At 48.9% G+C, this 139,102-nt stretch overlaps 1 protein-coding gene across 3 annotated transcripts; it reads right to left on the bottom strand.

The window, feature by feature from the left end:
* Positions 1–17,456: 17,456 nt before the first annotated feature.
* LOC148435817 (speedy protein 1-A-like) lies at positions 17,457–70,413 on the bottom strand. Of its 3 annotated transcripts, XM_088465420.1 has the most exons (10): positions 70,228–70,413; positions 51,719–51,858; positions 31,556–31,657; positions 27,462–27,545; positions 26,506–26,633; positions 25,639–25,697; positions 24,230–24,312; positions 22,758–22,926; positions 20,209–20,431; positions 17,457–17,807 (listed from the first exon to the last, which is right to left on the bottom strand). In XM_088465420.1, the coding sequence occupies exons 5-9, from the start codon at positions 26,561–26,563 to the stop codon at positions 20,222–20,224; spliced, it is 579 nt and encodes a 192-aa protein (XP_088321546.1). In that variant the 5' UTR covers positions 26,564–26,633; positions 27,462–27,545; positions 31,556–31,657; positions 51,719–51,858; positions 70,228–70,413; the 3' UTR covers positions 17,457–17,807; positions 20,209–20,221. The 3 variants fall into 3 exon arrangements, with proteins under 3 accessions (XP_088321546.1, XP_088321547.1, XP_088321548.1); XM_088465421.1 differs by lacking the exon at positions 51,719–51,858; XM_088465422.1 differs by lacking the exons at positions 31,556–31,657; positions 51,719–51,858.
* Positions 70,414–139,102: the final 68,689 nt, after the last annotated feature.

The raw sequence follows: 139,102 nt of genomic DNA, 5'->3' as shown, positions 1-139,102 counted from the left end.
GACAGATCCTAATGTAATTGATGGCAAGGAAATGATTAAGAATTTCAACAAATTACAAGAGTAGAGGCAGCCAAGAGCTGTGCCTCTGAAATACTGAGAAGTTGTTGGTGGTGATTGATTTGGCTACTATACTAGCTAGGGTGGTGGCTTAACTGAGCTTTGGCTCACGTAGCATCAGGGAAGCATTTCTTCCATCCAATGGCTTCCATTATTTTGCATACCCGTGAACATTAACAAGTACTCCTGGGGGATACTAGTACCCCAGGATGAGAACCACTGTCCTAGAGGACAGAGAGAGATGCTGAACAGGCTGTGCTATAGTATGTCTCCTTACTAATAGATATACAACAGCAAATCCTATGTTGCATGGTGCCCTATAGCACTAGTAGAGGTACCTCAATGCTATTTAGACCCTATGCTATATAGGGGTTGGGTATGAAATCCCGGCTGTTGGGATGCCGCCGTTCAGAATACCGACAGCGGCATCCCGACAGCCAGAATCCTGACACCCATAGAGAACAGCGGTGAGTATTTTTCTAACGCCTACCCTAACCCTCCATCCCCGGTGCCTAAACCTAACCTCCCCCTCCCCGTTCCCTAACCCTAACTCTCCCTCCCTGGTGCCTAAGCCTAACCTCCTCCCTAGAGCCTAAACCTAACCTCCCCCTCCCTGCACCCTAATCCTAACTCTCCCTCCCCGGTGCCTAACCCTAACCCTTCCCTTATGCCTAACCCCGCTACCTAACCCTAACCTCCCCCTAACACCCCGATACTTACCTTCGGGATGCCGGAGGTCGGGATGCTGGTGTCAGGATCCTGACCTTTTGGGATTTCGACACCGGTATTCAGACCGTCGACATCCTGCATGCCGGGATGCCGACTACATCCCTTATATAGCACTATGGGAAGGGAGACACTTTTTTTTGATTATTCCTATTAAACCTTTCATTCAGGTTAGGTAGTGGAAGCAGCAGGAAGTGTAACATACAGTATATTGACTGCCACAACCATATCTTTCTTTTGTATGTAATTAGAGGTTTGCCACATGATTGGCAAACTGGTACTTGGATGGTTTGTATTGCAGCAAACTGCAGATTGCATTGTATAGAAACAATGAACCAAAAGTAATAAGGTGAGAGTTTAAAAAATTTGAGAGTTTCGCAGTAAGTTCTCAAACTTTTTAAACTTGACCAATGTAATAAAGTCAGAGAACCTGCAAACTCACATGTTTTTCTGACTCAAAAAACCCTCACAATTTAAACTCTCATCCAGATGTTTTCCCATATTGAAAATACAACTTGACCAATGTGATAGTGTGAGTTTACTTCTAAACTGTCACATTTTCTAAACTCTCACCCTATTACAGTTGGCCCCGTATATGAAATTGCATGTAATCTGCAATTTGGTGAGTATGCACCTACTGTAAGCAAATCCTGGAGTTGTCCTGATATCTGTGAGTACTCCACAGTAGCATTGCTGATCATGTGCACAGAAGTGCAAAAACAGACTCAGTACAGGGGTGAACAAAATGTTAGCAGCTAAGGGCTGAACAGGCCCCTTTAATTGTATATTATGTTACTATACCAGAGGTTCCCAAACTCGGTTCTCAAGGCACCCTAACAGCGTAACTATAGAGGCAAGGGGTGCACTTGCTACGGGGCCCGGCGGCTTAGGGGGCCTGCCGCCCAGCAAGCAACCCCCTGCACCCTACAAAGTTTTTGGGTTTTTTACTTTTTTGATGCCGGGCCACCAGAACCTGCATGCAGCCAGGGCAGATCTTGAGGATCCAAATTTAGAGCCGAATTTAGACTTCATGGGGCCCTAGGCAAGATAATGTTTTAGGGCCCCCTCCATCAAACAATCCTGTGTGTGTGTGTGTGGGCATATACTGTATATGTATGTATGTATGTATATATATATATATATATATATATATATATATATATATATATACTGTATACAGGGGAATAGGTGAGATGGGAGGAAAGGGTGATGAACAGAGGTGGAATGGAGAAAAGGGGGACAAACATATGTAGAGAGAGCTGTGTTATTTTGTTATTTAACACTATAAGAATTTTTTTTTCGTTAAACTTATCCAGATTGCCTTCTCTGTCTTAGCTGGGTCATAAACTTCTCTATCGTCAGATGACAGATGAACCATACTAAATAATCTTAAACTCTAAACTTAACTAAAATAAAGACATGAGACCAAAAGTGCCGTTCAAAATTAATGGTCAGCTTTATTTTATTACAACAGAAGAATGGTGGCATAAGAAAGAACGGCAGCATATTGCGAAACAGTTGACTTAGGCAAATGATGTCATAAATTGCGAGGGCCAACTATCCCAATGTCAAAGGCAAATGTGAAATTAGCTTGCAAGGGCAAACTATCCTTTTCTAGCAAGAGGGGAGGTATCCGACACCCATACCAATGCACTATTAAGGCCCCCTCGGGTGAGAGGCACCGCTGACCCCATTAGGGTGAAATCAGCCTAACCAATGCATTGAACGGGAGTGCACCCCCTATACTGCAGCAAGCTGGCCGCCAAGTTGCCGTTCTTCCCCTGCACATCAATAAAGCTGACACAGACAAGACACAAAAAGGGAAGGGAGGGTGGGAGATCAAATCAAGGAGGCAGGAATAATATACATCACTGACCTAAATCTCTCTAGACCCCTCCCTAAAGATGTTGCACACCAAGCAAACTGCTACCTGTGCTGTCCGTCAACCTACAAACACAACCCCCTAACTATTAACTCATTCCGTCCCTGACTTGAGGTTTATGAGCCTTCAGTTTTAAGGCAAAACTTCAGTTATCTTTTTGCTGCCCCTGATTTCAGAGGCAGAAGACCAGTGTCCAGCATTTATCACCCCATGGATCTCACTTGGGAAGTGGAATGAGTGTAAGTCTGGAGACTGGCTGCAATGCCCACTGCGGGGTGGGGGGGTGGGGGGCAGGCTAGGTCAGCACATGCTGCGTGGTGGGAGGGCAGGCTACACTGTGGGGGTTAGGGGTTAGCTGTAATGGAGGAGGAGGAGGAGGAGGCTGGCGGCACTTATGTGACTGTGGGGGCTGGTTACAGCAGCGCAGGCTGGGGGGGGCTTAGCGGAGGAGGCTGGCTCTGCTCATTGTGACTGCAGCAGCTCATAATGCATGCATCACACACAGGTGTGGAGATGATTGGAGGTGAGGAGTGGACGGAGCAGGAAGTGGAGCTGTGCTGCAGTGGTGACTGGTTTCCCGGGGTTCCAACTGAAAGACTGCAGCTCCACTTCTTCCTCCCCCCGCATAGTAGAAGCAGGGTCCCAACCATGCTGCTGCTGCTGCTATCCTGCCTGTGTGTGTGTCCTGTCCCGGCCGGTGCCAGCAGCAGAAGTTCAACACAGCGCAGCAGGTTATCTCCAGGGCCGGATTTCAGGGGGCCTGACCATGGGACCGGCGGGGCCTAGGCAGACGCCTAGGTTGCCTAATGGTAAATCCGGGTCTGGCCAATGGTAGATGCTAGAATAGATCAAAGTGGGCAAAAGGACCTTTGATGATGTCACAACCATGTGACCGGCTGGCTGGGAAGGAGTCAGTGTGTCAGTCCCGCTGCAGCATGATGAGAAGCATGGAGCTGTGACACTGGCTGTACATAGTAGCTGCATTGCACGGTGACAGATCAGGTACAGATCCCTCGGGGCCAGGTGACTGAGGTTATTAGTTGCTGTTGGAGGCGCCGGGTGTCAGTGACCGGAGAGAGTGAGTGGCACATGGTGTGTCAGTGAGTCTATACTATATGCAGAGGTCACTCTCTGCCTGCAGCTTCCGGGTCCTTCAACCCTTATTACTCTGCTTTGTTGCCCAGGTGTCTCAATTCTCTACTTTGCACGCTGTCTACCTGCCCTATGGCTGCAGCTCCCTCCCTTGGGTGTCGGTAGATGCTAGATCCAAGTGGGCAAAAGCCAGTCGCAAGCCAATAGAAACTCGCGAAAATATGTTTAGTCACGAGAACCGCCATTCTCCGACTAAAGTGCCGGCCACACGGCTTATAGTGCCATGCTAAGCCAGAAAACAACTGCGCAGCTGGCACTTTTGTCGGATTCTCCTCGCACCCTCAAAGGGGGTGCGAGAAGAAATCCTTTAGTCAGACCAAACAGCACAGTTAATTGAATATCTCCAGGAGCTCCCCTCCAGGGCTATTCAGCATCGCGCTGAATTGAATCAAGGCCATGGTTATCATCAAAACCCGGACTGCTAGGGTGCCTTGAGTTTGGGAACCTCTGTACTACTGTACACATTGCATTATTTTATTTATAAAATTTGTTTAAAACTTTGCTCAAAATCTAAAATGTAGGATAACCTATATAAAAAAAATATGAATGCTTTCATATGTACATAGATGAAATTCAGAGTTACACATCAATGTAGACAATAAATGACTTCTCTGGTAGCTATCTGCCTTCTGTCCTTACAGGCCCCTATGTAATGTGACTGCACAGAGATCGGCCCAAATTGACTATTTCTACTTTATAAATCAGATTATACAAAACTCAATTTGCTTGGTCAAATTGGAAATGGATTCTATAAGACAGCATATGGCTGACAGGCCGAACTGACCTGTGTGTAGCCAGCACAACTGTATTATATAACTCCTCTCACAATATGGGAACTCTTAAATACATAGTTATGAATATTTCTTCTAGCTATTTCCAGGGGCACAATTATTAGTTATTACTGTCCTGGGAAATCCAGGACACAGTAGAAAAAAGGGTTACTTACAGCATAAAATACAATGTTTGTTTAGCAGAATAATAGTAATCCATAAAATGAACAAAAATCACCGAGCAGCAAGCACAATGGAAGAGTTTAATGTATATGGCAGATAAAGCCTGCTATGACAATCAATACTTACTGTTGGGCTATGCGGCCTTATTGACTTAATAGCATTTGTCGCTGGCATAGCATGCCCCCAAGTAATACATAATATTGATTATAACACCATTGTCTCCATATTCAGCACCTACCAGTGTGGGTTCTTAAATTCTGGCCACAAAAAGGACATAAATAGAATTGTTCAGAACACAGTTATAGTTGTGCTGAACAATTCATTACATGAGAAGTAAATGGTGTACTAGCTAAGATGGGCACGGAAGGTGTGAATGGGTGGAATAAAATGAGACGCAGTGTTTCTGGTTATTGTTATGCACCGAGGATTAGTTTATTTCTCCTGTGTAATTAATGAGACATGTTTCAAAAGGAAATCATCACCTTATTACAAGTCATGCTAATTAAATGGAGCATTGTGAGGAATCTGCCATGACATGTCTCTCATTTGGAAGCGTACTGTAGATTTGCTGCGTGCACTTAGCCTTCCATTACCGTCATGCCTTATTTGGCTAACAGCCATTTATATAGCAATGGTCCCACACACACAGCCCATACAGGCTTGTACGGTAATATACTCTTTGCTTCCTGTCATGTGTCTTTATTTACCACAGAAGTATTAAACATGGCACCATTTATTTTTTTATCCCAAAAATGTGTTTGCTCTGTGAAAAATTTTCACACATTTCAGCACAAAATGTTTTTCTTATAGAAGCCTATAAGTGGGTGCAACAAGTCAAATTCAATTGCTAAAACTTGTGAAGTCATCATGAATGCATTGGTGATAAATTACCTACAATCAGTTTTCACCTAAGATGGTGGTGAAAAGATTTACACATCATCAACTTTAATGAGGTAAAATCCCACAAGTTATACAAAGCACTTGCTATAATGTATTTTTTTTTTTATTTAATTTGCTTAGTAATAATAATAATAATAATAATAATAGTAAGCCAGATAAATAATTATTCGTTTACATTTTTATCATTATATGTTTACTAGCTGAAATACCCGGCATTGTCCGCGTTTAAATCTTCAAGCTATTACTGTAAGTTTTATTTTGTGATGTCGTCCAAATCCATTAAGTGGAAGGCCCAGAACAGGCTCCCTGGGTCAAAGCTCTGCCCGTGAGGTCCGACCGGGACCTCAACCACTTCATTAGGCATCCCAGACCATTTGCCACCCCTCTATGAAGTTTTCATCCAAATCCATTCAGTGGAAGACCCAGAACAGGCTCCCCGAGTCAAAGTGCTGCCCAGCGTCCCCAGGTCAAAGTTCTGCCCAGCATACACCAATAGGAGATCCAACCAGGACCTCAACCCCTAGTATGTCTTCTGGATCCAATGTTACTACTCTGTGAAGTTTTCATCTAAATCCATCCAGTGGAAGGCTCAGAACAGGCTCCCCAGGTCAAAGTTCTGCCCAATGTACACCAACGGGAGATCAGACCAGGATCCAACTGAACTACCTTGCATAGGTTTAATCTCAATTGGTGCAGGGGGGTCCGAATGCATAACCGTGAAACAGTCCAATGAATTTCATATGTAAGATATGTCTTTTTCTGCCCCTTTCACAGATCATCTGGACTGCAGCTAGGAAGACGCGTCATCTATCCGGGGCCAGGGTGGCTGCCACATTCCATCAACATTAAGTGCAGTGGCGTAACCAGGGGGGTGCTGAAGAAATCTTGAAAGCCGAGTCTGAGAAGGGCACCAGTCAGCGAAGGGCCACCTAGTTTCTGATTAATATGTTTTTTTAGCTGGGTGCTGGTGTCTAAGAATGGAGGAGCTGTGGAGGGGCGTGAGGATATGCAGGTGGGGGAGCAGGACGTGGTGGACCCAACACCCAGATGATGCATATTACTCCTCCTCCCCCACCTTGTAAGGGCCTTATAGCCTATTGCTGTTATGTACTGTATGGCAGTCACTGCGATGCTGTGTGTATTTTATACAGTATATAATGTACTTAGACGTTGATATTTACATTTTAAAACACTGGGGCCTTGGGTGCCTATCTGCTTCCTGTGATGCATGGGCATGCCCACTTTTTCTCATGCTCTCTCCTGCACATGGGAAATTCAAGAGGTATGGGCGCTGTGCCCATACATATAAAAAATATTATTTAAACATCACCCTATTTTCACCACAATACAACTGTTTTTTTTTTTACTTTGCTTCAAATTGTATCCGCTCTCACAAAGTGCTGCAACTAAAATGAGAAACTTAACAACATTGTTTTTCAAACACACAGCTGTATTCCCACCACATTCAGTTACTAGTTGAAAAGCATGAATGTTTATATGAGATTTTTATGGAAACGCTAACTGGCATCACCCATATACTAGGGAATAAAAGATGTGTCTGAAAACTGGTTCATTTACATGTTATAGGAATTAGCATACTGTAGCTCAAAAAGCTCTCAATGAACTTTACCTAAATGATAAGGGGCCTATTTCAGAGTCGTACGCTATTGCCACCAAAGCTGCAATCCTCTACGCAGCTGCTGTGCGAAAATACTGGGATATGTATTGAGCCGCCCTCGGTGTCTTTGCAAGTGCAAGCATCTGCGTACAGAGAAGCAGGGTCAGCTGCAGATCATTCAATGTTAGCAGTCCTGAGCAGAGCCGGATTTAGACTTCATGGGGCCCTAGGCAAGATAACGTTTTAGGGCCCTCTCCATCAAACAAACCTGTGTGTGCATATACTGTATACATAATACACATATATATATATATATATATATATATATTAGGGATGTGCAGGCTCGGATAGGTTCGAGTTTGCACGTGGAGTTCGGATTTTTCCCTCCAAAAAAACGGAACTCAGAAAGAGGCAAAACGTCATCTTACATGGACGAACATCATCATTCCTGGACTTTTGTCCAGGAATGATGATGTTCGTCCATGTAAGATGACGTTTTGCCTCGTTCTGAGTTCCGTTTTTTTGGAGGGAAGAATCCGAACTCCACGTGCAAACTCGAACCTATCCGAGCCTGCACATCCCTAATATATATATTATATATACAGGGGAATAGGTGAGATGGGAGGAAAGGGTGATGAACAGAGGTGGCCAGGAGGGAATGGGTATGATATACTGCCGGCCGCATGGCCGGCGGTTCGATTCCCGTCAGCGGCAGCCCGACAGGAGCAGAGTGCGATGCAGCGGAAGCTCGACAGCCCTGGAAATCCCGATCGTGGATAGGTAAGTATCCACTAACCTAACCCCCCTAACGCTAACCCTCCTTAGGGGTGCCTAACCCTAACTCCCCCCCCAAGTGCCTAACCCTAATCCCCCCTCTAAGTGCCTAACCCTAACCACCCCCTTCCCCGCTGCCTAAACCTAAGTCCCCCGGGGGGTGCCTAACCCTAAGTCCCCCCCGGGGGTGCCTAAACCCTAACCCTCCCTCCCCCTAGCCTAACCCTCCCGGGGGGGTGCCTAACCCCAAGTCCCCCCCGGGAGCCCTAAACCTAACCCTCCCCCCCGTGGCTGTCCGCTCGTGGTGCCCGGCATCACTACGATCGTGATGCCGGGCGCCGGTCTCCCGGCGTCGGGGAAATGCCGGGCGTCTACATCTAGACGCCCGCCATTTCACCCTTGCCGGGATAAGACAGTCGGGAAGCCGGCTGCCAGTATATAGGCAGTCGGCTTCCCGATTGCTTCCCGCCAGGAGGAAGGGGGGGAAATGAGTGAGACGGGAAGAAAGGGGGATAAACAGAGGAATGCAGGAGGAAAGGGGGACATACATATGTAGAGAGAGCTGTGTTATTTTATTATTTAACCCTATAAGAATTTTTTTTTAGTTAAACTTACCCAGACTGCAGAAGACCAGTGTCCAACATTATCAACCCATGGATCTCACTAGGGAGGTGGAATGAGTGTAAGTGCGGGGGGGTGGTGGCAGCATACACTGTGACTGCAGGCACTGACTACAGCAGCACAGGGTTGCGGGGGGGGGGGGGCAGGCTAGATCAACACATGCCGCTGGGAGGGAGGGCAGGCTGCACTGTGGGGGTTAGGGTTTAGCTGTAATGGAGGAGGAGGCTGGCTGCTGCATTCACTGTGACTGCGGTGAAAGGGGGTCTGGCTACAATGAGGGAGGGTAACGGTAATGGAGGAGGAGCCTGGCGGCATTTATGTGACTGCAGGGGCTGGTTACAGCAGCGCAGGCTCGGGGGGGGCTTAGCAGAGGAGGTTGGCTTCGCTCACTGTGACTGCAGCAGCTCATAATGCATGCATCACACACAGGTGTGGAGATGATTGGAGGTGAGGAGTGTACAGAGCAGGAAGTGGAGCTGTGCTGCAGTGGTGACTGGTTCTCTGGGCTCCCAACGGAAAAGACTGCAACTCTTCTTCTTCCACCCCCCACATAGTAGAAGCAGGGTCCCGACCACGCTGCTGCTGCTGCTATCCTGCCTGTGTGTGTGTCCTCTCCTGGCCGGTGCCAGCAGAAGTTCAACACAGCGCAGCAGGTTATCTACAGAGCCAGATTTCAGGGGACCCGACAGGCCCTAGGTGGGCACCTAGGTTGCCTAATGGTAAATCCAGGCCTGAAGCCAAGTCAACACCTTGAACTCCTGGTCATGTTCCCCAAACCATTCCGGAACAAGTTTTGCAGTATGGAAAGGCGCATCAGATACGGTTGCCATGAAGGGGTGTACTTGGTTTGCAATAATGTTTAGGTAGGTGATATGTGTCAAAGTAAGATCCACATGAATGGCAGGACCCAAGATTTCCCAGCAGAACATTTTCCAAAGCATCACACTGCCTCCATCAGCTTAACTTCTTCCCATAGTACATCCTGCTGCCATCTCTTTACCAGGCAAATGACGCACACGCACCCATCCGTCCTCATGATGTAATAGAAAATGGCATTCTTCAGACCAGGCCTCCTTCTTCCATTGCTCCATGGTCCAGTTCTAACACTTACGTGCCCATTGTAGGCACTTTTGGCAGTGGACTGGGGTCAGCATGGGAACTCTGACAGGTCTGTGGCTACGCTGTCCCATGCACAGCAAGGTGTGATGCAATGTGTGTGTCTGGCACCTTACTATCATAGCCAGTATTAATGTTTATACCAATTTGTGCTCAGTAACTCTTCTGTGGGATAGGAGCATATGGGCTAGCTTTCTCTCCCCATGCACATCAGTGAGTATTGTGCACACATGTCCTTGTTGCCTGTTCACCGGTTGTCCTACCTTGAACAACTTTTGGTACAGTAGGTACTACAAGATATAAGTGGAGTATTAGACATGGCGCTACCCAGTACACAATTCTATAATACAGTACAAAGAAGAATTATAAAAAATAATACATTCTAAAAGCACTTTCCTTTTAAAATGGTGACATTTTCACTCCAGTAGCTTCCATAGACATGTAAAAGAAATGTTTATGTCACGAAGTGGCAAAGAAGGGTCCATAATAGAATATGAAAACTTCCAACAATTAGCCAATGAATTACCGTAGAAGGCTTAATAATATACAGAAGTAGACCTTTACCCATACACACCAAAAGTTACCGCTGAAGGCTAATATAAAAGCTGTTATAGAGAAACAGAATTAGGTCTAAAATTAATTTTATTCCATATGCATAAAACAAAAATCAATAAACAGCCAACCTTATAAGATAGAACAAGGGCAGTTGTAATTAAGGAGAACACCTGTATATTCCTGCCTCAAAAGTTCACTCAGTTTCCCGGTGTGGGTGATCAGAACCGTAGCTAGACTTTTTGGTGCCCTGTGCCAGAAAGAGCATTGGCACCCCCCTCAATTTTCAAAGGGACATAATGCACCCAAAAATAGGGAATGGCCTCATGGGGAAGGGCCAGGGAAGAGATAGGGGAGGCCAGGAGATGCTGGGGATGAAATTAGAGGAAGCTACAAGTGAGAATGATAATAAACAGAAATTTGACAGGCCCAAACAGCGCCCCCTGACCTGTGGTGCCCCCTGTGCAGTTGCATCGGCCGCACTACCCTAGCTATGGCCCTGTGGGTGATACTCCTTTCCTCCACTCAGCCAATGCATTTCGAGACACTACCGGTATCTTCTTGAAGGCATGGATTTCTAATCGTACTGATGCTGTATTTATAGGGCTTGATGACCTATTCTGGATCAGAGATACCCAAAAAATGGAAGCTACAGATGAGAATAATTATTGTAATGATGTAACAAGGGTTTATACCACTTTAGTCCATAGAGATAGTATAAATGGTGGTTGCCGCGACTTCTGGTCCTGACCGAAAATGACGCTCTGAAATGGACCTCCTGTTGTACCGGCGTTTGGTATGATGGGAGCCAGGATTTCCACCTCCAGATGGAAATGCAGGGCCATATTAGTTTACTGGTTGCCAGAATAATTTGTTAGTCTTTTTAACTCAATTATAGGGGTATATTTACTAAAGTGCAGGCTTTTAGAAGTGGAGATGTTGCCCATAGCAACCAATCAGATTCTGCTTAACATTTATCTAGCACCTTCTAGAAGATAATAGCTAGAATCTGATTGGTAGCTATGGACAACATCTCCACTTCTAAAAACCCACACTATAGTAAAGTACCCCTTAGTGTCTAAACAAAGTTTTATTTTGTTTCTTCTCTCCGTTAATTCTCCCACGGAATTTCACTTTCAAATTGAACCGGAACTTGCATAAAGAACCAACTATCTATTGTCCCATGAGGAGATTAATAAATCCAGTAAGGGAAAAAATATTAACCTTTGCTTTTAGCAAAATAAAATGATAGAGGGCCTGATTCAAACAAATGCTACTGCGATCGCAACTGCGTTTTTGTACGCAACTCAGTTGCGAAATTATGCAAATGTAAGCAAAGATCACCTCACATTGGCGGCCATTACCCTTGCGGCAGGTCTGACCTGCCGTAGCCATGGGAGCTCTTCTGACACGCAGAGCTGTATATGCAATCGCAGTGGCTAATTTATGCACGCCCAAGTAACGGTGTTTAAACAGACAAGCACCCCTGCCTTTTTGTGACCAATCCCCGCTACCACCCCCAAACGCTGGCATTCTGTCGCTCATTTGGCAATGGAATCCTCTGTGCGTGATCGCAAGGCAATCGCAGCGTACGCGCGGTGCATGCGCAATGGCAAACAATCACTCGATTTGTGAGAAAATTGCCTGAATCAGACCTAGAGGGAATCGGTATATATTACCAACGGACCTAAGCCCGGCAGATGAAATCCCGACACTGGAAGGCCGGCAGATGAAGATCCTGACTAAGGTAAGTACCCTAACCTTCTCCCACTCCCCCCTAACCCTCCCTTAGCGGTGCCTATCCCTAACCTCCCCCCTTAGTGCCTAACCCTAATCTCTCCCCAGGGGTGCCTAAACCTAACCCCCCCTCCCCACACCCTAAACCTAACTCTCTCGGGGGAAGTGCCTAACCCTAACCTCCCCCCGGTGGTGCCTGACCTTAACCCCCCTGTGACCATCACCATGGGCTACAGTGATTCATCAAAGCTACGTGTCATGACTGTATGTATTTTGTGTGCCCAGGGCAAAGTGTGTGTATTATAATTCCCCTAAAGTATATACTATATTTCAGAAATGGCTGCTTGCTATGAATGGGTACAGTATGTCAAAACTGGATTGCATAAGATAATCAGAACAAGTGGCCAGGTGACACCTAGCCTTTGAAGACAAAGCTTCATGGACGTAACATCAGCGCTCACCCTAGGTGGCCATGGCCGAAGAGCAGTGCACAGACACACTGGCTGCTAAGAGGGTCATTTGTAGTACCTTACATTATCAGTTTTCCTACAATAAAATATCTTCAAACCCCAGAGTGTCATATGAGTTTTAGGTCTTGTAGCTGTGCTAATTTACATCTACACAGACCCTGGGAGAACAAAGGACAGTCCTTTTGAGCCTGGGAATGGTGGGGGCTGCTAAGGGAGAGAGGGCTGTGGAACTATAAGAGTCAGCTACTCCTGCCTGTCTGGGTTCACTCTGCAAGGGAGTAGCTGAGAGCTAGCAGTGACACCCATCTGCGGCTATCGTGGTCTCCCTACACACAGATCCCCTAAGATCTCCAAGTAAGATACCTTAGGATTCTGACTTTCTATCATTTACTTTTATCTGTAATCAATCTGTGCATTTATAACTGTATGTCTTGTTTATTTACGTTTTCCTTGTAACTTAACCCTGGAGATATTTTCTCAGTAAATCCTAAAACTTTATCAGTGTTATCTCTGTGCTCTAATGAATTCACGTACCTGGAGAGGCCCATGCTACATTTGTGTAATAATTGTGAGTTTAAGTGAGATTTAAGTGTCTGGCAAACGTAAGAGCGCTATTTTAATACTCTTCGTGGTGGCAGCTTAAGTAAATCCCACATCACAACCACTCAGCTGCGTCAGGTTGGCATATCTGAGCGTAGGCTGAGGCACGGTGTCGTGACACCCCCCTTCCCCTAGCCTACCCTAACCCTCCCTCCCCGCGGCTATGAGCTCCTGACACCTGGCTTACCTACATTTGGTATGCCGGGTGTCGGGATTTCGGCGTGTGGCTAATGATAGGCGACGTATTCAGACGCCTATCTTTAGTCCTATGCCGGGCTTTCACTGTCGGGAAGCCGGCGGTCAGCATTTCGACCGCCGGCTTCCTGACTACATCCCGCCCCGGAGTCCATTGTTCTTTTGTTTAGGTGTTTACTAAAGGCTCATACACACTAGACCAGGGGTTCCCAACCACGGTCCTCAAGGCACACTAACAGTCCATGTTTTAAGGATAGCCATACTTGAGCACAGGTGACTCAATTAGTACCTCAGTTATTTTGATTTAACCACCTGTGCTAAAACATGGATATCACTAAAACCAGGAATGTTAGTGTGCCTTGCGGACCGAAGTTGGGAATCACTGCACTAGACGATATGCTCCATGAGCTATATCGTCAGTGTTTACCCTTGAACTGCCGGTCAATCGACATAGTGCATACACACTAAATGATATCGCTACCAATATCGTTCAATGACGTCATCCTGCCACATCACCGAACATGCAGTTCCTGACAATATTGTCAAATTGACCTGCATGTTTGGATGACAGCAGACATAGTTGGTTGTTTGGGCCATACACACTAGACCAGGGGTCTTCAAACTTGGCCCTCCAGATGCTGTGGAACTACACATCCCAGCATGCACTGCACATAGTTTTAGCATGCTGTTATATCAAAAAGGTGGCAGTGCATGCTGGGATGTGTAGTTCCACAGCAGCTGGAGGGCCAAGTTTGAAGACCCCTGCACTAGACGATATGAACGACATATCATTGGTCATTCGGATCATACACACTAGACGATATGAATGATATATCGTTGAACGATATTGTTATCGTTCATATCGTTCACTTTTATTGTCTAGTGTATACACGGCATTAGAAGAATGAAGACATGTAATTAGAGTCCTGACTGGATAGATATAAAACATAGTTAAAAACATTTGACACGTTAGCAATATTGTCTGGACTATCCTGGAGAAACGTTATTTAAAAAGTGATTAACAAATTGTATATATAAGCATTTCAAATCAAAGAGAAAATAAGTGACACAGGGCCTTATACAGGCTTGTACTGGGCTGCCGGAGAATCGGGTAATTCCCTGGTGGGCCCCTCTGTTTTGGCCACACCCATTTCTGTGAGGGAGTTGGGTTTAGCGAGCCGCAAACGGGGGAGAAGAGTTACACTGCCATCAGGCCCAGACAGATTAACAATGGGGGCTGGTGGAGCTTCACTCCTGCAGACCCCTGCCATTCTGCCCGGGGCCAACTGCCCATGGCCAATAAAACTCTGCCCACCTGTGGGATACCAAAGCTCCGCCCGCCCACGGGATGTCGAAGCTCTGCCCACCTGCGGGAAGCTCAAGCTCCGATCATTTACCCTCCACAGTCCTCCATCAGCAAATGAGCTGGGACACTGGAGTGGGCACATATGAAAAACGTGGTGTTGAAGAATGAGAAATACCAAGCAGAGGAATACATGGATATAGGGCAGCTGCATGCATATGTCAATGTAATATCTGGTGCTGCTCTGCCTGCTTTGTGTGAGCGTGATCTTTACTTGGGAATGTGTGTATGTTTTAAAAAATATGTCTATATATATATTTGTCTATGTATATACTGTATTTGTCTATATATATGTTTATGTATATATTTGTCTATACTGTATGTATATATCTGTATGTATATATATATATATATTTGTCTATGTATATGTCGGGATCCCGGCACCAGAATCCCGACCGCCGGTAAGTATCGGGAGTAAGGGGGAGGGTTAGGGTGCAGGTCAGGCATTAGGGGGAGGGTTAGGCACTAGAGGGGAGGGTTAGCTTTAGGGTTCCAGCTGGGGGAGGCCAGGTTTAGGCACCAGGGAGGGAGTGTTAGGTTTAGGGTGCGGAAAGGGGGAGGCTAGGTTTAAGTACTAGGGAGGAGGTCAGGTTTAGGCACCAGGAAGGGAGTGTTAGGTTTAGGGTGCGGGGAGGGGGAGGTTAGGTTTAGGCACTAGGGGGGAGGTTAGGGTTAGGCACCGTGGAGGGAGGTAGGGGTAAGGGTTAGACTTACCTGTTTTTCCTTATGGGTGTTGGGATTCTGACCAGCGTCATCCCGACCGACGGGATCTGATACCCGACCCCATACATATATATATACACACACCGATACATACACACACACATACAGGATCAGACTAGCATAATTGGTGGGTGCTGTGGGCCGTGTAGCCTATTGCAATAAAGCACAGTCTCTGACTGTCCGCGGCTTGCCATGCCTTTCAAATGTTTGGGGGGCAAGCCGTCCCTTGCCTCCCCGTTCCGTCGCCCATGCTGCCAACACTGACCACCCGCCCATTGCTCACAAAGTATGAACATAGAGCACAGAACCAGGGGCAGCCGGCACTGTCTCTGAAGAGCTGGAAGTTCCTGACTTGTGTGAGTGCAAAATGCTAGCATATATATATATATATATATATATATATATAAAAACAGGTTGAGTCTCCCATATCCAAAATAAGTTTGTGTACATACTTGAAATTCATTTATGTTTCATATATACCTTATACACACAGCCTGAAGGTTATTGTATACTGTATTTTAATGATTTTGTGCTTTAAAAAAAGCTTGAGTACATTGAACCATCAGAAAGCAAAGGTTTCACATTATCAGTCATACAAAAAATATTCCGTATTTACGGAATATTTGGATATGGGAGACTCAACCTGTATATATATATAAATATATATCTAAATATATATATATATATATATGTATACTGTATATATATATATATATATATATATATACGCACATGTTGGTGTATTAACTGCTATCACCGTCCACTCACATTGCTTTTTTTCGTTTGTGTGTGCGATTTTTCTTATATTTATAGTAGAATATGTTTTTTTTCTCTATTTCCTACTATGTCTCTGTCTTCCTCTATCTTACTAGCCCTCCCATCCCACCCTTTTTTTACCTTCTCTCACTTCCCTTTTTAAGCTGGGTACACACTGGGCGATATTTATCGGCCGTTCAATCGAACTGCTGATATATCGCGAGCAAGTCGGCAGGTTTGTACCCCCGATATGTCTGTGTTGTTCACAGAAATATCGCATCTGCTCTGCAGCATGGCAGATGGCCGATACATCTACTGCTATCGCTGTAAGAACCGCCAGTGACTAACAGCTTAACTGGGCGGGCAAATTTAAATGAACGTCCGTGTTCCACTGTGGCACATGTGCAGAAGACCAAAGATTGATCATCTTGTTAAAGTACTTGATGCCTCCCTGAAGGAGTATCATGGAGACTGCGCAGGTATGTTTGTTATTGCAGTAAGAAGTTGACTGTAGATGTCTCCTATCAGTCATCTTCCAATGGAAATAACAGGCCCCAATGATGCTCCCTATGTTGTGAGTGACAATCATATAATTTGTTTTTTATTGCCTGGCCCTCACACTGAGCAGCAGAATGGGCGCATATGAGCAACTTTACAGTCTAAGCAGACAGAGGTAACTATAAGGACTTTTGTCATATCAGGCTGTACACCCTGTAGGATTCATATGCTTTCATAGCCGGATTTCATAACTAGTAGCATCACAGAATTGAACATCTTTCATTTTTTTTTAGCTCATTTGACATAACAAACTATAAAATCAGAAATACACAAATAAATGACTTCAACAAAATGAATTATGAACTCTATAATTTGAATTTATTATCAACTAAAATGTATATTTTTATGTTAATTTTTTATTTGAATTATTTATAACTTTATTTATTTATAAATTTTAATTATAAGTTGAAATTTATATAAAACTAGATTGCAATAAAATAATGCTAAATAAAATATATAAAAAAGTGAAATGTAAACTTATAAACTTATCATTTTTAATTTTAATTATCTATAATTTTATTTATCAATTTTAATTATCAATTGAAAACGATAAAAATTTAGATTCTAATAGAATAATGCTAAATAATAAAATATCTAAAAAAGTGAAAGATTAACTTTTTATGCTACATTTATGTTAATTTTTAGTTTTAATTATTTATTTGTTTTTATTATTAATTTCAAATTATATGGAAACTAGGTTCTAATAAACTTATGTTTAATAATATAATATATAGAAATACTAACTATACTATACTATCTAACTAATGTAGATAAGCAGTTACTCCCTATCACTCACGGAGAGCATACAGCAGCACTCAGGACAGGAAAAACCCCCTGTGGAGGAAACCTGTGAGGAACCATGGCTGCTGTACTGCCCTTCCTCTGGGCATATTAAAGGGAGTAACAGATATATCAATGTTGTGGTGTATCTATTGTGTCGTGGATCTTAGTTTATGTGGTCTTCTTTTCCATCAGTGGTCATCTGGTCTCATCTTCTTCACTTCTTCCTGGTCAGAAGCTCCTCACTGGTCATCAGGTCTTGTTCTTCGTGGTTCTAAAATAGATATACCAGAGGTTAGCTTGTCACTTTCATTTACAGGTGTTTGATCATTCATTCTAATCTTATACACGGAAAAGGGAATTACCAAACTGCAAATGTGTAAAACTGCAGTGCAAATACTCTCGTGTCATGTCACGCACCAACTTTGTGCAAGTGTGTTTAGCTTTACGAGGAATGAAGTTGCTCGTAAACATTTGCCATGGGAGGAGTTGGGTGGATTAAGGGCCTGATTCAGAGGCGCACGCTATTTGCGTGCGCTCACTCTGAATCAGGGTGTCCCTATATTTTTTTTGGCCGGCCTCCAGGCCGCTCGCACAGTTGTGGGAGACCACCAACAGCGTGTGCGGGCGGCCTGGCGATGGTCGCGATTATCGTGACCATCGGGCTTGCGAGGAGACCCTGTGGTAGGGTCTCAGGTCTCGCAAGCCCGAGTGGACTTCCTGCTCTAATAGAGCAGGAAGTCCACTACTAGTGATGTCAGTAGGGCCGCCCACAAACGGTAGGCGTTTCTTCGGGAACGCCTCCGTTTGTGCAGCCACCCCCCCTCCCCGCCTACAAAACGGGGCAAGCTGTCAATCAACATCGACAGCCGCTCTCACTCACTCCAGGGCTCGCGCACGCGCGGTACACACACTGCGCGTGTGCAATGGCCCACCATCAACCCGCTTGCGAGCGTTGTGCGCTCGCGAGCGGGTCTGAATCAGGCCCTATGTACACAAGTACATACAATGTGGACTGGGATTATATAAATATAATATAGGGGTGAAGAGAGTGAATCCATAGGGGCATCACCAGCTTTTGTAGCAGGTGTGCAGCCTCTTGCTCCCCTTACATTATCAGAGATTAACTGATTAAATGAGTAATTTGCCAAACATGTAACATGCTAATGTAATTTACCAAACATTGTCCACCTTTCAAATTATTGGATTCACACCAGATTACCGTAATAGGGTCGGGGCCTAATGACATAGGAGCCCCACCCCGCCCTCCGAAGTGGTCAGCTGTGTCTCCTGTACGAGTTTCTCCAGGAGAGGAGATATAAAAAGTCAGCAAGTATGAATAAGATCCAAAAGATATGTGTATGCCAACTTTATAACCCTGCTATAGATAAATGTAAATAATAGAATCTGTTTTACAAATACTAATAATATAATAGATTCATATACAGTCAGGTGCATAAATATTGGGACATTGGGCCTGATTCAGAGCCGCTCGTAAGCGGCCGCTCATTCGTTCCTACCGATGTTCGCACAACTGCGCATGCGTACGGATTTTAATACGCATGCGCGAACCAGTCAGTGCGGCCCAAAATCGTGTGCTCGCTAAATAGCGAATGCCTGCTATTTTGAGTGACAGAATGAGGCGTTTGTGGGTGGTAACAGGGGAAGGTACTTGAAAACGGGGAGTGGAGATCCGAATGCAGGCGTGCTTAAAGGTCAAAACGGGCGTTTTAAGGGTGTGCATAATTAACAAAGCAGCGTCATTGACCACATCACTTGGTTGTTTTATAGTCAGAACTGCTTGCATGATTGTGGTAGGAAAAACCAACCACAAGAATAGCGAGCAGTTCAGACGCCTTTCGATGTACTCGATTAATCTAATAAATAGCGGACATGACGTATGATGCGAGCGGCCAGGGGGCGTTTTTTTCAAAATTACGTTCGCATGTTTTGTTCGCTCGTTCAGACATAGAGGCGTGAACAGACCGCAAAGAGCGAACGGTTCATTTAAATAGCCAGCCCCTTTTTCTGAACGAGCGAGCGCAAATAGCGTCCGGCTCTGAATCAGGCCCTTTGACAGAATTTTCATATTTTGGCCTCTATTCCCCACTACAATGGCTTTGAAATGAAACAAACAAAATGTGCTTTAACTACAGACTTTCAGATTTAATTTGAGGGTAATTACATCCAAATCAGGTGAACGGTGTAGGAATTACAACGGTTTCTAACGGTGGTGAATAGAGGCCAAAATATGAAAATTCTGTCAATGTCCCAATATGTATGCACCTGACTGTATACTGATAAATATTAGTAAAAGTATCTCTCACAAAAAGTATTAGGGCCTTGTGTATTATAGCATAGATCATGTTCTTTTCTTTTACAATATATGTAGAACCAGGCACTTTCAGTGTGCTGGTTAATGTAAAACCAGTCAAGCACAATGTTTTTATAATTAACACCAGAAACTTCATTCAATGACCTGTCCAGGCAGATGATTAATATGTATTTTTTAATGTGTAAAAGGTGATCATAGCTGTATTACATATAATCTATACCAAGACTGGATCTTTCATACACTTTCTAGTACTCAGTTTTAATTATTATTGAGTAGTTTTGAAATGTCCTATGTGAAAAAAATATAAGATGGTAATTTGGATCACAGAGCCCCCACTCACCGGGCTCATCCTCTTACTGTCCATGGTGGATGTTGTTCCTGACCGCTTCCCACTGGCTTGGATGGCTCAGAGTGGTATTGCATAGGGAGCAAGATAGAGGGCTGCTCCCTGGTCCTCGTACTTTGTATTCTCCCCTGCTCCTCCGATACCAAGGTATGGCCCAACTATGATGTTCTGCTCGAGCTCTCATCCAGACCCAGTGAGCAGAGTCTTCTGCCATGATCTATAATGATAAAAGCATCCATGAAGCTACTCTTTCCATCTTAGGCTCTTAACCAACAGCTATAATTCTAGTTTTATTGTGAATTTAGTTTTGATAATTGGTGTGAAAACATAGCATTGCCAGCAGTACTCAAAGTGGGAATTTAGAGGTGGGGGTATGGAGAATGTATCTCTCCCCTTCCCCTTGGGCCCCTGCTTCCATATAACCCCATTGTACGTCTCACCCCCCCCACTTCTCCCTGCCTGCTCCCATCTCTCACACCCTTTTCACTGATTCCCTCTCTTTCACCCCCTACAATGCTAACTGCCTGCCTCCCTCTGTCTGCCCCTCTCTCTATTCCCTCTCTCACATCCTCCCCTCTCTCTACTTACCTCTTGCCTGTGCTGCTGGAATGGAGCTGCCAGGAGCAACGGGTCCTACCTTGCTGCTGCAGTTGTGCGAACCAATGAGAAGCTGCCACTTGGCAGCTTCTCATTGGCTGGCGGCCACGGGCCCTGTGATTGGCTGGTGGCCGCGAGCCCTGTGATTGACTGGCGGCTGCAAGCCCTGTGATTGGCTGGCGGCCGCGAGCCCTGTGATTGGCTGGCAGCCAGTTTTGCTGACTGTAGCCGGGACCGGATGCTTTGTCCCGGCTACATTCCAGCTTCTCCGCTGCCGCCGATTGAGATGTGTCTCCTGCGGGACACATCTCTACACATTTCCGCCGCTGTTCCAGCGCTGGGATGCCATACTGCGTCCCAGCGCTGGTGCATTCTCTTCTGCGGCTAAAATGAATTGGGCCCGGGAAGTGGCGGTATTTCATACCGCCGTATACCGCCCCACTTCGACCACTGATTGGCAGATAAGAACAGCACAGCCCATTTAGTTGCCCATTTATTTCTCTTCAAATCAAGTTTAACACAACTCTGTTGTCTTTATATGGGGACAGTATAACCTACATTAACTGTGCATGAACATATCTCACCTATCAGACCCAGTGTACATATCACGTGGGGGAAGGAGTGGGACATGTCAGGATATATTTAAAACCTATTTTCAGATTTTATGCAGCTGAAAAGTTCTTTCAAATACAATATCAGGGTTGCTACGGGATGTCGGTGCTCAGGTTCCCGGCGGTTAGAATCCTGACGCCAGCATCCCGACAGGGTTAGGATACTGACACCTGTCGGTAAGTACCCTAACCCTACCCCTAAACCTAACCCTCCCTCCCTGCAGCCTAAACCTAATCCTCCCCACCTACAGCCTAAACCTAACCTTCCCCCCACAGCCTAATCCTCCCCCAGCACCCTAACCTTCCCCCCCAGTGCCTAACCCTAATCTTAACCCTCCCCCTAACTCCAATACAGGATGCTGGCGCCGGGATTCTTACTACCAGCATTCTGAGCGCCTGCATCCTGACGGCCGAGATCTCAATTACATCCCCAATATTTGTATGTAATTAGTTACTTATAAAGTGGGCAAATTATAGTAAAAATATTTTATTTATTACTACCCTTTGCACACACAAGCCAAAAGCTGTGTTTTTGCATGTGAATGCATATCGACCCGGGTCCGGCGTAAGGTCCGGCTCAGGTTGACAGTCACAGGTCCATGATCGCTATCAGGGTTTTTCCCAGGAATTGCAACCCAGGTTGATGACCAAGCTGAAGTCTGAGATTTCAAACCTGGGTCTTGATGACCCGGGTCATGCTTAAAAGAAATTGATTGGCCAGGGATAGTAGTGTTCGGAGAGGACATCATCTCCAAGCACCCACTGAATGCCAGAAGACCCGTGTCACTGGAAGACCTGGGTCCGGTGTGAAGGGTGACGACCTGGGAATAACCCAGGTCATCACCCATGTGTGAAATGGGTAGCCCCAGCTTCAACCCATGCATAGCATCCCAAGTCTGAGCAGATCGAAGCCTGGATTTTAGATCTGAAAGGGGTATAAATAACAATTATAGAGGGTATATTTACTAAAGATCGATTGTCATTTTTTATTTGCTTTTTAAGTATTAGTAAATGTGTGACTTAGCCCCAGAAACCCAGCATCAATGTTAATTAATTTTCATCAATTTTTAATCGATTAAAATCAACCTTTAGTAAATATACCCCTAGGCCTTTAATATAATTTCAACAAAGTTTCTTAGTTTGTGTGATTTAAGGGGTAGAAATGACCTTTGGATTCCTATCTAAAACACACGCCATAAAAAGTGAGTTGCAGGATTGAGCATGCAGTAAGTCTCCACCCTGTATCTACATACCCATTCCCTCCATATACAGTACTATATCCAATGCTGAATAGTTTAACTTCTATATTAACTACTATCCATCATTATTACAAACCAGATCACAGGTGGCCCGATCCACCACTGCTCTGTAGCCCATCCGCTTCAGTAAGATGTTCCTTCTCTGATGCAGGCGCTCCTTCTTCTTTGTCCACGTCCAGCCGAGGGCCCAAGGGTAGATTTCCGTCCTGAATTCTTCGTCCTCTTCTACCTGGTTTGCTAAAAACCTGGAGCGAAACATGGACATTTACCAAGAGATAAATATTGTACATATAAAATAATAAGAGACAGTAACTAGAACATATATTAGAAGAGACACAAAGTGATAGTAACAGAAATGGGGCTAAGCCAATTTGTCTGTATGAGAAAGGATGGAGAAGTCATGTAGATGGCATGATATGGGCACTGCCAGTTATAGGGATGCCTTGGTTAAGTTCCTCATATTCATTTTATTAATTTTTTTATACCTTTATGTGGAATCTGACTTTTTTTGAACTCTCTTCTCCCTAGTGATTTGTATTAGACTGGTTTTACAAAGGTTTACCTGACTATGATTTAGTCTAGTGTTCCTGCCAGAATTTCTAATGATAATGATCTGTATCAGTTCTGGGATATGTAATAGGGAGCCTGCTAGGTCTATGGGTGGTTCGGTTTTTGAGTAAACCGAACACACCCGAACTTTGGGGTTCCGAGTTGAACCAAGTCCCAGTTCGGAATCACTTTGGGGTTCTGATAAGAACTGAGTCTTGACTTGGGTATTCTCGCAATTCAAAACTCGATTTTATAAACCGGATCTCGGGTCTTTTGCATTGCATTGAGTCCCACGGTCGTAATTTCAGGTGCTGTGAGGTAGTCAAAATTGACTGGAAATGAATGTTCTTGATGTTAATAATACTATAGGAGCAAAAACAGGTCAAAATTACATGATTTAGCTGTTTTTTATCAATTTTTAAAGAAAACCAAAACCAAACAAAAACATTTGAGGGTGGTTTTGGTAAAATCAAAACCTTTGAGGGTGGGTTTTGCAAAACTAAAGCACAGGGGTCTGCACACATCTCTATGGGAATTGCAGCGATTACAGGTGATGATCATACATAGCCCAGTTGTAAGGGTTTGCAATTAGTGGGCCAGATGTTATAATAAATGTTATTACTTATGCTGGGCATACACTATACAATTATCTGTCAGATATCTGACAAATCTGGCTGGTTGGAATGAAAATCTGGTAATGTATGGGAGCAAATGACAATCAACCATTTGCTCACAAACACTGGAAAACAGACAAAAATGGTCGTTCAGACAAATTGGTTAAAACGCATGAATTTAACCATTTGAATAATCGTTTTTTGTTTGTTTTCCAGTGTTTAAGACCATGTGATCGACTGTCATTTGCTCCCATACATTACCAGGTTTTCATCCAACCAGCCAGAATGGACAGATATCTGACAGATAATTGTATAGTGTATGTCCAGCATTAGTAATCAGTTGAGATTAACTTTCTCCAATTCATTTAACTGATGAGATACTTACAGGGCAGCGAAGAAGTTCTTCCTATACTCCTCCGTCTTCAGGCCTGCCCGTTTGAAGTAAACCAGTACCATGGCCAAGAGGTACTGGGGGGATAGAGAAGTGTGTTACAGGCTGTGATAGCAAAACATATCAACCAGCAACTTACATTTATTTTCAGTATATTCATTGCCCCATTACACACATATCAGAGGTTGATGTTCATTGTTACATACTAACCCAGGCATGTCAAACTCAAATGCCAATTGGGTCGAATATTCAAGGTCTAAGAGTGTGTGGGCCGCAAGAAAAAAAGAGTCTTATATGCAATTTTGAAATGTTTATTATTAATAAAAACGAATGCAGTGCCCCCTGTAGTAGTGCCCCTTAAGCAATTCCCCCCTGCATTAGAGCCCCTTATGCAATGTCCCCTGAAGTTGTGCCCATTATGCAATGCCCCCTGTATTAGAGCCCCTTATGCAATGGCACTGTAATTGTGCCCATTATGCAATGCCCACTGTATTAGAGCCCCTTATGCAGTGTCCCCAGTAGTGCCCATTATGCAGTGCCCCCAGTGTTACCCCTAGACGTGCCCCTTATGTTGTGCTCCCAGTAAGGCCCCTAGTAGTGCCCCTTATGCAGTGCCCCAGTAATGCACCTTATGTTGTGCCCCCAGTAATGCCCCTAGTAGTTCCCCTTATGCAGTGCCCAAAGTAGTGACCATTATGCAGTGCCCCCAGTAGTGCCCCTTATGCAGTGATCCCCATAATGCCTCTAATAGTGCCCCTTATGCAGTGCCCATTATGCAGTGCCCCTAGTAGGGCCCCCAGTAGTGCCCATTATGCAATGCCCCTTATGTAGTGCCCCTTATGTTGTGCCCCCAGTAATGCCCCTAGTAGTGCCCCTTATGCTGTGCCTCCTCTCAGTGTAGAACAGGCCCCACTGCAGTACTTACCTCTCTCTTACTTACCTCTCTTCGCGCTGTCTGCTGGGCACCGCTCCCGCGTAGAAGCTGCCGCTGACTGGATCTAACTAGATCCAGCAGGCGCAGGCTGCTCTCATCGTGGGTGACATCATGACATCACCCATACACCCGCAAACTGCATCACTGGGAACACTGGCCACTGAAGTGATCAGAGGCTTCTTTAGTCTCTCATAGCTTCAGAGACCAGCGTTCCCAGTTTTAAATACAATAAACACTGCCCGATCAGTGCTGAGCTCCAATCGCAGCAGGGGTTTGGGCTGCATGATATTTGTATTTGCACACAGATAAAAATTTTATTTGGGCCCGTGGGCCACATGTTTGACATACCTGTACTAACCCATACTGAGACAGTTACACCCACTATAAGACCATATATATTAATATAGATAGAGGTAAATCCCATCATCAGCTGTTATGTTCATCTCATCCATTGTAAATGTGAAAATACCTTGTCTGACATCCTCAGGCCAGTGTCCCGGAGCAAGAACTCTTGGATGTAGTCGTCCTCTAAAATAGATAATGATAACTTAGCTGGGATATTCAATATTTACATGTATATTAGGTCAGAGCCATCTATAGCACCTTATGAATCTATATTTTGCAGCGTAGTATATGGAACTGTCCCTCCAAATCTTATTGCCATAGAACCTCAGTGTAGTACAAACTATATTCTTCCTGTACCAGGGCCTGAGCAGCAATGTTACCTTCCATCTACCATCACCAGATACAGGTAAATATAACATAAATAGTAATGTCTATTTTCCAAGCTGCTGTATATGGTATATAATAATAATCCCAATCTACAATAATATAGATAAAGTATAGTCAAACTGCACATTTGTATCAAACATTATTAGTGTAATTTATTCCCCCCATAATAAGCACATGTGCAGTGTATTAGTTTTGTGCAAATGTTACGATACCACCTTGTACATACAAAGGATCATGTGCATTTTATGTCCTTATGGGGTAATTGGCAAAACTAGAAACATCAACACAAAACCATAAGAACTATTTACTTCATACCAATCTTTTAACTAATTACAAGTGTTATGCTTAATAAAACCTGTAAATAAAGGGACATTGAGTCTTCTTTCCATGGGTCAGAATTTTATATTTGGAATGACAACTAAACCCAAATATTGATATGAGCTTTACATACATCACTTTCACTGCAGCTCTGATAAACGGAACGTATCACCTCTCATTACAGACACCGGCATCTATACTACAGTATCCTGATGGGATGTGTTATATAGTCACACAGCTGAGATTGAGCATCACCCTCTTAATGTACAGGTACTGTATGTCTTACTGAAGATGTTATAAAAAGCTGCCCGCTCCTCAGGCAGAAAGAAGGGAGCCTCCACCATGCCGACAACCCGGCCTCTTCTCCAGATCCGGCCTCTACTCTTCTTCTCTTCTGGAGATCCAGACGGTGAGCTGGGAGGCGAAAGAGAGATCACAGTTTAGTAGATGTTACAGGATGAAATATACTAATACAGATCTGTTATGTGCTATTGTTTTCTGTACAATGTGTGACTACTATATAATATCTATGCAGATATTACATAATATCTGCCCAACGTTTATATCACCCACCCTAATCTGGATGACACAATCCCCATTTATGTCCCTATTTTCTGTCTTTTTGTCACATCAGGCAGCTGTCAGAGCGGAATGGGTATGTAATACCGGCAGTCGGGATGCCTCCAGTCAAAATGCCAACAGTAACATCCCAATACTAACCCTCCCCCTTCTCCCCCTAACCCTCCCTTCTTGTAGCCTAACCCTAACCCTCCCCACCCCGCACCCTAACCCTTCCCGTTAGTGCCTAAAACCTAAGTCTCCCCCCTTTGTGCCTAAACCTCACCCCCCCCTCTTAGTGTCTAACCCTAACCCCCCCCCAGTGGTGCCTAACCCTAACCTCCCTCCCCAAAACCTGACCCCGCTATGCAACCTGAAACTAACACTCCCTCGCGCAGCTAACAGCTAAGACACCCCAGCTTACCTCGTTTGGGATGGCGTCTGTCTAGATTCCGGCATCGGGATTAAGATATGCGTCAGTATTTCGACGTCTATCTTAAGTCCCGTGTCTGGCTTGTGACGTCGGGATTTAGACCAGCTGCATCCCATCCGCCGGTCTGCTAACTACATCCCGTCAGAGCACTGCACGTTGTTACCATTATCTGTAATATTACCTTGTACCACTATCTATACATTGTTTATGTACTTTTATTTTGTTCCTGTAAGATGAAACCTTCCACTTACCGATCTTCTCCATACTGTCCGCCAGCCCCTCTCTTCCTCTTTCCTTGCTGTTCCTGGGAAGAGGTGGAAGGTCCTGGAGATGACCTAGATGGGAAGGATTCATGTAACAGAATTATACCTCCATTTCTGTAAATTGTATCTCAGTTATTACCCTATAGCTGTCTTACTGCATCTCTGTTACAGTCACTTCTTTACCCCACCTAGGCTAATCTTTATTACTGTCACCTAACACTGTCTGTAAGACGTTGGTATAAGGATGTGAGAAGCTGATTTACATTACATTACATTAATTTTACCTGTATTTTTAACATTTTCATAGTATTCAGAACAGTATTTTATATTTTAGTAATGACAATTATTACAATTCATCAGAGCCGTAACTAGAATTTTTGGTGCTCTGTGCCAGAAAGAACATTGGCGCCCCTCCCCCTAGTTTTCAAATAGGGACGTAAGATGCACACCCGAAAAAGGGTCATGGCCTCTTGGGGAAGGGCCAGGGAAGAGATAGGGGATGCCAGAAGATGCTGAGGATAACAGTAAAGATACAAGTGAAAATCATAATAAACAGAGAATTGAAAGGCCCGAACAGCGCCCCCTGCCCTACGGTGCCCTGTGCCATGGTACAGGTTGCACCACCCTAGCTAGCGCCCTGCAATTCACCTATTGGCAGAAAATGTGAAAGCAGTATAATAACCCAGGGGCTGAGGTCAGGGTCATCAGGGTGTTTTATCTCATTAAAAAAAAAAAAAAACAACAACAACCTGTCCGTGCATTTGCAGACAAATAATATAACATTATAAAAATACATTCTGCATCTCTTCCTATCATATCCTGTCTCTCCCTATATAGTAACTGGGTCTCACTATACAACGCTCCCTGCTCACCTGCTGGCCATGGATCCTGCTTACACTACTAAATAAAAAGAAATATTTAAAATACTAAACTTAATTTCAATTACAATAAATGTAAGACAATTTGTTATAGTTAAAATAAAATATATTATAAAGTACAAATGATATATGTGCTACACTAATGCACTACTCAAGAAGATGTAAATAGTAAATCAATTAATGTGAAGTGATTTAATACTTAAATGTTATAAGCTAAATATGTTATATAAATTGTGTACAGTAAATCAGTTATGTTTGAGAAACTACTTGAAACTATGGTTTAGACTACTGTATATATACAGTATATATATAGGTGTTTAGGTATAGAGAAAAATAGTATAATCTGGCTATTTTCTATATAATATATGTATAAAATGCGCATAAAACAGAAAGGATATCAGCTGCAATTCCAAGTGGTGAAATCTCTGCTGCGTCCACAACTGTTAAATCCAGTTTGAAAAAAATAACTGTCATCTGCGTGTGTCACCCTCCATGCTCTGCTGCGATGATGTCACCGCTTACAGATGTAGTCACCTGCACACAGCTCACAACTGTATCACAGCACCTTCTCTGTACAAATAGGGGCTCATTTCCTCATTCATCCTGGGTTTGGGCTGAGTGTGATCTTAAATGAGAACTTTATAGAGATCAGTCTCTGGGTATAGCAGGAGTTAGGCTCAGCAGCAGAGTAACCTATTTACAGTAGGTTCAGGTAGAGACTGGTCTCATACACAGCGCATAGTAAAATTACCTGATTCCCATTATTATAAAATACATATTTAATTTTAGGATTCTCAACCTTTACCTTTAGTTAAGCAAAAAATTCACTTTTATTATATTTGGCATAGTAGTTGATACCAATAACTAATATACATATTTTTATAGCGTAACTTTTATTGATAAAATGTCAAAATATATTACACAGTACAATATAGGCAAATACATTGAAAACAGATTTAAATGTACTTTTTAATGAAAATGTAAAAAATAATTTACAATTCAACTCGTACAGGAGGAGACTGTTATAGAAAGCAAGAAAATAAGAAACCAGTTTGGCTGATGGTGGGTGGGGAAGGAGTAATTAGTAATACTAGGATAAATAGGAGCATGGAGGCTAGGGAAAAGTTTTTTATTAAGAGATGATTTTCATGGAATGTTAAAAATGTCAGGGGTTGTGCAGATGGGGTTTGTAGCTCCATATATATTGAATCGATGGCCACTAGTTATAGGCAAAGATATACATGCCTACCCTCCCGTTTTTTGCGGGAGGCCCACACCCCCGGAAGGGTAGGCACTTCTCCCGCATTCTGCCCACTTCCTAGTGAAGTGGGCAGAATGGGGAGAATTTCCACGGTGATCGTGGGTCCCCGTGTAGGGGGCGGGGCTTAATGACTAAATTCTCCATTAATCACGTCATTTATCCCCACCTCCTATTAAAATTTAAGCCAATCGCGACAATTTGCCATGAAGGGGGTGGGGTTTAATTATGTGACCCGTCAGGCCCCACCCCCGTAACAGCCCACCTTCTTGTCCTCCCCAGGCTTATCTCGGGGAGAAGCAAAAGGTAGGCAAGTATGAGCAAAGGTAATATAGCATAAGAGCCCTCTACTGGGAACTAGTTATGGATATTGGTAGTATGGTATAAATACCCTGTGCTGGGTGCTAGTCATAGATGCCGGTGGTATAATATAAGCACCATCCTCTATGCACTAGCTATGGCACTGCTGGTATACCATAAAACCTTGTGCTGTGCACTTTTAATGGCCAGTGTTAATATAGTAAAATCCACCATCTGCAGGGCACTAGTTATGGGCACTGGTGGTATAGCATAAGCTCTGTCTTCTGGGCAGGCACTGTTGGTATAGTAGATGTACTGCCTGCTGGTGATTGGAAATGGTGATGCTCTGCTGCTGTACTATAAATTCATAGACATTATAGGTGATTTAGGGTCACCTTCTGCTGGTATAGGAAATGTTGGTATAAGTAACCTTTTAGTTGATGATCCATATCATACCTACTCCTTGTAATTTATCTTCTATTTTCAATTCCCCTTCTTGATCAATACACACTCCCTCCCATACCAATAACACAGGTCTGCGATGACAAAGCTTTTTTAACTAATTTATGTGATACTTATAGATTTTTGGCTTCTGAACACGAAAATGACTCCCGATTTTGCATATCACATCATGTTTTTCTGCAAAACGTGTATTTATGAATAAGTAATTTTTTTCATATTCTTTAAAGTAATAAATCTATTCTGCCTGCATTTATTATAAAACATTGTCTTAAATGAATTCAGTCGGTAGTATAGAACATTGCAATTCAGTTCTCGTCATAAAACTTCCTACCGCCCAGTGCCAGATTAAGGTCCACATGGTCCTGGAGCTGTAATTTACAAAGGACCTAAACCCCATACTGTCTAAAGGAACATTGCACACACACAACAACTACAACTACAAGGTGAGCTGGCGAAGGTGGAACCAAATACAACAGATGCAACACAGTTTTGCCCTGTGCTGGCTCATTTAAACCCCTGCCTACCACCACATACACACACACAGTACACACTACATATACAGTACACACCACTCATACAGTACAAGTGATTTAAAAATATTTAGGCAATGTCAAGCATCCAAACTACAAAGAAATTGTCAGGGAAATGCTTAATAGTTACAGAAATCTTGGCTGCAATATGAGTTTAAAGGTAAATTTTTTGAATTCCCATATTGAGCATTTCCCAAATAATATCGGAGACTACAGTGAAGAACAGGGTGAATGGTTCCACCAAGATGTTAAAGATGTTGAAAGAAGATACCAGGGTCATTGGGACGTCAGCATGATGGTTGACTTCTGCTGGATGATACACAGAGACGACATAGAAAAACGAAGTTTGAAGGCAAAATAAAATCAAGATACTAACGATTTTTTCAATAATTATGGTTTTGTTTCTATTATTGTTTGATTTTATTGTTATTTACTTATGTAATTAAGGCAAAAACACAGTGATATTATCTACAGTTCTTCATATTTCACAATAAATATGTAAAAAACAATTAAACTTCTTGTTTTCCCTTAAAAATGTATGTAACCCCCTTATAGGTAAATGTGATGTGGTAATTTTTTTTATTATACTATTTCTTGAGGTGCACAGGAGTATAATTAAGAATATAAAAGTATTAATAAAAAAGCTTTCAATACCTTAAATTTCGCAGACCTGTGTAATACACTCATATGGGCTGTTATGGGCACTGCTGGTATAATATCAGTGTAACCCCTTCTTGTCTGTTGTTATGGGCACTGCTGGTATAAGTAGAGAATATTTTACACATACAAGTATGGATTATATTGCACATACAAGTACATAGAGAGTATATTACACATACAAGTACAAGTAAGGAGTATATAGCACATACAAGTACAAGTAGGGAGAATATTTCATATACAAATGCAGGTAGGAAGTATATTACTCATACAAGTACAAGTGGGGAGTATATTACACATACAAGTACAAAGTAGGGAGTATTATACACATACAAGTACTAGTAGAGAGTATATTACACATACGAGTACAAGTAGGGAGTATATTACACACACAAGTACTAGTCTGGAGTATATTACACGTGGAGGTTCTTATCTAGTAAGATACAGACATCATGGATAAATGATACAGACATCATGGCTCTCATTTACAGGTGAGAGCTATGAGGAATGTCTACTGAGAATGTTTGGTATATCAATAAAGAGGTTCATAACAGAGCGTTGTTATAAAGCCGCTGAGCACATGACCTTGTTATTGTACAGTAATATTACACTTGCTACTTCCTACATTTATTGACCATTCTTTTTGTGGCACTAACATATAACTTGGAGTATCCTTACTCCTGAGTGCATGTATACAATTATTTACACCTGTCCTAATAATAACAATTATGTACTGACCCTTACTGCTAATGGTGCTCTTGTTCTTATCTATTTCTGGACGCATGGCTACCATTGGAAACCCTTCATCTGTATGAATAGTAGAGATGTACAGATTCAGATTGGTTCAAATTTTCCCGCCAAGTACAGATTTTTCCCACCAAATTTAGGGTCTCAGAAAGAGGCAAAACATTATCTTTCATGGACAAACATCATCTTTCATGGAATTTTGTCCATGAAAGATGATGTTTTGCCTCTTTCTGAGACCCTAAATTTTGCGGGAAAAATGTAAACTTGGCGGGAAAATTGGAGCCTGCACATTTCTAATGAATAGGGACATATACACCCCCTCCACACACATACACAATCGTTACAGCTATTCACATAGTCACTGAGGAGCTTATGCTGAGTTGGATGGAATTTGCCTCTAAATTACATGCACAACATGACCATAACCATGAGATGTAGCTACTCAGCCAGGCTAGCCTATGTGCCTCCTTTACTCCTGCACACATCACCTGTATATACACCTGGGGTATGGTCACATATATACAGTATATATAGTTGGGGTATGGTCACATGTCTAGGGTATGGCAGAAGGTGTGACTGCATGGTAATTGGATATAAGAAAGGCAGTGCCATAGTCTTCCTACTGGAAACGTTTGTTCTGGGTACACCGCCTTTGTGATGTCAGTATATATATATTATTGGTTGCCTTGTATGTGGAGCCTACAGAAATTAGATTTTGCCTTTTCCTAAGTCCCTATAACACAAAGGGCTCCTTATTGCATTATTGATATGACAAGTGCTCATTGTGTCTCTTCAGTTCATGGAATTATATATGGCCAAGACACAAGGCCATGTTGTATCTTTCTTCTTTTGTTTGGGTGTTCTCTTTTTCCAATGTGCTCGGACCACTGGATGTACTCCCTCATTGCTTTCTTATGGTTACCATGCATTTATGTTTTGTATTGTATCTTTTTGAACCTTTCAATAAAAATGTATTTCAAGAGAGCGCATAGAAATATACTTTATTTGAGCAGACCAAGTACTATTATTACTGTAATAATGTGAAAAGATCAAAACAGAAACATTTCTATACTATTATCACATATGAGAGATATTTAGATGCATTCAGTCAATCAGATGCAGCCATTCGGCATCATCATCAATTTGTATTTTGCACCAGGCGTTAACTGCCTGCAGGGGCACATGTATCTGGTTAGTGGTTAGCATGGTAAGCATTTTGAGTACATTAGTGTACTGCCCACCCGTGTGCTGACCCCTATAGTCATTAGACTCAGCATGGCTAATGAGACATGATTTTTGGAGCGTATGTGTTTCGCAAAAGCTCCAATTTGCAGCTAAAAAGGTGCTGATGTTCTCAACTATACATGATTCAGTATTGTTTTGTCATCATTAACCATTTGTTGTTTGACTGTCACAGAGTAGTTCAGAGACATAGATCAGTGATCACAAGCAACGACATTCTGGAGCACATGCTCAATAACAAATATGCAAGGAGGGCACTATTAGGCTGATCTCTGTGAGGGCAAAAAGGGCGACTGATCATCAGTCATCCCAGAGACATACACGACTGTGCTTTATATGAGGATGATGGGGGAGGAGTAATGCCACTGAGTTGGGGATAATTTCACTGGGGAAAACTATTGGTACTGGGATGTTGGGTGAATAAGTTGGGGGGGAGTTATTGCCCAATAATGTGCATAGGCCCTGGGATGATGGTGGGGTACAATATTTCAGTGATGACACATGGCACTGGGGGGAAGGGGGTAGTGCCACAATGGGTACCTATACACACAGGTGGATGGGTTAATGCCAGATTACAGCTTATTACATGCTAAGTACACCCTCTTTATTGACTGGCCACACTTGCTCTAAAATTAAGCATTTGCTTCTCTCGGAATCCTGTGTCTGCACCTGTTATTATTATTATTATTAGCATTTATTTCTATGGCGCCACAAGTGTTCCGCAGCGCCTTACAAAGTACAAAAACAAATTGTATACAAGTGACTTACAGAACAATACAATGCAGGACATGGATAATATATATTGCTACATTAGTGACCATATCACCCAGATAAGCAACAGAGCATAAGCAACCAAGTGTTAAGTGCCCTAGTGGTGAGTAAGAAGTAAATGACACTATAGTAAGGAGAAGCACAAGAGGGTAGATGGCCCTGCTCGTGAGAGCTTACATTCTAAAAAGGTGGGGGAAGACAAACTGGGTTGACACAGATGGGGTAGATGGGAACGAATGAGCATGTAGCAAGGAGTTAGAATGATAGCTGGAAGGCTTTGATGAAGTAGTGGGTCTTGAGAGCCCGTTTGAAGGATTGCAAACAGGCGGAGAGTCTGATGTGGAGTGGGAGAGAGTTCCAGAGGTGGGGAGCAGTGCGGGCAAAATCTTGGAGGCAGGAGTGGGAGGAAGTAATCAGCTGGCATGAAAGGCGGCGTGCATTAGTTGAGCGAAGAGGGCGGAGAGGAGCGTGAAGGGAGATGAAATCAGAGATGTATATGGGAGAAGATTGGGTGAGGGCTTTGTGAGCGAGCGTGAGAACCTTAAATTGGACTCTGAAAGGGAAGGGGAGCCAGTGTAGGGCTTGTAGGAGAGGGGAGGCAGATGCAGAATGTTTGGAGAGGAAGATAAGCCGTGCAGCAGCATTGAGGACAGACTGGAGAGGAGAGAGATGGGATTTGGGGAGGCCAGATAGGAGGAGGTTACAATAGTCCAATCTGGAGATGACCAGTGAGTGTATGAGGGTTTTAGTAGCATCCTGGGTGAGATAGGGTCTGATCTTAGAAATATTTTTGAGATGGAAACAACAGGACTGTGAAAGGTTCTGGATATGTGGTTTGAAGGAGAGGGATGAGTCCAGGATAACTCCAAGACAGCGCACCTTGGGACTAGATGAGATAGTTATTCCATCAATTGATAAAGAAATAGTGGGAAGTGAGGTGATGTGGGAGGGTGGGAAGATGATTAGCTCTGTCTTAGACATATTAAGTTTAAGAAATCGCTGGGACATCCAGGAAGAGACAGCAGAGAGACAGTTGGAGATACGAGTCAGAAGAGAGGGGGAGAGATCAGGGGAGGAAAGGTAGATTTGAGTATCATCAGCATAGAGATGATAATGGAGGTCAAAAGAGCTGATGAGTTCACCTAGAGAGGAAGTATAGAGGGAGAATAGGAGAGGACCAAGAACAGGGGAACACCTACTGTAAGAGGCTGTGGAGGGGAAGAGGAGTCGTGAGAGGAAACTGAAAAAGATCGGTCAGAGAGGTAGGATGACAGCCAGGAGAGGGCAGTTTCACGTAGACCAAGGGAGTGAAGGATATTCAGCAGGAGAGGGTGGTCCACAGTGTCAAAAGCAGCACAGAGATCAAGGAGAATGAGAAGAGAGTAGTGGCCTTGGGATTTGGCAGCAAGGAGGTCATTGCTGACTTTTGTGAGGGCAGTTTCAGTGGAGTGGAGAGAACGGAAGCCAGACTGAAAAGGGTCAAGGAGGGAGTGGGAGGAAAAAAAAGTGGTAAGGCGGTTGTAGACAATACGCTCAAGGAGTTTGGAGGCAAAGGGGAGGAGAGAGATGGGACGGTAGTTAGAAAGAAGGTTAGGATCAAGGGTAGGTTTTTTAAGAATGGGGGAGACAAGGGCATGTTTGAATGCAGAAGGAACAGTGCCTGATGAGAGGGAGAGGTTAATGAGGTGGGCAAGATGGGAGCAGGCTGAGAGAGAGAGGAAGCGGAGGAGGCGGGAGGGGATGGGATCAAGGGGGGAGGTGGAAGGGGGGGGAGGACCGGATGAGGGCCATGACTTCCTCTCCAGATACAGGGGAGAAGGATGTTAGAGTTGGTAAAGTTGATGGGGAGGGGTGACTAGGGAAAGGAGGAGGTGGAGAGCTGGGGGACTGATTGGATATGATGTCCTGACGTATGGAATCAATTTTAGATGTAAAGTAGGTAGCAAAGAGACGCTGGGGATTAGAGGACTGAGAGGAGATGAGGTTCTTAAAGTATGACTGTTTAGAGAGGGAGAGCGCAGCACTATAGGATGAGAGCATAAATTTGAAATGGAGAAAATCTGCCTTAGAGCATGATCTTCTCCACTGTCGCTCGGCTGTTCGAGAACACTTTTGCAGGTATCTGGTGCATTTGGAATGCCAGGGTTGAGGAGTAGATCTGCGAGTGTGAATAGTGATCGCTGGGGCAACAGAGTCCAGAGCAGAAGTAAGGGAGGCATTGTATAGGGAGGTGGCTTGTTCAGGGCAGGAGAGAGAGAGTATTGGGGAGAGAAGTGAGTCAAGCAGGGAAGAAAAGGAACCTGTGTCGATAGTGTCAATGTTACGCTTAGTAATGGAGGCTTTTGGAGGTAGAGGAGGGGAAGGAGAGAGGGACAGGTTAAAAGAGAGAAGGTGATGGTCAGAAAGAGGGAATGGGGAATTGAGGTGGTCAGAAATATCACAACGGTGTGTGAAGACCAGATCAAGCACATGGCCACTCACATGGGAGGGTGAGGAGGTCCATTGGGAGAGACCAAGTGACGATGTGAGGGAGAGGAGTTTGGAGGCAGAGGATTCTGTGGGGATATCAATTGGAATATTGAAGTCACCTAGGATAATGGAGGGAAGGTCTGAGGAGAGAAAGTGAGGGAGCCAGGAAGCAAAGTTGTCAAGGAACTTGGAGGGAGGGCCAGGGGGACGGTAAATGACAGCTACTTGGAGGTGTACTGGGTGGAAGAGGCATATAGCATGGACTTCAAATGAAGAGAATGTGAGGGATGGTTCAGAGGGAATGGGTTGGTATGAGTAACCAGGGGATAGAAGGACCCCAACACCACCACCATGGCAAACCCCAGGTCGTGGGGTGTGGGAAAAGGTGAAGCCCCCAGAGGAGAGAGCTGCAGGAGAAGCGGTGTCAGAGGGTGAAATCCAGGTTTCAGTAATAGCTAGGAGATTCAGGGAGTTGGAGATGAAAAGGTCATGGGTTGGGACCAGTTTATTACAGACTGACCTGGCATTCCAGAGGGCACAGGATAGAGGGACAGAGTTTGTTGGAGAGATTTGAATTAGATTATCAGGGTTGCTATAGCGTGGGGGTGAGATTAATTTGGGGGACCGAGCTGAATAGAGTGTAGCGATGGTGCGGACTCCAGTGCTAGAAGGGGAGACAGTAGAAGGTGGGCAGGAAGGGAAATTAATGATGTGTGGATGGATGTGGGGTAAAGTGACATGGAGAGGGGAGTGGGAGGAGGGATTAGCAGTGAGGTTGTAGGACCCCTGTGGAGTATAAGAGAATGAAAGTGGAGTAATGGGAGAAGATGGGGAGGAAGGTAAACAGAGGAGAGGAGATAAGGGGAAGAGGAAATGGAAGAGACAAGGGGGAAAGGATAAAGATGGAAGCAAGGGGCAGAACAAAAGATTAGGTAGACACTGAGTGAAGGTGGGATTTGAAGAAAACATGGTAATAGTAAGGATGATGTAAATAGGGGAAGAAAAGTTAAAAGTAGGAATGAAGACAGAATGTAGGAGAGAGCAGATTTCCAGAAACGCAAGTAATAGTGCAGTGTGGGAAAAGAGTCTGTACTGCAAAAGTTTATTATTGAGTATAAAAAAGTGGAGATTTGGTGGGAGCAGAAATTAAATAGTAAAATATACAGTGGTAGGAGCTAGATATAAGACTTAGAAAAAGAGCTAAGGTAAAAGTACATTATTATAGAGGAAAACTGACATAACACAGATAAGTATGCATTAGGATTATATGTAAAGCACAGAGCCAGCAGCAATAGTAGCAAGGGAGGCACCAGGTTTATGCAGCCACCAGACAGGGAGTTCAATAATGAAAGTCCTGGTTATGTCTCCACAGGAGCTAGTAGTATGGAGACTGTGAACTCACAATTGTTCATTCCACTTTGTCCAATTAATTAGGTTGTTGTTTGTAGTTTGGTGGGTTTCCTTCTGTTTCACTGCTGTTTAACGTTGATATAACGCCAATTAATCGATTTAAAAAGAAGTTGACACTTTTAAAATAGGGCACTTCTAAAGATAGGGCACCCAGCCAAGGCTTAGTCCAGCCTTCTAATGAACCTTACATAGGAGACCTAGCATGTGAAACCACTAATTTCTAACTACCCCCAAAACACTCCCACTATTATTGCAAGTAATAAATTACCTTAAACAAACAAACAGAACATACCATTAAGCTAGCATCTGGGTCTATATACCTTGCATTGAACTAAGAAAACACAAACATAAAACTATATTCTAAACCAACAACTACAGATACTATGCAGTGATATACTACTTAATTTAACATTACATCTAAGCATCAGCATATTCCATTGCACTTTACAAGACCTCTGAAGGTGTCCTGTGGTATCTGGCACCAAGACTTTAGCAGCAGATCCTTCAAGTCCTGTAAGTTGCGAGTTGGGGATTCTCTGACTCAGACTTGTTTTTCCAGCACATCCCACAGGTGCTTGATTGGATTGAGATCTGGGGAATTTGGAGGCCAAGCAGAGCCAGATTTAGATTTCATGGGGCCCTAGGCAAGATAACGTTTTAGGGCCCCCTCCATCAAGGGTGAGTGAGTGTGTGTGAGCATATACTGTATATACAGTCAGGTGCATAAATATTGGGACATTGACAGAATTTTCATATTTGGCCTCTATTCAACACCACAATGGCTTTGAAATGAAACAAACAACATGTGCATTAACTGCAGACTTTCAGATATAATTTGAGGGTAATTACATCCAAATCAGGTGAACAGTGTAGGAATTACAATGGTTTCTATATGTGCGTCCCACTTTTTAAGGGGCCAAAAGTAATGGGACAAACTTAACAATCCTAAATCTAACTTTCACTTTTTAATACTTTGTTGCAAATCCTTTGCAGACAATTACAGCCTGAAGTCTGGAACGCATAGATATCACCAGACGCTGGGTTTCATCCCTGGTGATGCTCTGCCAGGCCTCTACTGCAAATGTCTTCAGTTCCTGCTTGTTCTTGGGGCATTTTCCCTTCAGTTTTGTCTTTATCAAGTGAAATGCATGCTCAATTGGATTCAGGTCAGGGGATTGACTTGGCCATTGCATAACATTCCACTTTTTAGCCTTAAAAAACTCTTTGGTTGCTTTTGCAGTATGCTTCGGGTCATTTTACATCTGCACTGTGAAGCGCCGTCCAATGAGTTGTGAAGCATTTGACTGAATATGAGCATATAATATTGCCCGAAACACTTCAGAATTCATTCTGCTGCTTTTGTCAGCAGTCACATCATGAATAAATGCAAGGGAACCAGTTCCATTGGCAGTCATACATGCCCACGCCATGAAACTACCACCACAATGCTTCACTGATGAGATGGTATGTTTTGGATCATGAGCAGTTCCTTTCCTTCTCCATACTCTTTTCTTCCCATCACTCTGGTACAAGTTGATCTTTGTCTCATCTGTCCATAGGATGTTGTTTCAGCACTGTAATGGCTTTTTTAGATGTTGTTTGGCAAACTCTAATCTGGTCTTCCTGTTTTTGTGGCTCACCAATGGTTTACATCTTGTGGTGAACCCTCTATATTCACTCTTGTGAAGTCTTCTCTTGATTGTTGACTTTGACACATATACACCTACCTCCTGGAGAGTGTTCTTGATTTGGCCAACTGTTGTGAAGGGGTTTTTCTTCACCAGGGAAATAATGCTTTTGTCATCCACCACAGTTGATTTCCGTGGTCTTCCGGGTCTTTTGGTGTAGCTGAGCTCTCCGGTGCGTTCTTTCTTTTTAAGAATGTTCCAAACAGTTGATTTGACCACACCTAATGTTTTTGCTATCTCCCTGATGGGTTTGTTTTGATTTTTCAGCCTAATGATGGCTTGCTTCACTGATAGTGACAGCTATTTGGATCTCATATTGAGAGTCGACAGCAACTGATTCCAAATGCAAATGTCACACCTAGAATCAACTCCAGACCCTTTACCTGCTTAATTGATAATGAAATTACGAGTGAATAGCCCACACCTGTCCATGAAATAGCTTTTGAGTTGACAGTCCCATTACTTTTGGCCCCTTAAAAAGTGGGAGGCACATATAGAAACCGTTGTAATTCCTACACCGTTCACCTGATTTGGATGTAATTACCCTCAAATTAAATTGGAAAGTCTGCAGTTAAAGCACATCTTGTTCGTTTCATTTCAAAGCCATTGTGGTGAATAGAGGCCAAAATATGAAAATTCTGTCAATGTCACAATATTTATGGTCCTGACTGTATATATATATATATATATATATATATATATACACAGTATATATCAAAACACAATACCTTTATCTTGCGCTGAAAAATAAGCAGCACCTCAAATCGGAACCCCTGTTAGTAGGCCCCCCCAAAGAAACATACAATCAAAAAGGTCTGAGGGCACTAGAAAGGTGCATATATATAAATGTAGACCCAGTTTCTTAACTGTATGATTAGTCAATTAGTTCCTTCATGTGGTGAACACGTCTTTAATTCTGGTTCCAGGGTGGAGTCTTCTTGTGTTAGTTCCAGAAATACTCCATCAATGGATTAAATGAAACTTCCTGGAATTAGACCCTCTCACCAAAAAAAATCACCCAAAAAATGGCCGAAAGGCCTCTTGTTAGTAAAATACCAATTTGTTTATTTTTGATAAAAAGTTTTTTAAACATTTGAATTTGCTTATATCTAATAAATTGGTGACCAATACCCAACGCCTATGTGGGGCAGATGTAACTTCACACTATCACCCCAAAGGGTGTGAGCTCTATGGAAAACCTCACTGGTGGCAGATGAATTTTGGCACCAAGACAGACCCTACGCGTTTCTTCCCCAGCATGGGAGTTCTTCAGGGGTCCAATCAAAATTGGACAAATTGCTCCACAGATTCATACAGAGAACAATGTCCCAAAAATGTGGACAAGAATACAGTGTGTCAGAATGAGACAATTGCTCCACAAATTCATGAAAAGACTAAAGCTCCAAATGTAGCTTCAAATCCACATTAATTGTGTACCCAGGAGAAATCTTCCATCAGTAATATATATAATGGGGGGCAGGCTAGACTGCGGGAGTTAGGGGTTAGCTATAATGGAGGAGGAGGAGGCTGGCTGCTGCACTCACTGTGACTGCAGTGAAAGGGGGTCTGGCTACACTGCGGGGGGTAACTGCAATGGAGGAGGAGACTGGCAGCACTAATGTGACTGTGGGGGCTGGTTACAGCAGTGCAGGCTCGGGGGGGCTTAGCGGAGAAGGCTGGCTTCGCTCACCGTGACTGCAGCAACTCATAATGCATGCATCACACACAGGTGTGGAGATGATTGGAGGTGAGGAGTGGACGGAGCAGGAAGTGGAGCTGTGCTGCAGCGGTGACTGGTTCCCTGGGCTCCCAACTGAAAGACTGCAACTCTACTTCTTCCTCCCCCCGCATAGTAGAAGGGTAGAGGGTCCGGACCATGCTGCTGCTGCTATACTGCCTGTGTGTGTGTCCTCTCCCGGTCGGTGCCAGCAGCAGCAGTTCAACACAGCGCGGCAGGTTATCTCCAGGGCCGGAGTTCAGGGGGCCTGACCACGAGCCCCTTGGGACCCGACGGGCCCTAGGCGGGCGACTAAGTTGCCTAATGGTAAATCTGGGCCCGGTCCTGAGTAACTCAATGGTTGTGCAGAATGGCCAAGGGAAATGAGATGCCGGAGCCATGTTTACTGCGTACAGGATCGCAGATGCATTATGTATCACGCCCCCAAAACGGTTGCGATACACCTGCATTTGTAGTCAACACTGCCCGTTACCTCCCCCAAACGCTCCCTGACTGCCAATCACACTGCAAATAAATACTCGCTGCAAGTGACTATGGTAATGTACAATGACACATGTGCTGTGCGACTCAGACACATGCCAATAATCACTCAAGTGTAAAAAATCCAGCATAGGGTACAACTCTGAATCAGGCCCAATGTCCTGTTACTGTCTAATTGCATACAATTCTGCACCACTCATAAATGTTTTGTTCAGTAGCATGCACAGAGCAAAAAGACACCATTAATTCTCTGCAAACAGGTGTATATTCAATTCTGTATCAGCCCCTCTGACAGTGTGTTGTCAGAGGGACTCATACAGCTAAGGATAATTATTATTTCCAGCTAATAATAACTTTTATTTTCAAATCAACATGAATTGAAGAATATAATTTTGCTATATTTGATTGGTCGTCGCTCTTAAGTCTCTCATGAGAAATGACAGAGATGTTCATTTATTACAATACTCCAGTTTGAAAGGATCATCTAAACACAGATGTAATTGTTTATATCATTTGTAAGTTACTATGAAAAAATATATATAACAAATTGCATAATGAATTTAATTAGCTTGAATTACATTTTTGCTAAGACAGTTGCAGCAAACATGACCCACATTACTGAGAAGAGACATTAGTTGCATATGTACTGCAATCATTATAAGATGTGTTTATACTACTTATATCATTTATGATAATTGTTTCTATTTGAGATCGGCAGCAGCCCTGAGTTTAAAGGGGCATATATTAGCCAACTCTGAGTATTTCAGGATTATACTGTGATAAATAATTTTTGCAGAAATCCATAAAATAAATGAGCAGTCTGTAAAAGATAGCCAGCTGACTCAATACTCTTATAAACCCTTGGGCAATAAATGCAAAATAAACTAACTCAAAACAATGTATCTGAATAAACATCCGGTGAAAAAAAGACCAGAATGGAGATGTAGTGCTTAGCCTGCCAAATCAGCAGGCACAGACCATCATCTCACAATTGTGAGGAGTGTAACAAAAGGTGCAAAAGGGCAAAGAAGAAACTAACTATGAAAAAAGAAAGAAAAGAAATACAGTGGAATACAGAAGGACAAGACAATAACACCAGCAGGGGATGAAGGGCCTTATTTATCAATGAGTTTTATCATACGCAACAAATTTTAAAACTTGTTGCGTATGATAAATGGTGCTCACGCCAATCAGCTCCCAACTGTCATTTTTCAAACAGATGACAGTCAGGAGCTGATTGGCTGGCGCACCATTATCATACGCAATGAGTGTTCACAGATAACTGATGGGGGGTAGATTGTCCCTGAGTAGTTATTTCAACAGTGTTGGTCCTTTAAAAGATTCTATGAAACCCACCAACCTAAAGTTTTTGCGCCAAGACCAATTTTCCAGATCATCAATTTTTGAAGAGTTGAAGCTAAATTCAGCAATGTGATGTGCATGTTCCCAAGGTGATGCTTTTATTCTGTGACTTGGCAAGTCACTTACGAGAGTTGTTCTATAAGTTCCTTAATGGCATCGACCAAATTCACTGCCTGCAAGTGCATTGGCTAGTCCACAGTCTCTCTGGTGGTTAGCACCAATGCATTGTAGAAAAAAGGACCAGCAGTTGGGTCCATATGAGAAGCTTGGAATGTAGAAGAAGACGTGTGGGCATCCACAGACACCAGAATAGCGGTGAAATCCACCAAAGTCAGTTCATTAGGAAGGGGCAGAGTGTTCCCCTTTCTGTGGTCTACCTTAGAGTGCTGGGTTTTTGCTGCCGTAGCCAGCATATAAATATAAAAAAAGGCCTAAAGCCTTACCAGAGAGCGCTGTTCAATTGATTGAGATGCAAATGATAATTTAATCTCATAAAAAATACCAATTCATATATCAACATAAAAAAACAATTCACACATCAACATATAAAAAAGCCGTCGATAATCAATAATTCATAAATAAAATATGATATTAATATCTAGACATACTTTAAAATATACAATATCTACATATCAATATGTTTGATTCCAGTGTTAAACATATATGAGGACCTTGGTCCTAATTAGCAGCAACCAGAGACAACCTGTGTCCCAAGTATGTCTAGATATTAATAATATCATATTTTATTTATGAATTATTGAATATCGCCGGCTTTTTTATATGTTGATATGTGAATTGTTTTTTATGTTGATAAGAATTTTTTATTTTTTATGGGAATAAATTATTATTTGCATCTCAATCAATTGAACAGCGCTCTCTGGTAAGGCTTTAGGCCTTATATATACCTTTTTATATTGTGTGAATAAAGGGCACAACACCCTTTTTGGAGAGAGGCAGTTCCATTGTATGTTATACTGTCACCCACTAGATTAGTGCCCTTAGTTTCTTCTTTTCCAGCATATAAATGTATCAATAATAAAAAGGAGTCAGCCAGGGCATAGAAAAATACAGACAGTGCTGGGTATAATTAGGTCTCTTATTATTATTATTATTATTATTATTATTATTATTATTATTAACAACAACAGATTATATAAATAACAATAGAACGTTACATAAAGAAGCAGTTTTTTTGTCTTTGTTGAGATTGCCAAGTTTCCACAATGCCTCACTTAACACCTTAATGAATTTGCATAGAGTATAGCTACTTAAATATTTTGAAAGAGTGTTAGTTACGTAATGTGCTCCTAAAGGCCCTCACTTATTGGATTTTAGAGCATCTGGGGGAATGTGTGATGAATACATCCCTGAAATAATAATTCTATGTGCCGATATTCTATTTCCTCCTCAAAATCCATCAATCATTATACGTACCATCTGGTTTCCACTTTATACAGTGATTTAATAAAGGAGTTGAGAGCGTAAATGTAACATTCTGTTAGGGTCATTGGAGGCATCTTATTATATATCATCATTAAACATACGTGACAACTTGCTGGAATGAGAGAGCAACATTACATGTATGCCACCTTTTCATTTTGAAGATTTTCTTTATTCTTCTAAATTGTATAGTAGTTATGCACACCATGCTTGCACTTCTAAAAAATTAAATGCAGTCTCTGTATTTATTATCTAGGAATTACGGGATCCAGTCAAAATACTGACAGTCGGCATGCCAGCGCTTAGAATGCCAGCGCCAGAATCCCGGCACCTGTTAGAATCCTGGCACTGGCATCCCAACCGCCAGCATCCCGATGGTAAGTAATGGGGTTAGGGTTAGGCTCTAGGGAGGGGGTAGGGTTAGGCACTAAGAGGGAGGATTAGTGTTAGGCACTAAGAGGGAGGATTAGGTTTAGGGTGCAGGGAGGGGGAGGGTTAGGTTTAGGCACTAGGGGGGAGGTTATGGTTAAGCACTGAGGAGGGAGGATTAGGGGTAGTGAGAGCAGGAGGGTTAGGATGCTGACCGACAAGTATTGGTATCCTAACCCTGTCTGGATGCAGATGTCGGGATTCTGACCGCTAGGATCCCAAGCGCCAGCTTCCTGATATTCCAACTCAGATATTACTGCTCAGACATGTTTGCTGTGGGCTAATGATTCTTTGATCAGATATTTGGGCAAATGCAGTTTTCTAAAGGTGGAAGGGCAATCCACACGTGAATGGTAGGGTAGAATAGGAATTGTTAGTGTTACATGATTACAATATAAATTTTTGTCATAAGCCACATCCCATTTTATATATGCAGTGCATGCTGATGGCATAATACTTTCTGATATAAACTGTATAGAAGGTGCTGTCCTAGCAGCCAAAGATGGAGTCATTGATCTTATGATTTTCTACATTTGGAGTTTTAATTCAAAAGCTTCATAGAATTCTGGGGTTCCTATCCTTGCCTTGTACAGCGAGCTATGGAAGCTTTCATTCCAGTTGCAACAATATACACTTGAACCATCAAAACAAACCATTTAAACTTATTGGATGACATGCATTTTACAATGTCGAAGACCACTGTACAGTTTAATATTCTTGTTTGGGCTAAGTAACCCCAGCCTTTACACTGATATGTCTTTAAAAAATAAACTTAACTTTAAATATATTTGAATTTATTGTCTTGTTAATTAATGCGCTAATAAAGAAGTAAATATATTACTGCATCACAATTTTGTTTTGTTAATGACTGTATTTCAATAAACTTGGCTTTCATCTGTAATCTTATGTATTTTAATTTTTGCATTACTCTGATACGTGGTTCATAGGCTTCGTCAGGCTGCCAAATGATTCTGTGGCACAAAAAGGTTAATAACTCCTGCACTAAAGTGATGTTTCCTGGCGAATGGCCCATGTAAGATGTTCCTATAGTACTTGTTATTCGGTTAAATTTAGGCTGTTGTCAGTTCCAAGCTATTTTCTTTAATGCCTTTATATTGGAAGGGGCATCTGCATGCTAAACATGCTTCCTCCACAATTCACTGCATTGTCTGCAATATGTCCCTGAAATTTTATTTAAATTTAGAAGATATTTGAAAGTTCCTAGTGGGTAGCAAAGCACTTGTATGTCTAGTTGTAGTGTACTTTTGTATATTTATTGGACTTATATCTAAACTTGTCTTACATGATCCTGGTTGACAAATAAATGCCTGCAGGTATAATAGCCCATGCAGGTGCAATGGAGATGGATCAATAAGAACCATGCAAAATGTATATGACCCGAATAAGCTACAAAATGTTCTAGTTTTAGAGAAATAGGAGCCTATTTATCAGGCATCTTTTAAATAAAAATCAGTTTCCACATGATATCATAGATAGTTCTTGCATTAAGCAAAATAACAGTAACGCAGCCTATTTCGTCCCTCTTACCAATTTTAGAAATATTATACTGCAAATGACAAGGGGGGGGTTACTAACCACCCGGGCTGAGGGGCCTGTTGGAGGGTCCCGGAGGCGGATGTGGAGAATGGAGGTGCTGGCAGCTGTGTTGTAGTGAATTGTCCTAGCTGCAGTCAGTAGGTAGGAAACTCACACACCTCTCTCTGTGGAGGGGGGCCCTCAGAGACATCATTGTACCAGGTCCTAAAACTTCTGTTGCCGGCTCTGTGAGGGAGATTCAGAGATGGACAGTAATAGCATCACTGCTGCGTCTTTGGATTCAGGAGTGATATTAAACTTTGCTATTGCAGCAGGAAGCATCTGAGGACAAATACACCTCCTGCCAGCATCGCAGATCAGAGTGCTGCGTCCGAAGATGAAGCATCGGATCACTATCAGCTGTCTGAGTAAGCCTAAGCTTGCACAGTCTTGCCTCTTGGACTGCTCAACCAGGGTCAGGAAATGTGCGTCGGTGGAAGCACACCCCGGCCTCGGCATGCCTACAAAATGGGGTAGACACACCCTAGTTGTGTAAAACGAACCAGTGGCCACCACCTCCATGCCCCCAAACTTAGGGGGCACTGCAAGCAGTCTTGCAGGACCCATTCTGCACATGTACAGAACAGGTCCTGCCCATGCACAGTCCCCCCGCCATTGGAGATGTACGCAAGTCATCAGGCCCTATAACTCTTTGAGCATCAAAGTATCTGCACTGATAACTATGAAGCTGCTCACTGTTTTGGGGGCAATTTAGTTCTAGACATTGGATAAAGTCTAAAAAAAAGAAACTGGTAACAACTAAAGTCCAGAGAGACCACATATTGTCAGGAAGTGCATAATGCAGTAGACTAAGGTATAAAGGAACAATGAAAGTGTTTGACTGAATATCCAGAAACTTAATACTGGACTCTGACATTCTGCAAAGGTCAAACTCGAGTCTTTATTGACTTCTACTAAAAAAATAAGACTTTACAAACAGGTAGTAAAAATCAATGTGCCATTCATGCCACATGAAAAATGTTTTTTGTTACAAACCAAATAAGATGGATTGTAGATTGCACCACTAAGTGATTGCTGTAGAAAATATAGTTTATAAAAAGGTAAATAAACCAGATCAATTCTATTTTTTCCTTCTCTCCTTCATCTTCTGCTCTCCTTAATTATGTACAAAAATGGTAATGCTGAAGTTTTAGTCAATAGCGATTTAAAGGTAATAAAATATTTACAATCTTTATGTAACATTCAAGCCTTATCTCCAAACAAGTGCAATTAAGAGATAATATAAATTTCTCCTGAGATTTTCCAAGCCCTCTCAGATGCCCGCCATGAACTTAACATGGTTATGTCAGATAAAATGAAATCAGATGTCCGTAAATGTCGTAGTCGATATTCTCTGGGGGAATAAACCGGATAGGCTGCTAGCTGAGGCGCTACGTGATCAACGTGCAGCCACATTTATTGCCCGTGTAATGTCACCCTCTGGCTCTCTATGTAACTCCACAAAGGATATTGCTGCGGCATTTCAGTCTTACTATTGCCAATTGTACAATCTAAAAGATTCCAGGGCGGAGGCAGACATGCTATCGCGTAAGGCCTCCATTAAGGCTTACCTGGAAGAGATTGGTTTTCCCATCTTGTCAGATATAGAGGGTCGTTTGAGGAGCCATTTACTTTAGAGGAACTAGACACAGTTATTAAATCAACCCCTAATGGTAAAAGTCCAGGCCCAAATGGGTTTTCTATTGCCTATTATAAAATGTTCGGAGAAGTTTTGTCCCCCCTGATGCTCCGTGCCTTCAATGAGATTTCTGATCTTTCCTGTTTCTCCTCTCACTCTCTGCTTGCCCATATCTCAGTTATACCCAAAGAAGGGAAATACCCTGCCCTTTGCTCCAGTTACAGACCCATCTCCCTGTTAAACGTTGATCTGAAGCTTTCTCCAAACTGTTTCTCCACAATCTGATTAATTCAGATCAGGTGTAATTTGTCCCTGGTCGCGAGGCCAAGGACAATACCACAAAGGTACTAGACCTGATCCATGTGGCGGTTTCCCAGAAGATCCCAGCTATACTTTTGTCTACAGATGCAAAAAAGGTGTTTGACAGGGTAGACAGGGATTTTTTATGGGAGTATTGGAGCATCTGGGTTTGGGTCCGACAGGCATTCAGAGAATCCAAGCTCTTTATTCTGCACCTTCTGCCCGTGTGAGGCTTAATGGAGACCTATCTGAACCAGTTTTGATCTCCAAAGGCACTTGTCAGGGCTGCCCCTTATCTCCACTTGTATTTGTATTATGTATGAAGGCCCTGGCAAGGGACATTCGTCTAAACGTTAATATAACTGGGTTGAATGTTGGAAAGAGGGAATACAAACTAGCCCTTTTTGCAGATAACCTTTTGGCCGTAATTACTAACCTGCGGACTTCAACATCTTAAAGGAGTTTAAACGTTTTGGTGCTCTTTCCATTTTTAAAGTGAATTTGTCCAAATCAATTGCGCTTAATCTCACAGTAGATCAGTCATGCATGAAGAGGATCTCGTGGACAGGTAGGATAGGAGTTATTAAAATGAATGTGCTGCCTAGAGTCCTTTATCTCCTGAAAACTCTCCCCATTGAAATACCCCGTTCCTGGTTTAGTGCAGTTCATCGTATTGTTCGTGACTTCGTTTGGGCAGGCCGTAAACCTTGCTTCAAGCATGAGGTACTTTATAGGAGGAAGCATCAAGGGGGCCAACAACTGCCACATTTCCTCTCTTATTATCATGCAGTCTAACTCACGAGGGTCATGGAATGGAGTAGACTACCTAATAGAAAGCAGTGAGCTGATATCGAAGCATCATCTCTTTCTTCAGTTGACTCAGGTTTTCCTTGGCTTCTGGTTCTTCCCCGGGTTACACATTCTTTATTAGGTATTAGGTCCAATTGTCTCTTGCTGGGAGTGTTTTCATTCTCGACCTCTCCATTCCCCTATCCCTTCTCCTTTAACCCTTCTATTTGGTAATTCGGCATTTCCTCCTGGGATTCCGAACAACTCATTTTGACTGTGGCGCTCACAGGGGATTCTTAAGGTGAACTATTTGTTTGTGTTACAAGTCGCAGTCACACCTTGTCTCCCTCTAGCAGTTTACCTTCTCATGATGCTGTTGTTCCAGGTCCCTCAGTTGCTAGGCGATCTGCATGCCTCAAGAGGTCACGTGTTATCCACAACATGGTGTGATTGGTTCCTCCTCCTATTTGTGCATGCTGGCCTTTTGCCACCTCACCGACTATAGCGTTCCTGTAGGTTCTCTCAGCTCAGATTAGTAGGGGAAGAGGACTGGCCAGAAATTTTCAGAAACACTTTCTCCACCTCATCGAATATGTTAGTAATGGAGACACTTTACAAAGTTCTTTCTTGCTGGTATCACTGTCCCAGCCAGCTAGCTAAATTGTGTCCAGGAGTCCCTAGCACTTGTTGGAGCTGTGGGATAGCAGTGGGAACCCCATTACATATTTGGTGGGAATGCTCTTCTCTTAGACCTTTTTGGGATAAGGTAATTGAGATGGCTAGTCTTATTCTCCAGGAAGATTTTCCTTCCTGCCCTATTTTCTGGCTATTAAATCTCATACGGAAACCTCATGCACACTTTAAAAAGACTTTACTATGTCATATATTAAGTGCTTCCAAAGCTGTCATCCCTGTCCATTGGAGAACTATCTCTGCCCCCTCCATGACTAAATGGTGTACAAGTATTAATCATTATATGTCTATGGATGATTTAATTTTACCCCATTCAGATAATGCCCAAAATTTCACAGTGATCTGGTATCCGTGGTTGCTTTACAAAGATTCTGACCATTATAAGATGCTCTGTGGTGGTTAAGGATAGAAGCGACAGATTTTAGCAGATATCCTAAAAGTTCTCTCGAGGTAGTTGGTCTGGTGTACAGTTTTGTTACCTGGTAATGGGGCTCCCTTTTTCTTCACCTTCCCTTTGTTTCCTCTTTTCATTTTTTTTTTATTTCTCTTATTCTACTATACTACCTTTAGTACTTATGGTAATTTTCTTTTCGATTTATTTAGGTTTGTTATAAAATGTGACATTATTTTGTATTATTTTTTATCAAAACAATATATCAATTGTTTCTATTTCAATGGTTGGAATTTTGTTTGTGACAGAATTGACATTTGTATTATGTTTTGGTCTTCAATAAATAAATAATGCATAAAAAAAAGAGATAATATAAATATACTACCCATATTTACCACCACATATTTTGTTTTATTATACTGTAATGACATATAGGAGGTTGTACGTTAAGGCTTCTGGGCGATTTTCCATCAGTTTTACAAACCGACCATTTACTGAGGTCAAAATCAACATTTTAGAACCAATAATCCATTCTTTTACATAGACACGAAAAGAATCCACAGATTTACTAATGGTTGGTTGTAAATAAAAACTACCAAAAACTGATTGCGAATCAATGGTAAACTGTGGCAGGCAAGCTTTGGGAGAAGCACCGCACAGATCACTATTATCTCTTCAGGCTTTGTTACTGTAAAATAAATGGTTAATTTAAAAAAAACAAATTTGTGGGGTCCCCCCCAAATCCATAACCAGCCTTGGACTTCTCAGCCTGGGCTGGTATGTGAATACAGGGGAAAAAATAGTGTGTGGTTCCCGCAAATAGTGTGCGGTTTCCTATAGCTAGCACCGGGCTGAACCAGCTGGGGGGATAATGCCATAGCAGTAAAAGAACCACAGTACTCGGACTAGGACACTAAAAGTTTTATTCTTTTATTTTAAAAAATAAATAAATGAAATAAAACACTTTCATACTTACCAAACTCTTGGGTGGCCTCCTCTTCAGTCCATGTAGGCTGTGGTTCTTTCAATACTTTTTTAAAGGTGGACTACCAGTGCCAGTGGGCCCTTAATGTCCAGGCATGCTGGCTTTCAACAAATCTTATAGCCATCAGTGTCCTAGAACAGAGAGACCACAGAAATACATAAAACAGGTTTTGCGTGAATAACAAAGGGCGCTAAAAAATAAAATAAAAAAATGTGTTTATGATCGCATTACTTCCCTTGAGAAACGTGATATCCTATGAAATGGATTCAGTGTAGACTTGAAGTGATTCTTCTCCTCTTTTATCCTCCAATATATGTATGATTACAAAAATACACAAAAAAAACAAGAAATGTGTAACACAGGTTTTAAGTCTCCAATTAGTTGAAGAAAGTATGTAGAAACAAACGTGATTCATTCAAGTGGGTGCAAGCGTACCCTAACTCACACTCAGTGATGTGATCTCATGCATCAAAAGGTTTCTTTACTTTTATTCTTCCCCCTATCACCTCCGTGTATAGATAAATGTGACAACCATACCAAATCGTATTCACATAACCATAAGAAGCAAAAGGGCGTACCCCACTCACTAAAAAAGTGTGGGATTTAAACACATCAAAGTTTCTTTAGATAGACCTCATGGATAGGAAGGCGTACCCCACTCACGGTATATAAGGAAGATTTCAGGTATATAAAGGTTTCTTTCTTTTCTCTCCTGGATTCCCTTGGTACTTATTCCTCATATATATATATATATTTCATCCATAATGGATTTTATCCCAAAAAAGGAAACAAAAATAAATATATATAAAATCCAAATTTTTATTATTATACCAGAAGACTCATGGAAAGATGTAGCAGCCAGTGATCATTAGATAAAAAAAACATATGTATAATAGCCTCCAAATGGTCAATCACATATACAAAAACCATAAAAACACATGAACAGGTCCATAAAAAATAAGAAAAAAAATATAAAGTGAAAAAAATAGAAAAATGCAAACCTGATAATTCAGGAAAAAAAGGCTGTTCACACTCGTTGTACTGTCGTGGCACTGTCAACGCGTTTCGGCCTATAATAGGCCTTTATCAAGACATGTCCAGAGTGTGAATAAGCCCAGTATTTAAACCATGAACAGCCAATTAAAAAGTTACAGGAAATTGCATCAAACAGGAAGAAGTAATTAATTCCAGATAAAATATTATTTTTCCAAATATAAATACATATAGATATAGTACAACCTCCCACAATAGTTATACAATCAATACTGAACCAATATGTATCAAAATAAATATATTATCCCATCGGTTGCCATGGTAACTTATCATGTGTTACAGGAAGTGTCTATATTTTGATGGTAGAGACTTATAGGGATCAGATCCAGCTAAAATAATGAAATCAAATACGTATAGACCAGAAAGGAGACATTTATTCTCCTTCTTGCTAGACAATTGTCTACCTATTAAGGGGAAACAAGATTTATAATACCGAAATACGATGACCAGAAGTGACGTTATGGCACAGATCGCCGGAGTTTATAATGTAATGCTGGTCAATGTGACAAGTGTGCTCCTCGATCTCCTAATAAAGCTATGTTGCAGTTCATCCAACGTGGGGTGAAACGCACACAATCCTTCCGAATGACAGAGAAAAAGCGCGGCGGCCATCACCACCCGCACAGGAAGGAAGACACTGGGCAACCAAAACAACAAAACGCCGGAAGTGATGTTGCACTCCACTTCACACAGTCTCCTAACCAAGTGTGGAACGCACACATCACTTCCGCTTAGGTGAGGAGGTGCATTAACCATCGCCCTTCAGACACTGAAGTGCAACATAAAAAAAAAAGAAAAAACGGAAATCCTTGGGCGGCCATACCACTAAAGGGAAAGAACCAATCCACATAACATACAGATAAATAACATCATAAATATTATATGAGATATTATATATATATATATATATATATACAAATAATGAAATATGAACAACAATTAAGACAAAACATTAATGTATTATATCATGTGCAGTATGTATTTCACATATTTTGATGTTTAAATCTCAATTTTCACAATAATTCATAGATCCCCCAAATGTCCAAATAAAATCTAGAAAAGACTGAGAATAAAGGAATTAGGATATAGTCGACAACACACATAATAACAATATAGCATAAAAATTAAAACTCAAAAAGAACATAAGAAAATCGAAAATTCAAAATATCAGACATATTAAAGGAACCACTTAATTTCGAAATCACTGTTCAAACCCCCTGGTATAAACGTTTTACATTCAAAAATTAAATTCATCTGAGTTTTGGCCAGAGTTTTTGAACAATCCTGATGGCGTAGATTACCCTTAACTGCTTTTAATGCACAGAAGGATAATATGTCTGAAGTTGCACTATTATGACATTTCTTAAAATGTGCTGAAAGGGAATGGGTCTCAAGACCCCTCTTTATGTTCCGTATATGTTCGCCTAACCGAACCTTGAGGGGCCGAGAAGTTCTATCAATATACACTTTATCACATGTACAACGTATAGCATATACAACATTTTTGGTGTTACAGGTGATAAATTCCCTAATTTTTATCTCTTTACCATTGATATTGGTTGATTCAATCTTCTTGGTGCCTCCACTCTTAATATTTTTACAACCCATACAATTCTCACAATGATAAAATCCTGTTGAAACAATATGGGATAAGGGCTGTGGGAGTGGAAGAGTACTAGACACCAATTTTGATTTAAATGGAGCGAACCTGGTGTCCTATGCACGTTATATTGATGATATTTTCTTTGTATGGAGGGGAGGGAGAGAAAATTTGGAGAAATTTTGTAATTTCCTTAATATGAATGATAAAAATATTATACTCACCTTTGATGTACAGGAGGATATAATTAATTTTCTTGATATCACTGTTTACATCTAGGATGAAAAAATAAATACCAAAACTTTCACAAAACCAACTGATTCTGGGGCATATCTTTCAGCTACCAGCTACCACCATTCAAATTGGATTCATTCCATCCCTGGTGGACAATTGAAAAGATTGAAAAGGAACTGTACAAGTGAAAAAATATTTGTAGAACAGGCAGGGAAGATGGGAGAAAGATTGAAAGCATGTGGATATAATAAAGCTAAGGTCGACAACGAAATTAATTCTATAAAGAAGATAGATCGTCAGCAGTTGCACTCTAAAGCTGAAGTTTCAGATAGAGAAAAAAATGTTGAATTTGCATTTATAACAGAATTTACTAGTGAACATAAATAATTCGAAAAGATTTTTAAAAAACACTGGTTTTTATTAAAACGGGATCCAATAATAGGATCCATTCTTCCAGATAGACCCCAACATATTTATAGAAGAGCACCTAATCTTAAATCAAAATTGGTGTCTAGTACTCTTCCACTCCCACAGCCCTTATCCCATATTGTTTCAACAGGATTTTATCGTTGTGAGAATTGTATGGGTTGTAAAAATATTAAGAGTGGAGGCACCAAGAAGATCGAATCAACCAATATCAATGGTAAAGAGATAAAAATTAGGGAATTTATCACCTGTAACACCAAAAATGTTGTATATGCTATACGTTGTACATGTGATAAAGTGTATATTGATAGAACTTCTCAGCCCCTCAAGGTTCGGTTAGGTGAACATATACGGAACATAAAGGGGGGTCTTGAGACCCATTCCCTTTCAGCACATTTTAAGAAATGTCATAATAGTGCAACTTCAGACATATTATCCTTCTGTGCGTTAAAAGCAGTTAAGGGTAATCTACGCCATCAGGATTGTTAAAAACCCTGGCCAAAACTGAGAGGAATTTAATTTTTTAATGTAAAACGTTGATACCAGGGGGTTTGAACAGTGTTTTCGAATTAAGTGGTTCCTGTAATATGTCTGATATTTAGAATTTTCGATTTTCTTATGTTCTTTTTGAGTTTTAATTTTTATGCTATATTGTTATTATGTGTGTTGTCGACTATATCCTAATTCCTTTATTCTCAGTCTTTTCTAGATTTTATTTGGCCATTTGGGGATCTATGAATTATTGTGAAAATTGAGATTTAAACATCAAAATATGTGAAATACATACTGCACATGATGTAATACATTAATGTTTTGTCTTAATTGTTGTTCATATTTCATTATTTGTATATATATATATATATATAATATCTCATATGATATTTATGATGTTATTTGTTTATCTGTATGTTATGTGGATTGGTTCTTTCCCTTTAGTGGTATGGCTGCCCCAGGATTTCCGTTTTTTTTTTTTTTTATGTTGCACTTCAGTGTCTGAAGGGCGATGGTTAATGCACCTCCTCACCTAAGCGGAAGTGATGTGTGCGTTCCACACTTGGTTAGGAGACTGTGTGAAGTGGAGCGCAACATCACTTCCGGCGTTTTGTTGTTTTGGTTGCCCAGTGTCTTCCTTCCTGTGCGGGTGGTGTTGGCCGTCATGCTTTTTCTCCGTCATTCGGAAGGATCGTGTACGTTTAACCCCACGTTGGATGAACCGCAACATAGGTTTATTAGGAGATCGAGGAGCACACTTGTTACATTGACCAGCGTTACATTATAAACTCCGGCGATCTGTGCCGTAACGTCACTTCCGGTCATCGTATTTCGGTATTATAAATCTTGTTTCCCCTTAATAGGTAGACAATTGTCTATCAAGAAGGAGAATAAATGTCTCCTTTCTGGTCTATACGTATTTGATTTCATTATTTTAGCTTGATCTGATCCCTATAAGTCTCTACCATCAAAATATAGACACTTCCTGTAACACATGATAAGTTACCATGGCAACCAATGGGGTAATATATTTGTTTTGATAAATATTGGTTCAGTATTGATTGTATAACTATTGTGGGAGGTAGTACTATATCTATATGTATTTATATTTGGAAAAATTATATTTTATCTGGAATTAATTAGTCCTTCCTGTTTGATGCAATTTCCTGTAACTTTTTGATTGGCTGTTCATGGTTTAAGTACTGGGCTTATTCACACTCTGGACATGTCTTGATAAAGGCCTATTATAGGCCGAAATGCGTCGACAGTACCACAAGTGTGAACAGCCTTTTTTTCCTGAATTATCAGGTTTGCATGTTTCTATTTTTTTCACTTTATATTTTATTTCTTATTTTTTTTGGACCTGTTCATGTGTTTTTATGGTTTTTGTATATGTGATTGACCATTTGGAGGCTATTATACATATGTTTTTTTATCTAATGATCACTGACTGCTACATCTTTCCATGAGTCTTCTGGTATAATAATAAAAATTTGGATTTTATATATATTTATTTTTGTTTCCTTTTTTTGGGATAAAATCCATTATGGATGAAATTAAATATTTTTGAGGAATAAGTACCAAGGGAATCCAGGAGAGAAAAGAAAGAAACCTTTATATACCTGAAATCTTCCTTATATACCGTGAGTGGGTTACGCCTTCCTATCCATGAGGTCTATCTAAAGAAACTTTGATGTGTTTAAATCCCACACTTTTTTAGTGAGTGGGGTACGCCCTTTTGCTTCTTATGGTTATGTGAATACGATTTGGTATGGTTGTCACATTTATCTATACACAGAGGTGATAGGGGGAAGAATAAAAGAAAAGAAACCTTTTGATGCATGAGATCACATCACTGAGTGTGAGTTAGGGTACGCTTGCACCCACTTGAATGAATCACGTTTATTTCTACATACTTTCTTCAACTAATTGGAGACTTAAAACCTGTGTTGCACATTTCTTGTTTTTTTGTGTTTTTTTGTAATCATACATATATTGGAGGATAAAAGAGGAGAAGAATTACTTCAAGTCTACACTGAATCCATTTCATAGGATATCACGTTTCTCAAGGGAAGTAATGCGATCATAAACACATTTTTTTATTTTATTTTTTAGCGCCCTTTGTTATTCATGCAAAACCTGTTTTATGTATTTATATGTTTGAAATATTGGTGAGATTTCACTTGTTTGAAGTACAATAGGCTGCTCTTTTGCACCATTCACATAGGATTAATTTTTTGTATTCAGAGAGACCAAGAGTTTACTTCGCTAAGGGAAAGTGCATTGTGAGAAACAGAAGTGGGCTCATCATAGCTACAGGTACAAGATGTCAAAAATTGTACATCCTTGACACATAGCACTGTTATGCAATGATGACAACTGAGTCACAGTCACTAGAATTCGGGCATAGAAGATTTGATCACTTTGGATATGACAGTGTTCAGAAGCTACAAAATGGGATGGATAGAGGAATATCAGTGACTAACACAGAGAAACCTGTATGTGAAAGCTTTATTGCATGGAAACAAAGTTGTCAGTCATTTCAAAAATCAACAAGCAGAGCTACAAAAACCACTTGAGATAGAACATTGGCTATTGCCATGAGAGTAAATGTTACAGATTGTGGAATTCAAATACCAAAAGACTTGTTAAGTCATGAGATGTTATATTTAAAGAGACAACACAAGTTAAAGAAAAGGTGGAAAATTATATGCAGAACTATGTGTCAGTGGACATGCTAGCAATTGAAAATGTATCTGGAACAGAGACTACAGTATCAGCATGAAAGTTCAGTCAAAGAAAACATCTGCAAGATCAAACATAATATTGGCAAGCCACCTTAAAAATATGATAAGGAATTTGTAGACATTGCACTGAGTAAACCTCAAGACATCCAGGAGCCAAATTTAAAGTCTAATTTGTGTGAATGGAAATACAAGATAGGAAATAAGACTTTGCAAGATCAAGTAGTCACAAGTATGAAAAGTAACAAGAATCATGAGAGTAAAAGCAGTTCCAAGTTCATGAGTCTAGAGACTGTTATTATGGCCCATGCTATCAGTGAAGGAACTTTTGGTAAAGTATTTTAAAGTTTTTTACCCAATTTGTTTTACAGGTTGCTAAACAAAAACTGAAGTTTAATATTTGTGAAATATAGTGAAACTTGTAGCATGGGGGTTTTGAAAGTGGAGTGCGCTACTGCACAGACTCCATCTTACTGTCCCTCCAGGGAGGCTTCATTCCCTATATGAAGATGGCCACCAGACTTAGTGGTGCGGATGTGCAGAACTATCTTGCCACAGTATAGAGTGACATGGTGGAAGACAGACATCTCCTACTTGGGTTGGGTATGAGATCCTGGCTGTCGGGATGCCGCTGGTCAGAATACCAACAGCGGCATCCTGACAGTCAGAATCCCGACACCCATAAGGAAATAAGGTAAGACTAACCCTTAACCCTACCCCTAACCCTCCCTCCCCAGTACCTAACCCTAACCCCGCCCTAGTGCCTAAGCCTAACCTCCCGCACCCTAAACCTAACACTCTCTCCCCGGTGCCTAAACCTAACCTCCCCCTAGTGCCTAAATCTAACCTCCCCCTCCCTGCACCCTAAACCTAACCCTCCCCACTTAGTGCCTAACCCTCCCCCTAATGGCTAACCCTAACCCCCTCCCTAACGCCCGATACTTACCTTCAGGATGCCGGCAGTTGGGATTCTGGTGCTGGGATCCCGACGCTGTTGGGATTTCAGCACCAGTATTTCATCCGCGCGGCGGGATGCTGACTACATCCGCTCCTACTTAGCTCCTTACGAGACCTTGTTATTATCTGCTATTACGCTGTTCCAGTATCGTGCATCACACCCCTCAAGCATTATACACTCACCAGCTAGTGAGCTATATGAAACACCGCTCCCCTCAAGCTCCTTTCCATCACCAGTGTGTATACTGCAGTGAGGCCTGATTCAGAGGTGGCACCAATGCCGATATTTACGCAGATTGATCGATTATTAGCCATTGCACATGTGTGTAAGCCCGCTGCCCACTGGGCATGCAGAAATTAACCACAGTGTTGATACTTGCAGCAGGAGAGCCCCCTGCTTGTCTGGAGACCCGCTATGTGTCAGACAGCTTAGACTTACTCAGAAGGCTTATGGCAGATTGATCTGTGGGCCTGATTCAGAGCCGCTCGTAAGCGGCCGCTCGTTCGCTTCGAGCGATGTTCGCACAACTGCGCATGCGTATGGGTTGTAATGCGCATGCGCCAACCAGTCATTGCGGTCGGAAATCGAGCGCTCGCAAAATAGCGAGTGCCTGCTAATTTGAGTGACAGGATGAGGCGTTTGTGGGTGGTAACAGGGGAAGGTGCTTGAAAACGGGGAGTGGTGATCCGAACGCAGGCGTGCCAAACGGTCAAAACGGGCGTTTTAAGGGTGTGCATAATTAACAAAGCAGCATCATCGACCACGTCACTTGGTTGTTTCTTAGCCTGAACTGTTCGCATGACTGCGGTAGGAAAATCCAATCACAAGCACTGCGAGCAGTTCAGACGCCTTTCAATGTACTCGATTAATCCAATAAATAGCGGAGATGACGTAGGATGCGAGCGGCCAGGGGGCGTCTTTACAAAATAGCGAGCACATGTTTTGTTCACTCGCTCAAACATAGAGGCGTCAACAGACCACAAAGAGCGAGCGCTCAATTTAAATAGCCGGCCCCTTTTTCGAGCGAGCGCAAATAGCGTCCGGCTCTGAATCAGGCCCTGTGTTCAATGTTTCCGGTTTTGTGCGTGAGCGATGGATGTGAGATGTTTTCAGTGGACGTCTCTAAGCACTGGACAGGGCGAGGAACATTAGCATATGTTTGCAATTGTAATCCGTGAGAAATCACAGCTGCGATGGCATCTCCGTCCACACCTGAATCAGGCCCTGAGTTTGTCTGTACATGCTCCTGTATATCCAAATAAACCAACACAACTGGTTAAGTAACTGGACTGTTCATAGTTTGAGTCATCTGCTGGTGCGTGCCTACATAACTCGGCAACATCAATACCTGCACACACATCATTTCCAACATCCACCACTTTACTACACCCTTCATACATTTAATGCATTTACTTCATCATCGGACATTTCTTATTTCTGTCATTCACAAATTGATTTTTATTGGATCCGTACGTTTGTCATGAATTGAATTATGTGGGACTTGCTGTACTTGTTGTAGTGAGACCATGATATCATATATTATTTAGTGAAATGTTTGGAAATTAAATTAGATTATATGTACTTATCTGGCAAAGTTAAATCTGAAACCCTGTCAGTATTAAATATGTCTGCTGTGCAAATATGCATTAGGCACCTGAATAAAAACTGAAATAAGATGTTTCACTACTTATCGGAATCTAAGGCAAATACACACTTGAGACGTTGTTTATTCTTTTTGTTTGAATTATTAAAAAAAAATTTGAAAGTAAACTTTTCACCTCAACATACTGATGAATACGTTTGTAGATAGGAAGCATGATCATCCATACCATGGACCTCATTTACAAATACAAAATGTCTTTGGGACATGGCAAAACCCTCTTTGTGCATCAATTTAACCATTTAACTGATTAATTTATTTTCCAAAAACCACTCAGAAGTTTTTTTTTTTCTTTATGATTGAATTAGGTCAAGAACATCTATTTAAAACTTATCCTAAACGATTTGAATCATTTTTTTTTTAATGTTATAATGTTGTCTGTACTGCTTGATCACTGTGGCCAGCATTGATCGGGCACAAGGGAGACAGAAGAGGTGGAGTTGCTGGCCAGCAGGAATGAGGAGGAGGTGGAGTTGCCCCCGGCCAGGAGGAGTAGGCGATAGCTGCCTGCGCTTGTTGCTAGGAGACGAGGATGCCTGGCTGCTACTCCATGAGGTCCTCTTACCTTACTGCTTCGTCGCCTCCTCCCTGCACTGATTAGATCTTCTTCCTTTTTTCTGCTCTGATGCCGGCTATAGTGTTCATACGTAGCTTTCGGTTCCTGTGAGAGAGTTCACGTTCCTGTATGCTCCAGCTCCTTGTGTTCAGCATGTATCTCTACTGTCTCTGCTGCACTTCAGCGTCTGGGTGTACTTTCAGCTAGTAACACCACAGCAGTCTCTGCCGCACTTCAGCGTCTGTGTGCAGTGGCATAACTTCATCCCAGGTGCCCGGAGGCAAGATAAATGTTGGTGCCCCCCCAAATTAAAATGTACCACCCCCCCAGCACCTATGCCAGCCCCAGCTGCCGCCCCCCTGTGCAGTTCCCCCAGTAGTGGTCCCCCTGTGCAGTGCCCTCTGTAGAGGTCCCCCTATGCAGTGCCGCCTATGTAGTGCCCCCAGTAATGGTCCCCCTTTGCAGTGCCCCAGTAGTAAGGGTCCCTGTAGTGCCCCCAGTAGTAAGCCCCCTGTAGTGCTCCCAGTAGTAAGCAACCTGTAGTAAACCCCTAGTAGTAAACTCCCTGTAGTGCCCCCAGTAATAAGCCCCCAGTAATGCCCCCTGTAGTAAGCCCCCATAATGCCCCCTGTAGTAAGCCCCCTGTAGAAAGCCCCCAGTAATGCCCCCTGTAATAAGCCCCCTGTAGAAAGCCCCCAGTAATGCCCCCTGTAGTAAGCCCCCATAATGCCCCCTGTAGTAAGCCCCCTGTAATGCCCCCTGTAGAAAGCCCCCAGTAATGCCCCCTGTAGAAAGCCCCCGTAATGCCCCCTGTAGTAAACCCCCTGTAATAAGCCCCCGTAATGCCCAATGTAGTGCTCCCAGTAATGCCCCCTGTAGTTGTAGTGAGCCACCAGTAATGCCCCCTGTAGTCAGCCCCCAATAATGCCCCCTGTAGTGAGCCCCCAATAATGCCCCCTGTAGTGAGCCCCCCCCCCCCCCCGCGAGCGCACACAAATACCAAAAAAAAACAAATACTTACCTGAAACCCCACTCCAGTTCTACTGCCTTCCGTCCCTGGCGCCCGCTCCTCGGAACTATGGGAGAGACGTCATGACATCACTCCCATAGTTCATTGCGGGACCCGGAAGCAGAGCTCAGGAGTGAGCTCCGTTCCTCTGGCTACCGCCGGGGGGAAAGAAGGAGCCGAGCGCCTGCTGGTAACACACTCAGCGGGCGCCCGGCAAATAGGGGGTGCGACCGCACCCCCCATATTGACGCCGCTGGAGGTGGAGCACTGAACAGTGACGCTCAATCTCCATAGCAGTGCCCTGAACAGCCCGGGGAACAATGGAGCCAGGTGCCCCCTTAAGGGCTGGAGCCCGGCAGCAAATGACTCCATTGTCTCCGGGAGTTCCGCCACTGTCTGTGTGGACTATATGCTAGTAACACTACAGCAGTCTCTGCCGCACTTCAGCGTCTGTGTGGACTATCTGCCAGTTACAGTACATCACAGCAGTCATAACCCCACTTCAGCGTCTGTGTGGACTATCCGCCAGTTACATCACAGCAGTCATAATCGCACTTTAGCGCCTGTGTGGACTACAGTATCTGCTAGTTACATCAGCAGCCTCTGCTGCACTCCAGCGTCTGTGTGGATTCCCTGCTATCCATCAGCCTTCAAGGCTGCCACCAGCCAAGTATACCTCAGCTCTCAAGGCTGCAACCAGCCAAGTACACATCAGCCCTCAAGGCTGTTACCAGCCAAGTACACATCAGCCCCTAAGGCTGCTACCAGCCAAGTATGCTACCAGCCAAGTATACGTCAGCCCTCAAGGTTGCAACCAGCCAAGTACATATCAGCCCACAAGGCTGCAACCAACCAAGTACACATCAGCCCTCAAGGCTGCCACTAGTCAAGTTAATATCAGCCCTCTAGGCTGCAAATTGATCATCAGGCCATACTCCAGTCCTTATCAATTGACTCCTCTAAGCTTCTTTGTCAATAGACCCATTAAAGCTTCTTTATCAATCAATTCATACCTGTAATGATGAACTTTAATTCCTGATAAATCATTCTTCCTGTTAACCTTCCCAGTGATTCATAACAAGAAAAAACAATAGACAAGAAAAAACAAGACACAAATTCCACCAGCACCCTGCAATTGGTTAGCAAAAAAGATGTGCATGCTACACAATAATATATGGTAAGCCTCCAGCCATCTCTGCTCTTGTGGTCCTACACTACATAATAATAGGACCATATATTCATGTGTTTCTAAACTGAGGGCCTGATCCAGAGCGGCCGCTTGTTTGCTCTGAGCGATGTTCGCACAACTGCGCATGCGTATGGGTCGTAATGCGCATGCGCAAAACAGTCATTGTGGTCGGAAATCGTGCGCTCGTAAAACAGCGAGGGGCTGCTAATTGTGGGTGGTAACAGGGGAAGGTGCTTGAAAATGGGGGTGTGGAAATCCGAACGCAGGCATGCCTAACGGTCAAAAGGGCGTTTAACGGGAGTGCATAATTAGAAAAGGAGCGTCATCGACCACGTCACTTGGTTGTCTTTTAGCCTGAACTGCTCGCAGTGATAGCGGGAAGAAAATCCTACCACAAGCACTGCGAGCAGTTCAGATGCCTTTTGATGTTCCCGATTAATCTAATAAATACCGGAGATGACGTGTGATGCGAACGGCAAAGGGGCGTCTTTACAAAATAGCGGACGCTCGCTCAGACATAGTGGCGTCAACACGACGCAAAGAGCGAGCGCTCAATTGAAATATCCGGCCCCTTTTTTAGAATAAGCGTCCGCAAATAGCGTCCGGCTCTGAATCAGGCCCTGATATCCAACCCATCTGGAGGTACCTCAAGATATTCCAATATGGCACTACAAGGATCAGCATTCTCTCTAGCTGCTGATCAAATTCATCAGGACAGTAGTACACAGAAATGGAAGTTGCTCATAATCAATTTATTGACCCATCAAAGGTAAGTGTAAGGGAGGGGTTAATCTAGAGCAGAAAAAATAAAACACAGAATTAACAAGCACACTGCAATGGATCAGCAAAAGAGACTTGCATCCTACATAATAATAAAATGCAGAGGACTCAGGGCCTGATTCAGCAAGAAATGCACGGATGCAGACTTACGCAATCGGCCGATGTTCGCGGTTTACGTATGCGTCTAGGTTTTGTGTGTGAACCGCTCACTGCGTCCGCAAAAGCGAGCATAGTGAATACTCAGACCCAGGGAAAAGTGATTGACAGGAAGAGCCGTTTGTGGGTGGGTATGGGGAGTAGTCGGCTGAATGCAGACATTGCAGGGGCGTGCATAAATTAGCCACTGAGATGCCGGATGCAGCCTGGCGTCCCTCTGCGTGCAGGAAGTCTCTCAATTCCTGCGGCAGGGTCAGGTCTACCTTTAGTCTGCGTGCGGATCCGATGTTACTCGATGTTCCCGATGTTTTCACAGCCTTGCAAATCAGTACGGACGTTAACGGAGAGTAACGGAGGGTAAAGGGGGCGGCATTATGTAGTGCTGGGCGTCTGCATCTTTGTGCTGCGATTGCCGTGCGTATGCATTCATTAGCATATTCTTGCAGCAGCCGGGTGCATGCATCTGCATCTGTGCGTTCCTTGCTGAATCAGGCTCTCAATTACTTACCCCCCAATAAAGCATTAACCCCTTACAAGGGGGTAACATGTTAATGCTTTATTGGGCGGTAAGTAATTGAGGGGGGTAAGTAATTGGGGGGTAAGTAATCACTACCATAAGCTATACCTAATACCATTCATCAATATACCCTAACTTACCTGGTGGTGATCTCATTTGCTGCTTATATTGCAGCCACATGGCCTGATGCAGACCCGCTCGCTAAATGTGGCGCGCTCACTCCCAGCGTATGGAAATTTAGCTAAGTGACGTCAAGGCAGACGATCGCATGGCACTATGTCTTGGCGAGCGATCACTTTGTGTTTATAGACGCCCACAAGCCTGTCTTTAGCCGCCCACTATACGTCATCTCCAGGAACTATATACAACCATCGGTACATCGTGTTGCATCGAATCTGACTGCAGCGCTTGCGGTTGACTGTACCCTACCGCAAGCACTGCGAGCATTTAAAAATGCACGCCCCAGAAACACGCAGGCGTTAAAAAAAACACTCTGGCACGACTGCGTCCGCAACTCCACTCCCCCATTACTACTGCCCTGCCCTGTTATCACCCACAAATGGCCTCTCCTGTCATTCATTCCACTGGGCTGTCTTTGCAGGGCGAGCGAGCACATTCCGATCGCTCGTACTAGTTTGCACACGCGCACTGCGAACTACACGCACGCGCACATTAGCGAACATCGTCTGCAACGATCGGCCACTTGCTAGCGAGCAGGTCTGAATTAGGCCCACAGTACTTAGGAAGCAGCATCCAGGCTGCTCTCTCCAAAGATGTGTATTCTTCTTCTTCTTCTTCTTCTTCTTCTTATTATTATTATTATTATTATTAAATTTTATTTATAAAGCTGTTGCAAAGTGTACTTAGCGCTGTACAATGTAAACATAGAAAAAGTAGCAGGGTAACAGAGGATAAATGCAATATGGAACAGCAGATCATAGCAGGAGCATAGGGCAAGTGTCATCAGTGCTCCTGTACCTAAAATATGGGCAAGCAAAGAGAGTCACAGTCACTGAAGGGAAGAAAGAGAGCACTGGTTACAAGGATAGTGCAGCGAGGCATAAATGTGGTGTGGCCTGGCCGTAAGAGCGTACATACCAAGGCTAAGGGGTGAACAGCTGGAAGGTGAGCTGGAGAGGATATATAGTGGAGGGGTGGGCGGAGAACAGTATTGAGTATCAGGAAGGTTGGTACACTTTAATAAAAAGTTTCCTTTAAGGGCATGTTTAAACTAGGAAGACTGGTTGAGAGCCTGAGGGATGTGTTTCAGAGGATGGAGGCACTTTGAGCAAAATCTTGGAGGCATGTGTGAGAGTAAGTGACCAGGGTGGAGGAGAGGCGCTGGGCAGAGAAGGAATGTAGAGGCCGTGAGGGAGTATGGAGAGAGATAAGTTATAGATGTAGAGAATTGTTTAAGGCTTTGTATCTAAGGGCTCTATTTACTACAATCCGCATATTGAATGCAGATTGTAGTGTGATATTACCGAGTGAATTCGCATTGCGAATTCAGGCAACATCACAGGGATTTACTTTAAATCCCTTGCAGGGACAGAGCTTGCGATAAAGCTCTGTCCCTACGGATCCCATCCGCACTCTAGTCGCGGTATTTTCGGAAAAAATACCGCGACTAAGAGCCCGCGCATGCGCCGACCGACCACCCCTACTACCCCCCCTACCAACGCTAAGCCCTACCCCCCGCGATCGCGGATCCCCGCGACCCCCCCTCGCGACCCCCCCTCCCTTCATTACACTTACCTGCATCCTCCTAGCCTCCGGTGATCTTCTCCGGGCTTCCCGATCAGGTGATCTCCCATACTGCACTGGGGCCCGATCACCTGATGACCGGGCCCCAGTGTACTATGGGAGACCAGCTGACCGGAGAGGAGCCATCACCGGAGGCCCGATCACCGGTCCCTGGATTCAGGTAAGTAAAAAAAAAAAAAAAATTTCTTTTTTTTTTCTTTTTTTTACAGCAATCAGCTTGCGGTCTGCTTCGACCACATAGCTGATTACTGGTACCGGCTCCCGCCTCTGCTCTCCACGTTAGAGCAGAGTGGGAGCCCGGTAACCGGGGGAGGTTATTATCACAGGGCTTCCCCCGGTATTTTTTTACAATTTATTTTTAGTAACTGTGGTCGGATCACATTTCCCATTACAATTATGGGAAATGCGATCTGCTTTACTAAAAATAAGTGATACTAGGGGTTGGAGTAGAATTTTACTAATTTTACTCCAATTGCCCTGTAATAACTACAGGTGAAACTAAAATAATGTGAAAAGGGTGTGAAAACACCCTTTTTCACTTTATTTTAGTAAAAATAATGTTAATAAATAGAGCCCTAAGTGTTTGAAGTTTGAACTGACTACGGTATGGGATAAGGAGCCAGTGAAACAGATTGCAGAAAGGGAAAGGGAAGGGGGGAGGGAGGCATACACTGTAGAGCAAGAGTGGAAGATTAGACAACAATTAGACAAAATTATTGCTACAGTATGAATGAGAAAAATGATATGTCTGTTGCTCCTTTATAGTATAGTACAGCTGGTGTGTGAATCCATGGAATATAGTATATGTGTGTGTGCATCCATGGAATATAGTATATGTGTGTGTGAATCCATGGAATATAGTATATGTGTGTGTGCATCCATGTACTAAGTAATGTATATATAGACCTGACAGCAGGAGATGGGCATACCTGGAAGTGGTTTTAGCCAGGATGGTTGTTACATCAGGATAGTACTGTGGCAGGGGCGGATTGGGATGGAAAACCAGCCCGGGAGGTTTCTGGAAGCAGACCTAATGGGGGAGTGTGTCTGTGGAGCAGGCGGGATACTCCCTATTCATATGACCTGATACGGAGTCGGATGCAGTTGCAGTCATTACAAACCCTTTGCATTGTGTACAGCCAAATGTGCAAGTACTGAGACGCCCATGTACAGCATCTACAGACTCTGCAATTATTATTAGTGCATCTTTAACCGTCACCATTGGTCGCACCATCAAAACTTGCACCAGCCCTGTATGCTACCACGGTCAGCAGCATGTCTGAGACAAAAGTAGAACACATTTGTTCCCTCCTGGGCTCCAGGATAGCTGCACTAAAACAATAAAGCAATCTTGGAATTTAGAATGTACATCTATTTTTTTCAGTACACCTACAGTATCTTAAGGGGAAAAACATTAAAAGGTGCCTACACACTTGGCGATTTTTTACACGATCTGCCCGATTCCGACACATCGGAACGACAGATCGTGTAAAAAATGCCTAAATCGTAAGTCCCCACTCACGATCACGATGCGCGTCCCCGCTGGTTGCACATCGCATCGCTAGATCTGCCGTGCTGTAGGGCAGATCTGCCAATCTAGGATGCACTGAAAAAAGTCTGGATGCAGGAGAGATCATTTGAAGATTGGACACCAAATCGTGTGCAGATCATGTGCAGAGCTGTCGGGGAGAGTTTCAAGGGAAATCGTGCACAATGTCGGATCGTCAGCAAGTCGGGTAGGCACCTTCACACTCACCTCATTTTAACAGTGATCTGGTGGTGTCTGTGAAATGCAGCAAATTCCACAAGACACCGAAATACTAATTTTTAAAAACATTATTAATTCTCTGACGCAGTCAGAACAGTTTAGCAGAGAATTTGCCCCTCACCTCCTTGCTGGAGGCATATTGTGAGGAGTGACTCACAGATATCAGCAAAGGACCATGGCAGGAGCTTCGGAGGCTGGGCATGTGCAGCAGCTCACCCTCAACCATTAAATTAACACCATACAATGATCCTCTGCGCATGCAATGAACCTCCGAACACTGCCCAAGCTGAGCTCCGATTGCGAAAGGCAACATAGTTTTGATACGCCACTGAGGGGAGCACAGGATACTGCCCCTGTATATCTAACAATTCCGAACTCAAGGCAAAGCAAATAGTTACAGCACAATAACATTACAACATAATGGGGGTAAATTATTTCCGCCCATGGCTGATAGCGGCAAACGCCCGACAGAGCAATGCAACTGTTGCTCTATTTGGGGTACGTACAGCCACAGGAGAACACATTTCTTCACACAGTCTCCCGGGCAGGTGAGCATGAATATTGGATAAGTTGGCAGTTTGGCCGACCAAAGCAGGTCTATAGATGGGTTTAGTCATTTTACGTGGCTAAACCCTGTCTATTTGGGCACGACATGTGCGATATGCATAATCGGCCAAAAACAATTGAATATAGCACCCTGATCTCCCGTCACTTTAGATGGGAGTTAGGGTGCGATAAAATTATCGCACCCTATCGGAAACTATAGGAGAAAGCACAGACACAGCATGGGGTCCCGTTAGTGATATACACTTACTGCAGCCTGTATACACCAACACACAGCTCTATATAATACAGCAGCCCCTATATATCGACACACAGCTCTATATACCACAGCCCCTATATACCATACCTCCCAACTGTCCCAAATTTAGAGGGACTGTCCCATTTTTATGGGACTGTCCCGGTGTCCCACCCGCGGGCTGCAGTGTCCCGGGGGAAGCATATGCATAGCGAGAATAGATGATGTGCACATGCGCACAGCATCTATTCACAGTACGGGGGGGAAGCCACTAGGCCATGCCCCTTTACGTGTAGACCACACACCCTTATCTGGAGCGCGCGCATCTCCGGCGCGCAGATTTCCCGACTGCTTATAGTCAAATGTTGTGAGGTATGCTATACTGACACACAGCTCTATATGCCACAGCCCCTATATATTGACACATAGCTCTAGATAACACCGCAGCACTTTTATACTGACACACAGCTCTATATAACACCAAAGCCCCTGTATAGTGACACACAGCTCTATATAACACCAAAGCTCCCTATATACAAAAGCAAACCCCTATACACTAAAATCCCGTTCTACTATATATATATATATACACACCACAACCCCCTATGTAACATCACAGCCCCCTATATAACAACAAAGTCCCCAATATAACACAGACTCCCATATAACACTACATCCCTCCCATATAATAACACATCCCCCCATATAACACAGATCCCCCTACATAACACTACATCCCCTATATAACAACACAGCCCCTTTATAACAGCAGTGACAGTAACCTGCTGTACTCACCAGCCACACAAGATACTGCCAGGATGTCATCATTGAAGATGAGAAGATTCATTCCCTCTGTGTATGTTGCAGCTGAATCTGGGTCTGAGAGACCCGGCCCGGGCCCAGATACTGCCTGGCTCCTCCCTTTCCTGTCACACAGATCCCTGCACAGTGAGTGCACACAGTCCTGCTCTCATTGCACAGTGCCTAGGCAGGGGTCGGGGCTGTGTACTTGCTTCAATGCACAGAGTGGAGTCCAGCCCCCCCGCTCACTCAGCAGACAGGACTTACGCGGCAGTCAGCAGCCCTCTGAACTTAAGCTCTGCAGACAAATGTAGCTTGCCGTGGTGCTTCCAGCGCGGCCAGTGTTAGTCAGACACTGAGCCTGCGCTTGTTTACATGCAGCCCGGCCACTGAGTACTAGCGGCCGGCCCTGTGGGAGGGGGGCAGGGACACATTACAGTCGGCCCAGCGGGAACTGTCCCGATATCCCGGCAGCCCAATCCGCCCGTGTACTGTGGTCATAACTGGCTTTAGGATTCACATGAAATAATAATATTTTTCTTCACTGCCACCAATGATAAATAGACTCCTTAGTCTCATCACTGAGACATGATCAAAGCCTAAATTCTTGAGACTAAGATCAGCTGCTACTGCATTGGGGTCAGCTCATCCTTAAAGCAGGTGGCAGTAAAATAGAGTATCTGTATGCAGAGCCTGATTACTGACATGGTGGTACAGAGCGAACCTAGGGCCCGGTGGTCCTAGAGGGCATGGCGCCCCTGCTGCTACCATAATGCTTAATGCAATAAATGTATAGCGGCCCGCTTTGGGGAGGAGGAAGATAATTGTTTGCAGCAACCTAAATCCTGCCACCAGGCAGGCCCAGACCTGATTGGTGGAGACTGGAGACCAATATATGCTCCTCTAACCCCTGTTGATTGCGATTGAGAGCATGAGCCAGCAGACAGGACTTGAAGCCATTTTTGAGGACTGGGTTGATGATCAGAACAATTCTAGAGGACCACTATAACGACATCACTGGATCAGAACTTATGTATGTAGATTTTGAAATTGTATTATATATTGTGACAGTGTATGTGTAATTATACATGATTAACTGCACAGTTTTAATAAGTTGAAATTATATACAGTATATATAAATATAATTTTACACAGTTTTAATAAGTTGAAATTATATACAGTATATATAAATATAATTTCATTTTGGCACCCCTAAATTGCTGATTATCGCCCCCTCAGGCGCAGCTGTAGTAACCTGCAGATGGAACATTGTGGAGCAGTTGCAGAAGTCACATCTCACTGTATATACACCATACACGCAGCAGCATGGGGGAGAGCTGAGCGTTCAGGCACCAAGTGTGGGTACAATATCAGGACCGCTCTAATCGGGAGAGCTGTCCTTTGAGATTTTAATCGCATTTCTAGGTATGTCTCCGATAAGTGGCGGAATGTATCGCATCCACAATACGATCCTTAGTACAACCAACCCATAGAGTGCCGGGGATAGCCCCGGCTATCAGTCTTGGCCTGGGGTGCCCTGGAGAGGGGTACCCCTTTATTGGGGGGGTACCCAACTCCCCAAGGATCCCCGGCCTGGACTGACTAGCGGTCAGGGATAATGCTTTGGCCGGGGAAACCGGTGAAAGGTTTTCCCTGGCTGTGGCATTATCCCCCTGCTAGAAAGAGTTTGGTGCTGGTTCTGGAATTTTCAGGGGACCCCTACTCGTTTTGTCCCCTGATTTTCAAGAACCAGCTCAACAAAGCCTTGTGCTGGTTCTTAATATACAGAGGCCCCCTACGCATTTTGGCCCCTGTATTTTTAGAACCAGAACAGGCTTTATAAAGCCCGGGGCTGGTTATGCTTTTGGGGAGGGGGTGCACGTTTTTTTTTTTTAAAACACACACAGAAGCCATCACGGATCTCACTGATCTGTGATGGCTTCTCTAAAACTTGCACCTTTTAATGCTACTCGCATTAAAAGGTGTCAGTTTACATAGTCCTAAACTCGCAAATGCAGTTGCCTAGAGCTGAAAAGTTCGCAGGCTATTGAATTTGCGAGTCTCAGTACAAACTCGCAGTTTTTAAAAGTGCGAGAAAGTGCGAGTTTGTACTGTTACTATAACTGACATCCTATTACATTTGGCCTAAAGAGTTTGTCATTGGGACACTTACCACAGCCCAAAGGTATGACATCACTCCTAAAGTGTCAGTAATCCATGTGGGCTTCATACTAATACAGTCAGGTGCATAAATATTGGGACATTGACAGAATTTTCATATTTTGGCCTCTGTTCACCACTACAATGGCTTTGAAATGAGACAAACAAGATGTGCTTTAACTGCAGACTTTCAGATTTAATTTGAGGGTAATTACATCCAAATCAGGTGAACGGTGTAGGAATTACAAAGGTTTCTATTAGGGGTGAGCGGGTTCGGATTTCTGAAATCCGAACCCCCCCCGAGCCCCCCCGATCCGAGGCCGATCCGAGTCAGGCTCGATTTTTCTCGCCTGACTCGGATCTGAAATCGAGGCAAAACGTCATCATCCTGCCTTCCGGGTCTCGCGGGTTTTGGATCCTATATAAGGTACCCGCGTCTGCGCCATTTTCTCACTTGGCTGTGGACAGTGAAGAGGGAGGGTGGGTGTTAGGGCTGGCTGGGCTGTGTAGTGTAGTGCAGTGTAGTGTTGTGCTGTGCTGCTGTTGTCCATAGGGGCTGTGTCCACTCCTCCAATGTCCATAGGGGCTGGCTGGGCTGTGTTGTGCAGTCAGTTGTCCATAGGGGCTGTGTCCACTCCAAAGTCCTGTGCAGTGTCCCAGTCCTAAAGGGGTGCTCTGTCCATCAGGGGTGCTCCCCCCAAGTGCAAAAAAAAATAATTATTTCAGTGTTTGTGAATTGTGTGCACAGTAGCCGCATGTGCATCAAGAAAGTAGTGCCAAGCGTGCGCCTGTGTCATAAGTAAAGAGCCGGGTGGCTTGTCCGTTAAAGGGTGCTGTAACCCCCAAAGTACACTCCAAACAAAATAAAAAAATATATTTTTTTGTGTTTGTGAATTGTGTGTGCAGTAGCAGCACGTGCATCAACAAAGTAGTGGCAAGCGTGCGCTTGTGTCATAAGTAAAGGACCGGCTGGCTTGACCGTTAAAGGGTGCTGTAACCCCCCAAAGTGCACTCCAAACAAAATAAAAAATGTTTTCTGTGCTTGTGAATTGTGTGCACTGTGGCTGCACGTGCATCAACAAAGGAGCAGCGCCAAGCGTGCGCCTGTGTCCCATAAGTAAAGGGCCGGCTGGCTCATTTCTTAAAGGGTGGTGTAACCCACAAAGTGCAATAGTGTCCAACAAAAATAAAAAATTATTTTCTGTGTTTGTGTGCGCCTTAGCCGCATGTATATATCAATACAACATAAATGGAGGACCAAACTTTCTCCGATAAAAATAAAATAGGGAAAGATCAAGAATCACTTCCTCCTAGTGCTGTTGCTGCTGCTGGGAGTTGTTCATCATCCCAGAGAGGAAGTAGGAACACCACTACTTTTACTAAACAATTGACCCTCCAACAGTCCCTAGCGAGAAGGATGAAGTACGACAGCGGTCATCCTGAAGCAAAACGTATAACTGAGGCCTTGACTGCTATGTTGGTGTTAGACGTGCGTCCGGTATCCGCCATTAGTGCAGTGGGATTTAGACAATTGATGGAGGTAGTGTGTCCCCGGTTCCAAATCCCATCTAGATTTCACCTGCATCCTCAAAGCAGCAGCGACAAGCGTGCGTCTGTCTGTTAAAAGGTGGTGTAACCCTCAAAGTGCGCTCCACAAACAATAAAAAAATTTTTTTTTTTTTTTTTTCTGTCTTTGTGAATTGTGTGGGCTGTAGCTGCACCTGCATCCTCAAAGCAGCAGCGACAAGCGTGCGTCTGTCTGTTAAAGGATTACATCGGTGACAGTATCCAAGTAGGCAAGTCAGACAGTCCGTACATGTACTGGCAGGAAAAAGAGGCAATTTGGAGGCCCCTGTACAAACTGGCTCTATTTTACCTGAGTTGCCCCCCTTCCAGTGTGTACTCCGAAAGAGTGTTTAATGCAGCCGGGAACCTTGTCAGCAAAAGGTGTAGGAGGTTGCTTCCAGAAAATGTGGAGAAGATGATGTTCAGAAAAATTAATTATCAACTCTTCCAGGGAGACCAGCCTCCAGAACGTACAGAGGGACCTGTGGTGGTGGATTCCAGCGGGGACGAGTTAATAGTCGGTGAGGATGAGGATGTACACAACACTGAAGAGGGTGAGGAATCGGTGGATGAGGAGGATGAGGACGACATCTTGCCTCCGTAGAGCCAATTTGTGCAGGGACAGATTAATTGCCAGCTTGTTTTGTGGGGGACCAAACAAACCAATCATTTCAGCCACAGTCGTGTGGCAGACCCTGGCGCTGAAATGATTGGTTTGTTAAAGTGTGCATGTCCTGTTTATACAACATAAGGGTGGGTGGGAGGGCCCAAGGACAATTCCATCTTGCACCTCTTTTTTTTCTTTGCATTATGTACTGTTTGGGGCCTAGTTTTTCAAACTGCCATCCTGTCTGCCACTGCAGTGCCACTCCTAGATGGGCCACGTGTTTGTGCCGCCCACTCGTGTCGCTTAGCATAGCCTTTTGGACATAAAAACATTATTGTGAGGTGTTCAGAATAGACTGGAAATGAGTGGAAATTAAGGTTATTGAGGTTAATAATAGCATAAGAGCAGAAAAACCAACACATTCTGTGATTTTAGCTGTGTTTATTCTTTTTTTTTTTTTAAATACAGATCCAAAACCCAGAACCCAAAACACGGAAGGGTGGTTTTGGCAAAACCAATCCAGATCCAAAACACGAAGAAAGATCCAGATCCAAAACACGAAACACGAAAAGTGGCCGGTGCACACCCCTAGTTTCTATATGTGTCTCCCACTTTTTAAGGGGCCAAAAGTAATGGGACAAACTAAACAATCCTAAATCTAACTTTCACTTTTTAATACTTTGTTGCAAATCCTTTGCAGGCAATTACAGCCTGAAGTCTGGAACGCATAGGCATCACCAGACGCTGGGTTTCATCCCTGGTGATGCTCTGCCAGGCCTCTACTGCAAATGTCTTCAGTTCCTGCTTGTTCTTGGGGCATTTTCCCTTCAGTTTTGTCTTCATCAAGTGAAATGCATGCTCAATCGGATTCAGTTCAAGGGATTGACTTGGCCATTGCATTATATTCCACTTTTTAGCCTTAAAAAACTCTTTGGTTGCTTTTGCAGTATGCTTCGGGTCATTGTCCATCTGCACTGTGAAGCGCCGTCCAATGAGTTCTGAAGCATTTGACTGAATATGAGCATATAATATTGCCCGAAACACTTCAGAATTCATTCTGCTGCTTTTGCCAGCAGTCACATCATCAATAAATACAAGGGAACCAGTTCCATTGGCAGCCATACATGCCCACGCCATGACACTACCACCACCATGCTTCACTGATGAGGTGGTATGTTTTGGATCCTTTCCTTCTCCATACTCTTCTCTTCCTATCACTCTGGTACAAGTTGATCTTTGTCTCATCTGTCCATAGGATGTTGTTCCAGAACTGTAATGGCTTTTTTAGAGGTTGTTTGGCAAACTCTAATCTGGTCTTCCTGTTTTTGTGGCTCACCAATGGTTTACATCTTGGGGTGAACCCTCTATATTCACTCTTGTGAAGTCTTCTATTGATTGTTGACTTTGACACATATACACCTACCTCCTGGAGAGTGTTCTTGATTTGGCCAACTGTTGTGAATGGGTTTTTCTTCACCAGGGAAATAATTCTTCTGTCATCCACCACAGTTGTTTTCCATGGTCTTCTGGGTCTTTTGGTGTTGCTGACCTCTCCGGTGCGTTCTTTCTTTTTAAGAATGTTCCAAACAGTTGATTTGGCCACACCTAATGTTTTTGCTATCCCTCTGATGGGTTTGTTTTGATTTTTCAGCCTAATGATGGCTTGCTTCACTGATAGTGACAGCTCTTTGGATCTCATATTGAGAGTCGACAGCAACTGATTCCATATGCAAATGTCACACCTAGAATCAACTCCAGACCTTTTACCTGCTTAATTGATAATGAAATAATGAGGGACTAGCCCACACCTTTCCAGCTTTTGAGTTGATAGTCCCATTACTTTTGGCCCATTAAAAAGTGGGAGGCACATATAGAAACCATTGTAATTCCTACACCGTTCACCTGATTTGTATGTAATTACACTCAAATTAAATCTGAAAGTCTGCAGTTAAAGCACATCTTGTTTGTTTTATTTCAAAGCCATTGTGGTGGTGAATAGAGGCCAATATATGAAATTTCTGTCAATGTCCCAATATTTATGCACCTGACTGTATATTATGTAATTCTGAATACAATGCCTTTAATGTTTTGTGAGTGTCACAGATTTAACATAACATTTTTTATATTGAATTTTCCTCTTATTTTTAGGTCAGATTTTGTTTCTTTGTAAACAACTGCAAAATGTCACTGGATCCTTTTTTGATATTTTCCATTCAACTCATTTTAACATTGATGTAAAAAAGTAGAAAAATGGGAAACAGCAAGTACAGAGTACAGCTGGCCACACACTAGACCAACTTGCATCCAACCAGCCAACTAGTTGATTGGTTGGAATGAAAATCTAGCAAGGAGTGGGAGTAATACACACGGTCAGATTTTTCCTTCAGATCTGAACGATAACGTTTTAAAAATCATTCAGTCGTTCATATCTAAAGGAAAATCTGACATATCTGACATGCTTGAATGATGGACGATGAACAATGCGCGTTCCCGTTTGTCAAATAACGATATCTGACATCTGATGTGTTTGCAGTCAGACTTGGCCGATTCCATTCATTTTAATGCAGTCAAAAATCGTTCAGTCGTTCAAATTGTTCAAATCGTTCAAAACTTTGGTAAAATCGTTCAAATCGTTCAATCGTTCATCTGACAAATCTGACTGTGTGTATGCTCCATAACTGATGATCAGCAATTTGCTCCTAAATGCCAGAAAACAGATGAAAATGGTCATCAGACAAGTTTGTTAAATGTTTGATCTAAACAATTTGTTCAAACAACAGTTTTTGTCCATTTTCTGGTGTTTGGTAGCAAATTGCTGATTGTCATTTGCTTTCATACATTACCAGATTTTCATTCCAACCAATCAACTAGTTGGCTGGTTGGACAGATAATCTGTAGATGTATGGCCAGCTTAAGACCATGTTCTTGACTCTGTGTCAGCAGATTTACTGAAGAATTTATCATCCGTTTGTCATATAATTATTATTGCCTTTCAATGATCTCTTAATTAACATATATTACCTACCAATTCTTGACCACACATCAGAAGCATCCATCCTTTTTTTTTTTATAATTTCTCCATAAATGTCGTAGTTTTTAGCATCATCAAATTGTACTCCTGTACCCATGCTCTGTACTGTATATAGCATAACTTTCATCTTTTCAGCCTCCCAACTACTGTACTATTTTCCATTACTCACTCTGGTCTCACTGACCTTGCTCTGCCACACAGCCTCTTCACCTTCTGAGGGACTCCATTCATAAACAAAAAACACATCAAGAAAATTTTTTTAAAAATACCTTTATTAAGTGTTTTTGCCACAAGTATAATTACACTTTTTTTTTACTCTGCATTACAAAATTAGGAAATGATTGACCAAGACTGACTGGCGGCTCTTACAAGCTTGTCCTATTAGAGGACCAAGATGGTGGAAACCTCAAGACTCAAGAAGAATCATCCTTCAGCACTCAGGAGAGCAAAAAACCCCTGTGGCGGAAACCTCTGGGGAGCCTTGGCTTGAAGGATTGCCCTCCCCTCTGGGCACTAGGAGGCTATGCATAGTAACATTATCAAACTTAATTGAACATATGAGATTGAAATACTGTACTAAACACACCATACTAATAGTTAACATTGGCTGCTATCATTAATATAGCTCCTGTCCACATCTCCTGTCACTACCCAATTCACATTCCTCACAAACGCTGCGCAATTTGCTGAAAAGGATGGTCATCCCCTTTTGAAAAGCACCAAATTTACCCAAATGCCTGAGATATAGCAATAGCTGCGTTGTCCTGCTAGAAACCCAAATGGTAGAAGTAAACAAGCTCAAGGTCATATTTTAGGGTAGTCAAGCTCCGAGTCTGCAGGCACATCAAAGTGAGGCATCTTTGGCTATGATGAGATACTTACCTCACGCAGGCATCTTTCCCTCACTGGGCTGTGTGTATATGAGGAAAATATCAGGGTGAAAGAGATGTATATTGGGTATGTTAATGACAGCAATGATAGTGCTATGTCAGTTCCTGGGTGTGTGAGAGAGGCAGTAACAGCAAAGAGTTACCATTATGACATCACAGCATGACCTCACTCGTGTTCTACCTTCCTTATAGGAGAAGCGCATAAAAGAATCTCTAGTGCTGAGTGATATGTTTATATTCCTCCATCACCATTGCTTCCCATTATACACCTTCTATTTATTACCCATCTGCCCCTTTACCATCTCCATATGTAGCATAATTCTCTTTTACTGCATCCAATCGATCACTCAACCAGCTCCTATCAAATCTTTCTTATTTCATTATGCTGCTGCTTCTGTCTACTTTCTATGTTGCAAGACTGCTGATTGGTTAGAAAACAAACAAGAAACTAAAGTACTGCCAAAAAACTTAATTAAAATACTGTTTAAGATGTTCATACATTGAATTGAAAATAGTAGCAAGGCCAAAACTGCTTATTTCAGCACCTCTATGGGGTGCAAGCAAAAACAAGCAAGATTTTCCTATTGGATAACCAGCATTACATCAGTGTGTGAGGTTCTGATGGAAACTTGCTGCTAATTGAATCTCCCCCATAGACTCTGTGCCCAGTATACAATATGGTCATTATACAGTGGGCCTTCATAATTGATAAATATTTAGTTTAGTCCCATTCAACTTGACCAGTATACAATATATCCCTGTTATGCTTGACCAGTATACAGAATAGTCCCACGGTGCTAAGTAAGCCCTCTGGGGATCATTTACAGTTGAATGTAAGGCTATTTTTAGAGTGTAAAATGTGCTTTTTTAGAGCGTTCATGTTGTGTATCTCTGACTTACGCATCCTTGATTCCGAAAAGGCAGAATAGGGGACGGAAGGGACATGTAAGTGTAGGAAAGATTGATTTCTGGCGCTGGAATATAAACCCACAAATAATGTGTTGTACGGTTTCTCGATGGTTTACATTCCAGCATCAGAGATAAACTTTCTTAACTAACATAACCCCAGGAACTGCTGTTGGTCAGATCTCTGCATGCATGTAAGTGTAGTTCTACAAGCACCTACATACCCAAGCAGTTTTTGTTGGCCATGACTGAAAAATGTTGATTTCTGACATGTAATAATTTGTTACCCCAACACCCACCAAAAATGGTGTTGGTGCTTTCAACACAGGGCTAATTATTTCCCACGGAAGAGGCCCACATGCCCATGGAGAACAGGTTTGGACTGCGTGAGTATGTAAGTGTTTTGGTTTTGGATTTCTTTAAAAATGATAAAACATCTAAAAACATCTAAAACATCTAAAAACATGTAATGTGGACCTGTTTTTGTTCCTACAGTATTATTAACATCAATAACATAAATTTATCATAATTTCCAGGCAATTTTGACCACCCTACTGCTCACAATATTGTTTTCACCAATATTGGTCAAAGGCTGCAGCTAGCTGGCTGTCTAAAGTAAGCGACAGAGCAAACACATTGCAGTTTAAAAAAATATAGCACATTTACTGTATGAGACTAAAGGCTCATATACACTAGACGATGTGTGTGTGAGCCGACCTTGTCAGCGACGGACCCGGCGAGGGCGCCAGAATCGGCAAGTACATACACACTTGCCGATGCCGGCAACTATGGCGGGGGGAGGGGGGGCGTGGGGCCATAATGCATTTGGCAGCATGGCATCATTAACGATATCCCCAGATTGAGCTGCATGTATAGCCGACTGTGGATATCGTTAATGACCTGCGGGAGTGCGCATCATTGGTCTTTCAGACCATACACACTAGACCAGGGGTTCCCAAGCATGGTCCTCAAGGCACACTAAAGTGATGTTTTAAAAAATGTAAATATTGCACCTTCAGCAAACATCTGCAATCCAAGGAAAATCTTGGGCATACTTGGGGAACCCCCTGGAGTCTATTTCGCTAGTTTTTAACTTTGTCCCCCAATTTTGTTTTTTTCGCCCCCAAAACGAAAGTACTTTTTGGGGGTGATCTTAAGTAAATTTTTAACTTTTTTGACGCAGATTACCTTTGGGGGACTGTCACAAGGCTGCAGGGGTGTTGCTGCAACTTTACACCCCAAACCCCCAATTCTGCACTTTTATCAACCTCCACCGGAAAATAGTCTCTGCAATTGAATACGGCGGAAAGATTCCGACAGGCGTGATTACATCTTCGGCGAAATCTTCTCGCCGGCAATTAAATACGGCCCTTAGTGCCTGATTCAGAGATGGATGCTAATGCAGCCATAACTGAGTCTTTTTATCGAGCGAGACTGCATCTTTATCTGACTCGCCTACTCTCCCAGAAGTTACGGGAGGCTCCCAATTTTTGCACCCCCGGAAGAGTGGCCGGATAAAAATGGGAATTGCCAGTCTGAAGAGAGGGGGTGGGGCTAAAATGGCACAAAATCGTGTATTTTAGCCCAGCCCCCTCTTCATGGGCTTGCGAATCAGTGAATTTTGCCATGACAGGGGCGGGACCTAATGACGTCAGAGACCGGAGAGAAGATGAAAAAAGTAGGTATGGTCTTTATGCTAATGCCTCAGCCAATGGATTGGTACTGAGACACCCACCGGCTGCATCGCAAATAGGCCACTTTGCATAAAAAGTCTCACCATCAGACGCACATCGGTCACACCAATAGAGCAGGCCTATGGTTGCTCAAAATGTCTGTCAAAACATGGCCACCGGTACCAGTGCAACTGCGAAAAAAGAGCAGTCGCTGGCCGTGACCTGCCCATATCTAGATTACCATCCCCCTATTACCACCTAGGAACATCCAAATTTAATATGCATCCACCTGCGGTATCCAATCGGGCACATGTGCGGTAGAAAAATCAAGTGCACAAAAAGAAAAATAGGACAAGTGCACAAATATCAGCCCTGCATCCACCTCTGAAGCAGGCCCTCAGTCACTAACCTGGGCCATAGATTGAGGACCGATGCGAGTGAGCTGCTCCATGTCATGTTGTGCATAATTTTAAACTTCACACCAACTCTTTTGTGACTAAAATACTAATCCTAAATGCCTAGGACAGCTACAATGCAACACAGACACTACGCTGCTCCCACTCCACATACAGCCCAACGCTGCTCCCACTCCTCATACAGCCCCAACGCTGCTCCCACTCCCCATATTGCCCCAACGCTGCACCCACAGCTCATACTATCCCAACGCTGCTCTCACTCCTCATACAGCCCAAACGCTGCTCCGACTCTTCATATTGCCCCAACGCTGCTCCCACTCCACATACAGCCCCAACGCTGCTCCCACTCCACATACAGCCCCAACGCTGCTCCCACTCCACATACAGCCCCAACGCTGCTCCCACTCCTCATACAGCCCAAACGTTGCTCCCACTCCACATACAGCCCCAACGCTGCTCCCACTCCACATACAGCCCAAACACTGCTCCCACTCCTCATAATGCCCCAACGCTGCTCCCAGTTATCATACAGCCCCAATGCTGCTCCCACTCCACAAACAGCCCCAACGCTACTCCCCCTCCACACACAGCCCCAATGCTGCTCCCACTCCACATACAGCCCCAACGCTGCTCCCACTCCACATACTGCCCCAATGCTGCTCCTACTCCACATACTGCCCCAACGCAGCTCCTACTCACCATACTGCCCCAACGCTGCTCCTACTCACAATACTGCCCTAACGCTGCTCCCACTCCACATACAGCCCCAATGCTGCTCCCACTCCCCATACTGCCCAAACGCTGCTCCCACTCCACATACTGCCCCAACGCTGCTCCTACTCCACATACTACCCCAACACTGCTCGTACTCACCATACTGCCCCAATGCTGCTCCCACTCCACATACAGCCCCAATGCTGCTCCCACTCCCCATACAGCCCCAATGCTGCTCCCACTCCCCATATTGCCCCAACGCTGCACCCACAGCTCATTCTATCCCAACGCTGCTCCCACTCCTCATACAGCCCAAACGCTGCTCCGACTCCTCATATTGCCCCAACGATGCTCCCACTCCACCTACAGCCCCAACGCTGCTCCCACTCCTCATATTGCCCAAACGCTGCTCCCACTCCACATACAGCCCCAACGCTGCTCCCACTCCACATACAGCCCCACCACTGCTCCCACTCCTCTTACAGCCCAAACACTGCTCCCACTCTTCATATTTCCCCAACACTGCTACCTACTCATACAGCCCAAATGCTGCTCCCACTCCTCATTTTGCACCAACGCTGCTCCCACTCCACATACAGCCCCAAATGCTGCTCCCACTCCACATGCTGCCCCAATGCTGCTCCCACTCCACATACTTCCCCAACGCTGCTCCCACTCCACATACTGACCCAATGCTGCTCCCACTCCACATACTCCCCCAACGCTGCTCCCTCTTCCCATACTGCCCCAACGCTGCTCCCACTCCTCATACTGTCCCAACGCTGCTCCCACTCCACATACAGCCCAAACGCTTCTCCCACTCCTCATATTGCCCCAATGCAGCTCCCACTCCTCATACTGTCCCAACGCTGCTCCCACTCCACATACAGCAGCAACGCTGCTCCCACTCCTCATATTGCCCCAACGCTGCTCCCACTCCACATACTGCCCCAACGCTGCTCCCACTCCACATACTGCCCCAACGCTGCTCCCTCTCCCCATACAGCCCCAATGCTGCTCCCACTCCCCATACACCCCAATGCTGCTCCCACTCCACATACAGCCCCAACTCTGCTCCCACTCCACATACAGCCTCAACATTGTTCCCAATCCTCATACAGCCCCATCGCTGCTCCCACTCCACATACTACCCAAACGCTGCTCCCACTCCACATACAGCCCCAACGCTGCACCCACTCCACATACAACCCCAACGCTGCTCCCACTCCACATACAGCCCCAATGCTGCTCCCACTCCTCATATTACCCCAATGCTCCTCCCACTCCTCATACAGCCCAAACAGTGCTCTCACTACTCATATTGCCCCAACGATGCTCCCACTCCCCATACTGCCCCAATGCTGCTCCCACTCCTCATACTGTCCCAACACTGCTCCGACTCCACATACAGCCCCAACGCTGCTCCTGTTCATCATACAGCCCCAACTCTGCTCCCACTGATCATACAGCCCAAACGCTGCTCCCACTCCACATACTGCCCCAACACTGCTCCCACTCCACATACTGCCCCAATGCTGCTCCCTCTCCCCATACAGCCCCAATGCTGCTCCCACTCCCCATACACCCCAATGCTGCTCCCACTCCACATACAGCCCCAACTCTGCTCCCACTCCACATACAGCCTCAACACTGCTCCCACTCCTCATACAGCCCCAACGCTGCTCCCACTCCACATACAGCCCCAACATTGTTCCCAATCCACATACAGCCCCAGCGCTGCTCCCACTCCACATACTACCCACATGCTGCTCCCACTCCACATACAGCCCCAACGCTGCACCCACTCCACATACAACCCCAACGCTGCTCCCACTCCACATACAGCCCCAATGCTGCTCCCACTCCTCATATTACCCCAACGCTCCTCCCACTCCTCATACAGCCCAAACTGTGCTCTCACTACTCATATTGCCCCAACGATGCTCCCACTCCCCATACTGCCCCAATGCTGCTCCCACTCCTCATACTGTCCCAACACTGCTCCGACTCCACATACAGCCCCAATGCTGCTCCTGTTCCTCATACAGCCCCAACTCTGCTCCCACTGATCATACAGCCCAAAGGCTGCTCCCACTCCTCATATTGCCCCAACACTGCTCCCACTCCACATACTGCCCTAACGCTGCAGCCACTCCACACACTACCCCAACGCTGCTCCCACTCCACTTACAGCCCCAACGCTGCTCCCACTCCTCATATTGTCCCAATGCTGCTGCCACTCCCCATACTGCCCCAACACTGCACCCACACCTCATATTGCACTAACGATGCTCCCACTCCCCATACTGCCCCAACGCTGCTCCCACTCCTCATACTGTCCCAACACTGCTCCCACTCCTCATACAGCCCCAAAGCAGCTCCCACTACTCATATATCCCAAACGCTGCTCCCACTCCACATACACCCCCAACACTGCTCCCACTCCACATAAAGCCCCAACGCTGCTCCCACTGCTCATTTTGCACCAACGCTGCTCCCACTCCATATACTGCCCCAAAGCTCCTCCCACTTCACATACAGCCCCAAAGCTGCTCCCACTATCCATACTTCCCCAACGCTGCTCCCACTCCACATACTGCCCCAACGCTGATCCCTCTCCCCATACAACCCCAATGCTGCTCCCACTCCCCATACAGCCCCAATGCTGCTCCTACTCCACATACAGCCCCAACTCTGCTCCCACTCCACATACAGCCTCAACACTGCTCCCTCTCCTCATACAGCCCCAACGCTGCTCCCACTCCTCATATTGCCCCAACGCTGCTCCCTCTCCACATACAGCCCAAACGCTGCTCCCACTCCTCATATTGCCACAACGCTGCTCCCTCTCCACATACAGCAAAAACGCTGCTCCCACTCCACATACAGCCCCAACGCTCCTCCCACTCCACATACATCCCCAACGCTGCTCCCACTCCACATACAGCCCCAACGCTGCTCCCACTCCACATACAGCCCCAACGCTGCTCCCACTCCTCATATTGCCCCAACGCTACTCCCACTCCACATACAGCCAAAATGCTGCTCACACTCCTCATATTGCCACAACACTGCTCCCACTCCACATACAGCCGAAACGCTGCTCCCACTCCACATACAGCCCCAACGCTGCTCCCACTCCACATACAGCCCCAACGATGCTCCCACTCCACATACAGCCCAAATGCTGCTCCCATTCCACATACAGCCCCAACGCTGCTCCCACTCCACATACAGCCCAAACTCTGCTCCCACTCCTCATTTTGCCCCAACGCTGCTCCCACTACACATACAGCACAAATGCTGCTCCCACTCCCCATACTAACACAACACTGCTCCCTCTTCCCATACTGCCCCAACGCTGCTCCCCCTCCTCATACTGTCCCAATGCTGCTCCCACTCCACATACAACCCAAACGCTTCTCCCACTCCTCATATTGCCCCAACGCAGCTCCCACTCCTCATACTGTCCCAACTCTGCTCCCACTCCACATACAGCAGCAACGCTGCTCCCACTCCTCATATTGCCCCAACGCTGCTCCCACTCCACATACTGCCCCAACGCTGCTCCCACTCCACATACTGCCCCAACGCTGCTCCCTCTCCCCATACAGCCCCAATGCTGCTCCCACTCCCCATACACCCCAATGCTGCTCCCACTCCTCATACAGCCCCAACGCTGCTCCCACTCTTCATATTGATCCAACGCTGCTCCCACTCCACATACAACCCAAACGCTGCTCCCACTCCTCATATTGCCCCAATGCTGCTCTCACTCCACATACAACCCCAACGCTGCTCCCACTCCACATACAGCCCCAACGCTGCTGCCACTCCACAAACAGCCCCAATGCTACTCCCCCTCCACATACAGCCCCAACGCTACTCCCTCTCCACATACAGCCCCAATGCTGCTCCCACTCCACATACAGCCCCAACGCTGCTCCCACTCCACATACAGCCCCAAGGCTGCTCCCACTCCTCATACAGCCCAAACATTGCTCCCACTATACTTGCAGCCCCAACACTGCTCCTACTCCTCATACAGCCCCAACGCTGCTCCCTCTCTTCATATTGACCCAACGCTGCTCCCACTCACCATACTGCCCAAACGCTGCTCCCACTCACCATACTGCCCAAACGCTGCTCCCACTCCACATACTGCCCCAACGCTGCTCCTACTCCACATACTACCCCAACGCTGCTCGTACTCACCATACTGCCCCAATGCTGTTCTTACTCCACATACTGCCCCAACGCTGCTCCTACTCCACATACTACCCCAACGCTCCTCGTACTCACCATACTGCCCCAACGCTGCTCCCACTCCACATACAAATTAAACGCTGCTCCCACTCCTCATATTGCCCCAATGCTGCTCTCACTCCACATACAGCCCCAACGCTGCTCCCACTCCACATACAGCCCCAATGCTGCTCCCACTCCACAAACAGCCCCAACGCTACTCCCCCTCCACATACAGCCCCAATGCTGCTCCCACTCCCCATACACCCCAATGCTGCTCCCACTCCACATACAGCCCCAACTCTGCTCCCACTCCACATACAGCCTCAACACTGCTCCCACTCCTCATACAGCCCCAACGCTGCTCCCACTCCACATACAGCCCAATAGCTGCTCCCACTCCACATAAAGCCCCAACACTGTTCCCAATCCACATACAGCCCCAGCGCTGCTCCCACTCCACATACTACCCAAACGTTGCTCCCACTCCACATACAGCCCCAACGCTGCAACCACTCCACATACAACCCCAACACTGCTCCCACTCCACATACAGCCCCAACGCTGCTCCCACTCCTCATATTACCCCAACGCTGCTCCCACTCCTCATACAGCCCAAACTGTGCTCTCACTCCTCATATTGCCCCAACGATGCTCCCACTCCCCATACTGCCCCAATGCTGCTCCCACTCCTCATACTGTCCCAACACTGCTCCGACTACACATAGAGCCCCAACGCTGCTCCTGTTCCTCATACAGCCCCAACTCTGCTCCCACTGATAATACAGCCCAAACGCTGCTCCCACTCCTCATATTGCCCCAACACTGCTCCCACTCCACATACTGCCCTTACGCTGCAGCCACTCCACACACTACCCCAACGCTGCTCCCACTCCACATACAGCCCCAACGCTTCTCCCACTCCTCATATTGTCCCAATGCTGCTGGCACTCCCCATACTGCCCCAACACTGCACCCACACATCATATTGCCCTAACGATGCTCCCACTCCCCATACTGCCCCAACGCTGCTCCCACTCCTCATACTGTCCCAACACTGCTCCCACTCCTCATACAGCCCCAAAGCAGCTCCCACTACTCATATATCCCAAACGCTGCTCCCACTCCACATACACCCCCAACACTGCTCCCACTCCACATAAAGCCCCAACGCTGCTCCCTCTCCACATACTGCCCCAAAGCTCCTCCCACTTCACATACAGCCCCAAAGCTGCTCCCACTATCCATACTTCCCCAACGCTGCTCCCACTCCACATACTGCCCCAACGCTGATCCCTCTCCCCATACAGCCCCAATGCTGCTCCCACTCCCCATACAGCCCCAATGCTGCTCCTACTCCACATACAGCCCCAACTCTGCTCCCACTCCACATACAGCCTCAACACTACTCCCACTCCTCATACAGCCCCAACGCTGCTCCCTCTCCTCATATTGCCACAACGCAGCTCCCTCTCCAGATATAGCCCAAACGCTGATCCCAGTCCTCATATTGCCACAACGCTGCTCCCACTCCAAATACAGCAAAAACGCTGCTCCCACTCCACATACAGCCCCAACGCTGCTCCCACTCCACATACAGCCCCAACGCTGCTCCCACTCCACATACAGCCCCAACGCTGCTCCCACTCACCATACTGCCCAAACGCTGCTCCCACTCCACATACTGCCCCAACGCTGCTCCTACTCCACATACTACCCCAACGCTGCTCGTACTCACCATACTGCCCCAATGCTGTTCTTACTCCACATACTGCCCCAACGCTGCTCCTACTCCACATACTACCCCAACGCTGCTCGTACTCACCATACTGCCCCAACGCTGCTCCCACTCCACATACAAATTAAACGCTGCTCCCACTCCTCATATTGCCCCAATGCTGCTCTCACTCCACATACAGCCCCAACGCTGCTCCCACTCCACATACAGCCCCAATGCTGCTCCCACTCCACAAACAGCCCCAACGCTACTCCCCCTCCACATACAGCCCCAATGCTGCTCCCACTCCCCATACACCCCAATGCTGCTCCCACTCCACATACAGCCCCAACTCTGCTCCCACTCCACATACAGCCTCAACACTGCTCCCACTCCTCATACAGCCCCAACGCTGCTCCCCCTCCACATACAGCCCAATAGCTGCTCCCACTCCACATAAAGCCCCAACACTGTTCCCAATCCACATACAGCCCCAGCGCTGCTCCCACTCCACATACTACCCAAACGTTGCTCCCACTCCACATACAGCCCCAACGCTGCAACCACTCCACATACAACCCCAACACTGCTCCCACTCCACATACAGCCCCAACGCTGCTCCCACTCCTCATATTACCCCAACGCTGCTCCCACTCCTCATACAGCCCAAACTGTGCTCTCACTCCTCATATTGCCCCAACGATGCTCCCACTCCCCATACTGCCCCAGTGCTGCTCCCACTCCTCATACTGTCCCAACACTGCTCCGACTACACATAGAGCCCCAACGCTGCTCCTGTTCCTCATACAGCCCCAACTCTGCTCCCACTGATAATACAGCCCAAACGCTGCTCCCACTCCTCATATTGCCCCAACACTGCTCCCACTCCACATACTGCCCTTACGCTGCAGCCACTCCACACACTACCCCAACGCTGCTCCCACTCCACATACAGCCCCAACGCTTCTCCCACTCCTCATATTGTCCCAATGCTGCTGGCACTCCCCATACTGCACCCACACATCATATTGCCCTAACGATGCTCCCACTCCCCATACTGCCCCAACGCTGCTCCCACTCCTCATACTGTCCCAACACTGCTCCCACTCCTCATACAGCCCCAAAGCAGCTCGCACTACTCATATATCCCAAACGCTGCTCCCACTCCACATACACCCCCAACACTGCTCCCACTCCACATAAAGCCCCAATGCTGCTCCCTCTCCACATACTGCCCCAAAGCTCCTCCCACTTCACATACAGCCCCAAAGCTGCTCCCACTATCCATACTTCCCCAACGCTGCTCCCACTCCACATACTGCCCCAACGCTGATCCCTCTCCCCATACAGCCCCAATGCTGCTCCCACTCCCCATACAGCCCCAATGCTGCTCCTACTCCACATACAGCCCCAACTCTGCTCCCACTCCACATACAGCCTCAACACTACTCCCACTCCTCATACAGCCCCAATGCTGCTCCCTCTCCTCATATTGCCACAACGCAGCTCCCTCTCCAGATATAGCCCAAACGCTGCTCCCAGTCCTCATATTGCCACAACGCTGCTCCCACTCCAAATACAGCAAAAACGCTGCTCCCACTCCACATACAGCCCCAACGCTGCTCCCACTCCACATACAGCCCCAACGCTGCTCCCACTCCACATACAGCCCCAACGCTGCTCCCACTCCACATACAGCCCCAACGCTGCTCCCACTCCTCATATTGCCCCAACGCTGCTCCCACTCCACATACAGCCCCAACGATGCTCCCACTCCACATACAGCCCAAACGCTTCTCCCATTCCACATACAGCCCCAACGCTGCACCCACTCCACATACAGCCCAAACTCTGCTCCCACTCCTCATTTTGCCCCAACGCTGCTCCCACTACACACAAAGCACAAATGCTGCTCCCACTCCCCATACTACCCCAACACTGCTCCCTTTTCCCATACTGCCCCAACGCTGCTCCCACTCCTCATACTGTCCCAACGCTGCTCCCACTCCACATACAGCACAAACGCTTCTCCCACTCCTCATAGTGCCCCAGCACAGCTCCCACTCCTCATACTGTCCCAACGCTGCTCCCACTCCACATACAGCAGCAATGCTGTTTCCACTCCACATACAGCCCCAATGCTGCTCCTACTCCACATACTGCCCCAACGCAGCTCCTACTCACCATACTGCCCCAACGCTGCTCCTACTCATAATACTGCCCTAACGCTGCTCCCATTTCACATACTGCCCAAACGCTGCTCCCACTCCACATACAGCCCCAATGCTGCTCCCACTCCCCATACAGCCCCAATGCTGCTCCCACTCCCCATATTGCACCAACGCTGCACCCACAGCTCATACTATCCCAACGCTGCTCCCACTCCTCATACAGCCAAACGCTGCTCCGACTTCTCATATTGCCCCAACGCTGCTCCCACTCCACATACAGCCCCAACACTGCTCCCACTCCTCATATTGCCCAAACGCTGCTCCCACTCCACATACAGCCCCAACGCTGCTCCCACTCCACATACAGCCCCACCACTGCTCCCACTCCTCTTACAGCCCAAACACTGCTCCCACTCTTCATATTTCCCCAACGCTGCTACCTTCTCATACAGCCCAAATGCTGCTCCCACTCCTCATTTTGCCCCAACGCTGCTCCCACTCCACATACAACCCAAATGCTGCTCCCACTCCACATACTGCCCCAATGCTGCTCCCACTCCACATACTGCCCCAACGCTGCTCCCACTCCACATACTGACCCAATGCTGCTCCCACTCCACATACTCCCCCAACGCTGCTCCCACTCCACATACAGCCCCAACATTGCTCCCACTCCTCATACAGCCCCAACGCTGCTACCACTCCTCATATTGCCCCAATGCTGCTTCCACTCCACATACAGCCCAAATACTGCTCCCACTCCCCATACAGACCCAATGCTGCTCCCAGTCCACATACAGCCCCAATGCTGCTCCCACTCCGCATACTGCCCCAATGCTGCTCCTTCTCCACATACTGCCCCAACGCTGCTTCTACTCACCATACTGCCCCAACGTTGCTCCCACTCCACATACAGCCCCAACGCTGCTCCCACTCCCCATACTGTCCCAACGCTGCTCCCACTCCACATACTGCCCCAACGCAGCTCCTACTCCACATACTGCCCCATCGCTGCTCCTACTCACCCTATTGCCCCAAAGCTGCTCCCACTCCACATACAGCCCCAATGCTGCTCCCATTCCCCATACAGCCCCAATGCTGCTTCCACTCCACATACAGCCCCAACTCTGCTCCCACTCCACATACAGCCCAAACACTGCTCCCACTCCTCATACAGCCCCAACGCTGCTCCCACTCTTCATATTGATCCAACACTGCTCCCACTCCACATACAACCCAAACGCTGCTCCCACTCCTCATATTGCCCCAATGCTGCTCCCACTCCACATGCAGCCCCATCGCTGCTCCCACTCCACATACAGCCCCAACGCTGCTGCCACTCCACAAACAGCCCCAATGCTACTCCCCCTCCACATACAGCCCCAACGCTACTCCCACTCCACATACAGCCCCAATGCTGCTCCCACTCCACAAACAGCCCCAACGTTGCTCCCACTCCACATACAGCCCCAACGCTGCTCCCACTCCTCATACAGCCCAAACATTGCTCTCACTATTCTTGCAGCCCCAACACTGCTCCTACTCCTCATACAGCCCCAACTCTGCTCACTCTCTTCATATTGACCCAACGCTGCTCCCACTCCACATACAACCAAAACACTGCTCCCACTCCTCATACTGTCCCAACGCTGCTCCCACTCCACATACAGCAGCAACGCTGTTCCCACTCCACATACAGCCCCAACGCTGCTCCCACTCCACATACAGCCCCAACGCTGCTCCCACTCCTCATATTGCCCCAACGCTGCTCCCACTCCACATACAGCCCCAACGATGCTCCCACTCCACATACAGCCCAAACGCTTCTCCCATTCCACATACAGCCCCAACGCTGCACCCACTCCACATACAGCCCAAACTCTGCTCCCACTCCTCATTTTGCCCCAACGCTGCTCCCACTACACACAAAGCACAAATGCTGCTCCCACTCCCCATACTACCCCAACACTGCTCCCTTTTCCCATACTGCCCCAACGCTGCTCCCACTCCTCATACTGTCCCAACGCTGCTCCCACTCCACATACAGCACAAACGCTTCTCCCACTCCTCATAGTGCCCCAGCACAGCTCCCACTCCTCATACTGTCCCAACGCTGCTCCCACTCCACATACAGCAGCAATGCTGTTTCCACTCCACATACAGCCCCAATGCTGCTCCTACTCCACATACTGCCCCAACGCAGCTCCTACTCACCATACTGCCCCAACGCTGCTCCTACTCATAATACTGCCCTAACGCTGCTCCCATTTCACATACTGCCCAAACGCTGCTCCCACTCCACATACAGCCCCAATGCTGCTCCCACTCCCCATACAGCCCCAATGCTGCTCCCACTCCCCATATTGCACCAACGCTGCACCCACAGCTCATACTATCCCAACGCTGCTCCCACTCCTCATACAGCCAAACGCTGCTCCGACTTCTCATATTGCCCCAACGCTGCTCCCACTCCACATACAGCCCCAACACTGCTCCCACTCCTCATATTGCCCAAACGCTGCTCCCACTCCACATACAGCCCCAACGCTGCTCCCACTCCACATACAGCCCCACCACTGCTCCCACTCCTCTTACAGCCCAAACACTGCTCCCACTCTTCATATTTCCCCAACGCTGCTACCTTCTCATACAGCCCAAATGCTGCTCCCACTCCTCATTTTGCCCCAACGCTGCTCCCACTCCACATACAACCCAAATGCTGCTCCCACTCCACATACTGCCCCAATGCTGCTCCCACTCCACATACTGCCCCAACGCTGCTCCCACTCCACATACTGACCCAATGCTGCTCCCACTCCACATACTCCCCCAACGCTGCTCCCACTCCACATACAGCCCCAACATTGCTCCCACTCCTCATACAGCCCCAACGCTGCTACCACTCCTCATATTGCCCCAATGCTGCTTCCACTCCACATACAGCCCAAATACTGCTCCCACTCCCCATACAGACCCAATGCTGCTCCCAGTCCACATACAGCCCCAATGCTGCTCCCACTCCGCATACTGCCCCAATGCTGCTCCTTCTCCACATACTGCCCCAACGCTGCTTCTACTCACCATACTGCCCCAACGTTGCTCCCACTCCACGTACAGCCCCAACGCTGCTCCCACTCCCCATACTGTCCCAACGCTGCTCCCACTCCACATACTGCCCCAACGCAGCTCCTACTCCACATACTGCCCCATCGCTGCTCCTACTCACCCTATTGCCCCAAAGCTGCTCCCACTCCACATACAGCCCCAATGCTGCTCCCATTCCCCATACAGCCCCAATGCTGCTTCCACTCCACATACAGCCCCAACTCTGCTCCCACTCCACATACAGCCCAAACACTGCTCCCACTCCTCATACAGCCCCAACGCTGCTCCCACTCTTCATATTGATCCAACACTGCTCCCACTCCACATACAACCCAAACGCTGCTCCCACTCCTCATATTGCCCCAATGCTGCTCCCACTCCACATGCAGCCCCATCGCTGCTCCCACTCCACATACAGCCCCAACGCTGCTGCCACTCCACAAACAGCCCCAATGCTACTCCCCCTCCACATACAGCCCCAACGCTACTCCCACTCCACATACAGCCCCAATGCTGCTCCCACTCCACAAACAGCCCCAACGTTGCTCCCACTCCACATACAGCCCCAACGCTGCTCCCACTCCTCATACAGCCCAAACATTGCTCTCACTATTCTTGCAGCCCCAACACTGCTCCTACTCCTCATACAGCCCCAACTCTGCTCACTCTCTTCATATTGACCCAACGCTGCTCCCACTCCACATACAACCAAAACACTGCTCCCACTCCTCATACTGTCCCAACGCTGCTCCCACTCCACATACAGCAGCAACGCTGTTCCCACTCCACATACAGCCCCAATGCTGCTCCTACTCCACATACTGCCCCAACGCAGCTCCTACTCACCATACTGCCCCAACACTGCTCCTACTCATAATACTGCCCTAACGCTGCTCCCATTTCACATACTGCCCAAACGCTGCTGCTACTCCACATACAGCCCCAATGCTGCTCCCACTCCCCATACTGCCCCAATGCTGCTCCCACTCCCCATATTGCCCCAACGCTGCACCCACAGCTCATACTATCCCAACGCTGCTCCCACTCCTCATACAGCCCAAACGCTGCTCCAACTCCTCATATTACCCCAACGCTGCTCCCACTCCACATACAGCCCCAACGCTGCTCCCACTCCTCATATTGCCCAAACGCTGCTCCCACTCCACATACAGCCCCAACGCTGCTCCCACTCCACATACAGCCCCACCACTGCTCCCACTCCTCTTACAGCCCAAACACTGCTCCCACTCTTCATATTTCCCCAACGCTGCTACCTACTCATACAGCCCAAATGCTGCTCCCACACCTCATTTTGCCCCAACGCTGCTCCCACTCCACATACAACCCAAATGCTGCTCCCACTCCACATACTGCCCCAATGCTGCTCCCACTCCACATACTGCCCCAACGCTGCTCCCACTCCACATACTGACCCAATGCTGCTCCCACTCCACATACTCCCCCAACGCTGCTCCCACTCCACATACAGCCCCAACATTGCTCCCACTCCTCATACAGCCCCAACGCTGCTCCCACTCCTCATATTGCCCCAACGCTGCTTCCACTCCACATACAGCCCAAATACTGCTCCCACTCCCCATACAGACCCAATGCTGCTCCCACTCCACATACAGCCCCAATGCTGCTCGCACTCCACATACTGCCCCAATGCTGCTCCTACTCCACATACTGCCCCAATGCTGCTCCCACTCCACATACAGCCCCAACGCTGCTCCCACTCCCCATACTGTCCCAACGCTGCTCCCACTCCACATACTGCCCCAACTCAGCTCCTACTCCACATACTGCCCCATCGCTGCTCCTACTCACCCTATTGCCACAAAGCTGCTCCCACTCCACATACAGCCCCAATGCTGCTCCCATTCCCCATACAGCCCCAATGCTGCTTCCACTCCACATACAGCCCCAACTCTGCTCCCACTCCACTTACAGCCCAAACACTGCTCCCACTCCTCATACAGCCCCAACGCTGCTCCTACTCTTCATATTGATCCAACGCTGCTCCCTCTCCACATACAACCCAAACGCTGCTTCCACTCCTCATATTGCCCCAATGCTGCTCCCACTCCACATACAGCCCCAACGCTGCTCCCACTCCACATACAGCCCCAACGCTACTGCCACTCCACAAACAGCCCCAATGCTACTCCCCCTCCACATACAGCCCCAATGCTACTCCCTCTCCACATACAGCCCCAATGCTGCTCCCACTCCACATACAGCCCCAACGCTGCTCCCACTCCACATACAGCCCCAACGCTGCTCCCACTCATACAGCCCCAACGCTGCTCCCACTCCACATACAGCCCCAACGCTGCTCCCACTCCACATACAGCCCCAACACTGCTCCCACTCTCCATACAGCCCCAATGCTGCTCCCACTCCTCATACAGCCCAAACGTTGCTCCCACTCCACATACAGCCCCAATGCTGCTCCCACTCCACATACAGCCCAAACACTGCTCCCACTCCTCATAACGCCCCAACGCTGCTCCCAGTTATCATACAGCCCCAATGCTGCTCCCACTCCACAAAAGGCCCCAATGCTACTACCCCTCCACATACAGCCCCAACGCTGCTCCCACTCCACATACCGCCCCAACGCTGCTCCCACTCCACATACTGCCCCAATGCTGCTCCTACTCCACATTCTGCCCCAACGCTGCTCCTACTCACCATACTGCCCTAACGCTGCTCCCACTCCACATACAGCCCCAATGCTGCTCCCACTCCCCATACTGCCCAAACGCTGCTCCCACTCCACATACTGCCCCAACGCTGCTCCTACTCCACATACTACCCCAACGCTGCTCGTACTCACCATACTGCCCCAACGCTGTTCCCACTCCACATACTGCCCCAACGCTGCTCCTACTCCACATACTACCCCAACGCTGCTCGTACTCACCATACTGCCCCAATGCTGCTCCCACTCCACATACAACCCAAACGCTGCTCCCACTCCTCATATTGCCCCAATGCTGCTCTCACTCCACATACAGCCGCAACGCTGCTCCCACTCCACATACAGCCCCAATGCTGCTCTCACTCCACAAACAGCCCCAACGCTACTCCCCCTCCACATACAGCCCCAACGCTGCTCCCACTCCACATACAACCCCAACGCTGCTCCCACTCCACATACAGCCCAAACACTGCTCCCACTCCTCATAATGCCCCAACGCTGCTCCCAGTAATCATACAGCCCCAATGCTGCTCCCACTCCACAAACAGCCCCAAAGCTACTCCCCCTCCACATACAGCCCCAACGCTGCTCCCACTCCACATACAGCCCCAACGCTGCTCCCACTCCACATACTGCCCCAATGCTGCTCCTACTCCACATACTGCCCCAACGCAGCTCCTACTCACCATACTGCCCCAACGCTGCTCCTACTCACCATGCTGCTCTAACGCTGCTCCCACTCCACATACAGCCCCAATGCTGCTCCCACTCCCCATACTGCCCAAACGCTGCTCCCACTCCACATACTGCCCCAACGCTGCTCCTACTCCACATACTACCCCAACGCTGCTCGTACTCACCATACTGCCCCAATGCTGCTCCCACTCCACATACAGCCCCAATGCTGCTCCCACTCCCTATACAGCCCCAATGCTGCTCCCACTCCCCATATTGCCCCAACGCTGCACCCACAGCTCATACTATCCCAACGCTGCTCCCACTCCTCATACAGCCCAAACGCTGCTCCGACTCCTCATATTGCCCCAACGCTGCTCCCACTCCACATACAGCCCCAACGCTGCTCCCACTCCTCATATTGCCCAAATGCTGCTCCCACTACACATACAGCCCCAACGCTGCTCCCACTCCACATACAGCCCCACCACTGCTCCCACACCTCTTACAGCCCAAACACTGCTCCCACTCTTCATATTTCCCCAACGCTGCTACCTACTCATACAGCCGAAATGCTGCTCCCACTCCTCTTTTTGCCCCAACACTGCTCCCACTCCACATACAGCCCAAATGCTGCTCCCACTCCACATACTGCCCCAATGCTGCTCCCACTCCACATACTGCCCCAACGCTGCTCCCACTCCACATACTGACCCAATGCTGCTCCCACTCCACATACTCCCCCAACGCTGCTCCCACTCCACGTACAGCCCCATCTCTGCTCCCACTCCACATACAGCCCCAACATTGCTCCCAGTCCTCATATTGCCCCAACGCTGCATCCACTCCACATACAGCCCAAATACTGCTCCCACTCCCCATACAGACCCAACGCTGCTCCCACTCCACATACAGCCCCAATGCTGCTCCCACTCCACATACTGCCCCAAAGTTGCTCCCACTCCACATACTGCCCCAACGCTGCTCCTACTCAACATACTGCCACAACGCTGCTCCTACTCACCAAGCTGCTCCCACTCCACATATTGCCCCAAAGTTGCTCCCACTCCACATACTGCCCCAACGCTGCTCCTACTCCACATACTGCCCCAACGCTGCTCCTACTCACCATACTGCCCCAACGCTACTCCCACTTCACATACAGCCCCAACGCTGCTCCCACTCCCCTTACAGCCCCAATGCTGCTACCACTCCACAAACAGCCCCAACTCTGCTCCCACTCCGCATACAGCCCAAACACTGCTCCCACTCCTCATACAGCCCCAACGCTGCTCACACTCTTCATATTGATCCAATGCTGCTCCCACTCCACATACAACCCAAACGCTGCTCCCACTCTTCATATTGCCCCAATGCTGCTCCCACTCCACATACAGCCCCATCGCGGCTCCCACTGCACATACAGCCCCAATGCTGCTCCCACTCCTCATTTTCCCCCAACGCTGCTCCCACTCCACATACAGCCCCAACGCTGCTCCCACTCCTCATATTGCCCAAATGCTGCTCCCACTCCACATACAGCCCCAATGCTGCTCCCACTCCACATACAGCCCCACCACTGCTCCCACACCTCTTACAGCCCATACACTGCTCCCACTCTTCATATTTCCCCAACGCTGCTACCTACTCATACAGCCCAAATGCTGCTCCCACTCTTCATTTTGCCCCAACGCTGCTCCCACTCCACATACAGCCCAAATGCTGCTCCCACTCCACATACAGCCCAAATGCTGCTCCCACTCCACATACTGCCCCAATGCTGCTCCCACTCCACATACTGCCCCAATGCTGCTCCCACTCCACATACTGCCCCAATGCTGCTCCCACTCCACATACTGACCCAATGGTGCTCCCACTCCACATACTCCCCCAACGCTGCTCCCACTCCACATACAGCCCCAACTCTGCTCCCACTCCACATACAGCCCCAACATTGCTCCCACTCCTCATACAGCCCCAACGCTGCTCCCACTCCTCATTTTGCCCCAACGCTGCATCCACTCCACATACAGCCCAAATACTGCTCCCACTCCCCATACAGACCCAACGCTGCTCCCACTCCACATACAGCCCCAATGCTGCTCCCACTCCACATACTGCCCCAAAGTTGCTCCCACTCCACATACTGCCCCAACGCTGCTCCCACTCCACATACAGCCCCAACTCTGCTCCCACTCCACATACAGCCCCAACATTGCTCCCACTCCTCATACAGCCCCAACGCTGCTCCCACTCCTCATATTGCCCCAACGCTGCATCCACTCCACATACAGCCCAAATACTGCTCCCACTCCCCATACAGACCCAACGCTGCTCCCACTCCACATACAACCCAAATGCTGCTCCCACTCCACATACTGCCCCAATGCTGCTCCCACTCCACATACTGCCCCAACGCTGCTCCCACTCCACATACTGACCCAATGCTGCTCCTACTCCACATACTGCCCCAATGCTGCTCCTACTCCACATACTGCCCCAACGCTGCTCCTACTCACCATACTGCCCCAACGTTGCTCCCACTCCACATACATCCCCAACGCTGCTCCCACTCCCCATACTGTCCCAACGCTGCTCCCACTCCACATACTGCCCCTACTCAGCTCCTACTCCACATACTGCCCCATCGCTGCTCCTACTCACCCTATTGCCCCAAAGCTGCTCCCACTCCACATACAGCCCCAATGCTGCTCCCATTCCCCATACAGCCCCAATGCTGCTTCCACTCCACATACAGCCCCAACTCTGCTCCCACTCCACTTACAGCCCAAACACTGCTCCCACTCCTCATACAGCCCCAACGCTGCTCCCACTCTTCATATTGATCCAACGCTGCTCCCTCTCCACATACAACCCAAATGCTGCTTCCACTCCTCATATTGCCCCAATGCTGCTCCCACTCCACATACAGCCCCAACGCTGCTCCCACTCCACATACAGCCCCAACGCTACTGCCACTCCACAAACAGCCCCAATGCTACTCCCCCTCCACATACAGCCCCAATGCTACTCCCTCTCCACATACAGCCCCAATGCTGCTCCCACTCCACATACAGCCCCAACGCTGCTCCCACTCCACATACAGCCCCAACGCTGCTCCCACTCATACAGCCCCAACGCTGCTCCCACTCCACATACAGCCCCAACGCTGCTCCCACTCCACATACAGCCCCAACACTGCTCCCACTCTCCATACAGCCCCAATGCTGCTCCCACTCCTCATACAGCCCAAACGTTGCTCCCACTCCACATACAGCCCCAATGCTGCTCCCACTCCACATACAGCCCAAACACTGCTCCCACTCCTCATAACGCCCCAACGCTGCTCCCAGTTATCATACAGCCCCAATGCTGCTCCCACTCCACAAAAGGCCCCAATGCTACTACCCCTCCACATACAGCCCCAACGCTGCTCCCACTCCACATACCGCCCCAACGCTGCTCCCACTCCACATACTGCCCCAATGCTGCTCCTACTCCACATTCTGCCCCAACGCTGCTCCTACTCACCATACTGCCCTAACGCTGCTCCCACTCCACATACAGCCCCAATGCTGCTCCCACTCCCCATACTGCCCAAACGCTGCTCCCACTCCACATACTGCCCCAACGCTGCTCCTACTCCACATACTACCCCAACGCTGCTCGTACTCACCATACTGCCCCAACGCTGTTCCCACTCCACATACTGCCCCAACGCTGCTCCTACTCCACATACTACCCCAACGCTGCTCGTACTCACCATACTGCCCCAATGCTGCTCCCACTCCACATACAACCCAAACGCTGCTCCCACTCCTCATATTGCCCCAATGCTGCTCTCACTCCACATACAGCCGCAACGCTGCTCCCACTCCACATACAGCCCCAATGCTGCTCTCACTCCACAAACAGCCCCAACGCTACTCCCCCTCCACATACAGCCCCAACGCTGCTCCCACTCCACATACAACCCCAACGCTGCTCCCACTCCACATACAGCCCAAACACTGCTCCCACTCCTCATAATGCCCCAACGCTGCTCCCAGTAATCATACAGCCCCAATGCTGCTCCCACTCCACAAACAGCCCCAAAGCTACTCCCCCTCCACATACAGCCCCAACGCTGCTCCCACTCCACATACAGCCCCAACGCTGCTCCCACTCCACATACTGCCCCAATGCTGCTCCTACTCCACATACTGCCCCAACGCAGCTCCTACTCACCATACTGCCCCAACGCTGCTCCTACTCACCATGCTGCTCTAACGCTGCTCCCACTCCACATACAGCCCCAATGCTGCTCCCACTCCCCATACTGCCCAAACGCTGCTCCCACTCCACATACTGCCCCAACGCTGCTCCTACTCCACATACTACCCCAACGCTGCTCGTACTCACCATACTGCCCCAATGCTGCTCCCACTCCACATACAGCCCCAATGCTGCTCCCACTCCCTATACAGCCCCAATGCTGCTCCCACTCCCCATATTGCCCCAACGCTGCACCCACAGCTCATACTATCCCAACGCTGCTCCCACTCCTCATACAGCCCAAACGCTGCTCCGACTCCTCATATTGCCCCAACGCTGCTCCCACTCCACATACAGCCCCAACGCTGCTCCCACTCCTCATATTGCCCAAATGCTGCTCCCACTACACATACAGCCCCAACGCTGCTCCCACTCCACATACAGCCCCACCACTGCTCCCACACCTCTTACAGCCCAAACACTGCTCCCACTCTTCATATTTCCCCAACGCTGCTACCTACTCATACAGCCGAAATGCTGCTCCCACTCCTCTTTTTGCCCCAACACTGCTCCCACTCCACATACAGCCCAAATGCTGCTCCCACTCCACATACTGCCCCAATGCTGCTCCCACTCCACATACTGCCCCAACGCTGCTCCCACTCCACATACTGACCCAATGCTGCTCCCACTCCACATACTCCCCCAACGCTGCTCCCACTCCACGTACAGCCCCATCTCTGCTCCCACTCCACATACAGCCCCAACATTGCTCCCAGTCCTCATATTGCCCCAACGCTGCATCCACTCCACATACAGCCCAAATACTGCTCCCACTCCCCATACAGACCCAACGCTGCTCCCACTCCACATACAGCCCCAATGCTGCTCCCACTCCACATACTGCCCCAAAGTTGCTCCCACTCCACATACTGCCCCAACGCTGCTCCTACTCAACATACTGCCACAACGCTGCTCCTACTCACCAAGCTGCTCCCACTCCACATATTGCCCCAAAGTTGCTCCCACTCCACATACTGCCCCAACGCTGCTCCTACTCCACATACTGCCCCAACGCTGCTCCTACTCACCATACTGCCCCAACGCTACTCCCACTTCACATACAGCCCCAACGCTGCTCCCACTCCCCTTACAGCCCCAATGCTGCTACCACTCCACAAACAGCCCCAACTCTGCTCCCACTCCGCATACAGCCCAAACACTGCTCCCACTCCTCATACAGCCCCAACGCTGCTCACACTCTTCATATTGATCCAATGCTGCTCCCACTCCACATACAACCCAAACGCTGCTCCCACTCTTCATATTGCCCCAATGCTGCTCCCACTCCACATACAGCCCCATCGCGGCTCCCACTGCACATACAGCCCCAATGCTGCTCCCACTCCTCATTTTCCCCCAACGCTGCTCCCACTCCACATACAGCCCCAACGCTGCTCCCACTCCTCATATTGCCCAAATGCTGCTCCCACTCCACATACAGCCCCAATGCTGCTCCCACTCCACATACAGCCCCACCACTGCTCCCACACCTCTTACAGCCCATACACTGCTCCCACTCTTCATATTTCCCCAACGCTGCTACCTACTCATACAGCCCAAATGCTGCTCCCACTCTTCATTTTGCCCCAACGCTGCTCCCACTCCACATACAGCCCAAATGCTGCTCCCACTCCACATACAGCCCAAATGCTGCTCCCACTCCACATACTGCCCCAATGCTGCTCCCACTCCACATACTGCCCCAATGCTGCTCCCACTCCACATACTGCCCCAATGCTGCTCCCACTCCACATACTGACCCAATGGTGCTCCCACTCCACATACTCCCCCAACGCTGCTCCCACTCCACATACAGCCCCAACTCTGCTCCCACTCCACATACAGCCCCAACATTGCTCCCACTCCTCATACAGCCCCAACGCTGCTCCCACTCCTCATTTTGCCCCAACGCTGCATCCACTCCACATACAGCCCAAATACTGCTCCCACTCCCCATACAGACCCAACGCTGCTCCCACTCCACATACAGCCCCAATGCTGCTCCCACTCCACATACTGCCCCAAAGTTGCTCCCACTCCACATACTGCCCCAACGCTGCTCCCACTCCACATACAGCCCCAACTCTGCTCCCACTCCACATACAGCCCCAACATTGCTCCCACTCCTCATACAGCCCCAACGCTGCTCCCACTCCTCATATTGCCCCAACGCTGCATCCACTCCACATACAGCCCAAATACTGCTCCCACTCCCCATACAGACCCAACGCTGCTCCCACTCCACATACAACCCAAATGCTGCTCCCACTCCACATACTGCCCCAATGCTGCTCCCACTCCACATACTGCCCCAACGCTGCTCCCACTCCACATACTGACCCAATGCTGCTCCTACTCCACATACTGCCCCAATGCTGCTCCTACTCCACATACTGCCCCAACGCTGCTCCTACTCACCATACTGCCCCAACGTTGCTCCCACTCCACATACATCCCCAACGCTGCTCCCACTCCCCATACTGTCCCAACGCTGCTCCCACTCCACATACTGCCCCTACTCAGCTCCTACTCCACATACTGCCCCATCGCTGCTCCTACTCACCCTATTGCCCCAAAGCTGCTCCCACTCCACATACAGCCCCAATGCTGCTCCCATTCCCCATACAGCCCCAATGCTGCTTCCACTCCACATACAGCCCCAACTCTGCTCCCACTCCACTTACAGCCCAAACACTGCTCCCACTCCTCATACAGCCCCAACGCTGCTCCCACTCTTCATATTGATCCAACGCTGCTCCCTCTCCACATACAACCCAAATGCTGCTTCCACTCCTCATATTGCCCCAATGCTGCTCCCACTCCACATACAGCCCCAACGCTGCTCCCACTCCACATACAGCCCCAACGCTACTGCCACTCCACAAAGAGCCCCAATGCTACTCCCCCTCCACATACAGCCCCAATGCTACTCCCTCTCCACATACAGCCCCAATGCTGCTCCCACTCCACATACAGCCCCAACGCTGCTCCCACTCCACATACAGCCCCAACGCTGCTCCCACTCCACATACAGCCCCAACGCTGCTCCCACTCCACATACAGCCCCAACACTGCTCCCACTCTCCATACAGCCCCAATGCTGCTCCCACTCCTCATACAGCCCAAACGTTGCTCCCACTCCACATACAGCCCCAACGCTGCTCCCACTCCACATACAGCCCAAACACTGCTCCCACTCCTCATAACGCCCCAACGCTGCTCCCAGTTATCATACAGCCCCAACGCTGCTCCTACTCACCATACCTCCCTAACGTTGCTTCCACTCCACATACAGCCCCAATGCTGCTCCCACTCCCCATACTGCCCAAACGCTGCTCCCACTCCACATACTGCCCCAACGCTGCTCCTACTCCACATACTACCCCAACGCTGCTCGTACTCACCATACTGCCCCAACGCTGTTCCCACTCCACATACTGCCCCAACGTTGCTCCTACTCCACATACTACCCCAACGCTGCTCGTACTCACCATACTGCCCCAATGCTGCTCCCACTCCACATACAACCCAAACGCTGCTCCCACTCCTCATATTGCCCCAATGCTGCTCTCACTCCACATACAGCCCCAATGCTGCTCCCACTCCACATACAGCCCCAATGCTGCTCCCACTCCACAAACAGCCCCAACGCTACTCCCCCTCCACATACAGCCCCAACGCTGCTCCCACTCCACATACAACCCCAACGCTGCTCCCACTCCACATACAGCCCAAACACTGCTCCCACTCCTCATAATGCCCCAACGCTGCTCCCAGTAATCATACAGCCCCAATGCTGCTCCCACTCCACAAACAGCCCCAAAGCTACTCCCCCTCCACATACAGCCCCAACGCTGCTCCCACTCCACATACAGCCCCAACGCTGCTCCCACTCCACATACTGCCCCAATGCTGCTCCTACTCCACATACTGCCCCAACGCAGCTCCTACTCACCATACTGCCCCAACGCTGCTCCTACTCACCATGCTGCTCTAACGCTGCTCCCACTCCACATACAGCCCCAATGCTGCTCCCACTCCCCATACTGCCCAAACGCTGCTCCCACTCCACATACTGCCCCAACGCTGCTCCTACTCCACATACTACCCCAACGCTGCTCGTACTCACCATACTGCCCCAATGCTGCTCCCACTCCACATACAGCCCCAATGCTGCTCTCACTCCCCATACAGCCCCAATGCTGCTCCCACTCCCCATATTGCCCCAACGCTGCACCCACAGCTCATACTATCCCAACGCTGCTCGCACTCCTCATACAGCCCAAACGCTGCTCCGACTCCTCATATTGCCCCAACGCTGCTCCCACTCCACATACAGCCCCAACGCTGCTCCCACTCCTTATATTGCCCAAATGCTGCTCCCACTACACATACAGCCCCAACGCTGCTCCCACTCCACATACAGCCCCACCACTGCTCCCACACCTCTTACAGCCCAAACACTGCTCCCACTCTTCATATTTCCCCAACGCTGCTACCTACTCATACAGCCGAAATACTGCTCCCACTCCTCTTTTTGCCCCAACACTGCTCCAACTCCACATACAGCCCAAATGCTGCTCCCACTCCACATACTGCCCCAATGCTGCTCCCACTCCACATACTGCCCCAACGCTGCTCCCACTCCACATACTGACCCAATGCTGCTCCCACTCCACATACTCCCCCAACGCTGCTCCCACTCCACGTACAGCCCCATCTCTGCTCCCACTCCACATACAGCCCCAACATTGCTCCCAGTCCTCATATTGCCCCAACGCTGCATCCACTCCACATACAGCCTAAATACTGCTCCCACTCCCCATACAGACCCAACGCTGCTCCCACTCCACATACAGCCCCAATGCTGCTCCCACTCCACATACTGCCCCAAAGTTGCTCCCACTCCACATACTGCCCCAACACTGCTCCTACTCAACATACTGCCACAACGCTGCTCCTACTCACCAAGCTGCTCCCACTCCACATATTGCGCCAAAGTTGCTCCCACTCCACATACTGCCCCAACGCTGCTCCTACTCCACATACTGCCCCAACGCTGCTCCTACTCACCATACTGCCCCAACGCTACTCCCACTTCACATACAGCCCCAACGCTGCTCCCACTCCTCATACTGTCCCAATGCTGCTCCCACTCCACATACTGCCCAAACGCAGCTCCTACTCCACATACTGCCCCAACGCTGCTCCCACTCACCATACTGCCCCAAAGCTGCTCCCACTCCCCATACAGCCCCAATGCTGCTCCCATTCCCCTTACAGCCCCAATGCTGCTACCACTCCACAAACAGCCCCAACTCTGCTCCCACTCCGCATACAGCCCAAACACTGCTCCCACTCCTCATACAGCCCCAACGCTGCTCACACTCTTCATATTGATCCAATGCTGCTCCCACTCCACATACAACCCAAACGCTGCTCCCACTCTTCATATTGCCCCAATGCTGCTCCCACTCCACATACAGCCCCAACGCGGCTCCCACTGCACATACAGCCCCAATGCTGCTCCCACTCCTCATTTTCCCCCAACGCTGCTCCCACTCCACATACAGCCCCAACGCTGCTCCCACTCCTCATATTGCCCAAATGCTGCTCCCACTCCACATACAGCCCCAATGCTGCTCCCACTCCACATACAGCCCCACCACTGCTCCCACACCTCTTACAGCCCATACACTGCTCCCACTCTTCATATTTCCCCAACGCTGCTCCCACTCCACATACAGCCCAAATGCTGCTCCCACTCTTCATTTTGCCCCAACGCTGCTCCCACTCCACATACAGCCCAAATGCTGCTCCCACTCCACATACTGCCCCAATGCTGCTCCCACTCCACATACTGCCCCAATGCTGCTCCCACTCCACATACTGACCCAATGCTGCTCCCACTCCACATACTCCCGAAACGCTGCTCCCACTCCACATACAGCCCCAACTCTGCTCCCACTCCACATACAGCCCCAACGCTGCTCCCACTCCTCATATTGCCCCAACGCTGCATCCACTCCACATACAGCCCAAATACTGCTCCCACTCCCCATACAGACCCAACGCTGCTCCCACTCCACATACAGCCCCAATGCTGCTCCCACTCCACATACTGCCCCAAAGTTGCTCCCACTCCACATACTGCCCCAACGCTGCTCCCACTCCACATACAGCCCCAACTCTGCTCCCACTCCACATACAGCCCCAACATTGCTCCCACTCCTCATACAGCCCCAACGCTGCTCCCACTCCTCATATTGCCCCAACGCTGCATCCACTCCACATACAGCCCAAATACTGCTCCCACTCCCCATACAGACCCAATGCTGCTCCCACTCCACATACAGCCCCAATGCTGCTCCCACTCCACATACTGCCCCAAAGTTGCTCCCAGTCCACATACTGCCCCAACGCTGCTCCTACTCCACATACTGCCACAACGCTGCTCCTACTCACCATACTGCCCCAATGCTGCTCCCACTCCACATATTGCCCCAAAGTTGCTACCACTTCACATACTGCCCCAACGCTGCTCCTACTCCACATACTGCCCCAACGCTGCTCCTACTCACCATACTGCCCCAACGCTGCTCCCACTCCACATACAGCCCCAACACTGCTCCCACTCCTCATACTGTCCCAACGCTGCTCCCATTCCACATACTGCCCCAACACAGCTCCTACTCCACATACTGCCCCAACGCTGCTCCCACTCACCATACTGCCCCAAAGCTGCTCCCACTCCCCATACAGCCCCAATGCTGCTCCCATTCCCCATACAGCCCCAATGCTGCTACCACTCCACATACAGCCCCAACTCTGCTCCCACTCCACATACAGCCCAAACACTGCTCCCACTCCTCATACAGCCCCAACGCTGCTCACACTCTTCATTTTGCCCCAATGCTGCTCCCACTCCACATACAGCCCCAACGCGGCTCCCACTCCACATACAGCCCCAATGCTGCTGCCACTCCACAAACAGCCCCAACGCTACTCCCCCTCCACATACAGCCCCAACGCTACTCCCTCTCTACATACAGCCCCAATGCTGCTCCCACTCCACATACAGCCCCAATGCTGCTCCCACTCCACATACAGCCCCAGCGCTGCTCCCACTCCTCATACAGCCCAAACATTGCTCCCACTATACTTGCAGCCCCAACACTGCTCCTTCTCCTCATACAGCCCCAACACTGCTCCCTCTCTTCATATTGTCCCAATGCTGCTCCCACTCCACATACAACCCAAATGCTGCTCCCACTCCTCATATTGCCCCAATGCTGCTCCCACTCCACATACAGCCCCAATGCTGCTCCCACTCCACAAACAGCCCCAACGCTACTCCCCCTCCACATACAGCCCCAACGTTGCTCCCACTCCACATACAGCCCCAATGCTGCTCCCACTCCACATACAGCCCCAACGCTGCTCCCACTCCTCATACAGCCCAAACGTTGCTCCCACTCCACATACAGCCCCAACGCTGCTCCCACTCCAGATACAGCCCAAACACTGCTCCCACTCCTCATAATGCCCCAACGCTGCTCCCAGTTATCATAGAGCCCCAATGCTGCTCCCACTCCACAAACAGCCTCAACGCTACTCCCCCTCCACATACAGCCCCAACGCTGCTCCCACTCCACATACAGCCCCAACGCTACTCCCACTCCACATACTGCCCCAATGCTGCTCCTACTCCACATACAGCCCCAACGCAGCTCCTACTCACCACACTGCCCCAATGCTGCTCCTACTCACCATACTGCCCTAACGCTGCTCCCACTCCACATACAGCCCCAATGCTGCTCCCACTCCCCATACTGCCCAAACGCTGCTCCCACTCCACATACTGCCCCAACGCTGCTCCTACTTCACATACTACCCCAACGCTGCTCGTACTCACCATACTGCCCCAATGCTGCTCCCACTCCACATACAGCCCCAATGCTGCTCCCACTCCCCATACAGCCCAAATGCTGCTCTCACTCCACATACAGCCCCAACTCTGCTCCCACTCCACATACAGCCCCAACACTACTCCCACTCCACTTAGAGCCCCAAGGCTGCTCCCACTCTTCATATTGACCCAACGCTGCTCCCACTCCACATACAACCCAAACGCTGCTCCCACTTCTCATATTGCCCCAACGCTGCTCCCACTCCACATACAGCCCCAACGCTGCTCCCACTCCACATACAGCCCCAACGCTGCTCTCACTCCAAATACAGCCCCAATGCTGCTCCCACTCCTCATAATGCCCCAACGCTGCTCCCACTCCACATACAGCCCAAACTGCTCCCACTCCTTATATTGCCCCAACGCTGCTCCCACTTCACACACTACCCCAACGCTGCTTCCACTCCTCATATTGCCCCAACGCTGCTCCCACTCCCCATATTGCCCCAACGCTGCACCCACACCTCATACTGTCCCAACGATGCTCCCACTCCACATGCAGCCCAAACTCTGCTCCATCTCCACATACTGCCCCAACGCTGCTCCACTCCTCATACTGCCCCAACGCTGCTCCCACTCCTCATACAGCCCGAACGCTGCTCCCAATCCTCATATTGCCACAATGCTGCTCCCACTCCACATACAGCCCCAATGCTGCTCCCACTCCACATACAGCCCCACCACTGCTCCCACACCTCTTACAGCCCAAACACTGCTCCCACTCTTCATATTTCCCCAACGCTGCTACCTACTCATACAGCCCAAATGCTGCTGCCACTCTTCATTTTGCCCCAACGCTGCTCCCACTCCACATACAGCCCAAATGCTGCTCCCACTCCACATACTGCCCCAATGCTGCTCCCACTCCACATACTGCCCCAACGCTGCTCCCACTCCACATACTGACCCAATGCTGCTCCCACTCCACATACTCCCCCAACGCTGCTCCCACTCCACATACAGCCCCAACTCTGCTCCCACTCCACATACAGCCCCAACATTGCTCCCACTCCTCATACAGCCCCAACGCTGCTCCCACTCCTCATATTGCCCCAACACTGCATCCACTCCACATACAGCCCAAATACTGCTCCCACTCCCCATACAGACCCAACGCTGCTCCCACTCCACATACAGCCCCAATGCTGCTCCCACTCCACATACTGCCCCAACGCTGCTCCTACTCCACATACTGCCACAACGCTGCTCCTACTCACCATACTGCCCCAATGCTGCTCCCACTCCACATATTGCCCCAAAGTTGCTCCCACTTCACATACTGCCCCAACGCTGCTCCTACTCCACATACTGCCGCAACGCTGCTCCTACTCACCATACTGCCCCAACGCTGCTCCCACTCCACATACAGCCCCAACGCTGCTCCCACTCCTCATACTGTCCCAACGCTGCTCCCACTCCACATACTGCCCCAACGCAGCTCCTACTCCACATACTGCCCCAACGCTGCTCCCACTCACCATACTGCCCCAAAGCTGCTCCCACTCCCCATACAGCCCCAATGCTGCTCCCATTCCCCATACAGCCCCAATGCTGCTACCACTCCACATACAGCCCCAACTCTGCTCCCACTCCACATACAGCCCAAACACTGCTCCCACTCCTCATACAGCCCCAATGCTGCTCACATTCTTCATATTGATCCAACGCTGCTCCCACTCCACATACAACCCAAACGCTGCTCCCACTCCTCATTTTGCCCCAATGCGGCTCCCACTCCACATACAGCCCCAACGCTGCTGCCACTCCACAAACAGCCCCAACGCTACTCCCCCTCCACATACAGCCGCAACGCTACTCTCTCTCCACATACAGCCCCAATGCTGCTCCCACTCCACATACAGCCCCAGCGCTGCTCCCACACCTCTTACAGCCCAAACACTGCTCCCACTCTTCATATTTCCCCAACGCTGCTACCTACTCATACAGCCCAAATGCTGCTGCCACTCTTCATTTTGCCCCAACGCTGCTCCCACTCCACATACAGCCCAAATGCTGCTCCCACTCCACATACTGCCCCAATGCTGCTCCCACTCCACATACTGCCCCAACGCTGCTCCCACTCCACATACTGACCCAATGCTGCTCCCACTCCACATACTCCCCCAACGCTGCTCCCACTCCACATACAGCCCCAACTCTGCTCCCACTCCACATACAGCCCCAACATTGCTCCCACTCCTCATACAGCCCCAACGCTGCTCCCACTCCTCATATTGCCCCAACACTGCATCCACTCCACATACAGCCCAAATACTGCTCCCACTCCCCATACAGACCCAACGCTGCTCCCACTCCACATACAGCCCCAATGCTGCTCCCACTCCACATACTGCCCCAACGCTGCTCCTACTCCACATACTGCCACAACGCTGCTCCTACTCACCATACTGCCCCAATGCTGCTCCCACTCCACATATTGCCCCAAAGTTGCTCCCACTTCACATACTGCCCCAACGCTGCTCCTACTCCACATACTGCCGCAACGCTGCTCCTACTCACCATACTGCCCCAACGCTGCTCCCACTCCACATACAGCCCCAACGCTGCTCCCACTCCTCATACTGTCCCAACGCTGCTCCCACTCCACATACTGCCCCAACGCAGCTCCTACTCCACATACTGCCCCAACGCTGCTCCCACTCACCATACTGCCCCAAAGCTGCTCCCACTCCCCATACAGCCCCAATGCTGCTCCCATTCCCCATACAGCCCCAATGCTGCTACCACTCCACATACAGCCCCAACTCTGCTCCCACTCCACATACAGCCCAAACACTGCTCCCACTCCTCATACAGCCCCAATGCTGCTCACATTCTTCATATTGATCCAACGCTGCTCCCACTCCACATACAACCCAAACGCTGCTCCCACTCCTCATTTTGCCCCAATGCGGCTCCCACTCCACATACAGCCCCAACGCTGCTGCCACTCCACAAACAGCCCCAACGCTACTCCCCCTCCACATACAGCCGCAACGCTACTCTCTCTCCACATACAGCCCCAATGCTGCTCCCACTCCACATACAGCCCCAGCGCTGCTCCCACTCCTCATACAGCCCAAACATTGCTCCCACTATACTTGCAGCCCCAACACTGCTCCTTCTCCTCATACAGCCCCAACTCTGCTCCCTCTCTTCATATTGACCCAATGCTGCTCCCACTCCACATACAACCCAAACGCTGCTCCCACTCCTCATATTGCCCCAATGCTGCTCCCACTCCACATACAGCCCCAATGCTGCTCCCACTCCACAAAAAGCCCCAACGCTACTCCCCCTCCACATACAGCCCCAACGCTGCTCCCACTCCACATACAGCCCCAATGCTGCTCCCACTCCACATACAGCCCCAACGCTGCTCCCACTCCACATACAGCCCCAACGCTGCTCCCACTCCTCATACAGCCCAAACGTTGCTCCCACTCCACATACAGCCCCAACGCTGCTCCCACTCCACATACAGCCCAAACACTGCTCCCACTCCTCATAATGCCCCAACGCTGCTCCCAGTTATCATAGAGCCCCAATGCTGCTCCCACTCCACAAACAGCCCCAACGCTACTCCCCCTCCACATACAGCCCCAACGCTGCTCCCACTCCACATACAGCCCCAACGCTCCTCCCACTCCACATACTGCCCCAATGCTGCTCCTACTCCACATACAGCCCCAACGCAGCTCCTACTCACCACACTGCCCCAACGCTGCTCCTACTCACCATACAGCCCCAACGCAGCTCCTACTCACCACACTGCCCCAATGCTGCTCCTACTCACCATACTGCCCTAACGCTGCTCCCACTCCACATACAGCCCCAATGCTGCTCCCACTCCACATACAGCCCAAACACTGCTCCCACTCCTCATAATGCCCCAACGCTGCTCCCAGTTATCATAGAGCCCCAATGCTGCTCCCACTCTACAAACAGCCTCAACGCTTCTCCCCCTCCACATACAGCCCCAACGCTGCTCCCACTCCACATACAGCCCCAACGCTACTCCCACTCCACATACTGCCCCAATGCTGCTCCTACTCCACATACAGCCCCAACGCAGCTCCTACTCACCACACTGCCCCAATGCTGCTCCTACTCACCATACTGCCCTAACGCTGCTCCCACTCCACGTACAGCCCCAATGCTGCTCCCACTCCCCATACTGCCCAAACGCTGCTCCCACTCCACATACTGCCCCAACGCTGCTCCTACTTCACATACTACCCCAACGCTGCTCGTACTCACCATACTGCCCCAATGCTGCTCCCACTCCACATACAGCCCCAATGCTGCTCCCACTCCCCATACAGCCCAAATGCTGCTCTCACTCCACATACAGCCCCAACTCTGCTCCCACTCCACATACAGCCCCAACACTACTCCCACTCCACTTAGAGCCCCAAGGCTGCTCCCACTCTTCATATTGACCCAACGCTGCTCCCACTCCACATACAACCCAAACGCTGCTCCCACTTCTCATATTGCCCCAATGCTGCTCCCACTCCACATACAGCCCCAACGCTGCTCCCACTCCACATACAGCCCCAACGCTGCTCTCACTCCAAATACAGCCCCAATGCTGCTCCCACTCCTCATAATGCCCCAACGCTGCTCCCACTCCACATACAGCCCAAACTGCTCCCACTCCTTATATTGCCCCAACGCTGCTCCCACTTCACACACTACCCCAACGCTGCTTCCACTCCTCATATTGCCCCAACGCTGCTCCCACTCCCCATATTGCCCCAACGCTGCACCCACACCTCATACTGTCCCAACGATGCTCCCACTCCACATGCAGCCCAAACTCTGCTCCATCTCCACATACTGCCCCAACGCTGCTCCACTCCTCATACTGCCCCAACGCTGCTCCCACTCCTCATACAGCCCGAACGCTGCTCCCAATCCTCATATTGCCACAATGCTGCTCCCACTCCACATACAGCCCCAATGCTGCTCCCACTCCACATACAGCCCCACCACTGCTCCCACACCTCTTACAGCCCAAACACTGCTCCCACTCTTCATATTTCCCCAACGCTGCTACCTACTCATACAGCCCAAATGCTGCTGCCACTCTTCATTTTGCCCCAACGCTGCTCCCACTCCACATACAGCCCAAATGCTGCTCCCACTCCACATACTGCCCCAATGCTGCTCCCACTCCACATACTGCCCCAACGCTGCTCCCACTCCACATACTGACCCAATGCTGCTCCCACTCCACATACTCCCCCAACGCTGCTCCCACTCCACATACAGCCCCAACTCTGCTCCCACTCCACATACAGCCCCAACATTGCTCCCACTCCTCATACAGCCCCAACGCTGCTCCCACTCCTCATATTGCCCCAACACTGCATCCACTCCACATACAGCCCAAATACTGCTCCCACTCCCCATACAGACCCAACGCTGCTCCCACTCCACATACAGCCCCAATGCTGCTCCCACTCCACATACTGCCCCAACGCTGCTCCTACTCCACATACTGCCACAACGCTGCTCCTACTCACCATACTGCCCCAATGCTGCTCCCACTCCACATATTGCCCCAAAGTTGCTCCCACTTCACATACTGCCCCAACGCTGCTCCTACTCCACATACTGCCGCAACGCTGCTCCTACTCACCATACTGCCCCAACGCTGCTCCCACTCCACATACAGCCCCAACGCTGCTCCCACTCCTCATACTGTCCCAACGCTGCTCCCACTCCACATACTGCCCCAACGCAGCTCCTACTCCACATACTGCCCCAACGCTGCTCCCACTCACCATACTGCCCCAAAGCTGCTCCCACTCCCCATACAGCCCCAATGCTGCTCCCATTCCCCATACAGCCCCAATGCTGCTACCACTCCACATACAGCCCCAACTCTGCTCCCACTCCACATACAGCCCAAACACTGCTCCCACTCCTCATACAGCCCCAATGCTGCTCACATTCTTCATATTGATCCAACGCTGCTCCCACTCCACATACAACCCAAACGCTGCTCCCACTCCTCATTTTGCCCCAATGCGGCTCCCACTCCACATACAGCCCCAACGCTGCTGCCACTCCACAAACAGCCCCAACGCTACTCCCCCTCCACATACAGCCGCAACGCTACTCTCTCTCCACATACAGCCCCAATGCTGCTCCCACTCCACATACAGCCCCAGCGCTGCTCCCACTCCTCATACAGCCCAAACATTGCTCCCACTATACTTGCAGCCCCAACACTGCTCCTTCTCCTCATACAGCCCCAACTCTGCTCCCTCTCTTCATATTGACCCAATGCTGCTCCCACTCCACATACAACCCAAACGCTGCTCCCACTCCTCATATTGCCCCAATGCTGCTCCCACTCCACATACAGCCCCAATGCTGCTCCCACTCCACAAAAAGCCCCAACGCTACTCCCCCTCCACATACAGCCCCAACGCTGCTCCCACTCCACATACAGCCCCAATGCTGCTCCCACTCCACATACAGCCCCAACGCTGCTCCCACTCCACATACAGCCCCAACGCTGCTCCCACTCCTCATACAGCCCAAACGTTGCTCCCACTCCACATACAGCCCCAACGCTGCTCCCACTCCACATACAGCCCAAACACTGCTCCCACTCCTCATAATGCCCCAACGCTGCTCCCAGTTATCATAGAGCCCCAATGCTGCTCCCACTCCACAAACAGCCCCAATGCTACTCCCCCTCCACATACAGCCCCAACGCTGCTCCCACTCCACATACAGCCCCAACGCTCCTCCCACTCCACATACTGCCCCAATGCTGCTCCTACTCCACATACAGCCCCAACGCAGCTCCTACTCACCACACTGCCCCAACGCTGCTCCTACTCACCATACTGCCCTAACGCTGCTCCCACTCCACATACAGCCCCAATGCTGCTCCCACTCCCCATACTGCCCAAACGCTGCTCCCACTCCACATACTGCCCCAACGCTGCTCCTACTTCACATACTACCCCAACGCTGCTCGTACTCACCATACTGCCCCAATGCTGCTCCCACTCCACATACAGCCCCAATGCTGCTCCCACTCCCCATACAGCCCCAACGCTGCTCCCACTCCACATACAGCCCCAGCGCTACTCCCCCTCCACATACAGCCCCAACGCTACTCCCTCTCCACATACAGCCCCAATGCTGCTCCCACTCCACATACAGCCCCAATGCTGCTCCCACTCCACATACAGCCCCAGCGCTGCTCCCACTCCTCATACAGCCCAAACATTGCTCCCACTATACTTGCAGCCCCAACACTGCTCCTTCTCCTCATACAGCCCCAACGCTGCTCCCTCTCTTCATATTGACCCAATGCTGCTCCCACTCCACATACAACCCAAACGCTGCTCCCACTCCTCATATTGCCCCAATGCTGCTCCCACTCCACATACAGCCCCAATGCTGCTCCCCCTCCACATACAGCCCCAACGCTGCTCCCACTCCACATACAGCCCCAATGATGCTCCCACTCCACATACAGCCCCAACGCTGCTCCCACTCCACATACAGCCCCAACGCTGCTCCCACTCCTCATACAGCCCAAACGTTGCTCCCACTCCACATACAGCCCCAACGCTGCTCCCACTCCACATACAGCCCAAACACTGCTCCCACTCCTCATAATGCCCCAACGCTGCTCCCAGTTATCATAGAGCCCCCATGCTGCTCCCACTCCACAAACAGCCCCAACGCTACTCCCTCTCCACATACAGCCCCAACGCTGCTCCCACTCCACATACGGCCCCAACGCTCCTCCCACTCCACATACTGCCCCAATGCTGCTCCTACTCCACATACAGCCCCAACGCAGCTCCTACTCACCACACTGCCCCAACGCTGCTCCTACTCACCATACTGCCCTAACGCTGCTCCCACTCCACATACAGCCCCAATGCTGCTCCCACTCCCCATACTGCCCAAACGCTGCTCCCCCTCCACATACTGCCCCAACGCTGCTCCTACTTCACATACTACCCCAACGCTGCTCGTACTCACCATACTGCTCCAATGCTGCTCCCACTCCACATACAGCCCCAAAGCTGCTCCCACTCCCCATACAGCCCCAATGCTGCTCCCACTCCACATACAGCCCCAACTCTGCTCCCACTCCACATACAGCCCCAACACTACTCCCACTCCACATAGAGCCCCAAGGCTGCTCCCACTCTTCATATTGACCCAACGCTGCTCCCACTCCACATACAACCCAAACGCTGCTCCCACTTCTCATATTGCCCCAACGCTGCTCCCACTCCACATACAGCCCCAACGCTGCTCCCACTCCACATACAGCCCCAACGCTGCTCCCACTCCAAATACAGCCCCAATGCTGCTCCCACTCCACACACTACCCCAACGCTGCTTCCACTCCTCATATTGCCCCAACACTGCTCCCACTCCCCATATTGCCCCAACGCTGCACCCACACCTCATACTGTCCCAACGATGCTCCCACTCCACATGCAGCCCAAACTCTGCTCCATCTCCACATACTGCCCCAATGCTGCTCCACTCCTCATACTGCCCCAATGCTGCTCCCACTCCTCATACAGCCCAAACGCTGCTCACACTCCTCATTTTGCCCCAATGCTGCTCCCACTCCTCATACAGCCCAAACACTGCTCCCACTCCACATACTGCCCCAACGGTGCTCCCACTCCTCATATTGCCCCAACGCTGCTCCCACTCCTCATACTGCCCCAATGCTGCTCCCACTCCACATACAGCCCAAATGCTGCTCCCATTCCACATACAGCCCAAATGCTGCTCCCACTCCTCCTACAGCCAAAACGCTGCTCCCACTCCTCCTACAGCCCAAACGCTGCTCCAACTCCACATACAGCCCCAACGCTACTCCCACTCCTCATACAGCCCCAACGCTGCTCCCACTCCTCATATAGCCCAAATGCTTCTCCCACTCCTCATATTGCCCCAACGCAGCTCCCACTCCTCATACTGTCCCAACGCTGCTGCCACTCCACATAGAGCCCCAACGCTGCTCCCACTACCCATATTGCCGCAACCTCCCTGCAATTACCATTCCACATACTGCCCCAATGCTGCTCCCACTCCACATACTACCCCAACGCTGCTCCCACTCCACATACAGCCCCAACGCTGCTCCCACTCCACATATAGCCCCAACGCTGCTCCAACTCCAAATATAGCCTCAACACTGCTCCCATTCCTTTTACAGCCCCAACGCTGCTCCCACTCCTCATATTGCCCCAACGCTACTCCCACCCCACATACAGCCAAAATGCTGCTCCCACTCCTCATATTGCCACAATGCTGCTCCCACTCCACATACAGCCCCAACACTGCTCCCACTCCACATACAGCCCCAACACTGCTCCCACTCCACATACAGCCCAAACGCTGCTCCCACTCCACATACAGCCCCAACGCTGCTCCCACTCCACATACAGCCCAAACTCTGCTCCCACTCATCATTTTGCCCCAACGCTGCTCCCACTCCATATACAGCCCAAACTCTGCTCCCACTCCACATACTGCCCCAACGCTGCTTCCACTGCTTATAGAGCCCCAATGCTGCTCCCACTCCTCATACAGCCCAAACGCTGCTCCCACTCCTCATATTGCCGCATCGCTGCTCCCACTCCTCATACAGCCCAAACGCTGCTCCCACTCCACATACTGCCCCAACGCTGCTCCCACTCCTCATATTGCCCCAACGCTGCTCCCACTCCTCATACCGCCCCAGAGCTGCTCCCACTCCACATACAGCCCAAACTCTGCTCCATCTCCACATACTGCCCCAACGCTGCTCCACTCCTCATACTGCCCCAACGCTGCTCCACTCCTCATACTGCCCCAACGCTGCTCCCACTCCTCATACAGCCCAAACGCTGCTCCCACTCCTCATATTGCCCCAATGCTGCTCCCACTCCTCATACAGCCCAAACGCTTCTCCCACTCCTCATTTTGCCCCAATGCTGCTCCCACTCCTTCTACCGCCCCAGAGCTGCTCCCACTCCTCATATTGCACCAACGCTGCTCCCACTCCTCATACAGCCCAAACGCTGCTCCCACTCCACATACTGCCCCAATGCTGCTCCCACTCCTCATATTGCCCCAACGCTGCTCCCACTCCTCATACCGCCCCAGAGCTGCTCCCACTCAACATACAGCCCAAACTCTGCTCCAACTCCACATACTGCCCCAACGCTGCTCCCACTCCTCATACAGCCCAAACGCTGCTCCCACTCCTCATTTTGCCCCAATGCTGCTCCCACTCCTCATACATCCCAAACGCTGCTCCCTCTCCACATACTGCCCCAACGGTGCTCCCACTCCTCATATTGCCCCAACGCTGCTCCCACTCCTCATACTGCCCCAATGCTGCTCCCACTCCACATACAGCCCAAATGCTGCACCCATTCCACATACAGCCCAAATGCTGCTCCCACTCCTCCTACAGCCCAAACTCTGCTCCCACTCCTCCTACAGCCCAAACGCTGCTCCAGCTCCACATACAGCCCCAACGCTGCTCCCACTCCTCATACAGCCCCAACGCTGCTCCCACTCCTCATATAGCCCAAATGCTTCTCCCACTCCTCATATTGCCCCAACGCAGCTCCCACTCCTCATACTGTCCCAACGCTGCTCCCACTCCACATACAGCCCCAACGCTGCTCCCACTACCCATACTGCCACAACCTCCCTGCAATTACCATTCCACATACTGCCCCAACGCTGCTCCCACTCCACATACTGCCCCAACGCTGCTCCCACTCCACATACAGCCCCAACGCTGCTCCCACTCCACATACAGCCCCAACGCTGCTCCAACTCCAAATATAGCCTCAACACTGCTCCCACTCCTTTTACAGCCCCAACGCTGCTCCCACTCCTCATATTGCCCCAACGCTACTCCCACTCCACATAGAGCCAAAATGCTGCTCCCACTCCTAATATTGCCACAACTCTGCTCCCACTCCACATACAGCCCAAATGCTGCTCCCACTCCACATACAGCCCCAACACTGCTCCCACTCCACATACAGCCCCAACACTGCTCCCACTCCACATACAGCCCAAACGCTGCTCCCACTACACATACAGCCCCAACGCTGCTCCCACTCCACACACTACCCCAACGCTGCTTCCACACCTCATATTGCACCAACGCTGCACCCACTCCTCATGCTGCCCCAATGCTGCTCCCACTCCTCAAACAGCCCAAACGCTGCTCACACTCCTCATTTTGCCCCAATGCTGCTCCCACTCCTCATACAGCCCAAACGCTGCTCACACTCCACATACTGCCCCAATGCTGCTCCCACTCCTCCTATTGCCCCAACGCTGCTCCCACTTCTCATACTGCCCTAACGCTGCTCCCACTCCACATACAACCCAAATGCTGCTCCCTCTCCACATAATGTCCCAAAGCAGCTTCCCCTGCTCATAGAGCCCCAATGCTGCTCCCACTCCTCATACAGCCCAAATGCTGCTCCCTCTCCACATACAGCCCCAACGCTGCTCCCACTCCACATACAGCCCAAACTTTGCTCCCACTCCTCATATTGCCCTAACACTGCTCCCATTCCACATACACCCCAAATTCTGCTCCCACTCCTCATACAGCCCATACGCTGCTCTCACTCCTCATATTGCCCCAACGCTGCACCCACTACTCATGCTGCCCCAATGCTGCTCCCACTCCTCAAACAGCCCAAACGCTGCTCCCACTCCTCATATTGCCCCAACGCTGCTCCCACTCCTCATACAGCCCAAACGCTGCTCACACTCCACATACTGCCCCAACGCTGCTCCCAATCCTCATATTGCCCCAACGCTGCTCCCACTCCTCATACTGCCCTAATGCTGCTCCCACTCCACATACAGCCCAAACGCTGCTCCCACTCCACATACTACCCAACGCTGCTTCCACTGCTTATAGAGCCCCAATGCTGCTCCCACTCCTCATACAGCCCAAACGCTGCTCCCACTCCTCATATTGCCCCATCGCTGCTGCCACTCCTCATACAGCTCAAACGCTGCTCCCACTCCACATACTGCCCCAACGCTGCTCCCACTCCTCATATTGCCCCAACGCTGCTCCCACTCCTCATACTGCCCCAGTGCTGCTCCCACTCCACATACAGCCCAAACTCTGCTCCAACTTCACATACTGCCCCAACGCTGCTCCACTCCTCATACTGCCCCAACGCTGCTCCAACTCCTCATACAGCCCAAACGCTGCTCCCACTCCTCATATTGCCCCAATCCTGCTCCCACTCCTCATACAGCCCAAACGCTGCTCCCTCTCCACATACTGCCCCAATGGTGCTCCCACTCCTCATATTGCCCCAATGCTGCTCCCACTCCTCATACTGCCCAAATGCTGCTCCTACTCCACAGACAGCCCAAACGCTGCTCCCTCTCCTCCTACAGCCCAAACGCTGCTCCCACTCATACAGTCCCAACGCTGCTCCCACTCCACATACAGCCCGAACGCTGCTCCCACTCCTCATACAGCCCCAACGCTGCTCCCACTCCTCATATAGCCCAAATGCTGCTCCCACTCCTCATACTGTCCCAACGCAGCTCCCACTCCTCATACAGCCCCAACGCTGCTCCCACTCCTCATATTGCCCCAATGCTGCTCCCACTCCACATACTGCCCCAACACTGCTCCCACTCCACATACAGCCCCAACGCTGATCCCACTACCCATACTACCACAACCTCCCTGCAATTACCATTCCACATACTGCCCCAACGCTGCTCCCACTCCACATACTGCCCCAATACTGCTCCCACTCCCCATACTGCCCCAACGCTGCTCCCTCTCCACATACATCCCCAACGCTCCTCCCACTCCACATACAGCCCCAACGCTGCTCCATCTCCATATATAGCCTCAACACTGCTCCCACTCTTTTACAGCCCCAACGCTGCTCCCACTCCTCATATTGCCCCAACGCTACTCCCACTCCACATACAGCCAAAATGCTGTTCCCACTCCTCATATTGCCACAACGCTGCTCCCACTCCACATACAGCCCAAACGCTGCTCCCAATCCACATACAGCCCCAACGCTGCTCCCACTCCACATACAGCCCCAACGCTGCTCCCACTCCACATACAGCCCAAACGCTGCTCCCACTCCACAGAGAGCCCCAACGCTGCTCCCACTCCACATACAGCCCAAACTCTGCTCCCACTCCTCATTTTGCCCCAACGCTTCTCCCACTACACATACAGCAAAAATGCTGCTCCCACTCCTCATATTGCCCCAACGCAGCTCCCACTCCTCATACTGTCCCAACGCTGCTCCCACTCGTCATACAGCCCCAACGCTGCTCCAACTCCAAATATAGCCTCAACACTGCTCCCACTCCTTTTACAGCCCCAACGCTGCTCCCACTCCTCATATTGCCCCAACGCTACTCCCACTCCACATACAGCCAAAATGCTGCTCCCACTCCTTATATTGCCACAACTCTGCTCCCACTCCACATACAGCCCAAACGCTGCTCCCACTCCACATACAGCCCCAACACTGCTCCCACTCCACATACAGCCCCAACACTGCTCCCACTCCACATACAGCCCAAACGCTGCTCCCACTCCACATACAGCCCCAACGCTGCTCCCACTCCACACACTACCCCAACGCTGCTTCCACTCCTCATATTGCACCAATGCTGCACCCACTCCTCATGCTGCCCCAATGCTGCTCCCAATCCTCAAACAGCCCAAACGCTGCTCACACTCCTCATTTTGCCCCAATGCTGCTCCCACTCCTCATACAGCCCAAACGCTGCTCACACTCCACATACTGCCCCAACGCTGCTCCCACTCCTCCTATTGCCCCAACGCTGCTCCCACTTCTCATACTGCCCTAACGCTGCTCCCACTCCACATACAACCCAAATGCTGCTCCCTCTCCACATACTGTCCCAAAGCAGCTTCCCCTGCTCATAGAGCCCCAATGCTGCTCCCACTCCTCATACAGCCCAAATGCTGCTCCCTCTCCACATACAGCCCCAACGCTGCTCCCACTCCACATACAGCCCAAACTTTGCTCCCACTCCTCATATTGCCCTAACACTGCTCCCATTCCACATACACCCCAAATTCTGCTCCCACTCCTCATACAGCCCATACGCTGCTCCCACTCCTCATATTGCCCCAACGCTGCACCCACTACTCATGCTGCCCCAATGCTGCTCCCACTCCTCAAACAGCCCAAATGCTGCTCCCACTCCTCATATTGCCCCAACGCTGCTCCCACTCCTCATACAGCCCAAACGCTGCTCACACTCCACATACTGCCCCAACGCTGCTCCCAATCCTCATATTGCCCCAACGCTGCTCCCACTCCTCATACTGCCCTAATGCTGCTCCCACTCCACATACAGCCCAAACGCTGCTCCCACTCCACATACTACCCAACGCTGCTTCCACTGCTTATAGAGCCCCAATGCTGCTCCCACTCCTCATACAGCCCAAACGCTGCTCCCACTCCTCATATTGCCCCATCGCTGCTCCCACTCCTCATACAGCCCAAACGCTGCTCCCACTCCACATACTGCCCCCACGCTGCTCCCACTCCTCATATTGCCCCAACGCTGCTCCCACTCCTCATACTGCCCCAGTGCTGCTCCCACTCCACATACAGCCCAAACTCTGCTCCAACTTCACATACTGCCCCAACGCTGCTCCACTCCTCATACTTCCCCAACGCTGCTCCCACTCCTCATACAGCCCAAACGCTGCTCCCACTCCTCATATTGCCCCAATCCTGCTCCCACTCCTCATACAGCCCAAACGCTGCTCCCTCTCCACATACTGCCCCAATGGTGCTCCCACTCCTCATATTGCCCCAATGCTGCTCCCACTCCTCATACTGCCCCAATGCTGCTCCCACTCCACAGACAGCCCAAACGCTGCTCCCTCTCCTCCTCCAGCCCAAACGCTGCTCCCACTCATACAGTCCCAACGCTGCTCCCACTCCACATACAGCCCGAATGCTGCTCCCACTCCTCAAACAGCCCCAACGCTGCTCCCACTCCTCATATAGCCCAAATGCTGCTCCCACTCCTCATACTGTCCCAACGCAGCTCCCACTCCTCATACAGCCCCAACGCTGCTCCCACTCCTCATATTGCCCCAATGCTGCTCCCATTCCACATACTGCCCCAACACTGCTCCCACTCCACATACAGCCCCAACGCTGATCCCACTACCCATACTGCCACAACCTCCCTGCAATTACCATTCCACATACTGCCCCAACGCTGCTCCCACTCCACATACTGCCCCAATACTGCTCCCACTCCCCATACTGCCCCAACGCTGCTCCCTCTCCACATACATCCCCAACGCTCCTCCCACTCCACATACAGCCCCAACGCTGCTCCAACTCCATATATAGCCTCAACGCTACTCCCACTCCACATACAGCCAAAATGCGGTTCCCACTCCTCATATTGCCACAACGCTGCTCCCACTCCACATACAGCCCAAACGCTGCTCCCAATCCACGTACAGCCCCAACGCTGCTCCCACTCCACATACAGCCCAAACGCTGCTCCCACTCCACAGAGAGCCCCAACGCTGCTCCCACTCCACATACAGCCCAAACTCTGCTCCCACTCCTCATTTTGCCACAACGCTGCTCCCACTACACATACAGCAAAAATGCTGCTCCCACTCCTCATATTGCCCCAACGCAGCTCCCACTCCTCATACTGTCCCAACGCTGCTCCCAATCCACATACAGCCGCAACGCTGCTCCCACTCCTCATATTGCCCAAAACCTGCTCCCTCTCCTCATACTGTCCCAATGCTGCTCCCAATCCACATACAGCAGCAACGCTGCTCCCACTCCTCATATTGCCCCAACGCTGCTCCCACTCCACATACTGCCCCAAAGCTGCTCCCACTCCTCATAGTGCCCCAATGCTGCTCCCTCTCCCCATACAGCCCCAATGCTGCTCCCTCTCCCCATACAGCCCCAACGCTGTTCCCACTCCACATACAGCCCCAACGCTGCTCCCACTCCACATACAGCCCCAACGCTGCTCCCGCTCTTCATAATGCCCAACGCTGCTCCCACTCCTCATAATGCCCTAATGCTGCTCCCACTACTCATACAGCCCCAAAGCTGCTCCCACTCTACATACATCCCAAACTTTGCTCCCACTCCTCATATTGCCCTAACACTGCTCCCATTCCACATACACCCCAAATTCTGCTCCCACTCTTCATACAGCCCATACGCTGCTCCCACTCCTCATATTGCACCAACGCTGCACCCACTCCTCATGCTGCCCCAATGCTGCTCCCACTCCTCAAACAGCCCAAACACTGCTCCCACTCCTCATATTGCCCCAACGCTGCTCCCACTCCTCATACTGCCCTAATGCTGCTCCCACTCCACATACTGCCCAAACGCTGCTCCCACTCCACATACTGCCCCAAAGCTGCTTCCCCTGCTCATAGAGCCCCAATGCTGCTCCCACTCCTCATACAGCCCGAACGCTGCTCCCACTCCTCATTTTGCCCCATTGCTGCTCCCACTCCTCATACAGCCCAAACGCTGCTCCCACTCCACATACTGCCCCAACGCTGCTCCCTCTCATATTGCCCCAACGCTGCTCCCACTCCTCATACTGCCCCAGTGCTGCTCCCACTCCACTTACAGCCCCAACGCTGCTCCCACTCCACATACAGTCCCAACGCTGCTCCCACTCGACATACAGCCCCAACGCTGCTCCCACTCCACATACTGCCCCAATACTGCTCACACTCCCCATACTGCCCCAACGCTGCTCCCTCTCCACATACATCCCCACGCTCCTCCCACTCCACATACAGACCCAACGCTGCTCCAACTCCATATATAGCCTCAACACTGCTCCCACTCTTTTTACAGCCCCAACGCTGCTCCCACTCCTCATATTGCCCCAACGCTACTCCCACTCCACATACAGCCAAAATGCTGTTCCCACTCCTCATATTGCCACAACGCTGCTCCCACTCCACATACAGCCCAAACGCTGCTCCCACTCCACATACAGCCCCAACGCTGCTCCCACTCCACATACAGCCCCAACGCTGCTCCCACTCCACATACAGCCCAAACGCTGCTCCCACTCCACATAGAGCCCCAACGCTGCTCCCACTCCACATACAGCCCAAACTCTGCTCCCACTCCTCATTTTGCCCCAACGCTGCTCCCACTACACATACAGCAAAAATGCTGCTCCCACTCCTCATATTGCCCCAACGCAGCTCCCACTCCTCATACTGTCCCAACGCTGCTCCCAAACCACATACAGCCGCAACGCTGCTCCCACTCCTCATATTTCCCAAAACCTGCTCCCACTCCTCATACTGTCCCAATGCTGCTCCCACTCCACATACAGCAGCAACGCTGCTCCCACTCCTCATATTGCCCCAACGCTGCTCCCACTCCACATACTGCCCCAAAGCTGCTCCCACTCCTCATAGTGCCCCAATGCTGCTCCCTCTCCCCATACAGCCCCAATGCTGCTCCCTCTCCCCATACAGCCCCAACGCTGTTCCCACTCCACATACAGCCCCAACGCTGCTCCCACTCCACATACAGCCCCAACGCTGCTCCCGCTCTTCATAATGCCCAACGCTGCTCCCACTCCTCATAATGCCCTAATGCTGCTCCCACTACTCATACAGCCCCAAAGCTGCTCCCACTCTACATACATCCCAAACTTTGCTCCCACTCCTCATATTGCTCTAACAGTGCTCCCATTCCACATACACCACAAATTCTGCTCCCACTCTTCATACAGCCCATACGCTGCTCCCACTCCTCATATTGCACCAACGCTGCACCCACTCCTCATGCTGCCCCAATGCTGCTCCCACTCCTCAAACAGCCCAAACACTGCTCCCACTCCTCATATTGCCCCAACGCTGCTCCCACTCCTCATACTGCCCTAATGCTGCTCCCACTCCACATACAGCCCAAACGCTGCTCCCACTCCACATACTGCCCCAAAGCTGCTTCCCCTGCTCATAGAGCCCCAATGCTGCTCTCACTCCTCATACAGCCCGAACGCTGCTCCCACTCCTCATTTTGCCCCATTGCTGCTCCCACTCCTCATACAGCCCAAACGCTGCTCCCACTCCACATACTGCCCCAACGCTGCTCCCTCTCCTCATATTGCCCCAACGCTGCTCCCACTCCTCATACTGCCCCAGTGCTGCTCCCACTCCACATACAGCCCCAACGCTGCTCCCTCTCCACATACAGTCCCAACGCTGCTCCAACTCCACATACAGCCCCAACGCTGCTCCCACTCCACATACAGCCCAAACGCTGCTCCCACTCCACATACTGCCCCAACGCTGCTCCCACTCCTCATACAGCCCAAACGCTGCTCCCACTCCACATAATGCCCCAAAGCTGCTCCCACTCCTCATAGTGCCCCAATGCTGCTCCCTCTCCCCATACAGCCCCAATACTGCTCCCACTCCCCATACAGCCCCAACGCTGTTCCCACTCCACATACAGCCCCAACGCTGCTCCCACTCCACATACAGCCCCAACGCTGCTCCCACTCCTCATAATGCCCCAACGCTGCTCCCACTCCTCATAATGCCCTAATGCTGCTCCCACTCCTCATACAGCCCCAAAGCTGCTCCCACTCTACATACATCCCAAACTTTGCTCCCTCTCCTCATATTGCCCTAACACTGCTCGCATTCCACATACACCCCAAATTCTGCTCCCACTCTTCATACAGCCCATACGCTGCTCCCACTCCTCATATTGCACCAACGCTGCACCCTCTCCTCATGCTGCCCCAATGCTGCTCCCACTCCTCAAACAGCCCAAACGCTGCTCCCACTCCTCATACTGCCCCAATGCTGCTCCCACTCCACATACAGCCCAAACGCTGCTCCCACTCCTCCTACAGCCCAAACGTTGCTCCCACTCCTCCAACAGCCCAAACGCTGCTCCTACTCCTCATACAGTCCCAACGCTGCTCCCACTCCACATACAGCCCCAACGCTGCTCCCACTCCTCATACAGCCCCAACGCTGCTCCCACTCCTCATATAGCCCAAATGCTTCTCCCACTCCTCATATTGCCCCAACGCAGCTCCCACTCCTCATAGTGTCCCAATGCTGATCCCACTCCACATACAGCACCAATGCTGCTCCCACTCCTCATATTGCCCCAACGCTGCTCCCACTCCACATACTGCCCCAACGCTGCTCCCACTCCACATACAGCCCCAACGCTGCTCCCACTACCCATACTGCCCCAACGCTGCTCCCACTCCACATACTGCCCCAACGCTGCTCCCTCTCCACATACTGCCCCAATGCTGCTCCCACTCCACATACTGCCCCAACGCTGCTCCCACTCCCCATACAGCCCAAACGCTGCTCCCACTCCACATACAGCCCAAACGCTGCTCCCACTCCACATACAGCCCCAACGCTGCTCCAACTCCAAATATAGCCTCAACACTGCTCCCACTCCTCATACAGCCCCAACGCTGCTCCCACTCCCCGTATTGCCCCAATGCTACTCCCACTCCACATACAACGAAAACGCTGCTCCCACTCCTCATATTGCCACAAAGCTGCTCCCACTCCACATACAGCCCCAATGCTGCTCCCTCTCCACATACAGCCCCAACGCTGCTCTCACTCCACATACAGCCCCAACGCTGCTATCACTCCACATACAGCCCCAACGCTTCTCCCACTCCACAAACAGCCCAAATGCTGCTCCCACTCCACTTACTGCCCAACCTCTGCACCCACTTCTCATTTTGCTCCAACGCTGCTCCCACTACACATACAGCAAAAATGCTGCTCCCACTCCCCATACTACCCAAACGCTGCTCCCTCTTCCCATACTGTCTCAACGCTGCTCCCACTCCACATACAGCCCAAACGCTTCTCCCACTCCTCATATTGCCCCAACGCAGCTCCCACTCCTCATACTATCCCAACGCTGCTCCTACTCCACATACAGCTGCAACGCTGCTCCCACTCCTCATATTGCCCCAAAGCTGCTCCCACTCCACATACTACCCCAACGCTGCTCCCACTCCACATACTGCCCCAATGCTGCTCCCTCTCCCCATACAACCCCAATGCTGCTCCCACTCCCCATACAGCCCCAATGCTGCTCCCACTCCACATACAGCCCCAACTCTGATCCCACTCCACATACAGCGTCAACACTGCTCCCACTCCTCATACAGCCCCAAAGCTGCTCCCACTCCTCTTATTGCCCCAATGCTGCTCCCTCTCCACATACAGCCCAAACGCTGCTCCCTCTCCACATACAGCCCCAACGCTGCTCCCACTCCACATACAGCCACAATGCTGATCCCACTCCACATACAGCCCCAACGCTACTCCCACTCCACATACAGCCCCAACGCTGCTCCCACTCCACATACAGCCCCAATGCTGCTCCCAATCCTCATACTGCCCCAACGCTGCTCCCACTCCTCATAATGCCCTAATGCTGCTCCCACTCCTCATACAGCCCCAATGCTGCTCTCACTCTACATACAGCCCAAACTTTGCTCCCACTCCTCATATTGCCCCAACACTGCTCCCTCTCCTCATGCTGCCCCAACGCTGCTCCCACTCCTCATACAGCCCAAACGCTGCTCCCACTCCTCATATTGCCCCAACGCAGCTCCCACTCCTCATACTGTCCCAACGCTGCTCCCACTCCACGTACAGCCCCAACGCTGCTCCCACTACCCATACTGCCGCAACCTCCCTGCAATTACCATTCCACATACTGCCCCAATGCTGCTCCCACTCCACATACTGCCCCAATGCTGCTCCCACTCCACATACAGCCCCAACGCTGCTCCCACTCCACATACAGCCCCAACGCTGCTCCAACTCCAAATATAGCCTCAACACTGCTCCCACTCCTTTTACAGCCCCAACGCTGCTCCCACTCCTCATATTGCCCCAACGCTACTCCCACTCCACATACAGCCAAAATGCTGCTCCCACTCCTTATATTGCCACAACTCTGCTCCCACTCCACATACAGCCCAAACGCTGCTCCCTCTCCACATACAGCCCCAACACTGCTCCCACTCCACATACAGCCGCAACGCTGCTCCCACTCCTCATATTGCCCAAAACCTGCTCCCACTCCTCATACTGTCCCAACGCTGCTCCCACTCCACATACAGCAGCAACGCTGCTCCCACTCCTCATATTGCCCCAACGCTGCTCCCACTCCACATACTGCCCCAAAGCTGCTCCCACTCCTCATAGTGCCCCAATGCTGCTCCCTCTCCCCATACAGCCCCAATGCTGCTCCCTCTCCCCATACAGCCCCAACGCTGTTCCCACTCCACATACAGCCCCAACGCTGCTCCCACTCCACATACAGCCCCAACGCTGCTCCCGCTCTTCATAATGCCCAACGCTGCTCCCACTCCTCATAATGCCCTAATGCTGCTCCCACTCCTCATACAGCCCCAAAGCTGCTCCCACTCTACATACATCCCAAACTTTGCTCCCACTGCTCATATTGCCCTAACACTGCTCCCAATCCACATACACCCCAAATTCTGCTCCCACTCTTCATACAGCCCATACGCTGCTCCCACTCCTCATATTGCACCAACGCTGCACCCACTCCTCATGCTGCCCCAATGCTGCTCCCACTCCTCAAACAGCCCAAACGCTGCTCCTACTCCTCATTTTGCCCCAGCGCTGCTCCCACTCCTCATACTGCCCTAATGCTGCTCCCACTCCACATACAGCCCAAACGCTGCTCCCACTCCACATACTGCCCCAAAGCTGATTCCCCTGCTCATAGAGCCCCAATGCTGCTCCCACTCCTCATACAGCCCGAACGCTGCTCCCACTCCTCATTTTGCCCCATTGCTGCTCCCACTCCTCATACAGCCCAAACGCTGCTCCCACTCCACATACTGCCCCAACGCTGCTCCCTCTCCTCATATTGACCCAATGCTGCTCCCACTCCTCATACTGCCCCAGTGCTGCTCCCACTACACATACAGCCCCAACGCTGCTCCCACTCCACATACAGTCCCATAGCTGCTCCCACTCCACATACAGCCCCAACGCTGCTCCCACTCCACATACAGCCCAAACGCTGCTCCCACTCCACATACTGCCCCAACGCTGCTCCCACTCCACATACTGCCCCAACGCTGCTCCCACTCCTCATACAGCCCAAACGCTGCTCCCACTCCACATACTGCCCCAAAGCTGCTCCCACTCCTCATAGTGCCCCAATGCTGCTCCCTCTCCCCATACAGCCCCAATGCTGCTCCCACTCCCCATACAGCCCAAACGCTGTTCCCACTCCACATACAGCCCCAATGCTGCTCCCACTCCACAAACAGCCCCAACGCGGCTCCCGCTCCTCATAAAGCCCCAACGCTGCTCCCACTCCTCATAATGCCCTAATGCAGCTCCCACTCCTCATACAGCCCCAAAGCTGCTCCCACTCTACATACATCCCAAACTTTGCTCCCTCTCCTCATATTGCCCTAACACTGCTCCCATTCCACATACACCCCAAATTCTGCTCCCACTCTTCATACAGCCCATACGCTGCTCCCACTCCTCATATTGCACCAATGCTGCACCCTCTCCTCATGCTGCCCCAATGCTGCTCCCACTCCTCAAACAGCCCAAACGCTGCTCCCACTCCTCATACTGCCCCAATGCTGCTCCCACTCCACATACAGCCCAAACGCTGCTCCCACTCCTCCTACAGCCCAAACGTTGCTCCCACTCCTCCTACAGCCCAAACGCTGCTCCTACTCCTCATTCAGTCCCAACGCTGCTCCCACTCCACATACTGCCCCAACGCTGCTCCCACTCTTCATACAGCCCCAATGCTGCTCCCACTCCTCATATAGCCCAAATGCTTCTCCCACTCCTCATATTATCCCAACGCAGCTCCCACTCTACATACTGCCCCAACGCTGCTCCCTCTCCACATACTGCCCCAACGCTGCTCCCACTCCACATACTGCCCCAACGCTGCTCCCTCTCCACATACTGCCCCAATGCTGCTCCACTCCACATACTGCCCAAACGCTGCTCCCACTCCCCATACAGCCCAAACGCTGCTCCCACTCCACATACAGCCCCAACGCTGCTCCCACTCCACATACAGCCCCAACGCTGCTCCAACTCCAAATATAGCCTCAACACTGCTCCCACTCCTCATACAGCCCCAACGCTGCTCCCACTCCCCGTATTGCCCCAATGCTACTCCCACTCCACATACAACCAAAACGCTGCTCCCACTCCTCATATTGCCACAACGCTGCTCCCACTCCACATACAGCCCCAATGCTGCTCCCACTCCACATACAGCCCCAACGCTGCTCTCACTCCACATACAGCCCCAACGCTGCTATCACTCCACATACAGCCCCAACGCTTCTCCCACTCCACAAGCAGCCCAAATGCTGCTCCCACTCCACATACTGCCCTAATGCTGCTCCCACTCCTCATACAGCCCCAATGCTGCTCTCACTCTACATACAGCCCAAACTTTGCTCCCACTCCTCATATTGCCCCAACACTGCTCCCTCTCCTCATGCTGCCCCAATGCTGCTCCCACTCCTCATACAGCCTAAAAGCTGCTCCCACTCCTCATATTGCCCCAATGCTGCTCCCACTCCTCATACAGCCCATACGCTGCTCACACTCCACATACTGACCCAATGCTGCTCCCACTCCTCATATTGCCCCAACACTGCTCACACTCCTCATGCTGCCCCAACGCTGCTCCCACTCCTCATACAGCCCAAAAGCTGCTCCCACTCCTCATACAGCCCCAAAGCTGCTCCCACTCTACATACAGCCCAAACTTTTCTCCCACTTCTTATATTGCCCCAACGCTTCCCCCATTCCACATACTGCCCAATTTCTGCTCCCACTCCTCATACAGCCCATACGCTGCTACCACTCCTTGTATTGCCCCAACACTGCTCCCACTCCTCTTGCTGCCCCAACGCTGCTCCCACTCCTCATACAGCCCAAACGCTGCTCCCACTCCTCATATTGCCCCAACGGTGCTCCCAATCCTCATACAGCCCAAACGCTGCTTACACTCCACATACTGACCCAACGCTACTCCCACTCCTCATATTGACCCAACGCTGCTCCCACTCCTTATACTGCCCCAATGCTGCTCCCACTCCACATACAGCCCAAACGCTGCTTCCACTGCTCATAGAGCCTCAATGCTGCTCCCACTCCTCATACAGCCCAAACGTTGCTCCCATTCCTCATATTGCCCCATCGCTGCTCCCACTGCTCATACAGCCCAAACACTGCTCCCACTCCACATACTGTCCCAACCCTGCTCCCACTCCTCATATTGCCCCAATGCTGCTCCCACTCCACATGCAGCCCAAACTCTGCTCCATCTCCACATACTGCCCCAACGCTGCTCCACTCCTCATACTGCCCCAACGCTGCTCCCTCTCCGCATACAGCCCAAACGCTGCTCCCACTCCTCATATTGCCCCAACGCTGCTCCCACTCCTCATACTGCCCCAATGCTGCTCCCACTCCACATACAGCCCAAATGCTGCTCCCACTCCACATACAGCCCAAATGCTGCTCCCACTCCTCCTACAGCCCAAACGCTGCTCCCACTCCTCCTACAGCCCAAACGCTGCTCCCACTCCACATACAGCCCCAACGCTGCTCGCACTCCTCATACAGCCCCAACGCTGCTCCCACTCCTCATATAGCCCAAATGCTTCTCCCACTCCTCATATTGCCCCAGCGCAGCTCCCACTCCTTATACTGTCCCAACGCTGCTCCCACTCCACATACTGCCCCAACGCTGCTCCCACTCCACATACTGCCCCAACGCTGCTCCCACTCCACATAGAGCCCCAACGCTGCTCCCACTCCACATACAGCCCCAACGCTGCTCCAACTCCAAATATAGCCTCAACACTGCTCCCACTCCTTTTACAGCCCCAACGCTGCTCCCACTCCTCAAATTGCCCCAACGCTACTCCCACTCCACATACAGCCAAAATGCTGCTCCCACTCCTCATATTGCCACAACGCTGCTCCCACTCCACATACAGCCCAAACGCTGCTCCCACTCCACATACAGCCCCAACACTGCTCCCACTCCACATACAGCCCCAACGCTGCTCCCACTCCACATACAGCCCAAACGCTGCTCCCACTCCACATACAGCCCAAACGCTGCTCCCACTCCTCATATTGCCCCAACGCTGCTCCCACTCCACATACTGCCGCAACGCTGCTCCCACTCCACATACTGCCCCAAAGCTACTCCCACTCCACATAGTGCCCCAATGCTGCTCCCTCTCCCCATACAGCCACAATGCTGCTCCCACTCCCCATACAGCCCCAATGCTGCTCCCACTCCACATACAGCCCCAACTCTGCTCCCACTCAACATACAGCCTCAACACTGCTCCCACTCCTCATACAGCCCCAACGCTGCTCCCACTCCTCATATTGCCCCAACGCTGCTCCCTCTCCACATAAAGCCCCAACGCTGCTCCCACTCCACATACAGCCCTAATGCTGCTCCCACTCCTCATACAGCCCCAAAGCTGCTACCACTCTACATACATCCCAAACTTTGCTCCCACTCCTCATATTGCCCTAACACTGCTCCCATTCCACATACACCCCAAATTCTGCTCTCACTCCTCATACAGCCCATACGCTGCTCCCACTCCTCATATTGCCCCAACGCTGCACCCACTTCTCATGCTGCCCCAATGCTGCTCGCACTCCTCATACAACCCAAACGCTGCTCCCACTTCTCATATTGCCCCAATCCTGCTCCCACTCCTCATACAGCCCAAACGCTGCTCCCTATCCACATACTGCCCCAATGGTGCTCCCACTCCTCATATTGCCCCAATGCTGCTCCCACTCTTCATATTGCCCCAATGCTGCTCCCACTCTACAGACAGCCCAAGCGCTGCTCCCACTCTACAGACAGCCCAAGCGCTGCTCCCACTCCTCATACAGTCTCAACGCTGCTCCCACTCCACATACAGCCCCAACGCTGCTCCCACTCCACATACTGCCCCAACGCTGCTCCCACTCCACATACAGCCCCAACGCTGCTCCCACTACCCATACTGCCCCAACGCTGCTCCCACTCCACATACTGCCCCAACGCTGCTCCGTCTCCACATACTGCCCCAATGGTGCTCCCACTCCACATACTGCCCCAACGCTGCTCCCACTCCCCATACAGCCCAAACGCTGCTCCCACTCCACATACAGCCCCAACGCTGCTCCCACTCCACATACAGCCCCAACGCTGCTCCAACTCCAAATATAGCCTCAACACTGCTCCCACTCCTCATACAGCCCCAACGCTGCTCCCACTCCCCGTTTTGCCCCAATGCTACTCCCACTCCACATACAACCAAAACGCTGCTCCCACTCCTCATATTGCCACAACGCTGCTCCCTCTCCACATACAGCCCCAATGCTGCTCCCACTCCACATACAGCCCCAACGCTGCTCTCACTCCACATACAGCCCCAACGCTGCTATCACTCCACATACAGCCCCAACGCTTCTCCCACTCCACAAACAGCCCAAATGCTGCTCCCACTCCACATACAGCCCAAATTCCGCACCCACTTCTCATTTTGCCCCAACGCTGCTCCCACTACACATACAGCAAAAATGCTGCTCCCACTCCCCATACTACCCAAACGCTGCTCCCTCTTCCCATACTGCCCCAACGCTGCTCCCACTCCTCATACTGTCCCAACGCTGCTCCCACTCCACATACAGCCCAAACGCTTCTCCCACTCCTCATATTGCCTCAACGCAGCTCCCACTCCTCATACTATCCCAACGCTGCTCCCACTCCACATACAGCTGCAACGCTTCTCCCACTCCTCATATTGCCCCAATGCTGCTCCCACTCCACAGACAGCCCAAGCGCTGCTCCCACTCCAAAGACAGCCCAAGCGCTGCTCCCACTCCTCATACAGTCCCAACGCTGCTCCCACTCCACATACAGCCCCAACGCTGCTCCCACTCCTCATACAGCCCCACGCTGCTCCCACTCCTCATATAGCCCAAATGCTGCTCCCACTCCTCATATTACCTCAACGCACCTCCCACTCCTCATACTGTCCCAACGCTGCTCCCACTCCACATACAGCCCCAACGCTGCTCCCACTCCTCATATTGCCCCAACGCTGCTCCCACTCCACATACTGCCCCAACGCTGCTCCCATTCCACATACTGCTACACATACAGCTCCAACGCTGCTCCCACTGCCCATACTGCCCCAACGCTGCTCCAACTCCACATACTGCCCCAATGCTGCTCCCTCTCTTCATACTGCCCCAACACTGCTCCCACTCCCCATACAGCCCTAATGCTGCTCCCACTCCCCATGCAGCCCCAACGCTGCTCCCACTCCACATACTGCCCCAACGCTGCTCCCACTCCACATACAGCCCCAACGCTGCTCCCACTACCCATACTGCCCCAACGCTGCGCCCACTCCACATACTGCCCCAACGCTGCTCCCTCTCCACATACTGCCCCAATGCTGCTCCCACTCCACATACTGCCCCAACGCTGCTCCCACTCCCCATACAGGCCAAACGCTGCTCCCACTCCACATACAGCCCCAACGCTGCTCCCACTCCACATACAGCCCCAACGCTGCTCCAACTCCAAATATAGCCTCAACACTGCTCCCACTCCTCATACAGCCCCAACGCTGCTCCCACTCCCCGTATTGCCCCAATGCTACTCCCACTCCACATACAACCAAAACGCTGCTCCCACTCCTCATATTGCCACAACGCTGCTCCCACTCCACATACAGCCCCAATGCTGCTCCCACTCCACATACAGCCCCAACGCTGCTCTCACTCCACATACAGCCCCAACGCAGCTCCCACTCCTCATACTATCCCAACGCTGCTCCCACTCCACATACAGCTGCAACGCTTCTCCCACTCCTCATATTGCCCCAATGCTGCTCCCACTCCACAGACAGCCCAAGCGCTGCTCCCACTCCAAAGACAGCCCAAGCGCTGCTCCCACTCCTCATACAGTCCCAACGCTGCTCCCACTCCACATACAGCCCCAACGCTGCTCCCACTCCTCATACAGTCCCACGCTGCTCCCACTCCTCATATAGCCCAAATGCTGCTCCCACTCCTCATATTACCTCAACGCACCTCCCACTCCTCATACTGTCCCAACGCTGCTCCCACTCCACATACAGCCCCAACGCTGCTCCCACTCCTCATATTGCCCCAACGCTGCTCCCACTCCACATACTGCCCCAACGCTGCTCCCATTCCACATACTGCTACACATACAGCTCCAACGCTGCTCCCACTGCCCATACTGCCCCAACGCTGCTCCAACTCCACATACTGCCCCAATGCTGCTCCCTCTCTTCATACTGCCCCAACACTGCTCCCACTCCCCATACAGCCCTAATGCTGCTCCCACTCCCCATGCAGCCCCAACGCTGCTCCCACTCCACATACTGCCCCAACGCTGCTCCCACTCCACATACAGCCCCAACGCTGCTCCCACTACCCATACTGCCCCAACGCTGCGCCCACTCCACATACTGCCCCAATGCTGCTCCCTCTCCACATACTGCCCCAATGCTGCTCCCACTCCACATACTGCCCCAACGCTGCTCCCACTCCCCATACAGGCCAAACGCTGCTCCCACTCCACATACAGCCCCAACGCTGCTCCCACTCCACATACAGCCCCAACGCTGCTCCAACTCCAAATATAGCCTCAACACTGCTCCCACTCCTCATACAGCCCCAACGCTGCTCCCACTCCCCGTATTGCCCCAATGCTACTCCCACTCCACATACAACCAAAACGCTGCTCCCACTCCTCATATTGCCACAACGCTGCTCCCACTCCACATACAGCCCCAATGCTGCTCCCACTCCACATACAGCCCCAACGCTGCTCTCACTCCACATACAGCCCCAACGCTGCTATCACTCCACATACAGCCCCAACGCTTCTCCCACTCCACAAACAGCCCAAATGCTGCTCCCACTCCACATACAGCCCAAACTCTGCACCCACTTCTCATTTTGCCCCAACGCTGCTCCCACTACACATACAGCAAAAATGCTGCTCCCACTCCCCATACTACCCAAACGCTGCTCCCTCTTCCCATACTGCCCCAACGCTGCTCCCACTCCTCATACTGTCCCAACGCTGCTCCCACTCCACATACAGCCCAAACGCTTCTCCCACTCCTCATATTGCCCCAACGCAGCTCCCACTCCTCATACTATCCCAACGCTGCTCCCACTCCACATACAGCTGCAACGCTTCTCCCACTCCTCATATTGCCCCAACGCTGCTCCCACTCCACATACTACCCCAATGCTGCTCCCACTCCACATACTGCCCCAATGCTGCTCCCTCTCCCCATACAACCCCAATGCTGCTCCCACTCCCCATACAGCCCCAATGCTGCTCCCTCTCCACATACAGCCCCAACTCTGCTCCCACTCCACATACAGCCTCAACACTGCTCCCACTCCTCATACAGCCCCAATGCTGCTCCCACTCCTCTTATTGCCCCAACGCTGCTCCCTCTCCACATACAGCCCAAACGCTGCTCCTTCTCCACATACAGCCCCAACGCTGCTCCCACTCCTCATAATGCCCTAATGCTGCTCCCACTCCACATACAGCCCCAATGCTGCTCCTACTCCTCATACTGCCCTAACGCTGCTCCCACTCCTCATAATGCCCTAATGCTGCTCCCACTCATACAGCCCCAATGCTGCTCTCACTCTACATACAGCCCAAACTTTGCTCCCACTCCTCATATTGCCCCAACACTGCTCCCTCTCCTCATGCTGCCCCAATGCTGCTCCCACTCCTCATACAGCCCAAACGCTGCTCCCAC

This window comes from Taudactylus pleione, unplaced genomic scaffold (assembly GCF_031769625.1).
Source record: "Taudactylus pleione unplaced genomic scaffold, aTauple2 ptg001990l, whole genome shotgun sequence".
NCBI lineage: Eukaryota > Metazoa > Chordata > Amphibia > Anura > Myobatrachidae > Taudactylus > Taudactylus pleione.
Note: the sequence above shows the minus strand (reverse complement) of the source record. Positions and strands in the feature narration are given on the sequence as shown.

What these genes read in the sequence shown, in the direction of transcription:
- LOC148435817 (XM_088465420.1), bottom strand. Translation starts at nt 26,563, where the DNA reads ATGGTGGAGGCTCCCTTCTTTCTGCCTGAGGAGCGGGCAGCTTTTTAT. An exon ending in GCCTGAGGATGTCAGACAAG is followed by an intron (nt 24,313 to 25,638) that starts GTATTTTCACAT and finishes CTATCCCCCCAG; the next exon opens with TACCTCTTGGCCATGGTACT. An exon ending in ATCGGGCCACCTGTGATCTG is followed by an intron (nt 20,432 to 22,757) that starts GTTTGTAATAAT and finishes TTATCATTATAG; the next exon opens with ATCATGGCAGAAGACTCTGC.